General features: G+C 43.6%; 5 protein-coding genes, 1 long non-coding RNA gene and 1 other non-coding gene across 14 annotated transcripts in view; 5 read left to right on the forward strand and 2 right to left on the reverse strand.

Annotated features, from left to right (window-relative positions):
* Positions 1 to 7,757, forward strand: part of TMEM175 (transmembrane protein 175) — a 14,617-nt gene extending 6,860 nt beyond the window's left edge. For both annotated transcript variants that reach the window (XM_055791127.1, XM_055791128.1), the window contains 4 exons: positions 386 to 550; positions 1,884 to 1,962; positions 3,107 to 3,248; positions 3,792 to 7,757. In XM_055791127.1, the coding sequence (XP_055647102.1) occupies positions 386 to 550; positions 1,884 to 1,962; positions 3,107 to 3,248; positions 3,792 to 4,455 (1,050 nt within the window). In that variant the 3' untranslated portion in view covers positions 4,456 to 7,757. The remainder of the gene's footprint in view (positions 1 to 385; positions 551 to 1,883; positions 1,963 to 3,106; positions 3,249 to 3,791) is intronic.
* Positions 7,758 to 10,462: 2,705 nt separating this feature from the next.
* ATP5ME (ATP synthase membrane subunit e) lies at positions 10,463 to 17,542 on the forward strand. 2 transcript variants are annotated; one of them, XR_008744871.1, is made up of 5 exons: positions 10,463 to 10,606; positions 10,784 to 10,838; positions 11,137 to 11,235; positions 12,803 to 15,771; positions 17,528 to 17,542. It is a non-coding gene; the product is annotated as an ATP synthase membrane subunit e (transcript). The 2 variants fall into 2 exon arrangements; XR_008744872.1 differs by lacking the exon at positions 17,528 to 17,542 and having other exon boundaries at positions 10,464 to 10,606; positions 12,803 to 13,092; positions 13,273 to 13,909.
* A 691-nt stretch (positions 17,543 to 18,233) lies between these two features.
* On the forward strand, positions 18,234 to 20,052 carry LOC114010907 (uncharacterized). Its single transcript, XR_003552604.2, has 2 exons — positions 18,234 to 18,814; positions 19,649 to 20,052. It is a non-coding gene; the product is annotated as an uncharacterized LOC114010907 (long non-coding RNA).
* On the reverse strand, positions 18,821 to 42,487 carry PDE6B (phosphodiesterase 6B). Its single transcript, XM_005232829.4, has 22 exons — positions 41,659 to 42,487; positions 39,225 to 39,377; positions 38,791 to 38,880; positions 36,229 to 36,369; positions 35,111 to 35,185; positions 34,955 to 35,019; positions 33,874 to 33,940; positions 33,685 to 33,732; positions 33,354 to 33,503; positions 32,237 to 32,380; positions 31,611 to 31,676; positions 30,841 to 30,987; positions 29,179 to 29,286; positions 28,077 to 28,186; positions 26,973 to 27,060; positions 26,295 to 26,395; positions 24,809 to 24,916; positions 23,980 to 24,043; positions 23,172 to 23,246; positions 21,775 to 21,858; positions 21,355 to 21,511; positions 18,821 to 20,116 (listed from the first exon to the last, which is right to left on the reverse strand). Exons 1-22 carry the CDS (start codon positions 42,067 to 42,069, stop codon positions 20,058 to 20,060), a joined length of 2,511 nt encoding a protein of 836 aa, XP_005232886.1. The 5' UTR covers positions 42,070 to 42,487; the 3' UTR covers positions 18,821 to 20,057.
* Positions 42,488 to 56,217: 13,730 nt separating this feature from the next.
* LOC101923345 (purpurin) lies at positions 56,218 to 63,344 on the forward strand. The gene is made up of 6 exons (XM_027780288.2): positions 56,218 to 56,349; positions 57,250 to 57,367; positions 58,766 to 58,902; positions 60,455 to 60,567; positions 61,672 to 61,884; positions 63,108 to 63,344. Exons 2-6 carry the CDS (start codon positions 57,251 to 57,253, stop codon positions 63,116 to 63,118), a joined length of 591 nt encoding a protein of 196 aa, XP_027636089.1. The 5' UTR covers positions 56,218 to 56,349; position 57,250; the 3' UTR covers positions 63,119 to 63,344.
* A 2,817-nt stretch (positions 63,345 to 66,161) lies between these two features.
* IDUA (alpha-L-iduronidase) lies at positions 66,162 to 114,318 on the reverse strand. 4 transcript variants are annotated; one of them, XM_055790509.1, is made up of 14 exons: positions 114,026 to 114,318; positions 110,825 to 110,947; positions 81,887 to 81,969; positions 81,210 to 81,317; positions 80,491 to 80,586; positions 79,726 to 79,928; positions 79,143 to 79,322; positions 77,355 to 77,571; positions 76,546 to 76,761; positions 75,816 to 75,937; positions 74,367 to 74,492; positions 73,665 to 73,741; positions 71,936 to 72,036; positions 66,162 to 69,835 (listed from the first exon to the last, which is right to left on the reverse strand). In XM_055790509.1, the coding sequence occupies exons 1-14, from the start codon at positions 114,298 to 114,300 to the stop codon at positions 69,735 to 69,737; spliced, it is 2,028 nt and encodes a 675-aa protein (XP_055646484.1). In that variant the 5' UTR covers positions 114,301 to 114,318; the 3' UTR covers positions 66,162 to 69,734. The 4 variants fall into 4 exon arrangements, 3 of the variants coding, with proteins under 3 accessions (XP_055646484.1, XP_055646483.1, XP_027636087.2); XM_055790508.1 differs by having other exon boundaries at positions 110,825 to 110,965; XR_008744735.1 differs by lacking the exon at positions 73,665 to 73,741 and having other exon boundaries at positions 110,825 to 110,965.
* On the forward strand, positions 88,848 to 107,013 carry SLC26A1 (solute carrier family 26 member 1). Of its 3 annotated transcripts, none has more exons than XM_027780284.2 (4): positions 88,848 to 88,868; positions 91,739 to 91,821; positions 102,008 to 102,658; positions 104,030 to 107,013. In XM_027780284.2, exons 3-4 carry the CDS (start codon positions 102,038 to 102,040, stop codon positions 105,548 to 105,550), a joined length of 2,142 nt encoding a protein of 713 aa, XP_027636085.1. In that variant the 5' UTR covers positions 88,848 to 88,868; positions 91,739 to 91,821; positions 102,008 to 102,037; the 3' UTR covers positions 105,551 to 107,013. The 3 variants fall into 3 exon arrangements, with proteins under 3 accessions (XP_027636085.1, XP_005232887.1, XP_027636086.1); XM_005232830.4 differs by lacking the exon at positions 88,848 to 88,868 and adding an exon at positions 95,087 to 95,165 and having other exon boundaries at positions 91,738 to 91,821; XM_027780285.2 differs by lacking the exons at positions 88,848 to 88,868; positions 91,739 to 91,821 and adding exons at positions 94,971 to 95,142; positions 99,585 to 99,588 and having other exon boundaries at positions 101,988 to 102,658.
* Positions 114,319 to 123,627: the final 9,309 nt, after the last annotated feature.

A 123,627-nucleotide genomic window follows, 5' to 3' on the forward strand; every position in this document is an offset into this window, starting at 1 on the left:
GCCTTGGGGAAACAGCAACTGATTTATGCTGAGGTTCTTACTGAGCCATGCAGCAATGGCTGAGTGAACATGGGCTTTTAGCCTCAGTCCAATGGCACTGGTTTTCTCCTGGTGCAGTGCCTTGTTGCTTTCTGTTCCTTATTGTGGAGGTCTTAATTCCTTTTCATATAAGATACATGGTCATGACAGGCTCTGCAGAGGAGACCAAAATCTTGACATGCAGTGTATTTTGAAATTTCAGAGTTTCTAAGACCAGCCCTCCATGTAGGAGTGGATAAGGTTGAAAGTGTTTTGGAATTTGTTGATTGATAGTTTTACAGTTTTATATTTTCATTACTGCATATATTGGTATGTAATAACTTCAGTAATTATCTTCTTCTTGCAGGCTGTGATAGTAGTATATGGATTCTATCACCCACATTTACTGAATCATGAGATACAGGTGTCTGAAAATCAGAATTTCTATAAACGTCGTATCTTAAAGATTATCCTAAGAGGACCAGTTTTATGCTTTTTAGCAGCCATCTTTTCTTTTTTCTTTATTCCTTTGGTAAGTTCTCCCAGCTAACTGAAAACCTTGATGCAGCAGTTTATAACAGTTGTATTATTTAGGACTGTGTATTAAAACAGTGAGTTCCATGCTAAATAACACAGACTTTATCAGTTGCCATCTCTGTGGGGTTGTAATCATGGCTGCTGTTTTACTTTGAAGGTGTTGAAATCACAGATACCAATCCATAATTTGATCCATGAGTTTGGATAGTTTTGAAAGAATATTCTGCTACAGTATTAGCCTTACTTGCTTCGCCTGATTTTTTTTACTGCGTCTCTTCATTAGAAGCAGGTCTTCTAAGCTGTAACTTAGCACCTTGCTTATTAGAAGTCAGTGAGGTAATGTGAAAGGTTATATGAAATACTCATTACATTGCACCAGTGTGCACAAATTGAAGACAAGTGAATGTAATTGCTGCACTAATTCAGGGTGTAAGAGCAAACAGAATAAGCAGAGCAAAGTTAACCAGCCTGCATCTTAAACCAAATGTTTTCGCCTAAGGCCTGCTCTTACACAGCCTTTTTCTCTGCCACCTTTATTAAATGGCAGTGAGTTGCTCCTACTTAACAGCTTTTATCTTTCTCAGAACCCTCACTTGGAACTGAAATCTAGTTTTTTGGATGTATCCTGAGCTTCCTTTCCTCTCTCTTGTTCTTTAGAAAAAGGTGGATTGAACTGAACTTTGAGAAAGATTCCATGGGAATTAACAGTATTTAAATAATCCCCTGATTTAGGAGGAATTGGGTTGCTGTTGATAAAAGGGACATTTACAAGTCCAAATGTGAAAAGGCCTAATTTTAACTGAAAATATGTTCTCCTCTTACACCATGACTTCCCTTTTCTCCCTCACCTTGTTTATTAGTGTATTATATTTTAATATTAATAACAGTGACGATTGTCTCCAAGTTGCTGTTGTGCTTAGACCTGTACAAAGCCTGTGAACCACTGTGATGTCTTTGGGACACAAGTAGTAGAATCATAGAATATCTCAAGTCGGAGGGGTCTCATAAGGATCACATGGGATCGTTCTCCAGCTTCTAAAGAGAAGGCGTTACTGAATTTTTGTTAGCTGAATTATTTCCCTTCCTGTTTTAGCTTGCTTCATTACTGGTACTAAATTAGCTATCAAAAAGCAGTATTAGTTTGCACATGCAATATTCAGGAGGTGCATGTGCATTTCAGGTGAGCAGTTTCCATGTCATAAAGTCAAGATTTGTTTTTCTCAATGTGATTATACCTAAAGATTGAAGTAGTATTTTCATATGAGACTTGGAAGGTAATTTATATTTTGATAACTAAATTTAAACTGTGTTCATTTTTCTCTCCATAGTCTTATGTACTTCTTGGGCTCGTAATTGTTTTTCCACATCTCACTCGATTCATTGCATGGTGTAAAACCAGGATTGTTGGTGAGTAACAATATTCATTGTATGTATGTTCAGGTATGTTATTAGGTTGTCAACATGTTATCCAAATGGCCTGCTATGAAGTAATTTTAGTTCTACTTCCATTTTCAGGCTTGGAACATAATTTTGGGGTTTATTGCTGTGCTTCCAAACAGTTTCTCCTTTGCTCCTTGGTTTCCCTTAATTTGTGACAAGATTTGTGTAAGGCAGAACACATTCAAAGATGATTTCTGAGTGCGAAACTTCTCTGGTTTGTCCTGAACATGCACATGCGTGCCCACACACACAAGTACATGAATGATGGCTGCAGGCCATCCATTCCTTTTCCCTCTTAAAAAGGGAAGGTGGGTACTGAAGAATATAGGAAGCAAGCTCTATGCCTGTATCGCTTTCTTCCCAGCAATACTGTATGTTCCCACATGTTCAAACTGGCAAGAAGAGCACCTATAAATCAAACTTCTTCAGGGTAATTAACTGTTTAGGGTGTTACATCTCATTAATCTAACTGCTATGGTCTAAAGGTCCTCACACATTGCTTACATCAGCCTAAATCCATGCTTCCTTCCCTCATGCTCATTGCTTATGTTCTTCTGCCCTCCTTGTGTCAGCACTAACAGTTGCACAACGACACCAACAGCCAGAGCCGCTCTTAAACTCTGCTGAGAAGGAAGTTGCCAGTGCCAAAATAAAGGAAAAGGTGGTAACATGCAACCTACTTGGCCAAAAGGTGGAGTGTTCCTCTTTGATAGCAATATAAACTGACCACAGAACTGCTGAACAGATCATGTCTTTGGACAGATCATGTCTTTGGCACAGCATCTGATCTGTTTAGCTCAAACATTTTGTTCAATTAGACCTTTGAGTCATTATTCACTTGGTGGAAACAGTCTGCCATACAGTTTAAAGGACAGGGCTTTTTTGTCCCTGAAGCACTTGTCCTGAATGCAACATGAGCTTAAGGGAGAGGCACAGCTGCTGAAAAAAGTGGAGTGACAGCTGTGTGAATGAATGGCACCCTCCCTTCTACAGAAATACTTTTGGCAGGTGGGAAGAAAGACAAAGGGAGGTCACAGTAGGTTGTTTAACTACTTTGTTTTATACCACCTGATTTTGTCTTTCATTAGTAAGCGTCTGAATTTGTTTCCAGGTCAGAGAGAGGAAGAAGAGGAACACCATAGCTTAGAAACCTTCACTTTTTACCTCAGTGAGCCCCTGAGTAAGGAACGGGTAGAAGCATTCAGTGATGGAGTCTATGCTATAGTAGCAACCCTGCTCATTTTGGATATATGGTAAGGCTTTGTGTTACTTCTTACACTTTGTGTTGTTAAATACAATACTAACATTTGTCTGTATGCAATATTTGAGGAAATAAAATTAACCAAACATTGACTTCTAAAACCTGCAGTGGTTACTTTAAGTATGATTTTCTGGAAAGATACAGAACACAAACAAAAGACACTTCTAATGCCCATATTTCAGCAGAAGTGATCATCCCTGTAATGTATATTGGGGTGGGGAGTCTTGAAGAAGAAAGTGTCCTTTTTGCTTAGTTGTGTTTTCAGATAAAGGGCTTTTATCAACAAAAGCTGTTTAGTCACTGTGGCAACTTTATTACATTAACCTAAAGAATGCCAACTTATTTTCAGATTTCCTTTCAGATCTGATTTATTTGCAGAGCTGTTATTTGAAATGCTATTTTTAAGTTACAAATTAGAGAGCTATGGAGTGGGCCTCTGTTGTTCCTGCTTGCTCACAGTAAAGAAATACAGTTCAGTGTTGCTGCAGGTGTGTTTTTATAACAGTAATATGCAAAGAAAGTGTTCTCTCCACAGTGAAGACAACGTCCCTGATCCCAGAGAAGTAAGGGAGAAGTTCCATGGAAGCCTTCTTGAAGCTTTGAGTGAATATGGGCCAAACTACCTTGCCTACTTTGGCTCTTTTGTAACAATTGGTCTCCTGTGGTTTGTCCATCACTCACTTTTCCTCTATGTAACAAAAGCTACACGATTAATGGAACTGCTTAACATACTTTCGCTGGCTTTCATTGGTGGGCTTCCACTAGCTTACCAACTGACCAGTGAATTTGCAGAGAAGTCTCACAATGAACTAGAAGCCATTCAGGTCAGCTGTGTTATCACTTTCTTTGCCAGCATATTTCAGTTTGCAATATGGACTACAGCTCTCCTCCATGAAAGGGAAACTTTGCATCCTTTTGCTCAATATGGTGGCAATGAGCATGCCTTCATGTTTGCCAAGCTGGCTCTCTACCCTTGTGTAAGCCTTGGGGCCTTCTTTCTAACGTGCTTGTTAAGTGAATTTAGCACAGCAATTTTCCATCTTATGCAGATTGTAATCCCATTTGCTTTTCTTGCCTTGCGCATTTTTGTTAGAATTTCTTTAGCTGTTATAAAGTCCATGGTGTCCCTCTCCAGACGGAAGGCTGTACTGTCAGAAGAAGAGGAGGCATGTTTGTCTCCTACTGAAACATTGTCCTAAATTTCCATGTAGTGCATGTGAAGTTGTGGCATTAACTTCGGTTCTTCACATTATCTTCATGTGTGGATTATGTTGATCTAAACTAATGCCTGCATTGGGCATAACCGGGGGATATTTAATTTTTAGCTGGTCGTGCTTGAGACCCTTTTTCCAAAACCCATAACTGGAAACACTGGGTGAATAGGGGATACAAAGAAAAGCATGTTGCCCTTCCTTTAGAGTTACCCTTTTGGAAAAATTGCTGCTTGACATGTAACTGCAGTGGTGATTGATTAAGAACTGCACAGACAGTTGCCCAGCAAAATGCACTTTTCTGACATGTGGCCACATCATGGCAGCCAAAAACAGGTATAGAAGCTGATTGTGCTAATGTAACATAGGGAGTGAGATCTGGGAGACATGGAGACCTCTGGGTTTCTGGATGGTGCATGGTGTTAAAACACTCGTGCATACAGGTTGCTGGTGTGGGGGGTTTTTTTGGGTTTTTGTTTTTTTTTTTACTATTTGTTTAACGATTACAATGTCTTCTGCATAGTCACAAACTTGTGATAGCTTTTTGAAAACTTTTGTTGAATGGCTCTGAGTGTGAGTTTAGAAGGGAGTTGCAATTGTGACCCATATGGAGTCTTCCAGGCTACTTGAACACGAGTTCTTAAGGCACATCTGTTCTTTTAAAAAAAGATGGTATTTAATAAATGAGGATTCTTGTGGCTATGTATCCAAGGTCTGAACTAGCTTTAATATCTCCCAGGGAAGAGATTCAAAGAGCTGTGGGATTAGAGGTAAATTTATTTTCAGTTTTGAAGCAGCTGCTTATCTGAAATGAAAGGTTTTGATTTCTCAAGCTTTTTGTGTCGGTTTTCATGCCTGCTAAAAGCAGCATCCTTCTGTTATTCTGAAGGCATGATGTCACATTCAGAGAGCACATGAGATGTTCCTGCCTTGCCTAAGAGTTACCCATCAGGTAAGGGAGATGAGTTTTTCCCTAAGCAGAGTCTAACTAAGGGATCCCACAGATTTCTGAGACTCAGCAAGACAGCAAAAGAAACTAACACTGTAGAAGTTCCCGTCTATGACATGTTGAATTTTTTTATGTGCAGTTTTTTCACACTTACCCTGCAGAGAACTGTACAGAAGGAGTGGGCAAAGTGATCTAGCCTCTGGCTGCTTTGGAAGCCTTTGCATTTCTTTTTGCAGAGCCATTAGTTTGTGTCTTGAACTGTCTTAGTGCCTGATAACTTTAATGCTGTATTTAAAGGCATTTGAGGGATTTCGTTGTTCCTCTAAAAGAAAAACTTAAAAATACTGTTGCAAAGTATGCCTGGAGTGATTGTTAGTGAAAACAAATTCAAATATCTCATTTCAGTTGAGATCAGTCTTGAAAGCGCTTGTGCTTTTTGGTTTGAAGTACTTTGGTACTAGTATGTAATTGTTAGCATTATGTACTTCTTGTGAAAAAAGTATGTTCACATATTCAAGGGGTTTTATACCTGGTTGAAGTTAAATGACTTGCAGTAGAATTCTGCACTGTGTTGTGTATCACAGAGTTTTTCTGATATTTATTAAAAGCACTTTTAGTTCTATATGGTTTTGTTTCTCATATGCAGCGGGCACATAATAAACAGTGAATATGTGTATTTGTAATAAATTTCAATCAGTGAAAAAACAAAGCTTCTAGTCCTTTATTTCTGCTCTGCAGATGAAACTTAGATCTGATGTCTACAATTAAAATTATGTTGGAGATCTTTTTATTTTTTTGTCTTCAAAATCATCCCTGCCAACCTCTTCTATTCTGTGATTTTGTGTGAAACACCCAGACACTTTTAATGGTATGCAAAATATGTTGATTCTACTTCTGTGGTACTTGAAGGAAATGAGATCTGAAACTGAGTCTGACCAAGGAGTTTCACACAGGGGTGCTTTAAAGAGCAGTGAATTGCAACATAAAAATACTACAAGATACTGTACTGGTGTGCATTTTTCCTTCTTTTTTTTACCCCACTTGCAAGTGAGTAATCTGTTCTGCAGAAAGAACAATTATATAATTTTTTTGGCATGTAGTCAAGATACCATTATTCAAATCAAATTTGGTAGTATCTCAGAACCTAAACTTCAGGGCAAACTTGACCTGTGGTTTTGTATAAACAGGGTTGGCTTAGGATCATTCTGATAATTTCGGTAATAATTTACCAAACTGCAGAAACAAACCACATTTCAGAATGAGGCCTTAATCTGAATTGTGTGATTCACAGGTAGAAAGAACTTTCCCAAATTTAACTGTACCTAGCTGTTCTTTATAGAATTACTAATGACCCCACAGGTTTTTGTCTCCAGAAAAATTAAAGTGAAACACTTGTAGTGATTATGATAATCCCAGAATCACAGAATGGATGAGGTTGGAAGGGACCTCTGGGGACTGTCTAGTCCAACCTTCCTGTTTAAAATAGAGATGAGTCCAGTCAGACTTTGAGCATCTGCACAGATGGTGACACCACAACCATTCAACAGGTCAACCTGTTAGAATGCCCAGTTGTCATTAGGGTAAAAAGAAGGGGTTTTTTTCCCCTTTTTTTCCCCATATAAAAGAAATTCCCTTTATTTCAGTTTGTGGCCATCACTTCTCACCCTGCCATTGGGCGCCACTGAGAGGAGTCTGGCTCAGTCACTGCTCTTCCCCATCAGGGATTCATAAATGTTGTCAAGATCCCCCCCGATGCTTCTCTTGCAGGCTGCATTGTCCCAGCTCTGTCTCTCCTTGTATGAGCATGCTCCAGTGCCTGTGTCATCTCCATTGCCTTTTGGTGGACTGGCCTTTGAATGTCCATGCCCTTCCTGTGCTTAGGAGGGGAGAGCTGGAGACAGCACGCTGGATATGCTTTTAACTAGTCACCTCCCTTGACCTGACCTGCCAGTGACAATGACAGTTTTCCTAAGTCCAGGAGGTTGCTGGCCACCTTTGCCAGAACAATAGTTTTAATTACATAAAATCTCCTGGAAGCAAGGAAGTAAAATTGCAGTAAAATGTTGCAGTAAAACTTCTCTTCTAATGACACTGAAATTTTTTGCCTATGGTACTGGTACTGCCAGTCAGGAACAACTGCCTCCTGAACTGAAGAGGTCAGGTTGGACAAAATGTGGTTATGCATGGTAGGGTACTTGAGAAGTCTGTTGTTTCTCAGTTCACAACTGTGATTCCATAATAACAGCTGTTTTGTTTGCTCAGACTGGTTGGCCTTGTTAATGGGTTCATGTTCAAGATTAATCCATTCAAGACTTTAAAAGATGGTAACTGCCACTTGCAACACCGTCATCTTTGCCTTCCATTACAAATGGTGCTAGCTGAAAAAAAGACTGCTGTAGGATGCAGTTTCAGCTTGGAGCCTTCAGACTAATGATAAACATAGGGAGCTTAAGAGAGTAACAGTAACAGCTGGAGTTATTTGCAGAGACAGGATTTGCGTTTAATCACTGTAAACATTGTAAATAGTTGACTTTTTTCTATTGCATTTGAAAACAACTGAGTTAGTGCAAATAGTTCTCTTACAACTTACTAGGAACATGCTTCTTACAGTGACTCAACTTCCATACAAGTTTGGAGCAGACATAGTCAAAGCTATAGTTTGGCATCTGATTAACAAAGAGCAGCTCTTGCAATTGGATTTTTCAGTAAAATAAAGTCAGTCACCAGGAATTTTGAACTTGCTCAGTTTGATTTTTTCCAGTGTGAGGGTGCTTGACAGTAGCGTGCAAAGCTTAAATTCACTGTAGGAACTTGGTTTTCAGCCTTCAGCTTGGTAACCTGTGGGGTTAATCGGGATAGTGTCAGGCAACTTCAATCCATTTGTTTGTTGCTATTGAATGGAACACAGATAAATTGTGTTTGTGGTGAGAAGAAAACACACAGATCTCTTTTAATGCTTATAATTCGAGATTTTATTGCAGGCATCTGCATGATGCCATCTACTCCTCCTTTTCTTCTTCATGTCTGATGGCATAGCATCATGGCTTGTAGGCCAAGTCGCCTGCTGCATCAGTAGGGGAAGACCAGAACATTTGTTCTGTCTGTATATCATCAAAAGAAATGAAGAGCGGTGGTGATTTTTTCCTCAGAGCTTTAGTGCTTTTTGTTTAAATATCCAGCACAGGGATATAATTCAATTAATTGCTTAATTAAAAAACACTGCAAAATTATAAAAATCATAATCATGTTACGAATCATTAAAAAGGAGCACTTCACTGCTTTGAATAAATCAAGCTCAATCAGTAACTCAGTAAAGCACTTCCTCAAAGCAAAACCTCAAAAAATGAGTTGGTGCAAGTTTATAAAGATGCTGCCTCAAAGAGCAGAATCGGTTGTTACCGACATACGACTTCCTGTAGGATTTCTTTTTTCTTGAAAGATGTAACATTTTTCTCACTCTGTCTTAGGAGTTTGTAAGTTTTAACTTAAGGGACTTATTTACTTTTTAAAAAGCAATTTGTATTTAGCACCCACATCCATGTCAATGACAAAATGAAGACAGCACTAAATTTCTTAGCCTGGGTCATCAGAAGGCATTTCAGGCTGGTGGTACACAGAAAAGTCTTGTTAGATGGCTGGTTAACATTAGCTGTATTTCAAAGTAAGTGATTCAGTTAATTCAAGACCATCACAGTTTGCAACTTTTTTCTTCTTAGTACCAAGTTGAAGAACACTCCTGGCTAGTATATGATCTAACTTGCACTGCTTGCTTTTAAAATTGGTATACGAGCCTATGGAGAAATGCTGGACTGGTTCTAGTTCTGCAAATGCCCCTCTCCAAGTCACTATGTGTTCTCTTCACAGACCAGCATAAAGACTCCTAGTTAAAATACAGCTGCTTTGTGTTTGGGAGATTTATAACATTTCATTAAAGTCATGCCACTGTCGAGTACCTAAGGATTTTAAAACTGTCATGTGGATATGCATTAGACAAAAGTGGTTGAGTAAGCAATTGTCCCACTAGAAGCTTCACCGGTTTGTTACTGACTTGGCACTGAACTTTGTGGTGAATTACTGTGGCATTAACAACTGATATTGGTGTCTGGAACTAAAGTGATATCCACCCAGCACTGACCAGTCTCATCTGTAATGCTCCCAAGTGTCTTTCATAGTTCTTGCTATTCAAAGTAAATAAATAGATGGTGGAATGGTGGTGGTGGAGGGGTAGAGGGATAGGATAGCTTTCCATCCATGAAAGAAAGTACTTTCTGGTCTTACTGATGCAGCACATACAATAATTGAAAAAACTTCATGATACTACAAATGAATGGAACACTAAAAATCTTCCAGTCAGCTCCCTAAAAACATTTCAGACCTCTCTTAATGAAGGAATTTAAATTACCTGTGGTTTGATGAGCAGAAAAAAGCACAGGTAATTAGGTTCCAAGGAGTTTAATAATCATGTCCTTACCCTTCCACTGTGTATGTTTAACTTTAGGCAAGGATTTGAAAAATGATGGCACTACTGAGCAGTCAGCTGAGGTTAAGATTAATTAGTTTTGTGAGAGAATGTGAAACATCATCCAGATTTCTTGTTGCCCGGCACGTAACAACAAGGTTATGTCAAGGTTCAAGAGCCAAACAGAAGCGCACGTCGTAGTCTTTGCCAATGGGTCCTCTGCCCTCTGGATCCAACATCAAGGCGCTGTCGGTGCGGTTCCGCGGGGGTCACTGCCCGCGGGGCACAGGCGGTGAGGCCCCCGGCCCGGCCGCAGCCTGCCGTGCCACGGGCAGATGCGTCGCCCCGCTCCCCGCGGCGGGGTGGCAGCCCGGGGGGCTCCCGCCGCCGCCCCCGCCGCCCGCCACGCCCTTCCCAGGCGGGGGGAGCTGCGAGCGCGCCCCCCCGCGGCGGCCGAGGGACGCCCGGCCGGGACGGCGCCTCTATCTTCTGTCGTAAGGGAAGCGAGCACGGCCGTTTTGTGGCGAGATAGCTCCCCGCCCCTGGGCGGCGTGTGACCGGTCACTGAAATGTCACAACACGCACAAAACGACGGCCTCACCTCACCAAATCCCCACCCCGGGCACCCCCCCGCCCCTTCCGCCCCGCCGCCGCTCCGCGCCGTCACTTCCGGCCGCCGCGCCGCTGCCGCCAGGATGATCCCGCCGGTGCAGGTCTCGCCGCTCATCAAGGTGAGGGCGGCGGGCCGGTGCCCCGGCGCCGCAGGGGCGTCCCGCCGTACTGCGGGGCGGGGGGGCGGCCTGTCGGCGGGCGGGCGGGCGGGCGGGCAGCGCCGGGCCGAGCCGGGCCGGGCCTGGCGGTGCGTGTGAGCTGAGTGCAGGCCGCGTCCTTGTCTCTGCCTCCCGCAGTTCACCCGGTACTCGGCGCTGCTGGTGGGGATGATCTACGGCAAGAAGCGATACGGTGAGTGCGGCGCTCCGGGCGGCCTGTCCCCTCCCCCTCACGGCCCGCAAGGGCACCTTGAGGCGGCCGGCGTGGCCTGGCCGCCATTTCCCCTTCCCCGCCGCAGCGGGAGCTGCCTGGGCCTTGCCGAGCAGGCCCTCGGAGAGGGGCTCTTAACTGGTTAGAAGCCACAGATCCGTGTGGAATGTGCCAGTGTGCCAGCGAAACTCTCTTTCTTCCTTTTTGAGTAAGCTAGCAGGCTCAGAGCTTTGTGCCGGGTTCTAGAAATTGTGTTTTAAATCAAATGTGTTAATGACAGACTACCTAAAGCCTATTGCTGAAGAAGAGAGAAGAATAGAGGCTGAAGAGAAAAAGAAACAGGAAGAACTTCAGCGGATTGCAAAAGAGCTTGCAGAAGGTAGTCCCTTGGTTTAATTTACGCATCTCTTGCCAAAGTGCACACAGTGGTTTGCAAGTGGGCAGCCGTTTTGCTGCAGTGTTTTTAGGAGGAATTGAGGCTCACGGCCAGTGGGCTGCAGACTCTTGTGGATTCATGGAGCAGTGGTTAGAGTTATGTGAAGGGTAAAGAGTGCTGCTGTTTGACAAGCCCTGCAAAACGTAAACATCAGTAGAGGAAGAGTTAAAAACACTTTTGCAACCAAACGGGATTTGTTAAATGACTATTTGAATTTCCACTAGGAAAATAAATTGCTAAAAGCTGCAGGTTTTTCTGTGAGGAGTAATTGGGACTGTATATTAACTGTACTTGGATTTGCCTTATTCAGCTGGACACAGCAAATCTGTGATCCCTTTTCTCCATGCAATACAGAAATCTCACAAATGTGACCGATAGCCTAAACCAGAGTACATAGGCAGCTGCTTGTAGTTGCAACTCAAAGCTTTTAAGTGGTGGTAGTAACACAGTGTTAAGAGATCAACTTAATTTGTTATATTTCTTGTGAGGAGAATATACTGAAGGTGATCAGTTGGTATTAGTATTGCTGCTTTTTTCTCAATGCCTTCCACCCTCTAGTAGTTCTGCTGCAGCATGCTTTCTCTCATCCTTAGGATTATTTCTTGGGACCCCTGTGTGTTTCTAAGGGAGGGTTCCTTCCCCCACCTTAGAAAAGTGTGTTCTGTAGCTTGAATTCACCTAGGCTTTTTTAGGTGGACTTACAGTTGAGAACTTTAAGAAAATTGATTAATGACTCAAGCTGTTCTTGATGCAGCTACACACTTAGTAACTATTTCGCTGGGAAATAGTGACATTTGCATTGTCCTAAAGAAGACTAATGTTGAACAAGACCCCATAATTAAATTAACTGCACATATATAAAATCAAATATGTAAGTAGGTGAATTATATTGCTTACTAGAGATAAAGCTATTTTGCGCAGCTGTTGTACCATCTTAAAATACGTGGTCCCCATTTATTTATTCCATAACCAATGGGTCTTTTAGATATTCTCTGGTTTAGCTGAAACTTCACATTTTTTGGAGATAGAGGCTGTAGTGCAGTGTTACTCTGCTTAATGGAATTACATGATTATTTCTTTAGAATGTTTAATCTGTTTAAAAGTAGCACACAGATGACTGTTCTGCATTCCGAACAGTGGGTTTGTTGTGGTTTTCCAGTTAGAAAAGCAACTGTTAAAACTTCATTCAGTGCAGTGCAGTTGTTGAAGATTGTTCTTTAGAAATGAATAATTGGACATACCTGTAATGATAGCTTTTTCTGGGCTTATTTGAATTACCAGTTCAGAAAACTGTCATTTACTAATGAGTAAGCCAAAAAAGTGCCTCTACCCCAAAGCAATGAAATAACAGTTCTGTTGAATAAGCAGAAGTGGGAATCATTAAAAACTGGCTAGAAAGAAATGGCATACTTAAAGGAAGCCTTTGATCCCACTAGTGCTTTGCATATTTTAGTACTGCATGGGAGTGACTAGTAGTCCTAACTATGTTTGGTTTTTTCTTCCCTTATAGCAAGTGAAGATTCCATATTGAAATGAACAAAGGATTGGATATTAATTTCCCACATGGAGATACATGGCTAGGCCCTGAATTGTTCAGTGTTTGGTGGGCTCTGCATGTTATTCTATCAATAAAGGTCTTGCAACACTTCAATTGGTATCTTTTGAGAGAATTGCACAGAACAGCTGCAAAAATAACTTACAGAATGTGACAGGAAGCATTTGTCACAAGCTGGCCATTGCTGCAGCTGAAACACCCTGTTGTATTCCTCCAGCAACAGCCAATCACTACACCTACTACTCGTAAGTAATATTTGTGATCAGAAAATACATACAATTTAATGTATATGGGCATGTGGGGGAGGCTGACATGGCACTGGCTGCCTGAACCAGCTTATTAAATGGCTTGACTGGGGAGTTGCTGCCATCTATTTTCAGCGTTGTTATCACAGTAGATTATTGCATGATTCTTGCATTTGACAGTGCAGTCAAACTTGATGGTGATTTGTTAAGTTATGCTGAGGAGATCTGAAGAATTGGTGCTGGCTCACTAGTCGGGTATTTTTAAACGTATCTTTTCAGATTTAACAGAGGGTCAAATGTTCCCCAAAACTATGAACAAGTTACCGTTAAATTGTAATCTGCCGCTTTTATAGGAAGTGACTGGCAATGCAGGGGACTGAGATTTTAAAAAGTAGTGGCCTTTAACGTGAAATTAAGTCTGCCATTAGCATGTAAGCTGCTAAGGTACCTCCTCAGCTGTACGGACCTCAGATACCCCAGAAGGTAAAAAGCCTATCCTGGTAGATTGTAGTGGTGGTCTTGGGTTTTGTCACTGTAAGTAATACAAATAACTCGGACATTCAGGGGGCCTTGTTTCTAACTTGGACGATGGCTAGCTTCCTTCTGACATTGCAGATCAGACAGCGGAAGCGGTGATTTCAGGTCTAAATCTCTCCCCAGTGATGGCAGTCTTTCAGGAAGCGTCATCATATGTTTTATTATAATTGCTGTTGATAAATACACAGCCTCTTCTAGATTATACTTTGAAAGAAATAAATCCTTAAACTGCCAGTGCACATTCTGAACTAATAAAGCAGTCCTACGGCGTATACGGGAATGAAGTATAACAAAATTGAATTTGAATTGGAAGTGTAGCGTATCCAGTAACTGCAGGGAAAAGGGGTTAAAATGGGGTATTTTCAAGGAAAAAAGAGGAATAGGAAAATCAGCTACATGTCATGATTAGGCTTTTGGTTTTTTTACTTGAATGTATATCTCATGGTATTGAAATTACAAGGTAATGCTTATGAAAGTAAGGATACAGACTGGCAGTTAGTTTCAAATCCTCTTTCTGCAACACAGAAATAATGCATCATATCCTGAACTCTCAGGTTAACAGGATGTGTTGCACACTTAAAAGCCAATATTTTTCCAGTAATTTCAGGAGCTGTAAATCAGATCTGATTTGTCAGAAAACCTAATGTTTTTAAAACACGGGCGCTGAATTCATGTCTGTGGTGCTAGCCTGTAAGCTGTCAAATGGTGGTATGTGAAATAAGGGCTTCTGAAAAACCTCTGAAACTCAACACTTGGGATTCACCTGTGACTGTGCTTGAGCACAATGTGATTATACACATTATATTTATATGTCCTTTTACATTGGGTTGAATTCCCATGTGGGTGGGAAAGGTGCCACAAGCCTCACTACAGCTGCCCCATGGTGACCAAGTTACTCCTCTGCCACCCCATTCTGGCCAGGCAATAGATAATTACCAGGTTTGAGACAAAAAAAGCCAATGCTAAACAGCTATAGTAAGTTTTAACACTATTTACAGCAAGACTAAGGTACCTGTGAAGATCAAGGGGTGAACCGTTGTCCTCAGCTGAGGGAAATTCTGGGAAATACAGCCTCATACTCAGAGGTGCACAGCAAAAGGAAGGTGCTGCAGGCATGCGTTGCAGAAGTACAGGGAAAATTCTGACAATGTGGTCAGACTTCATTTTAATAACGGTCCAGACACAATTTTTTTTCTTTGCTTCTGTGGCAGGCTTGGGTACTCCATTTCATACACATGTCCTATGAATAGAATTTGTGCAGGTGTTTGGGTCCAAGGCTTCCTTTTTTCATTTATAAAACACATGGAAGAGAGGGGCAAGCCTATGGAAAGTAGAGGTGATCCATCTGACTGTACATGCAGTTTTGGAAGCAGTCATCCAAAGGTGCTGAAGGAAACCATTAGGCTTTGCACCTGTGCCAGACTAAGAGCACTTACGAGGTCAGGTGGTGGTGCTAGGGGGTGTATGATCAGTCTGCTTGTGGTTGAAGTTCAGTCCCAGTGTTTAGCCCCTGCAATCCTGAGGAAGCTGATGGAATTGCCTCTTGAGGAAGTGGGGAATGTGGGAACAGATTGCACATACATCTAAAGACTGCTGTGAAAATGATGGGCATAAATTCTTTTCCAGACTGCTAGCAACAAGACAAAAAATGGGGTGGATGTATTAAATAACCCTTTGATAAGTATCTGCTGTCACTGAGAAATAAGTGAGGCCACTCACTTGGCCACATGACTGCACACCAAGCCAAGTATTTGCCTGCAAACTTGATGAAAGTTGTGTTTGGCAATAGATTTTGAGATAATTGGAGAAAGAGCTGTGTTATTTGAGCCTGAGGCTGCTGCAACCCCCAGCAGCAAGAGCAACCACAACTTGATGAAAGGTGTAGAGGAGAAAGCAGTAAAGACAAGAGTATCCAACCCCAGGTGGCATTACACAAGTGTAAGGTGCCAAGGAAGAAAGCAGGGAGAAAAAGAGACGGATAGCTCAGTCAACGGACAATTTTTTCTTGGAAAGAGGTAAAAAATGAAGCAGAAAGTTAACTTGAAACCTGTTGCTTGAAAATGCAAAGATGAGGAAGGAGGCAGCAAGAAAATGCCTTTCCTTTCATGTTATGAGGGGAAAGATCCTCATGTTTGTTTTGTGGTCTGTAAAACACAGCAGCCACCTTTTTGTCTGCTGGAACTAGGTTTGTCTCGCTCCTCTGTTGCTGCTTGAAAAGGAGTTTCTCTCTCTCTCTGAATGTTTTTCCTAATCTTCCCCATACCCCACCTTAAGATTTTGTGGAAGGAGCAGGTGAAGAGGTACAGAGAAAAGAGATTTTTCTCTTGCAAGCATTTGTGATGGATGATGCAAGCCACATTCAGCCCAGACAGCAATAAAGCCTTAACTGGATCCAGTAGTCTCTGGGGTCTTGTGGAGGTTTTCTTATGCAGGAGCTGGAGCTGCTGGAAGGACAAAGCCATCCAGCCGAGTGCCAAGGAATGCAACCCATCTGCCTGGAGGGTGGAACTGGGATCCATACCCCACCTGTGCGATTAAATACTGTCTCTTCCTTTGAAGAGTGAAGGTTGATTTGCTTGTGTTCAGCCTCTCTGGGAGGGAAGCAGCACTTCCCAGCCTTAGCTGGGGTCAGACCATGGCCAGCTGGGAAAAGACAGCACTTTTCCCAGAACCACAAGGGGCAGCTGAAGACGGGACCACGGGCTCCAGTCTCCCTGGCAGGTTTTTCCCCTCTCTGCAGGAACTGCTATCCTCACAGCTCTGCCAGCAGCAGAGACTTCATACGTGCTCCCACATTTCTGGCAGTACCAGGTCAGGCACCTCCACTCACAACGCACGAGCAGCAGCAGGCTAGGCTCCAGCAGAGGGAACAGCTGAAGGGCACCTACATGCTTTTGAGTCACTTTGTCTTACCCCTTCCATCTGAGACAACAGATGATGGCCAAGATGCAGCATTAAAAATCCCTTGGCAGCTCCCAACTCGAGGCAAGCCCCTTCTGCATGGAGGGGAAATTTCCTCTCTGCCCCTGAGCCCCTCTCTTGAGAAACCTCCCCTACAAGTCTCAGAGGGATATTCATTTCCTTGCCCCACTGCCTTCAAAACTAAGACTGGAGGTCTGTATACATTACTTCCTTCAGCGAGGCACTTACAAAGCAGGCCTCCTCTCACCTCCCTCTGGACTTGAGAGCCAGAGGTGAAAATACTTCCTGGCGTATAGGCAAATATACTAGAAGCCCAGCTACCTGACCAGACATATATCATACCAGTATACCAGCATACCAGAAGCTGCAGATACCCTGCAGCACTCAACAGGGCGTTGATTGGTCAGGAGACTTCTGAAATTGTCTTGCAGGCCTGGGAAAATCCTGGAAAAATCTATTTCTACCCTTCTCCATGCCCAGCCAGTCTGGCCAGCTGTCACCTGTGAATGAACCATATGCACTGCAGGTACGAACTATGCCAGGCCCTACCTGCATCTAACGGGCTAATACCTCTGGTGGGAAGCAAACCACAGGTGGTGTGGCTGTGGCATGCAACAAGCTGTAGAAACATCTGTTAGTAAGGGATTGCTGGCCAGAAAGCACAGTGGTCCCAGTCTTTTGGCAGAGTGGCTTTGTGGGCTGATGGTAGCATTTTGAAAAAAGAAAAGAAAAAAAAAATTAATTTCATCACCTGGTCTACATAGTACAAGGAAGTCAGTTTTTCCCTCAAGACACTCAGCGTGTTAGGCAGTAGGACCGAGAGACACAGTGAGGGGCAAAAGGTAAGGGCAGGCTGCCTGCAGCTCAGGGCTGTATGTGCCGTGGCTGGGCACGACTTTTGTGTCAGATGAGAAGACAGCGGGAGCAGCAGATGAAGCATCTCATCGGAGCACCTCCCCAGCTGCGGGCAGGGAAGGTTTCCCTCCCAGCAGCTGCCCCACTCTGGGGCACTGCATTGTGCCGTTAGAGCCTGGGACGTGAGGGGCCGTGGCCTGTCCTAGGGTCCCATGGGTGAGTGACAAGTGCTACCTGCCACTTAACTGTTGGGTAACCTCAGACGGCAGCGGCATGTTGTCACCCCACCCTGCACCCACCAGTGCAGACGTGCTGCTTGGCTACAGACCTGTGGATCACCTCTGCCTCCTGCCGCCCATCTTTCCCCTCGGCGTAGAGGCTGCCGATGGCTGTGCAGCAGGGGCGCAATTCCTGCGCAGAAGACAGGCAGGAACTCTGCAGCCACTGCGAGGAAGCTGCACGGAAAAGTTTTACCCACAGGCTGTATCCTACCAGAAACAGAGTGCAGGAGGAAAATAAAAGGAAAATGAAAGGTGTTGGCATGCTGTTTCTGCTGCTGCCTTCTGATTGCTGCGTGTGGCTTCCCAGCGCGAAGTGGGACGCGGGCAGCTGCGACCTGTGACCGCCGCCCGACAGGCGCCTCGCCGCAGGACAGCCGGGGGCGGCCGCGCATCCTGCGCTGCCGGGCGGCGCAGCTGCCGCCATGGAACGGGGAGGCAGGACCCGGTGGGGAGGGACAGGGGCGCGGCTGGCCCGTCCCCCCGGCGGGGCACAGCGTCCTGCGCGCGGCACGCACGGGCGAGGTCCCCGCTGCAGGACCCTCCGGCTCCCACGGGAGAGGTCCGTCCTTGAGAGACACCCCGTCCCCTGGCGCAGCACCCCGCAGGGCCGGGGGCTCCGCTCCGCTCCGCACGGCGCGTGGTGCCCCTGGGGCCGCGCGGCAGCACGCGGCACACCCGCCCCGATGCGGGAGGCGGGGGCGCAGGGCGGGCGGCACAGCCCCGCAGCCCGGCTGGAGCGCGCCGCGTGGGCCACCCCGCGCAGGACCACTAGCCCCCTGGCTTTATCTCCCGGACGGTGCTTGAGGGCGCAGGGAGCTTTTGTCAGCATTGCGGTGTAGCGCCCGCCGTGGTCTGTGAAAGCCCCTTGCAATATGTGGACCTTGTGGCGGTTTTCGCGCTGAAAAAATACTTGACTTCAAATGCTGTATGAGGAAAGCCTCCTACGTAGCTCTTGATGAAACTGACACAAAGCACGAAGCCGTTACTAGTGGCAGGTTTAGCTTTCGTGCAAGCAGACGGGTCTCGGTGTTTTCCTGAAAGACAACTTGCTGCTCGCAGAACTGCTGCATAGTGACAGAGGACTGCATTGTGCGTACCGCGCTGAGACACGGATAAATGATCACCAGGTATCACCACAGCTCTAGTTTTCCTTTTACTTGCAGTATTTTTGTGATGCAAAACAAGATACTGAAGGGTAAAAGTACTGAAGGTAGTGGGAGTAACAGAAGAAGAAAATCCCCAGCAAAACAGATCTCCAAACACTTAAAAAAATAAGAGAGAGAGAGAGAGAGAGAGAGAGAGAGAGAGGAGTAGAGAAGGGTGTCTCTACTGCTACAAGAGTGTAATTGTGTGTTCTAATATGGTCACATAAATAAACATGAAAACTAACTTTCATCTCAAATAAAAGAGTACAAGTCATCAGTCTTTCAAAGTCTGGAGGGGAATCTAAAAACCAGACATCTCAGAACAGGAAAAGTAAAGGAAGGAGGGCTGGTACTGATTGAAAGGGGATTAAATAATGTTAAATAACATTGGCATTATGAGGCAAAACAGAACAAATTTAGGAGATGCCACAATTCAGGTTGCTTGGGTAACTGTAAATGGAACTGTGATGAGTAAAGATAACACTGTCTTCTTACAGTCACGTGTTACAGAGCAAAGCCTTGGTTAGCGCCCAGCGTGGATCCTGCTTGTGCAGACAGCAGCTACTGAGTGTTGCACAAATGGCTCCACGCCTTAGAGCAGCAACCTATTCAAATTCTTGAACTGAGTGCAGAACTATTCTCTCAGTCAGTGTTTCTTGGATTTACATGGAATTGTAACTTTTTAGAGCAGTTTGAAGGTTTACTATGGCCAGATTTCATGCTTTATCTTTGTTCCTACCCACAGATTTCTTTCTGATATCCTGACAGATGAAGGCTTAGATATGATAAAATTGTCTCTTTTTTGCTACTCTGCAGGCTCTGATTGCATGCACTGTCAATCACACAGGGTTGTGTGGAGCTGGATATGAGTTCAACTGGGTCCAACAGCTTTTGGGGGAAGAAGTGTTTCAGTGCAGGAGAAATGCTCTTCCATTGTCATGCAGCCTGATTTATTGGGCCAAATGTTGTTCTGACTTGCCATATGCCATCTGACATCAGGTGCACTAAATGGAGCAAGAGAGAACACAGAACGGGCTCCTCACCATCAGGAAGAGATGCAATTAAGGCAAACGAGATGTAGCCCTTCCCTGGTTGGTTGTAAGCCTAATTAAAGTAGCAGAACAGTCCAATCAGGAATATATCTGTATTGACATGATTATTGGGTTTTTAAAAAAAAACATGGGCATTCTCATTTTGGGTGGCATATATTGCATCGATAATAGGTCTAAAGTATGCTACAGGTTTTGGAAGCTGGAGCTGTTCCTCCATTACAGGTTATTCCATCTGCCATATAAAAAGAAACACAGAATTAGAGGCACAGTCATAAATGTCCTTCTCAGTCATTAGAGGAGACTTTAGCACTATTAAGTTATCCAGTGATCAATGTAGGTCATACCTATAGTACCCATATCTAAGGCTGGCTGCTGTGCAAAGTAATCATACACGTAAGGCTGCTTGGAAAAAGTGTTTTAGAGTTAGTAGATACTTTCCTCATTTAACTACCTATTACTCAGTCAAGAAATAATTCTTCAGAAATTTTCCAAATCATAGCTAAAGCACTTACTTTTGATATTTGAAGTTAATTGCTATTAATTAAACAGAGATAAGACATCTAGATGGCTCTAATATGTTCTAAACTGTATCTGAGGAAGGCCCACCCCATGGGCTGTTGGGATTTTGGGCCCAAAAAGGGGACCAAAGGAGACTTCAGATGCAGTTGCTGTGGAGTAGAGGCACCAAATTCTAACAGTTCTTTGCTCAGACACTTGGGAGAGGCCAGGAGAGCCTTCTGCTTCCACCTGCTTGCAAGCCAAATGGTTCCCAAGGCTATCAAACAAGCTTTCATTAAATGCCCACTGCAGCTGATAAATTTCAGTGCTACCCAGTCTGGGCCCGCAGAAGAAGAAAAATGGATTTGACCAAAATAAATCGCTACTAGGTACTACTACTGCTGTGTGCTTCTAGGTAGTACCTAATCTAAAAATCTAATCTGGTAGTAGTAGATTAGGTAGTACCCCTAATATATATTAAAAAAAAAAAGGCAAAAAAAAAAAAAAAAGCTAGGAACAGGATGAACTGTAATTCCTTAAGTGTTCTCCCTAGGAGTGTGTTAGTTTTTCTTAACTTCTGCATCATGACCTGTGGAACAACACATCAGCCACAGCCCCTGCATACAAGGGGATGTCTCCCTGCTGTTTTCCAGGGACATATACATATATATATATATACTGCAAAGGACTTTCTATGGCCCCCAGCTGCACGAGTGCTCATGCTGCAAGTAGTCTCGCTAGTTTCTCAGGCACTAGTTCCTGGTCATTTGAACAGGTGGCCTTTTTGGCAGCCTGTCATGGTGTCAGGTTTGAAGACAAGGTGTCTTCAGCTTTGCCAGTGGAGCAAGACTGTGGAAACCTGTTCTGGGCATCTGACTATGTTCCATGTCAGCAAAGCCTGCTGCAGATCTGGGAGAGTATCACATGAATGTGTTTTTGAATGAGGAAGAAAAGCTAAGCATTGTTTCTGACCTTTCCTTGCAGCCATCTTCTCTTCCTCTTTTTTCTTCTCTTCCTCCAGAGCTTTCATTTTTTCATCGTACTCATCAGCACGGGTCTTCCACTCATTTCTGTTGTTCAGCAGCCCATCAAGCATAGGCTGAATTTCCTCATGGAAACGGGAGAATTCCTAGCCAAAACACATCCATCAGTGCAATGCAACACAGAGGCAGTACTTGTCCATCACACCTGAGGACGGACCCTGACTTCTGGCCTCCCAGCCTGGCTCATGCAGGGAAAGCATTAATGGCATTAACAGGGACCATGCTGCAATGCTCTGGAGAGGGGCAGCTGTTGTCTCCTCTGCCTGTCCCTCCCCCATGAGTTGTTCTGCTTTACCAGGACTTACTCATCCCAAGAAGGTTGGGGTGTGCAAGGGCGTGCTTTGCTTACCTTATAGACAAACGTACACACAAAGTCAATGAAACCCACTTGAAGTTTTGGAAGCTCAGCAGCTTTCCTCCGGTCCATCATGGGCTGTGGGAGGACACAAGTTGACCATGATTTATGAGAACTGTTCATTGAAAAACACACCTCTGCTTTCTCCCCAAAACTGCCTTGTGGTGTCAGTCTGGCAGTGCTGCCATGCTGTCCATAAAGGCTGTCTGTCACAGCCCTCTTCCTCCACTGCAGGACAGTGACATGAGCTCATCTCCTTTGCCATTTTAGCAGAAATTTTAGACAGCTCTTTCAATGTTTATGGATAGGGAGGAGGACAGAGAGATTTTCCCTTGTGCCTGTCAACCAGATGCCTGAGGGCAGGTTTGTGTTATAAAGTACTGAAAAAGTTTTCAATTCTCTAAAGTGTAGCTGAGCATGAAATTACATGCTTATAAGGCCTTGTTGCTTAGTATATCATTTGTGATGCCTCTGTGGATAGAGTGTGTGTGTGAAAGTCTACTTAAAAAAACCCCAAACCACACAGCTGGAGACCACATCAAGGAATGACTCCTTGTAGAGGAATTATAGAGGACTGTATGAAAAATTTATTTGTAAAAAGGTTGTAATGATTGTTAAAAACATAAGGTATGAAATGTTAAGAAAAAAAAGGGGGAATTGTAGAGGAATGAAGCTGGGTTAATTATCATCGATAAAATACAGCTGTGGGCTGGCTTCAGGGGTGGTGGGTTGGCTGATGTGGATAAGGTGCAGCTGTGGCTGGTTCTGTTAAGTGGTTGGGCAGCCAAGGAAAAGGGAGGAGGAAGAAGCAGAGAGAGAACACGTGCTCTGAATGAGGAGAGACTAGGAGAAGGCAGCAGAGGGACTGGCATTAAGAGTGTGCTGGTATGAGATGGTAAAAGACCTTGTTGCAGCTTGATAGTTTTGAGAGTGCTGTGACAACTCCTGGCTCTTTCAATGCCAAATTTGTTATCATAGCAGAAAAGACATTTAAAGAAACACTGCTTTAATGCACTTCCAATTACCAGAATTAATTTCTGGATGCTACAAAGCTTGTGTTTGTAGTTTTTATTAGAAACTCAGCTTTTCTCTACAATGTATGTATTTCATCTTCAATTTTTCTATAAGGGACCAGCACAAAGTCTCCAGGGGGACAGTCACTCCTCACTGGTTCACAGCCACTGAGACCCCTCTAACTATATGGAGAACTGGACAAGAGGGTCTGTCACAGAGGGTCTTCCCTAGCCGGGTACCTACTTTTCCAATGGATTTTGGCAGGCAGAGTGATTTCAGAAAGGCTCCCAGTGCTCTGAGAGCAGCATTGCTTGTGGTAAGTCTCTGCCAAGACTTGCTGTCTGAACTGAACTGTCTGGTTCTTGCATGGTACTTACAATAGGCTGCTGCTGAAGGACACTGATTTCTAAGTCTCCTTGCTCCCAGAACTCAGCTGCTACCAGGAGAGCTACCTACATTGCCAAGGAGGGAAAAAGAAAAGTTAGCACTAACATCGACTTTATAACTTCATGCACTTCAGGTCTCCACCATGAAGTAAATCATCTAGCCCCACTGTTGCTTTGTGCCCGACCCCAGCACCAGCCTTTCTCCTGGGAAGGGCAGCAGTGGCAATGGGATTGCACCCATGTAGTGACAGCTCGACAACCTTATTGCATGGGAGCTCATTAGTCCACTGCTCATCTATGAAGAAATATTTCCATTGTGTCCCCCTCAAGGATTTGCCTCTCGGTCACAGTTGTGGCTGCCTATTATGATTTTCTCAGTTGTCCTTTCTCCATGCTGAACAGGAAGGTGGGTTTTATTTCTTTTATCCTCCTTTAAGTTAATGTTTCTTACTTAGCAATTGCTCAAGTACAGTTCTGGAGGGAACTCCTAAAGGAAATCAAACAACTGAGCAAACATCAACCCATATGTTATATGCAAAAAACCCCTCACTGTAACCCAAGAAGCTAAATACTTGGGGTGGGGTGGCGGGTGTCTTTTCTTTTTTGGTAAACATAAATTTTCTACAGAATTCCCAACTACAATCTTTAAAGATTGGTTTATCCATCAAAACCATAGTTATTCTAAAGTCCTTTTTGTAGTTTTGGTAGAAGGCTCTGATTCAGCTTCCAGGCAGCTTGAGAAACTGCACTACTTTGAAATATAAGCTAGAGAAATCTAACAGTATATCAAGCACCTGACCTTACTCTGGACTTCCCAAGGCTTTGTGATTGCTGACAAATCACAGGCAGTCATCATCATGGCCCTAGAAACAGGAAAGAAAACAGTTCTTTTCTACAGCCTGCACCCTACTTCTTGCAGGCTCAGGATGCTCACCCCCCAGTACTGTGGCAGGTATCCCCCAGGCCCGGCTGAAAGAGGGAATGATAGGTTGCTCTAACATCCTTGGCTCTGGCTGGGACACCATCAAGGATTGCTCTCCTGATTAAAATGGATTTATGCTAGGGAATTTTTTGCTTCTGGCACTAAGATGTTTGCTGCTTTAGTCATTGCTGGGCTGAACTTTTTGACTCTGGAGTAACACTTCTGGCTCCCTCACGGACGTGTAGCAATGCAGACCGCAGCGAAGCTGTGGGTACACTTCATCACTAGTGCAAAGCGTCCTGCAAAGCATCTGTCCGGTCACAACAGCAGCATTGTGCAATCCAGATTGGTTGCTGCTGGGAAGAACAACTAATGGATTGTATTCCTGTAGGTCTATGGCAGATCTGCCATTGCAGCCTTCCCCTGTTTGTGGCCTACAGGGCAGTCTTCTAGGACTATATGGCCAGAAGGTATCCTGCATCTTGTTAGGGGTATATGGACAGAAGGACACTCCAAAATCAGTCACTTACCTGGATGAAGAACCACTTTAAGCTTTATTCCCTGTTTCCCTGCTTCTCCAGAACATCAGATTTGAGTGGGTAGCAGTGTATCCCATGCTGATTTTGCACTAAGTGCAGCACAAGGCATGTTCTGGAGCTCTCACCAGGGGACCAGGTCACTAACCTTTCCCGAGCTGATTACTCACATGACAACCTCTTTCTTTGTTGTCTCCAGAGACAGGTATTCAGTCCAGGCAGTTGTGCTATCGTAGGTCTTGGACTCATCAACGATCTTTTGAAACATTGTTCTCTTTCTTTGGGGGAGGGAAAAAAAAAGAAAAAGCTCCAAAACAAGGAAACAAATGTGTTAAAAACAGATGGCTGATGCTGGTATTGACAACCCTTCCAGGAGGGTTTCCAATAGTTGCTATCCTGGCATTTATGTCCTCAAGGAAGCCCCCAGCAAAACTTAGTAGTCACCTGCTTCTCTTAAGTAGGGAAGACTATTGTAAATGCCTTAAAAATATGTATCATGGTGAGACATGAGCAGGAACTTGGAAGTATGAGCTACTGCAACGTATCAGCTAAGAAATTCTTTCACCTTTGCTGCCAGCACAAGGCAGCTTTTCCCATAAATGTTGAGCAAACTGCAGAAACCTAGAGCTGGCTGGATTTGTAAATCTACCTGAGTTTACATATTTAATCTGACCTTGTTAACCTTGTTTATATACCTAAATATATGCAGCAAATTCTGGGGAAGGGTTTATACACAACATACTCATGTGTTGCGTGGTGTGAAATCTGGAAAAATCTGCTGTTTCCATGGTAGCAGAGAAGACATTTAGGACAGATTCACAAAGTGACTTTCATACATGTTCTGTCTCTATGATTTTGCCTGGGTCTGATCTCAACCAAGCTTTTGCTTTCAGACCATGGACCAAGGAGGGCAAAGACCAGTTTGTTCTCATCTGGTAAGGAAGTGGTGGTATCTGCTCCCATATAGCCACCCTACCTTTGGAGTAAGAGGACCAGCTATTTCACCCTCCCTCATATTCCTCTATTGTGGACTGTTTATATTTTGCGTAATCACTCTTCAGTGCAAAACACAGAAGCAGTCTCTGGTCTCAGCACTGTACTTCGAAGCACATTTTGAAAGCTCCTTGCTAATTAGGAAGCCATACATTGTTGAATTCCAGACTTAGGTCTCAGGAACTCAGTGCATGCTGCTCCAACGTTCGGCATTTTTGGCTTTTGGATGTGCAATAGACTATGAACTGGATATTCACCTACAAAGGACCGGTTGTTATTTGGGTTGTGCTGCTCTCCCAGAAAAATTAATGTAGCCCTGGCCAGGCCATTTTGCCATTCATGAGTATTTTTAGCGCTGAAGTCCTAGGTAAGATAAAAATGAAACATCTCTTTCTATTGCGGGGTCATATAGCACTGCCTTGTTGGAAAGAGGGTTAAAAAGTCACATATGTGATCTAATGAGTAAATGTTCAAAATTCTTTTGAGCAATTTGAGTTCTCTCCACCAGCTCTAATGTCATTATTAAAGGCAGCCTCCCAGAGGCAGCGTCTGTGGAAAGGATTGCTGCATGGGGGAGCTCTGAGAGCAAAGCTCCACGTTTTGCCTTTGTAAAGTACTAGCTGCTTGCTGCCCTTCACACATCGAGTAATGTGACCAACTTACTTGAAGTAGAGTGCCAGGTCTGTTGCTATAATGGCAATGTCCATCAAGTGGATCACGTGCTCATGCTGCCTGCGGTTGAGGTTCTGACATATATTCAGCGACTGAAAAGCAAAGCAAAGGGAGCTGCAAAATCCAAGCACTGTAATGTGAGTTCCTGGCCATCACCATCTCCCTTTCTCAAATGTGCTTGTTTGTTTTTTTTAATAGCTTCAGCTTGAGCCCCTAAGGCTCAAGTGTTGTCAGCCCTGACCACTGTGTTGGTGCCTTGTCTCCCCTTTTGTTCATTGAAGAGGGTCAGGGTCCTGAAGCTTGTTACACAGTGTGTGCCCAAACCCTGGCCCCCAGCCCCAGGGCAAATTTGCCTGAAATTGAAAGTTGGCTGGGGGAGTGGTGCCACCCTTGACCCTGTCAGAGATGCTCACAGGAGGACAATCCTGTATGTAACATATTTCTGTAGAGACAATGATATGACTTCTGAAGAAATCAAGTCATGCATTTAGGAAACCCATGTGTTTTGACCCTGGGTGAGCATAGAGTAGTTGGGGAGTGAGGCAGCTGCAGTTCCTCAGGTGTTCAAACCAGAGAAAGGTCTTGTGCTAAGCTGACAGCTCTGTTGTTGCTGAAAAACTTCCTTGAAAGTAAATTATTCATGTCCTTACATTACAGTTCATTACCAACCTCTTCAGAGAGCAAGAATTTTCCAAATTCCAAGTGATGTCTCTCTAAAATTGAGGATCCATGAAGCTTAGCTAGAGGATTTTGAGATCTGGTTGCATAAAGGAAAAATTAAAGATGTTAGTGCAACACTTAAAAATATAGATAAGTGCCTCATTTTGTATTTACTTTTGTCACACACACAAGTTCAACACATATTAGAAGGCCTAGGAGTAATGCTTTTAATAGCTAATGACTTCAGTCTAGTAAAAGACTTCTGTGACACTGCTAATAACACTTTATAACAGTCTTACAACTACAGACTTCACCCAAAAAGTTGTTTATTACTGGACTCTTACTACTCAGCATAGCAAGCTTGTTTCATTCCTGAATAACCACATGTTGATACCTAGTAACAGGAACAGAAAAAACAGTGGTCCTTGGACACTGTCCTAGCTGAAAAGCAAGACCGTTTTTATATTCAAAACACCAACCACCTTCATTTATATTTCCCCAAAGCTTCAGAAAACAGCAAGACTATATAGCCAGCAAGCATTGCAGAAGAACTGTGATCTGACACTACTTTAAGTGAGACAGAGTCTTGACTGGTCAGTGAAATCATGCAATTGTTTTTCTGTAACGAGTAGCTACCTATTGAGAGCAGGACCCTCGCACTCACAGGTGCTTTGTTTCTGCAGGTGGTGAGGGCAGTGCCATGATACCATAGATACCAGTATCTTCATAGACACCTTCCAGCAAAAAGTAGGTTTCTTATGTCCAGGATGCTCCTGGTGGCATCCTGAGCCTCCTATGATGCTCAGGCTACTAAATGCCTGCTCTGTACTTGTTCCACCCTGTAACGGTAATGTAGAGTGTTGTTTTAACCAAAGGACGTTTGCCAGGACATAAAGAAAACCCCAGAGAGCACCGCAAAATTTCAGCTTCCCCTCTGGCCAAAGTGTAAGCCCAAGTGTTGTAGCAAGCTGAAAAGCAAGGCTATTTGCAAAAGGAAGGTTGTTACATCTGTGTATAAACCAGACCTGTACAGGGGTTTGGTGTGATCACAGCTTGATTGCACTCCATGTAAGAGCAACAGTAAATAGTTTGGAGTGATCGGAAAGTGCTTACTTCATTTGGTAAAGGTTGTTGGTTCCCCTGTGGTCAATGTCATGGCACAAAGCAGCAGTTACCATTGCAAGGGCTTCGAGGTCTGTGTAGTAACGCTTCAGTTTGCCAGTCTGGAGGGTAAGAATTTGCATGTCATCTGTCAGTATCTCTTACAGGAAAGGGTAGTGAGTTGTGGTGGCTCTGTGCTGGGCATCTCCTCGCTGGAACAGTCCAGGAGAACTGAAAACACTTGTGAAGCTGAATGCAATACACAGTACACTTAGGTTAAAATGGGGAAGCAGTTGGAAACAAAAGGTTTCAGACTCAGGTGGGCATGCATGTCATGCATATGTGCTTGATTCCCACCTCTGATGCTGGCTACCCACTGCTATAGTGGTGCCCTAGGGACACCCAGGTCCTCATAAGCACCCCTCCAGTCACTGAACACAAAGTACTTTGCAAAGCGGCTCTGCATCTTTCTGGGCAATGGGTTCTCAAAGCTGAATTGCCCAAAGGATTGTCTGGGGGTGGGAGGCTTAATTCTGCTGCCAGCTGTGTGGGCCATACTGCCTGCACCGGGTCCTGGTGCTGGTCCATCCCTGGTGTGGAGCAGTGGTCTGACACCATTTTTTCTTGTTGAGCCACCTGTTGCCCTGACAGCCTGTGAGAAATGGCACTTGCCACATCCACAGTAGCAGCAGAATCACACTGGTGCCTGTTCTGGCTGGAAATGGAAAGTGTGAGGTTGCCTCCAGCCCAGCCAACTGACTTCAGTCTGGCTCTTACTGCCAGAAACTACTGGAGGAAGGAAAGTCCTGTAGTGTGTCTCCCCTACCCTGCAGAAGGATATAATCTGGAGGCTATTCAACACCGTACATGTCTGTACCTATGAGAATTAAAGCACTCCATACACTGTGCAGTGTTGGCCATGGCTTTAAGTGTAAGGCAAGGACTGCCCCTTCAGAGAAATGGAGAGCTCATTTAGCAGGACCTGTGCGAGGAGTGGCAAACTTTTATCCTACATCAGGATTCAAAGGGAACCCTGCATATCTCCAGGGTGCAACAGAAGATGTTCTGTAAATAAAGCCAAGCCACAGAATTAACTGGGGTGGTGTTACCTTACCATCAGGAGCGTGAACATGGTCTGTGCGACATTGAAGCCATGGCGCCAGTTGTGATAAGTTATCTTCCGGTAGCCTTTGCTGACAGAGTACACAAACCTTACCAGAACCTGCAAAGAGGGGAAGAGAAAGTCAGTTTGTGTGATGAGGCTGCAATAAAGACCACAGAGAACTCATGGATGAAGTTCTGACCAGTTCTACAGACATGGCCCCAAAAAGGAATCAGAAGCTTTAATATCATCAGGCTTCCCTGACAGTGTTTTTATAGTAAAGCCTAGTGGACAGCTAACAGGGACACTAAAATTAATATCTTTCTCTTTTCTTTTCTTTTTGAAAGAAAAATAAAAACACAGAGATGTCTGTGAGGGAAACAAGAAAAACCAATGTCTACAGGAAAGGAGTTTTCATCCTAGTGTTTATGAATTTATGGAATTTTTGTACTTCTTTATGTTGTCACTAGTAAGATTTGTCCCTCCCACGTCTTGTGATTTAGTAATACTGATACTTTTCTTCAAGGGGTATGGCTCCATAGTTGTAGAGATAGGTGATGTTTATATCACTTAAACAATTACAATATAGGGCATTAAATAACCAACTGTTTTACTCTATCCTAGTCAAAAATAGGAAAGTATTCTACTTCTCCATGTGTACTACCTCTTGTAGCTATGTAGGTTTTCTCATTAGAGAGCAAATTAATCATGGAGGAGTATTCATTTTTAAAAATCTCAGCTTCTCAGAGTGGCAGCAAAGAATGACTACTTTTCACACCTGTATCAGGGGTTAGTTGTTCCAGAGTAGATGTTTTGAGTACTTTTTGACATTGACTTGCTATAAGTAAGAAGCACAGAAATAATTCCCGTTCAGAGCCCTTTACTCCCTTCTACCGCCCAACCCGCCTCCCCGGAGTGAAAACTCTTCCTGCAGTTTCCTCCAGATCCCACTAGATGGGAACAAACCTCACATGATGTGCTGAGAAATCCCCTGGGGAGCAGCAAAGCTGCTGAAGTGCCAGATTCACAATTCCTACAGGGGCTTAGACTGTGGCAAAACCCGTGAACTTGCACATCAGGTGCTACGGGGTCCTTGTTCCCGCAGGGTCACACCACTCCTGTCACCAGCAGTCAGGAAACTGGTACCAGCTGCACCAAATGAAGGCACATATGTCTTCACAGAGCAAAGAAAAGCAGAGTGACCTGCCACTGTGGGTTGCAGCATATGTTGGCTGAAAGCTATTGGGTACATACTATACAAACGAAACACGCGCACAATTATGCACTGTCCCGTGTTGCACCTGGAAACTGTACTATTACACTCCGGCTGTGAGTGGCATTAGACACACGAAGTGCAAGCAATTTTTTGCATGGTGTAGCCTCCATCTATATAGACCTGATAGCAAACCCACACCTGTAGCAGACAGTGCAGAGCAGAAGAGGCCAGCTTCACACTCCAAACCCACAAACAGCGACCAGGGGCTTTGAGAGGGGTGTTCCCTGCCCTCGGCAGGGCTAGGGGCTCAGAACACACACCCCTCTCCCTGCAAGCTCCCATGAACCCAGGCCTCCAGCCCCTCCATGAGCTGCACAGGGCATGCATGGGGACCTCAGCCATGTGGCAAGTCTGCTGGCCATCCAGGACAGGAGTCCCTCGGTGTTGTCAACTCCTACCTCCTGTGGGATCTGGAACTTTTTCACCACACCGAGTTCATAGTACATCTGAATGCCGCACTTCACCAGCTCTAGCTCGGTGCAGTCAAAATCAGAAAACCTGAACTCATAGATTTCGAACTTGGTGGGTCCTGGGAGTTCTTCTTTCTGTAAGAGAGGTGGGATAGTTTGTTGCTGCACTACTTATGCCATCCCTAGAAACACCTAGAACGGGTTTTGCTTAATAAAAATTTTACAGTTTGGTACTGCTGGAAGCTTTTCTTTTTAGAATATAACACACAAATAGACTGAAATGCAGCTTCTCATGATAACCCTGTTAGCAGGGCAAGAGGGAGGGGCATTTTTGGTCAAGTGCCAGATATATTGCTTGTTTTCTCTTAAGCACTTTTCTTGTTGATATGATATAGTTTGAAGACTCCAAACTTGACAGGTCTTACAGGAGAAGACTTACAGCTCTCCATATTTACTCTGGAGAACAAAATGCGTGACAAGTCAAGGTGACTGACATGTTTCCAGATGGACTTTGAAACTCTTGAGATAAAGTGGCAGAGAGCAGGTACTCCCTGGGAGCTGGGGAAGGCATTCGCTGCCACCTGATACTAATGTCAAACTCGCATGGCAGAGGAGGGCAGGGTATGCTTTGCCTTCACCCTTCACCAGGTGCCTTGTGAATGTGTACCACTGTGCCAGCACAGGAAACTCTTTCCTGCGTCCACCCAGGCAATATTTGTTTGCCAGGGCTGCCCATTCCAGTGGTACATTGCTCTTACCAGGATGCTTGCCAGCTCTTCTTCCTCACACTCACTTGGCTCCTTCCCCAGCTTTTCTCGTGTTGGCTGCAAAGAGCACAGACATGTTAAACTGATGACCGAACCGCACTGGACTTTGCACTGTGCAGCTTTGGGGCAATCTAGGGCAGCTCCCATACGGAAGCTGTTTTTCTCTTGGACCTTTCTTCTACTTCTGGTCTCTCAACCCATTCTTCCAGGCAAAATGTTCTCCTTATCCTTGACTTTGGTTTGTGTTTCCCCCACTTGCAAATGTCCTCCTAGAGACAGTGTCCCAGCTGGGTCCTCTTACCTCCATATCCTCTGCACTAAGGAGGTTTTGGGGAATAAATTGGCTCCTCTTCCACTCCCACAGCCCTGCCCTGAGCAGCACCTGCATAAGCCCACCTCCAGGGCTGCCTTTGCTGATGAAATTGGAAAGCACACAGTGCACAAAAACTTGTTCTGCTACTGTGCAATAGCTGGGGCTCCGGGTGCTGCCTCATCTCATGCCTCAGGCATGATGACTGTGAGCATTTCTGAGGGATGTGAGGCCTGTGTCTGTGCCTGAAGTGATGGGCCAGACACCCATCACGCTTGGGGGTGTGCTGTATGTTGTGAGGCATTACCAGAATTTCTTGGATTTCATCCTTGTCACATTTCACATGGTAGAGCACCATGTCCTGAGCAATGTCCTTCCGGTTCTCCAGCTTGTTCATCTTATCGTATGTGTCTGTGTTGAGTACAGACCAACCCAGGAACTGTGTCAAGGACTTGGTGAGGGGAAAAGAAGGAAATGGTGAAATAACCAAAACATCCATTCTTCAAAGACACAGAAATATAACACTGCGTGATATATATATTTAGAAAAACACAAAAGCACCCAGCTGCTACTTGCTCCTCTGCAGAGCAGCTTCCCAGACATTGAATCTGCCTAGGCTTCCAGGGCATCCATTGTGTGGAGATTCATGGACCCTCAGTCCAATTCAGCATATGGAAGGCTGTTTCTCTGTTGTTGCAAGTGTCTCCATGCATGTGGAAAAGCTGGTGTCACAATGGTGACAGCAGTTCAGGAATCCTTGTATCAGGGGAGAGCAAAGTTGTCTCATCATCTTTCACATATGTTCACCCACACCCTGTGTTTGCTCTCAACTTGTTTGCCATCCAGTGGCCTATTCAAACCGATATTTTTTCCCCACAATCTTTTTGTTTGATAAGAAAAATCTTTTTCAGGAAATGCTCTGATTGGTAACAGATGCCAGGAGCTGAATGCCTATGTTGGACTGAAACTAGCATAGCAGCATTTCTAAGAAGCAAGGTCTGTAATTACAGCTGCTGTTACCAGATTCAATAGCTGGCCACCCTTTGTATCTTAGCTACACAGACAATTTCCGTGTAATTTCTCGAGGGAGTTGCCCAGGCATCATGAACCAGCTGTCATGTATGTGAATACAAGTCAGAATCATCGTGTTAGTACATAGTAGCTGCTCATGGCTAGGTGTCTAATCCAAGAATACTGAAACAAAATGAGGCAAACACAGCTGGGCTTCCAAGACTGAAAAAAACCTTGTATTTTGTATAGTTGCTTTCAAAAGCAAAGTTGATTTCAAGCTGATGCATAACACTTCTATAAGCAACGAAGAAACTTAGCCGCAAAACACTGGTGGCTGCTTTGCAGGTGTACAATGAGCAATAGTGACCTCCTCAACCATATGAACTACTTCTAACTGCAGCAAGGAACTGTACCTCCATGAGGGTCTCATCTTGTTCATCAAATGGCTTCCCATCTTTTCTGTTGTAAAATGTGACAACGCCAACTATTTCTTCCTTTTTGTTGACTATTGGCATGGAGAGAACATTTTTGATAGTCCATCCTGATTCATCTAGAGGACCTTCCTTGAAGCAATAGCAAGCAGAAAGACACCATGTACTTAATGTGTTTTCTAAATACATAAGCACTTCCATTTTACATCAAGACTACAGGCTAAAGCAATATTTATGTGCTTAATATCGACTCTAAATTACACTTCTGCAAACTAAGTAGGATCCTTGATGGGACTGGAAGTTTTCACAGTACCTGAAAGTTAAACATCTCATCTGCAGCAGCATTCATAATGTTGCAGATCTAGGGGATTGCACAAAAGGAGAAGTTTTACAATATGGGCAATGAACAGTTTAAATGCCAAAACAAAAAACCTGAATTGAGAACACAGCAGAATTAGCATGACTTCATCTCAGAAAGCTTTAATGAAGCCTAAGTACTTACAAATCCACTTTCAGCCACATAGGTTGGCAGTCCAGTAACTAGTGCCCAGTGATCTGGTGCAGGATTTCTGAATGAAAGAAAAACACATCATAAGGGGAATTAAGGATATATATTTATATATTTACTCAAAAATTATCATGGCACTGAAATGTACCTAGCTGATTATGCAATCCAGGTATTTCACCCTCAGCTACTGAAGCAAAAATTTTTCACATAAGTAAATACTTCTCTTTCAAGGATTTGGTACAGAGTAATTCACAAAATATCATAGTCTGCAGAGATTTAAGAAAAAGTTGTTCCTGGGGGTGAGTGCCATATTTCAGACCTTCAGCACAGGGGAAAATAAAGTTAGATCCTGGCTAAGAGTGTCTACCAGCCTGAACTTTTGAACAATGCTGTACCTAAGCAATGGAGGCCTTTCTCATAACACTTTACACTGACGCAAAGCAGAATGACCAGAACTGGGCAAAACTCCTTAACATCAGATTTGTACAAGACTCCTCTGAAAAATTCAGTGCCAAGAAGAGAGGGTGGTTTTCAGAAAGAGGCAGTCAGTGGGTGTCAAGAGAGGAGGCAAGTCCAGAGGTACAGACAGAGGGGTCAGTGACTGGAGGATAAGAGAGCAGCAAGGAAGCTGGAAGACAAGCAGGAAACAGGAGTGACCATGAGAGGCCAGAAGGGTAGCAGAGGGGTGAGGGGCAGGGCTGGAACAGTGAGTGCCTCAACTCAAGGGCAGCCTGGACGGGCTTACTCACTGACACAGGGAAGGCACCAAGTGATGCCTCAGCCTGGCAAGGAGAGTGGCAAAACCGCAGGCAGTCAAGGTAGTTCACTTCTGCATCTAAAAATAAGCACTGGTTGCCATGACTTCTGGAGTCTGATTTGCAATCCAGGATCCTAATGCCTGGAGGAAATCTGTCCCACAGAAATGTGAGTCAAAGTACCAACTTACATTCTGGCTCTCTTAGTCCTCTATGAGTCCTTTGCATATCTCCTCATCAATGTCTTGAAAAATCATGGGGAACTTCGGTTTTAGCTACACTCTGTGTCAGTACCTAGCACTCAGAAACTGGGAACTTACGGGATGACTTTAATGTCTTCTTTTCCATGTAATATGTAATCAATGACCTTGTAGAAGACTATTTCCTACAAATAAAAAGAAGAGTCGTGTTAAAATTAGTGGTGAGGCAATCCAGTCAGACAGGAGAGAGTTTAAGAAATCTGGTTCTTCACGTACCCTGCCATCTGGGGTGCGAGGTCCTGAGTAGGGGGGGACTTCTCCCAGGAGGACTGGCCACAGGTCAAAAAATTCCTGGTTTTAAAATGAAAGAAGTACTTTTAGAGTAGAAAAGCATATCCTGCCTTGAGCCTCAGAGTAACCACGCTGGTTTTGGTACTGTGTAAACAAGGCCGGACATAATAAGCCCAGTTCAATATTAGGCAGCAGAATGGTATATCTAAATCAGAAAGTGTCAGGTGTATTATATGGCTGTATATAGGTCATATACTGCCTATATACAGGATGCTGCTTCATTCGGTGAACAGCACAGGCTGTACTCACAGAGCAAATGGCTATGTCAACATTTTATGTGTTCTTCATTTTCTGGAGTGATATAGGGCTGATGTACTACTTGCTATCTTGCTAAAGTGGAATATTTTTTTTCTCTTTAGATGGCATTATAATGCTGATCAAAGTAAAGTGCCTTCAGCACACTAATGATCTGTTAATACACCTCTCCACAAGACAGCATGCTATAAAGGCTCTGACAACATGGTGGAGATCAATGTTCATGGTAGCCCCAGTCAGCCTGACCATGGAATAAACAGGCTCCTGTGACAAGGATGCTGTGTAACCCCCACGTAGAGCTTACCCGAGGTGCAAGCAATCAGACCAAATCAGAGCTGCAGAAGTAACTTAGCTTCTGTCAGCTTACTTTCATGAAGCCAAATTTCACCTAAAAGCCTGGATAACATGCACACAGATGAGTCCTTGAGGACGGTGGCTGCTTTGTTGCTGTGGCTTTCCACAGGTATCTCACTATATTTCTGATATCCACAGACTTTGTGAGGCTATGCTTATGTTGCAGGCTTTGACCAGGATTGCCAAGGACATGTTTGCCCTTCCTTAGTCTTCCCAGCCTCTGGCTCCTTCAACAGCTGCTCAAAGCCCCACCCAGCCTGACCTTTAACACTTCATTTGCACAGCTGAATAAAACAATGCCAACCAAAGCATGAATAATGTCTTAAAAGCTAGTTTGCACTTTGGCTGACCCAGTAAAACTCACGTCCACACATCACCCCTTAGTAGATAGCAGCAAAGCAGAAAAGATGTACAACACACAGGTGAACACTCACCTTCTGCTTCGTCATGTCCAGGAGACCTACTGAGTACCGGTCACAGTTCAGGTATGCTCTCACTGTGTAAAAAGCCTTGTGAAACTGTCTCTCAATGTCTGTCAGTTCCTCAAAAACCTTATTAGCTGACCACAACAGCACCTGCAAGATAACATCCAAATAAGTGTAAGCATATCCTCTCCTTGAAAGCTGGGCTTCCCAAATGTGTTTGGAGTAACGAGGCAACAGTTCCTGAAAAGAGTAATAGCAACCTATACTGCAAAGTGCAAAACCATTGCTTATTCACACTGGGAATTACTAGGGAAAGGTGCACTCTGAGGAAGAGTCAGATCATCATGGAGTGCTATTTAAAAGTCCATTTTTAAAAATATAGCATGAAAAAGTAGTATTGCCAGGTAAAAAGATGGCCCCACTTACATTTTATACACATAAGTAAAATCTTGCATCCAAAACCAGTTAACACTAAAAGTGTTGCAAACTCCAGAGGCTGGAGTTGGAAGTATCCGAATTAACACTTTCCTCAAAGCCTTTGCACAGCTGCTTTTTGTGAGCGTCAGCCTAGGATCCTTTTCCTCATCCTGTGCCCCACAGATGTACCCTTAAGAAAGCTGTTGCTATTAGTCTCTTTAATTTGTAAAAATGGAGGATATGCAGCAAATTAGGCAAGTATTTCTCATGGCACAAGGAGGGTCTTTGTAGGCTTAATGGAGAACTTAATCTTTTTCTGCAAAGGTAAGGAAGCCATCTGTGCAATTGCCTAGCTTAGCTGGTGCATGTGTGCCTGTATCTGAGTGTGTGTGCTTTGTTTTCTGAGCCCAGGGAACATGAGGCACAGTGCTTCAGAAGCACTGAGAGCTGCTACCTGACGATGACTGGACCTGTGCTTTGAACAAGAAGTACCGTTACAGAGCCAGAATCAGAAAAAGTGTGTCTCACCTCTTCACTGGCCACTAGTAGATATTTTTAACAATTCTGAGCTGCATCAGTCTGTTTCTAATCCATAAATTGTGACAACTCTGCCACTTCTATAAATTCTGAGGTTTTCAAGTGTCACTGGCCTCTGAGCATCACTCAGATATGATACTGGTTTTGCCATACAAACCATTAGAGGAAAATGAGCAATGGTTTATTTTGACATTTGACAGCATGCAATAATCAGTGCTGAAAGCCACAAGTCCAGACAGGAGGAAGAATGGCCAATTCATAGAAATGTAAAGGAGCCAGGCAAAATGTGCTATATAGCCTTCTGGTAAGACTCTTAAGCAGTACCTAAGCACAAGCAGACTGAACTGTCTTTGCACAAGCCATTTTACTTCAGTATCCCCCAGTCTTTGCACTTGGGATTTGCAAAATCCTAGACCACCTTTGAGAAGGTCATTTGCTCACTTTGTACTTTGGTACTTTTAAGTCTAACACGATGAACCCTATTAACCCTTGCACAGACCTTTAGACCCTGATGGCCAAAGGTCTGCCAATTGAACTGTTGGTACAATTAGAAGTGTGTCTTGCATCTCATTCTCGCATGCTTCCCTTTCTGTGGGATCTGTGGATGCAGCAGTGAAATATGAACACATGACTCTTGGGTTCTGCCCCAGATCAGAGCACCTTGTGGGAGACATTAGATCTTCTACCTCTTGGGGTCTCCACTTTGTCTTCTAGCCCCTTCCTTACTTCCCCCAGTCCTACTGCTAAGGCCTCAACAGGAATAAACCTTCACTAGTTCTACTTTGGTTGAACTACTCAGCATTGCTAGATAGCTATATTAGTTGACCATCATTCATGTTTTTGATAACTGAAAAAATCAGATGAAACACATAACATAATGAATTAATAAGTATAACTGCTGTCCCAAACCTTCTAAAATAAACTTTCATTCTGCATCCATTTTGCTGAAACAGGTGTTTATCCCCCACAGGAACACCCACTGAGACAAGAGCATGGCTGCCCATGAAACATAGATGCAATTTCATGTCCTCTTCAATGACATCCAGTGGACTGCTGCAGAAAGTAATTTCATGGATTCACATCCATCCCAATAAATTTGAGATTATTTTCATAACTCAAGTCATGGAAAAGAATGGTAGCTGAATTGTTTCAATTTAGAATACCCTAAACCCCTCATCTATGTTCAGTTCTACCAAGGCCAATACAACAGGCATATGAGAATCATTTTACTGGCACTAAGAAGAAATTCAACAGCAATTTTAATAGCAGATAAGGAAAAAATGCTACATTCTTGTTTCGGGAAGTCTCTTGGTGCTGCTGGCTGAAGTGGTTAAATGCCCTAAGAGCATTTCATAGTGTCAGTTCAACAAAATGTCTGGAGCTCACTCCTGCTGAAGCTGGTGCCACGGTGTCAGTTCCTGCAGTTCTGCCAAGAGCAGGAGGAAGAGACTAATGCAGGACTCTGGGGAATGAACAGTACCCAAAAGCAGATGAGGGCACTTTTTTCTTTCTGCTCTTCAGGCACAAAGCTTGAAGCAGACCAGCTACATCTCTGAACTCAGAAGAATGCACTCATTTGATTTTAAGATACAGCCCAAGCTGCATTTTCACTCTTACCTGGCCTCTCCGAGTCTCGCAATTGTGAAGATAACTCAAGTGATAAATTTTCAAGTTCAAGGAGGCAAAATTCAGGTACTTCAGAAAAAGCTGAGAAGGCAAACAATGAGATTGAGTCAAAGGCAGTAGCAGCCTCGTGTATACTGGATTTCATAACACCCCTTCAGCAACATCATGGTAATTCACCTGGATAAATGCTTTGCTTTGCTTTGCTTTGCATTGGTGTGAGATGAGGCTTATCCCGCAGTAACTTCCCTGAAAGATTTCTGAGATAAGCATCCTCATAATAAGCCTCTTCTGTTAAAGACTAAGTCCCCTCTAGGGAAATTCACACCAGTGGAGCTTCACTAAAGCAGACATCCCTAGTGTAGAAAAGTCTGTTACTTGGCAAAAGCGACAACTGCTTGACAGAAGCTGAGCTACTGACCACTTACTGTTTCATCAGAGCTGGTGAAGTGTGGGCCGTTCAGCTTATTAATAGCCACAATGACAGCAACTAAATCTTTGCCATTCAAGATGGGTGTTGCAAGGATGCTTTTTGTAGTGTAGTCGGTGAGCTCATCAACAAATGGACTGAACTGGGCACACTGTTCAACAGAGAATTCATAAATTAAGCATTTTCCACAACACCTGTAGTCTTAAAATCAAGTTAAAGCACAACCTCTTGAAGTAAGCTGCCTAAACAAAGTTTTGCTTAAAAAAATACTGTGGAAGAGAAATGAATTAGCAGATAGTTGGACAATATACAGGTGATAAAGCTAGTATCAAGAGAACTGGCTGTGGTTTTTGACTGCAACAAAGGCACTCTTTCACTTTTTGCAGAGATCTTGCAAATCGTAAGATTTAACATATCAGACTCTCTCAGAACAAGGAGGCTCTCCACTGGTCGTTTTCAGATCACTGACATTCTTCATAGTACCTCCTCCACCCTTTCCTCCAGCTTCTCGTTAACACTGCAGTGTGGGTACAGCCAGTTACCACGCAGCACTGTGTAGCCACAGTTTATAAACCAGTACTATCTGGTACAGCCACTGGGAAGTTCACTGATCCTCATTTTGCTTTTGCTTTTGCCTAGGCCCTGAAGCTGCTGTCAGCTTGCAGCCACCATGAAGCTGTCTATCCCTCGTTTCTCTTGAAAGTGTTGTCCCAGGCATTCCCTCCCATGTTGTGCATGGGAAGGTAGATGGTAGGGAAGGCATTCCAATGGAAGGTGCAGCTGGCACCAGCGGTGTATGGTTCCTGGCACTCTCCCCTTGCCCCTGGGAGTCACCCACTCCCTTCTGCCCCAGGAGCATTGTGGCAGCTGTTGCAACGTGCGGATAGCACTGCTGTGGACTGGGCTGCCCAGGGAGCTGCCCATGAGGGCATCACCATTCGGACCACGGGGAGGGTGCTAGGTCATGCTGCAGGGGCAGCGCAGAGAGAACTCGCCCAGTAGTTCCTTATGTGAATATCATTGTCTCCCCAGCCCAAAAGAAAACAAAGCCGAGAAAGGGTAGTAAGGGGAAAGCAGATGGCCCACCACCCTCATCACCTGAGAATAGGGAGTGCAGGGATAGTCTTGCTGACCCAAGATCTTCTCCCTGCTCAGCTGAATAACTTGTCAGCTACAGGTCCCTCTAACTGGGTTAGCAAAAGCCCTTCATCTCTGATCATATTCAGAAGGCTGCACTAGAAAGACTAATCAACTCTAAAGCACCTTTTCCCCATACTTTCCCCACTACTGGCCTTCCCTGCCAATTGGGGTAGACCAAGCACTTAGTCTGTGGGTCTCCTACAAAGGCATTGCCTTATGACAGTGCCTGAAAACACTGGAGATGGAGGGCAGCGCTTGGCTCATAGCACTGAAATTCTTCCATGCTCTTGGAGAAATGCTTGAAGACAGAGAGCTCTGAAAAGTTTAAGTCACATTGTGATGCTTTTCCTCCACTCCTTCCCTGAAAAATCAGCGTGTCAGGATGTTCTGTGGACAGCAAGGAAATTTTTGCTGAAGCGTTTGCATATGCTTGTATTGAGTGACAAATGGATGACAAACAGATGGTCTCTTTGTAACTAGCAAACAATAGATGGAGTAATCCCAAATGCTATATTTGGGTCACATGGATTTTAGTTTTGTATCTATGATTAGAACAAACAGATTGCTGTTGCTGCCATTCAGGTTTACATGTTTCAACCCAGGAGTATGGGGGGTAAATACTGTTATGAAGGCATTAAAATAAAACTTTAAAATTCCTTGAATCCCTCCTGGTATTGCAGCGTGCAGTGCTTTCTGAAAGAGATTTTTTGGTCAAAGTTTGTCATTTGCTGCTTCTGATGTAGATCACCCATAGACAGGTTGCAGTTAACCCACCTGCTCTGAAGTCTGCTCCCTCCAATTGACAAAAATACCTCTAAATGCCCTTGGCCCAAGCTTCATCAGACAGCAGACATTTTCAAATGTCATTTGTGGTGGAAAATCCAATGTAAAGGATTTATTTCTCTTTGCCAGTTATTTATGGAATATAAATATGTGTGGAAAATTCCATGTGTATTCAGTGCAGATCAGACTGTACCTCAGCCTCTCTTCTCTGCTGGACAAGATATGATTTTATTTTTTTCTTTTTAATTAGACAGGCAAGGTGTGACAATGCACTTGTTTTCCAGCATTAACACCTAGTGTAATTAACGTGCTTAGCTTTACCTCACTCCATAAATGAAACTGGAGGCAACTTACAGACTTGCTACTGGTGCTTTCATTTCCACCACACAGCCTTTACACTGCAAGAGGTTTGACCAGCACTGAGATGCCCTGCTACCTCTTGACCCTTTTGTACTAGTAAACATGTGAGCTTTTCTTCTACCGAGTGAATGAACAAATGGCAAACCTACCTCACTGACATCCTTGATGTTCATGGTTTTCTTGGTTTGCGCAACGTAGCCCACAATGCCTATGTCCAACGGATAGACAATCTCACAGTCTGGGGAAACCAGGCATTCCTCCAGGGTGCTTCCCTCTTGGATGTTGAAAAGCCTTGTTGCCAGTTCAGGTGTGCCATTTCTCTGCCTGTACATGAAAAGACTACAGCGGTCAGCGTGAATAAGGGACCTGATTCTTCTCAAGGTCTTGAAAACAACTTTCTCCATGTTGATGCTTTCTTGCATGTCTTGGATCAACTCAAAAAGGATTTCATTCTCATTGTTATCCCAGGACTCTGTTTTTAGTTTCTTCTCAAAGTACTGCTTAGCAAAAGCAGGGTTGCCATCAAGAAACTTCTCCACGTCGTCTTCACTAATGCTCATTGTGAATGCCCTGGGTCTTGTGGTAGGTAGTACTCCAAAAATGTGGTCTGTGCAAACAGCACTCTAGTTTCCGATGTAGTTCCTAAGTTTTCGCAATCGAAGATGTTGCTTCTAGAAGGACCAAGGGTGAGGTAACACTGCAAAGAGAGCTTGTCATCAGGAAGAGGTATTCCTTTATAGTGCCGAAGGTGAGTCTGTGGGAGGACAGATCTTCTCAACCAAACAGATTAGATGACCTCTGCAAGAGCTTTGGGTGAACTTCCTTCTTCTTAATCTAAATGCAAACAAAAACTGAGTATTCACAATATCTGAAAACACTTCTTTCTCTTGAGAAGCAGGACACTTACTGAAACAATTATATTCAGGCAGCAGCAACAGGCAAGAACTGCATCTCCTAACATTGAAATAAGCTCTTTAAAGTCCAATTAAATATATACTGCTTGGGCCTAATCCTTGGCTAACAAGGTGAGCATCTTATTATTTCTGCTCTCCCAGCTCCGTGCAGTAGTAGCAAGTGCATCCATCCTTCACGAAAGTGCACGGTGGTCAGAACAGAAATAGTGAGGTAATGCTACTCTTTCAGGGTTCCCTCTACTATTACATGGTTCTTTGCTGCTGTAAGTGCTGTTCTTAAATGGAAGCACCAATCCTGAATGCTTTAATCCAGGATTTGAACCAAATTTGCAAGGTCTGTGGCATTTTCTTCTTGCTAGCAAGAACCAGGAGAGGAAAACATGCCTCTTAGTTGCATCCCTTTAGGAAGAAATCTGGAGAGCTTCAGGTGGGGCAGCTGGGTTGAAACACTCTGAGGAATCATAGGAACACCTGCAGAAAAAGAAAAAAAAAAAAACCAAACACCAAAACCCCACCACCCAGGAAGGCAGAAAAAAATCCCTCATTGCTGTTAGTGGAGAAAGGGTGGAAATTATGACTGTGAGGGACAGAAGTTGTTTCACATCAGTGAGGCCACTGTGCTGTGCAAACAGCAGGTGAGGGTCAGCATCACACAGAGGGGCAAAATGCGATGGAGGCTACTACTTTTCAGGGAAATTAAACAATATACAAGTGTTTTCATCGGGGGGGGGACAAGGCTAAGTCCCATCCTCCACACTGATGGGAGATAGCCAAGGCTCATCTGCTCAAGGAGTAAAGGTCCAGGCTGCCCATCCCTTTGAGCACTGGCACTACTGCCAGCAGCGGTGCAAACCAGACCAAATGAAAATGTGGGTGCCTGGGAGGACAGTGACAAGAGAAGAAGCTGTGGTGGCAGGGTTAGAAATGCTTATACAGGTGGGTCTGGAGCTCAGGAGGGAAGACAGAAGAGACAGCTTCTGAGCATCCATGTGCACTCCTCAAACAGGAGATGAGCACCATCTCACAAAGGCATGGGAGTATAGTGGAAGGGAGTTGAGAGAGAATTCATTTCAGAAGATTGCAGGTAAACCAGTGGAAACTGAGACAAAGTTCTAGAAATCTACTATTTATAGTTCCATTTTCTCCTTTCCCTCTTTCAGCTCCCTGGATCACAGGAGATGCAGTAGGATGCAGTTGTTGGGTCAACTGGTTGAATGTCTTATGTCTTATTGTGAACATGGCAGAGACTTGCTCTGGTCAGGATATTAAAATAGACTTATTGCTTAAGAAGACTTGGAGAAGCTGATGTGTGCCAGGGGTGCATACACATGTTCTAATGGAGGGACAAGGACCTGTTCAGCACTATCATGGTGGAGGTCTGCACCAGATATCCAGAATGGGGGTACATGAGGCCTTCTTGTGAGTAACAAGCAGGACTGTCCCAAGCACAGAACTTGGTCAGTGGGGAATTTTAATTGCCTGATATCTGTATGGATGGCAGCGCTCCAGGTTACAGGCTGTTTAGCAAGGTCTTGCATGTTGCAGCTGTTTTCTGGGTAAAAAGGATGGCAGAAAGAGCAAAAAGAAATTTTCTTTGGTTTTGACTGGAGGCAAGGGAAATAACTAGCTGAGAACTTGAAGGTGGGGAGACAGTTTAGGTGAGTTAGACCATGAAATAAGAGTTTGAAACTGGAAAAAATAGGCTATTTTGTAAATTGTGTGTTCTTATCTTAAGCAAGAGAAAAACAGACAGAAAGTGAGCAAGCATGTCAAAATTATTGATGATTAGTACAAAAATACCATGAAAAAAGAAAAATGGGAAGTCAGAAAGGTCAGGATCCAAAGTGAGATTAAATTAGGAATATGAAGGGCAATAAACATCGGATAGAATGGGAAGAGTAGGAATATCAAGGAAAGTAGTGAAGGACAGGAGTGCTTAGAGTGTTATATGAAGTAATGTCTAAGCTCTTAATGGCTTTTTCTGGCAATTAATGGAGGATCTTCTGAAGTTCTGAAGTGCTGGGAAAAGGGAGATGCAATGATTCTTTCAGCAAAACAGGGAAAAGGAAGAACTGGATAATTCCACAACAGACTGCTTTAAATCTAGCTTCTAAGAAAATACAAGAACAAACGTGTTCTGTAAGTAACTAGAGGACATACATAACAGCCAGTGTGATTTTGTTAAGAGTAAACTGTGTCATGCCTGCATAATTTCCTCTATGCCAGAGTAAGAAGTCTGTGGACAGAAGGAAAGTAATAACTGTCACAGATCTTAAGTCATGAGGAAATGACACAAAAGTACTCTATCTCTTAAGGTGAGGGCTTAGATGAAACAGTTAAAAAGTGGTAGCATATCTGTTTGGAAGAGGAAGAAACATTGTTAGCAGCTCCCTATGAAATGTAAGAACTTCTTGAGTAGGATTCCCCACAGAGGCTGTCTTAGGTGTAGAGCATCTCAGTATTTCCACTGATGAATGGGAAAATGCATATTAAGCCAGCGTATGAGCTGCAGTCACATGTCTGTAAATGTGTTTAAGCACCATCTTAAAACTACGTTGCGGACACCTATGTGCAGGAGGACTAGAACTGACCGAGGGTGCACAGAAAGCCCTGATTATGTGGAGAACAGTCACCTGGTGAATTCATGGGGATGAGTCACTATCCGAGCTTATCACAGGCTGAACATGTGTCAACACTACCAAGTAGGAGGTCTACATCCATCAGGATGATCGTTCTATTGTATAACAGGCTATGCCAAGTTGTACTAAACAGATGTGTCACCTGGAAGACAATGGGAAAATGTGACATGAGGAACTGAGATTTTTTGTCTCTTCTGAGTCATCTCTTTTCTAAACAGAACTGTCCTCAATTGTATAGAGGGCTACTGCTAAGAAAAAGCGAACAGTCTATTCTCCATAGTCATGTAGGACAGGAGATTTCAGATCTGCACTGGAAGGGCTTCCACAACAGTGCGAAGAGATGGCTCTCACCTTATTTCAGGTACCCCTAGAAACAAAGATGCCATTCTTTTTCCCAGTGAACGCCCCTTGTCAGAAGCGATGCGCACATAATGGCACCACCCTGCTGGGAGTGGTATGGACAAACTTCTTATAGCTGGAGGGGAACACATTTTTCTGTGGGTCCAGTCCTCCACACTCCATGGCCTCTCAGGCCAGTTATATGTGAGGAAACCAGTGCTTGCACACCAGGAAAAACTTCATTTGCATAAGTGTAAACCTGCCAGATGGGAGTAATTTTAATGATGATCAACGCATGATGAAAGCCAGAGGCATCCTTCTGCCTTCCAGGGCCTCCAGACCAGATCAACCTGGGCACTTCCAGTATGCTGTAAAGTATAAGCCTTGTTTCATCCCACAGTGATGGGGAGGAAAAGGACTGGGTAAAGTAAAACCAATTAAACAACTTGCAGGGGCACTAATGAACTTTGGATTCTGGTATCCCAAAGTGTCATGGTTAAGCCCCAGCCAGCAACTAAGTACCACAGAACCGCTCACTCACTCCCACCACTCAGAGGCATGGGGAGGAGATGCAGGAAAAAGGTAAAACTCATGGGTTGAGATAAGAACAATTTAATAATTAAAATAAAACAGAATAATAACAACAACAGCAATTGTAATGAGAAGGAGAGAGAGGGAGAGAGAAATAAAATCCAAAAGGGAAAAAAATGAAGTGATGCACAACACAATTGCTTACCACCCACTGACCGATGCCCAGCCAGTCCCCAAGCAGTGACTGGCCAGCCCCAGCCAACTCTCTTCAATTTATATACTGAGAACGATGTCCCATGGTATGGAATACCCCTTTGATTAGTGTGGGTCAGCTGCCTGGCTGTGCCCCCTCCCGATTTCTTGTGCCACTCAGCCCTCTCACTGGCAGGGCCTGAGAGACTTGAAAGTATAAACTTACTAACTTAATATAAACACTACTTGGCAACAACTAAACCCATCAGTGTGTAATCAACATTATTCCCACACTAAATGCAAAACACAGCACTGTACCAGCTACTAAGACGAAAATTAACTCTATTCCAGCCAAAACCAGAAATCAAAGAAATGAATTTTCCTATCACCTGGACTTTGAAGAAGGTCTGAAGTGAAGTTGTAGCTCCTTTTACAGTCTAGCAATTTTTCTGATCTAGTGGAATTGCCTTGTACCAGCTCAGATTTGTGGAAGGAGGGAAGGTCTTCTGGGACCTCATAGCCACATCCCTAAATTATTTCAATATCCAAGAATCAGTCTGTGTATGAAATGAGTATCACAGTGCAGAGCTATGCAGTCAGAGGACACACTCAGGATGTCCTATGTCTAAACATGAGGTCCTTTGGGCTTGGTAACATAGTGTTTTGCAGGCTGTACGGCTTCAACCTTTATGTACAAGTTGACATAAACAGGTTTGGTGGCTGTATTAAGGTGTATGCAAATCATTGTATGTGCTTTTGGGTTGTGATTTGGGAGCTGAAAAATTGCAAATGGGTGAACTATTAATATTAAATCAAAGCTGGCTCTCTTTGGGATCCAAACCTCCCAGATACTTGGACTGCGTTTAGTATGAAATGTTCTGTTCAGTTCAAGATAAATGTTTTTGTTTTGAAACACTTGTAAGAAAAACAAGCACTGTCCAACAGTGACGCTCCAGGCTCAAAATATAAATGATCCAAGCCCAGTTCCTTCCTCTGCATGCACGATTTGAAACTCAACAAGATTTCCCGATAGCAAGGGGAAAGAATAAAGGTCCTAAAGTATTGAAGTTTATAGCTGAAGAGGCAGAGAAACTGAGGCAGTATCAGTTCAGCCAAGCCAGGGCTGTACAACTGCAGTGCAATTGAAACCATGTAGGAACGGTGGGTGGAGCACTAAATCGCCCCTGCAGAGGGAGCCAGCAGTGCCAGAGCGAACCCACTGGAGAAGGCTGGTGGCCAGATGTACCCAGAATTTAAAGTGTGGTTCAAAGGCTGCGGGTGTTCCTGAGGCCTTCAGGGAAACTTAGGTGGCACCATGAAAGCCATTGCTGGCACACCAGTGGTAACTGAGGTGGATACAGTCTAAGCTTGCAGCAGGATAATGCTGTTTGATTGGACTTAGGTAGACAATGGAGGATTTTGGAGGAGGATGAAGCTGCTATTTTAGGAAACTTGCACTAGACTGTCACACAGCATAATAATATCTGAGCACGTGTGGCTGCACACATTTGTTTTTAATAGTTTTAAAACTGAATTGCAGAGTTGGCATAACCCTTCTGCCTTGTTGGGTGTTGGTGGATGTGCTTTACACAGTGTTTCAAATGGAAACCTCAAATGCTTAGGCTGCCCTGAAGGCTTGGCTGGTGGCTGGGAAAATGAGCTAGAGTCTCTGGGGATAAAATTCCTTCCCTCCCAACAGCTCATATCAACAGTCTCTCCCCAGTTCTAAGATGGACACTACTAAAAACTCCAACTGCAAAATAAAATCATCCAGGTGATGTGGTGCAAAATGTGCTGCCCAAGAGAAGCAGTATTGTTAGAGCCATTTATCGGATTGTGTCCAAAGCAGACAGGGCAGATACTACCTGAAAAGCAGAAAGGGTGATGGCAAGTGTTGGGGATATTAGGTCTGAAGATGCTTTTGCCCCTTCTTCATGGGAACAATGTTTTCATCCTAACCAAGAGGCTGTGGGGAGGGGAGCCGCAAGTGACTAATTTGCTTAGGCATTATCTTTACAGGACGCTGTATTGACAGCTACATTCAAACCTTTCTGGCTCACTCATCCGTTGGCATAACAAGATTGCAGCTTATCTGATTTACCAAGTAATATTCTCAGGCCACCTGCTTGTATCCAAGAATAAGCTTTCCTGCCTGGAGCCACAGGAGCCCAGTGAGGATCAGAGTTGTGACCCTCACCCCTCCTGGGCCATGGTCTTCTGTTGCTGAAGTCTGGCCCACTCCTGCAGCCGCACACGGATTGTCTTTTGCTGCATGGAGACCTAGCAGGAAAAACCTCAGGACTCCTGCTCAGCATCATCCCCTGGCCTTCCCTTCTCCTCTGCATGGCCAGGGACCTTTAGATGGCATCACAACATAACCATGCCACCTGGGCTCTTGCCCCCACCCTGTGCCAGGCACTGCTGGGCCCCATTCCTGCCTCCAGCCCCAGCTGGCACAGCCACTGCGCAGCCTCCCTGCGGCCCCGTGGGCGAGGCGGTGGGAGCTGGAAGAGGGGCGGACAACAGTCAGACAAGTCTTGGGACATTATCGAAATGGGGGAGCAGAGGGCAGGGCTGCCCTGCAGAGGGACCTCAGGGGCTGGAGACATGGGTACCAGGAGCAGGGTCCTGCCCCTGGCTGGCAGAAACCCAGCAGAGGTGCAGGATGGTGGCAACGGGGACGTGTGTCAGCTGTGAGGTGTGCATGAGCACAGCCTGAGCTGCACGCTTGTTTTAATGTAGTTGGCTGTTACACAGAAATACAGCAATGGAGCACAGGAACACTGATTAGTGATGATCCTAGGTCTGTAGAACACGCACCTTGAGCAGTAGCTGGTTATGCTAGAGCTCTGTTTTCTTGCTGGCTGGATAGGTGATACCTGAATTGTCAGGATCATTAAATGTTTATAATGAAGTATAAATCCCATGCATACTGTGAAAAGTGTGTTGCCCGCTGCTCAATTGCAAAGGGTGAGTAATGTGTTCTAGTGTCAAAGTTAGGACCTGGACACCCCTCAGAAATTTTTTGCTTGCATTTTGGCCAGAATGTTGGCTCCATCTTGTCAGGGGTAGAGCCAGGAAACATGAGCCTTCCCCTTATTCTTATATAATTGGAGAATTACTTTATAATTAGCACACTAATTTAAGTATTGTACTGGTGGATTGCAGGAAATAGATATTTGAATCTGAATGGTTCTCACAGAAAGGAGGTGATGCTATGGACATGCACATAAATACAAAGTTTTACTTTAGATAGTGTGTTCTGAGTACACAACAATCAGTAGGCATGCTTGATTAGCTTGCCAAAATGCTTTCAACCCCCATAAAAGGATAAGACACAGAAAGTACATCTTCAGGTTAATGTGAGGCTAGTTCTCAGTTAATTGTTTCATTTTATTTCTGAAAAAAACCCACCAAACCTCTCCTTAAATGCAAAATCTTGCAGACTCTTAAAATAAATGTTATTATTATTATTTTCATTATTATTATTCTTATTATTCTCATTCTTCTTCTTCTTCTTCTTCCTCTTCTTAAATAGCCTAGTGTTTAGAGGAGGTATAAGAACACCTGCTATACTGGACTTACCTCACTCAAGGGAATGGTGGTGTGTAAGAGGCTGAACTTTACACTGTCCAGTGCTCTAGGATGTCCTGGCTTTCTGAAAGTGGCAGCCCTTCCCTTGCACTCTTGTCCATGTCAGTTTGGAATGTGGCAAGTCTGGCTGTTGTTTTTTCAGAGACATCTATGACAAAAAGTATCTTTGCCATGCCAGAAGACTGGAAATGCACCTGAGCCTTGAGTAAGTCCACCAGACCTAGCATGGTGATGTGCCTTGTATATCCTCATTGTATACCTTGTAAACATACACAGATTCTCTTAATTTTTATGGAGAGATGGATCAGTTAAAAAAATTATCACAGTACAGTAGCAATGGCAATTTCTGCAATAAGACTACATGAGTTTATCTTTCAATTGACAGATTGTATTCAAAGCTCTTAGAGCAAATCACTGAACCTTGAATAAGAAGATTACTTAGTTGATCAAATGTCCTGTGAAACGGAGGAACAAAAAAGCTCATTAAACTCTTCCAAACTCTTATCATTTGCACTCCTTCTGCAACCATCTTCCCCAAATACTCTAGGCATGGAATTAAGGAAAACACAATGGTAGGTCACATGAAACTTTAATAAGGAACATTAATAACATTCTATAGGTGCTCAGATCTACCCAGAAGTAGGTTTGCTTGTGCAATGTCAGGGGGAAATGATAAAGAAGAGAGAAGAGGCTCTAAGAAAAGGTTTACAGATGTCTGCAGAACAAGAGGGCAGCATCCCAGATGACTGAATTGATTTGTAGGAAACATGGACACAAGGAGGGGGTGGGGGGAAGACAGAGAATAGGATTGTTTAGCAGGAAATAAGTGGAGCAAAGAAACTGACTCTAATTTCATGAGTAAAGAAAGAGCACAAGAGATGATGAAGTAATGAAGAAGAAGAAAAGGGCTAGGGTCCATATGAAGCTGTGGAAACAGCCACGGACTGAAATCTGGGAAGGAGTACGGACAACATGGAGAGTATGGTGATTAGAGAGTGGTGATGAGCCAGGAGGGCCACACGGCAAAAGCCAACAGAAAATGCCCATCCATACATCTGGAATTGGTTATTGTGGAATAATCTTGGGCCCCTTATCAGGGAAGATCCAGGGTACAGAAGCATTTCTGCAAGCCAGGGGGGCTGTTGGGTAGGAGGAAATCAAGGCTGAAAGGGTCCCACAGGGAGTATTTCAAAGTTTGCTTTTGGATATTCAGATCACGTGAAGCTGAGTGATTCTCCACACACCTGCTGCAGGACAACTAAACCAGGCTGGGAAGGTGTTCAGAGAGATACACATTCAGGTGAGTTTAGAAAGAGGCTGGTGGCACACTGAGATAATGAAGGTGGAGATGGCTCAGGGACAGGCCTTGCCAGGATGGGGTGACAGTGGTGTGCACAGGGATGCAATCAGAGGAAGTGGCTTTAACTCGAAGGACTATGAACAATCAGGGAACCAGAAAATGTGGGACACAGCATGGCCACCATGGGTAGGAGGTCAAGCCAAGAAATCACGAGAAGCTGGGAAAGACTGTGTAGTCTCAGTGCACACAGCAGAACAGCGCAAAGAGGAACACAACACTGGCAGGTATAAGGCTGCCGCAAAGAAGCAGCAAGTACTGATAGTCCAGAGACCAGCAACAGGGCTGGCCATACAGGTGTTTCACTGGTCATAGCAGGAGTGGCTGTAGCTCCCTGTGGTGGGGAGCAGCGGGTCCTGAAGAGGTTTTGATGGTATCTGAGCAGACTGCAGCGTGTCTCCTCCTCCTTCACTCCTTCTGGGCAGAGGGACACTTAAGGTCCATTTCCTCCAGCAGAAGTTGCTGTAGTGATGTTATTTCTAGTGGGCATTAGTAACTATCTCTTTGAGGCGACACTGCAATTTTCAGTGTTTCCAGCTTGTTGCTCAGGCTGAAGTGGATGTAAGCTTAGCCTTTGGGTGAAGTGTATTCCAGTTGAAAGCTTACAGCAGTGGTAACACGTTGGAACCTTCGAATTGACTGGAACCTCTGGGTCCTTCTGTAAAATAAATTGCTTTGCTATGTAAGTGCCCTCAGCTGATGAGAAGCATGTCATGATGAAAACGGTGAAGTTTCCTATCCATGGAATATTTAACCTCTCAGGTCTTGCACTTTCAAAGAAAATCAGCTGTTGAAAGCATAAAACAAACAAAATCCTCCATGAAAAAAAAAAATTTGATCATCTTTCACAGCTTAGAAAAAAACTCACAGTTCTTTTCCCATAGATGTGGTACTTAGGGGCATGGTTAAGTGGTGGACTTTGCAGTCCTGGGTTAATGGTTGGACTTGATGATCTTAAAGGTCTTTTCCAACCTAAATGATTCTATGATTCTATTATGAAAAGACAAATATTGCATCTTTAAAGAAATGTTGCAACTGAAACGAACAAAACTGGTCTGCAAATGGACCGGTTCAGTTGCAAATACTAGGTATGTATATGAATATGGCAACAGTATGCCCAGTGGTAATTACTAGAAAACAACGACCAAAACATCCACCTCTTTATTTGATGGTCAAAAATGGTCTTTTTCATCAGGTTGCCTCAGGCCTGGGTGGTCTTTTGGTACAGAGTAGCAACAGGTCATTAGGGAAACTGTCACGGCTTGGAGAGTGAAATCCAGCAGCTCACTGACCAAGCTGCAACCATCATCCATACAGTTGTGCAGAAACCAGGAGATGGCACAAAGCCTGATGTCTCTTTGGCCAGCAGATCCCTGTATGTCAAAATCACACTTCAGGAGAGATTTTAGGCAGCTCTGCATTCAACCCTGTGCTGCCAAAGCAGCAAGATACTGAAGGGTTTGGAATACACGCTGTAACTTAGTTTTGCTGGCAAGTCCTTGAAAATGGCCCTGATAAAGCCATTCCCTCTGGGGCTGGCTACCTATGACAGCAGAGGTGCTGAGGCTCCTTGACGCTTCTTGTGCTTTGAGCAGTCTCCTGTTTTCACTTGCAAACTGGTGAGACCTGTGTGTCTGTGTCTGAGACGTGTTGTATGCATGGCAGCATGGGAGCCCCTGCTCTACCAATTGTCAGTCAATATGTTCAGCAAGAATGACACTATCTTACTTCAGAAGGGAAAGGTGCCTTTCAGTTCATGTCATTTAAAGCCATCAGATATTTGAATGGCACCTTGAAAGTCATAAAGCAGTGATTTATGATGCTTTTTTATCTAATGATGTGACACACCCAGGAACCTTACCCTGAACCACAGAGGAACAAACTTCAGATTATTTCCTCTTCATCTGTATTGCATCACTCTCTGTATTGGGAAAGATCAGCATTTCTGAGCAGAAGTCACAGAAACTGAGAACCTCAGGCAACAGCCTTCATGTGATGTGCCACTATGGGAAGGCCATATTTCTCCTGCCTCCCACCCCAGTGAGGGAGTAGAGCAGACTATCACTGTTCTCTGTGTCCTTGGAAGACCTGGGCTTGGGACGCAGGTCCTCCAGCAATGCAAGCACATGTGTGTGACACCCCAGAAGGAAGCCCTCCATCCTCAGCAGCATAAACTAGATCTAAAGCTAGAGCAGGAAATCCTGGCAACTTACAGTGCAATAACCATGACGATAGCTGTAAGGGGTGACTCAAAATGCACCTACATGTAGTTCTCCACCACCCTGGTAAACAAGCCCACACCTTAAGGGAACTTAATGCCTGATGTAGGAGGCTATTTAGAGATCTCACACTGTACCGTTGGCTGCTGAGCTAGCACATGTTTGTAAATCTGAGTCGGCAGTGCAATTGCAGTAATTCCCAGAGCAGTTTACCCAATGCTTATTCCAATAATAAGGCAGAAGGAGGGGGGCTGCTACGGGTAGGAAATCCAAAACTGCTGCTGCTGTGCTTCATAGGATAGGGCAGGAGATAAAACTAATCATCTTGTCTGCATACCTGTTTTACTGCAGGCCATTAAAACTACCAGTTACTCTTGTGCTGAGTCTAGTACACTGAGTATATGTTTTATTTGTTCAGGCCATCTTCTCTATTAAATACAACCTAGTTTTGATAATCAGGTCTGGAACAGGCCCTTGGATGTCTTCTTTGACAACCAAACCCTGCAGTGCAACTTTGTTTTTATAAAATCTATTCCATATTACATAAAATTTAACCATCCCTGGAATATGCCTCAGGGTTCTGAAGCCTCCCTTTTCTTTCTATGCCCAGCACAAACCTCCATAATACTGTGAAAATGAAGATTAGTTTGATTTTGTTTTCCTATTGCTCTAAACAGCAAATAATGCAGTGGCAGATGTTACAGTCACTAACCAAAATCTTATGCTGTGATTAGCTATTATTAGCATGTCTCTAATCCCCGTTGGATTAAGTGGTCACCTAAGCATGGCTTCGAGTGTCACCCATGTCTCACATGGACATAAACTAATCTGTTTTATTGGAAACAGATGAAGTGATAAATGTTTCAAAGCCCTTCTAATTTACAGAAAACACTGGCGTTCAAATTTCTGTGTCAGGGTGGAAAAGCATACTTCTGCACTCAGATTCAGTGTCAGGGGAAAGTCCTTTGAAAATCTAGTTGACATCTAGTGGGTATCCGCCCTCCAGTCGGCAAAAAGGAGTTTAAGAAGTTACTTTTTATGTCATTCTTTAAGTGGCCAAGCATTACTTGGGCTTTCTGGGCCTTTCTAAATGAAGTAAATGCTGCCGCTGAAGAAGAGACAAGTACAAGGAGCATGTGCCAGGGGAGTTGAGTGTGTTCTCAGGAGCACGGTGTGTTTGCAAGACCATAGGTAACGAGCTGTGCCTGAATTAACAAAGCTGGTTATCGTCACACTCAGTGCTGGAGGCTGCCAGCCCTGTACAATCCTTTCAGGGACTCTGCTCAACCCTGGAGCATGGTACATATGGTGAGCAGACAGCTGTAGCTAAAGGATTAGTTCAGCAAACGGCTGTTTGGCGTCTTTGTAGAAAATCAGGCCAATGAATCCAGGCAGGAGGAGGTAGACCCACATTGCCCAGGACCAAACTGGCCAGTACCTTGTCGCAGCAGCTGTATATGTGCTATCTCCCCACACCTCTAGATTTTGGCGTCCCTGAATGAACCCAGCCAGAATGCCCAGGGAGAAGAAGGAGCCATTGTGCATAACTGGCCAGCCCCAGAGTTCTCTACCTGCCCCAAAGAAAGCCACTTATGAAGAGCCAAGAGCATAGGGTGTGATGGCATGGCCCCACCATGTGGTGCTTGCTCCTGATCGCCCCTGGCCTGGGATGGGTGGTCTCACCTTCCTGTCCCAGCTAACAGCTAACAGTGATTACCCAGGTTGCCTTTGAAGCCATGCAGGTGGCAAGAAGAGGGTACGCTCAGCCCCTCCGCCAGACATGCACATGTAAAGTATGATTGCCTCCCTCTAAAGTGTAAGTGGAAGTTGCACAGAGGCCATATCAAAGTTTCCTCTGGCAGGAAGCAAGGACTGTCTTTCCCAGATAATGGCAACCCTAAACAAGCTGCTTGGAAAGCAACACAGTTCACACCAGCTACAGGGCAAGGTTGTGTGCTTCTGTTGAGGAATTCCTGGGCAAGTGACTGTAAGTCACTGCAGCAAGACCAACACATCCAGAAGGTTCTAGCATTACTCTGAAATGTCCAGGTTGTTGGATGAGTACCAGGAGGTTCAGGACTCCCTGGGCTTACTCTGTAGGAACTACACAGTTGTCTCTAATAGGTATGTCCAAGGCTCTTCAGCACCCGGAAGCCCAATGGGAGAAGTAACTGCTAGTGCTGGTAACTCCTAGATGAATGTGTGAAGTCTTAAATCTCCCAGGTGAAAGTGGCTAGAAAGAATACATGGGCAGCCTTTGTAGTTGTGGGAATTCTTTGGGCACTTGGGGAAATTGTAAAAACAGCAGGCATGGTTTGCTACCAAAAATGTTTTTCTAGCCATTTCTGCCTTTTCATCTTTTTGTGCTTTATTGCATTCCCATGGAGGTCTTCTAGGAAGAACATCTTGGAAAGGACAGAGCTATAGCATTCATGTAACTGGAAATGTTGATAAGATGAACTGGGAATAATGTGTATAAAGATCTTTCAGTGCACAGGAGAAGTAGGGACTCTGAGACTTTAATGTGAACTTGAAGGCAATGTTTCCTGCTCTTGCAAGAATCACCTTATTTTGATGATGCAGATATTGGAAGAACTTATTATATATCCAACCCATGCACATTATCAAATATGAACACGTGCCTATGCAGAGAGGTATGTATAGTCCATGCGTTTCTCTGGTTAATGCTCTGTGCTTATTCTCCTAACACGTGTTAGAAGCAGAAAGACTTCAGTGAGACAAAGGTGTGATACAATCACATCAGTAGACTTATTAGCTTTCTGGGCAGCTTTTTCCATGATGTAAAAGCTGTGTTTGTATTAGTATAGCAGTTAGACCCACCAGTGTGAGGATTACAGTTGGTTTTTACATAATGGATTATCCAAGATTAAGTGTTTTATTCAGGCACACGAGCAAAAATAACCAATTAGTGACTTTGCAGATCCATTATTTAAAGGCAGCTGGAGGGCAACTGACACAAGACTCTTCTGCTGACTGCAGCCCGAAGACTGAAGCAAAGAAGTCTCAGGAATCTCCAGCATCTCTAACCCAACAGGTAGGTCTCTCTTCAGCAGAGGCAGACCAGATTAGCATCTCTTACAGCAGGGAAGTGCAGCTTGCACTGCAGCAGCTAGGAATAGAATAGCTACTTGGGTGTTTAGAACTTCTGGGTTAGTAGTTCAGCTTGGATGCTGTAGGCAAATTTCAGGTAACTGTGTTTTTTCTTGGCATCAGAACAGGTATTCAGAGTCAAATGCTCTGCAAGAATGGTCAATGCAGGTGCTTTCTTCCTGAAGTGGGAGAAACAAATATGCTGGGATACCCAAGGGGACAAATAAAGCCATGGCCATCTGGTGGCTGTGCTGCCATGGCAGATCAAGCCTCTAGGAACTGAATATTATTTATCGTGTTTGTCGAGAGAATGGTCTGAGGGCAGACAATATCAAGACATACTTTCCTATTAAAGTAGGCAGCTAGGAAGAGCCTGTTTTGGTCATGAGAACTGGTCTTAAAGAACACAGTTTTGCTGGCTTGAAAGCAAAGTGGACACTCACCATGAAATAATTGGGAACAATATCCTTACAACCTACAGTGTTTTACCAGAGTTCATCAGAATATTATTCTTCTTGTGAAAACAAAAATTTAAAAAAATATCAAAATTTTATCAGTTCTTACGAACCTTATACAGTCAGGCTTGATTTATAATGTAAAAATATAATGAGCCAAAATACTCCTACTGGCAAGCAAAATACTCTTGCAAAGTAATGCCCATCAGTGCTCAGTTTTGGCTGGATTTGGGAACCACAATGACCCAGTGGTTTTTCAGTGGAGGATTTATAATCTACTCAGCATGAAACTAGTCTTAAAATGAGGGGAATGTATCTGTAGGCACGCAATGCAGGCTACCCATGTCTACTGCATTAAATAAAACTCCATGTTTGCTTTTTTCTTGCAGAATGAAATACACACACTATGTTTTCCTGGCCTCGATCTTCTCCACTGTTGAATACAGCCTAGCTCAGACCTGTGCAGTGGAGTCTTTCTCTGTGAAAGACAATTTTGATCCAAAAAGGGTAATTATGGCTACTTCAGCAGTATATGTGAAGAAGCTTCACATATAAACTGTCTTTCCAGGTTATGGGTTGTGTTAACTAAAGAGGTTCGTCAGTAAGAGGTTAAGTCCTTTTGTATTCTGTCTCTCAGACACTGTTCCTGGAGTTTGCTTTTCTCACTAGTGATTAACCTTCTGAGCATTATGGTAAAACAGGCCTTGAAAGTCATGGATGTGATTCTGTAGGATGTCACCTTCTGCTAGCTCAAAGCTCAGTACAGACTTCAGCTTTGAGTGGTCCCAAGAATGAAACAATTTAGATCCCCATCAGAAAGCCCAAACACATGCCCTAGGGGACTTGCATCCACCACCAGCCATTCTTGGGAGTCATAGCCAAGTGAAAATTCACCTAGCTGGGTATCCTGAACACAGACTCACTCTTGCTTAGACACAGAATTTAATCTGCCTGCCTCTGAGAAGGAAATCAGGGCTATCTCGGTGATGAAAAGGTCCAGACAGGTGTGCCAGATTGCCACCATCCCTCAGCAAACATCCCCTCCAGCTGCAGCTGGGCTGGCACCAGCACTTCCTCTATACAAAATTGGCTTTGCTGGAAACAAACCCATGTCTGGAGAGATCTTTGGGAATATCCCAGTTTTATAAAGGCAAAGATTTTCTCAGGCTCCTGTATTTGAGAATTATGGACTCTGTTTTAGACTTCACCGTATAGCTTGCCAAACAGATCTCATTAGCTTCAATGAAGAATCAAATTTAACACAGCTAGGTTCTGCTTTCCTCAATACTTCTACTACTAATATTATTTTTTGAGGGCCTTCCTGTCTGTCAGTCACCTGTTTAGGTCTTGTTTTCATTTTACTAGATACTGCTTGTACATTTTCAGGGACTCATTTTTTCCTAGACATTTTCCTTCCCCTAACCTCATTTCACCTCCTCCTGCTGCTAGCTTCCCCAGCACGCTCTTTCCTCTTCGTAGTTCACAGAGCCATTGCCTTCTGCTTCCCTGGGTAGACCCTTGTCACCATTGGAGATTGTGGCCCCCGGCAGCCACAAAATGTCTCCAGCAGCTTGCTAAGGTCTTTGTGGCTGCAGTTCAGTATCACTGACGGCAGCTTCCACGGAAAAGCAGAGGACTGAAACAGGGAAGAACTATCTGACTCCCAGCAGGCATCTCAGGATGGGAGAAGCTTCTGGTGTGGGGTCACTGTGACAGGAACATTCCACATGACAATGAGTACAAGCACTCAGCAGTGCAGAGGTGTGTGCTACACACCCACCTGAACGAAGACTGTCTCCATAGGCCAGGAAATGGGTAGCCAGAAGGGCATCATGTTTACAGAAATGCTTTTGTGCTAATCTTGCCATGGTGATTAATCCAGATACTAACAGTATTTCATGTCAGTATGCAGGGAAATGGTATGCCCTGGCCAAGAAGGATCCAGAAGGCCTTTTCCTTCAGGACAACATCTCTGCTGAATACACTGTGGAGGAAGATGGCACAATGACAGCATCTTCCAAAGGCCGAGTGAAGCTTTTTGGGTGAGCTCTCCTGACTTTAAGCTCTAGCTGCTGCCATGAGGTACTACAATAGGTGATCTATCCTGAGCACACAACACAACCTGTTGTCTCCACCAGAAAGGGAAGCTCAATCAAGGTAACACATTCAAAGCCAGAGGTTAGACACTTCTGAGTCCTGGATTACTTCTCAGCCTGTCTCTGGTATGGGTCCATCACAAAACTACTGCATAAAGTAAATTATAAAGTCAAATCTTGAATTATGGAGTGATCAGGTAAATGAACTGCAACGAGGTGAGAGGAGCTAGCAAAGTCTGTGGGGCTGTGAGGGCAGGAGCAATCTTATTTCACTGAGTGGTTCAGGGGAAGGAGTGTAAGTGAGCATTACTTTCACAGATCTTTCCACACATTGTTGGACAGACTTCTGAGGAAAACGTAGTTAACTCTTCGATGCCATTGCAATGCCTGAACAGACAGATGGAAGGATGCTTAAGAGTTTTGCCAATTGGTCACGGTTACTATAAGGAATTACAGCACTTAAGGGGACCAAACAGCTTTCTGGGTGTAGAAAAGAAAACCTGGGGCTTCCACAGACCAGCCCTAGTCCTGCTGTGCATTAACTACCAAAAACTGTCTAACTGCATGAACAGTAGAGTAGAGCAGGTGACTATGAACCTTGTAAGTCTTAGAGCAGAGCACTCCAGGATATTTTGGAATGGGGCAAATGAAGCTTTGCAGGCACACTATGCAATGTGGGTGGGAAGATTCCTGAAAAGACCCTCTGGAAACCAACTGGGGTCTCAAGGCTGCTGGGAATTTATTTCTACAACAGCAGAGTAAAGGGGAAGTGCAGCCTGTGCAATGAAGGGAGTGAAGGACCTTCCATTGTTTCACAAATCCAAGTAATGCTTGACAAAGTGTGCTAAGACGCAGGTGGTATTCAAAGCAAACAGATGCCAACCAGAGAAGGACATTAGAAGAAATGGACAATGAAGACAGGCTGTCTGGGCACCTACTGGGTTCCCACAGCCTGTATAAAGTCCTTTAACTAGCTTGGACAGCAAAGTGTCTGTAATTATTTTTGTGCTTGTAACAGACATCCCTGTGGCAACAGAGCTAGGAAGGGTTAGAGAGAGGAGAGCCAACTCCCTGCCTCTGCCTGGGGACACAGCAAAAGAGCCCAAATGCAGGTCAGCTCACTCTGCAAACTGCTAGCAGGGAGCCAAGAAACAATGTCCATCATTTTGCTTGGTAGCTATCTGCTTGTACAGAAATGGGTGGTAAAAAGCCTGCTGAGCTGAAGGAGGGTCAGGGCACTGCCCCAGCTGCAGCGGCGTAGTTGTACAGCAGGGCAGGGACCAGACGGACCAGACACCAGCAGTGCACTGCCAGTGGTGGGGAGGGTGTCACAGATTTGCTTACTTAACAACAAACAGCGACTTTGCATTAAGAAAGGCCATACCCAATGCTCAGCTGAACTGTAGCCTGGTTCTTGCCTGAGCCCTGAGTGAGGGACACCCATTCAAAGCTCAGAGGGCACAAGGTTTTACCTTCAGTCTCATGGATCTCGTTGCAGGTTCTGGGTGATCTGTGCTGACATGGCTGCTCAGTATACAGTACCTGACCCAACCACTCCAGCAAAAATGTACATGACCTACCAGGGCCTGGCCAGCTACCTCTCCAGCGGTGGTAAGTGAACTGCTCCAGCCCCCCAGTGCTGGTCAATAGCTCAGAGCTGCCCAGATTTGTGTGTTTCAGTGTACGAGCAGGAAAAACAGTTGAGTTTAGATTGCTTCAAGTGGAGACAAAGCATCCTTTTTTGAGAGGACGCTTTAACCAAGAAATGCTTTTTATCTCCACAGAAGGGGCAGGGTACAGAGACTCCCTAGAGACCCCACCTACACACTATATATGTTAACAGGGCATATGCAGCTTAGAGACAATGGGCTACATAGATTTTATACAGCCAAGTGGGGCGCTGCACCTAGGGAGGCAGTATTTCCTGGGCCCTGCAGTGGGCATTACAGAGGTGCTGAGGGCCAGTCATCCTTGTACTCCTCATAACTAATGGGAGGTGACATGTGGACCCAGACCCACATCTGCATTCCAGCAGCAAGACGCAGTTCTCCTCAGACAGACATAGCTGGACTCAACAAAATGGAGCTCTTAACTGAAGTCCCCCTTGTAGAAACTGCTCATGCTGAACCTCACTTACACAGCCTTCACATCCCATACTTCGTGCCAGTCTCCCACAGCTGTGGGACTCCAGCTGTGGAGTCGGGCTGTGCTTGGCCTGCTAATGCATAAGAAAGAAGTACATTCATTTAGTACAGGCAGATAAGCCACACCAAAATGCACTTAGTTGAGCGAGCCTGGAAAACAGGAGGAATGTTTTTTTTTTTAACTGAAGCTTCTTCTATAGGAAATGTAATCTGTACAGCCAAAATTTAATCTGTATGCTCCACCCACCATGCTTGAGCGAGAAAAATCAAGCCATTTTTTGTCATTGAAAACCTGGAAAGTCCTAGTCCTCCTAATACTTCTTGCCTAAGAAACCAAAGGTGAAAATGTACTGAGCATCGTGGGGAGTAACACAGCCTCAGGATGCCCCATGCTTGTCCCAGTTCTTCACTTCATGGTGTGGGCATAAGATGGATGTGGGAGATGACTTCACATACTTTGGGATGCTATCTCTGCCATGTGCTGAAGTGAAGTGTCTACCTGTGGGATGACTATGTCCACCTCTGCTTTGTTTTGCCTGCTGTGACAAACAATTGTGTTCTGATGTTTCAGGGGACAACTACTGGGTGATTGATACTGACTACGATAACTATGCCATTACCTATGCCTGCCGCAGTCTAAAGGAGGATGGCTCCTGTGACGATGGCTACTCCCTGATCTTTTCACGCAACCCCCGTGGCCTCCCCCCAGCCATCCAGCGCATTGTCCGTCAGAAGCAGGAAGAAATATGCATGTCTGGCCAGTTCCAGCCAGTGCTTCAGTCAGGTACTTCGGGCTAATTAGCAAACTCACTGATATGGCTGCGCTAGCAGCTTGTAGGGTAGGTGATAACATTTGCTGTAAATACAACAAGAATCACAGCGAACTAAGTTGTAGTCTTTTAGCAACTTTAAAAAAAAATTCTATCTAATAGGAAAATAGTTGCAAAGGGAAACCCATACAAGGGAGACCTTAAGTTTGCCCTTATAGGAATCCTCTGTGCTGAAACTGGCACACTACGAAAGGAAGATCAGCTCTGTTACTGTAATAGATAGGGTATGGACGGGTGTAACAACCTGGTGTTTCTGCACTTAGAAATGCTTGTCTTGGCCATCTGGGTAACAGCATCTTACCTTATGTCTGTGTACTGTCCTTCAGGAAGGGAGGATAAGCTGCCTCCAAGAAGAAGCACCCTCGCTCTTAGCTCCACCGTGATTTGTGTCCTGGGTGGCCTGAGTAGCAGAGACGAGGGGCTCTGAGCAGTGGTTCTGACTGTGTCTGCTGGCAGTGGGAGTCAGCAGTTGTGCCACATAGATGCAGACAGAACATGTCCAAAGCCTATTTTGAGATAACTTTTTTTGGGGAGGCATGGCAGATGATCTATAGCTCCTGTGCTAGTCCACAAGATAGGCAGATAATTTTTGAGGGATATGCTGGAGGCAGAAACTCCTCTTTCTTGGCAGCTGAGTGCCAACACCCTTCACCTACCCACTGCCTTGCCTGGACACTGGCCCCTTCCCAGCCCAGGCATGGGGACCTGGACTGGGGGATTGCCACAGTAACACACGTGTTGCTGCACTTCTGGACAAGAATTAGCAGCTAAAACCTTCTGAACAGCACACCATTGTGTGAACGAGTCCACTACAGAGCAGGTGCCAGGTGCTGGCATCATCCGAGTTTATGGGCCTGGTATGGGCACCCCTGCCCCATGCCTTCCACATTGCTTACTGTATCAGAGGGAGGGTAGCTGGTTTGTGAGCTCATGTCTAGGTGCTGACCTAGCTGCAAACTGATGGCTAGCTGGGATTACCAAAGGCTGCGCAAATGCCATGCCAACAGACACAGAGCAATGCAAACAGCAGCTTTTGCAACCCCCACTCTAATCTTGTACTGTGATTCAGAAGTACCCTAGGAAGGCTGTAGCTACAGCTTCACTGAAGACTGAAAGATTGTTAGAGCTCTTTGCAAATTACTTACTGGGACTAAAGTTTGCTTTTCTTTCTTTCCAGGGGCCTGCTAAAAGTACACTTCTGATCCTATCCTTAAGCACAGAAACCAGACCTCCTAGAAGTTGCCACTCAGCTAATAAAAAAAATAAAATCATAGTATGGACTAGTGTGTTTTTCCTGAAAAACACATGAAAATGTTAGTGTTTTTGTAAACTGTGTGCAATACAGTACTGATATTTGGATTTTCAAGGGGATACCTAATGTGGCATTTGTCAATAAATGTTTTTTAAAAACACACCTCTGGAACTGTTTTTTGTTACCTGCTGTGCTCTTGAGGAGCAGGAAGAGTGGGGCTGCTTGCCGAGGGGAGGTGAGGCAGCAGCTGGGGGTGGCCCCAGCACAGGCAGGGAGGGCTCTGTCCCTCCCCAGCACCAAGCAGGGGAAGCAGGGCAGCAGTGGTGACAGGGACAGGCCCCTTGACAGTGCTGATTGTCAGACAAGTGCACAGGGACAGGACAGGCCTGGGGTTTGCCTGGGAAGTCCAACCAGAGAGCGAGGGCAGCAAGGCACAGGACAGGGCACAGGCGTGCCTGCGTGGTGTCTTCGGCCAGAGACAGGACTGGAGAGTGGGTCAGAGGCAGAGCTACCTGCGGCAAGGCTCCCAGGGGGCAGAGGCCCAGGCTGAGCTGAAAAGGGTTTGTGGACCACAGAGGGGTCCCAAGGGGTCTGCATACAAGCAGTATGGGGGTGGCAGTCCCAGGTGAGGCTGCACAAAGCAACGAAGGGCTGTGGGTGCCTGCAGGGCCCTGGCATACACAATGTAGCTCTCCCACGAACATTTCTATTTAAATTCTGAAGCTACGAAATCCTTTTGAACAACAACCTGAGATGAAGCTGATAGTGTGATCCTTGCTGCCTGGTAATATGGTTATTTCTGGTACACGGGAATACTCCAAAGTCTGCACAGAGTATTTCTAACTAGCACCTGAATCACAAATGCAATAAAGCAGATGTTCCTGTCAGTAACACCAGGACATTGCTTTAAATGAGCAGTTACTTCCATTTCTAACGGCATAAGCAGTAATCTGCTCCCCACTGCCTTTGTAATCCAGCCTCCAGTATCTGAGGTACAGAACTGAAAAATACAGAACTGATAGGTTTTATGGCCAAGAATTTCACACATAGAGGGAACCAAAAGAATAGTATCTAGATAATTCCATGTAGAAAAAGTAACCCAAGTCAGCATTGTTTATATGTATCTCCCACTGCCCTTAGTAAAAGCACGTTCACTTCAAATGTTTCCTATGAACAAAACTACCAGTCCAGAACACCCCCAGCAACCTGCTGAACCCTGCAATTTGTCAGCAACACTCATTTTTACAAGTCATGATTACCAAGCACAGAGGGAAGACCAAGCTGAACAGCCCCCACTCCTGAGGCTTTCAAAAGGTATGTGGCACAAGGCTGACATCGAGTGAAGACCTTCAGAGCACTGCACTACAAAACAGCTTCTGCAAGATGCATACACAATCAACAGCATCCAACGATTATCTACTGCCTCTCTTGGAAGGCACATAAAAATCAGTGACTGAAGACTCTTCTCCAAGGCCGGAGGCCTTACCCCAGATATGCAGAGAAGTCTCTCAAGCTTGCGTTTCCCAGGATTTCCAGGCAGGACTCCTAAGAATCTCAGCCAGCATAAAAAAAAAAAGTGTTCCTTGCTCTTGTGGTCTAGGGAAAGTTACCCTGATGGGGAACAAGATGGTGAACTACCATCTAAAGCTAAGGACAGAAACTGAAGAGCAGCAGCAGGCAATACAAACAAAAAATCACACAGATACAGACTACTGAGTGCTGAAAAAATATCAGCCTTTTGTGCTGGACTAAGTGCAAGGTCAGTGCATTGACTGAGTGTTCACCACTTGCCCGCCTCTCCCATAAGGAAGTATTGGGGTGGAGATTGGTGAACTTGGGACTTGCATCGCAGGTGATCAGACAACGCCAGACCTTAACTGAAGGAGCCTGGCCTTTGGCCAGGACATTCAGACCAGTATTACCCGTCCTAGAGAAGTGGAATTTTTCATGTCTATCATTATAATAACTGTATGGACCAGAGCAGACGGGAGAAAGATCTACATGCAGGACCAAGTGCATCCTTATTGTGCTTGATATAGTCTGTCCAGATGAGTTAGGCAGTGAATTCCCTCCTCTGCCACACAAGGTTGTGCCTTTAGGTTTGTAGGATAGTGGTGATTCTGGGAGAATATACCATGGATTTACACATGCCCTTGGCATCTGCTTTGTACTTGCAGGAATTGTGGGAACATGGTCCCATCAGGACCACATGCAGACCCTCATCATACAAATCTCGTGAATTAATAAACAGATGGGAGTTAGCTGATATCCACTCCTCTCCACTGACTGCAGAAAATGCTAAAGATGAGGTAGGGTAGGGCAGGCAGCTGTCCGATTTACACTTCTCCTGTTATTCCATTGAGTTAAACATAAAATATCTGGGGTATGTCTAGAGGCAGACACACTTCGGTCTGCAGTTGAACTGGCTGATGAGAACCAGTCTATTATTCCTGGGTTTAACTGTGTGTATAGGTCACAAGTCATAATCTCTGTCCTGCACAAACTTTCCACTAACAAGAAAAAAGAAAAAGCTGTTTACAAATGAAAAGGACTGTTGTTTTATCCTCAGAAGGTCCTTTAGTGCTGGCAGAAAGGCTACAACTGTGCAACAGCAGGAGGAACCCTGCAAAGATATTGTCCTTCACACACCAGTGAACCTCCTCCCAGCAAGGACACTGCAAGTCCTGAGATATGTCCAGTCCACATTGTCCATGTTCAGTCCAATACCATGTTGTGTTAGACCACTTTTCCCTGGGCTGTGGTAACTGCAGCAACTCAAGCTCCTACTTCAGCCTTGAAATTGCTTACGGTCACACTCCCTTCATGCTTCATTTTTGTGTAATACTGGAACTTGTACCAATCAAGTTATCTTTTATACCTTGAGAACAGGCTTTACTTCCCAAGATTAAGTTGTTGACACGAGAGTTTTGAGAATTTTTCAGAACACAGTGATCACATCCTGGTTTTAGAGGGTTCACGTGAAAGATTAAAACCTGGTTTTATTGGGTAGCACAAAAGATAGTAATTAATATAGTATATACACAATTAGACAATATAAAGCTATCCTTTGAAAGGTTCTTCCCTAGCATTCATTTTAACAAACAATTGCAAAACTGTTACACAGCCTCAGATGCTTTTGCTTAAAGACCAGGCAAAAAATCTCATTGTGCAGTTGCAGTTAAATTTTCCTATTTGGATTTATGGCCAGCAAGAGACATACCCAAGTGCTCTGCAGTCTTACTTTGGTTCTGATGGTACAGAACTACTAAGCAGCTGCTACTCCCACTCAGTGCTATGCACCTCTGGTACTTCTGAAAAATGAGACTGTGAGGGGGAGCTGATGACTACCCAGTAATGGAGAAGATGGCAGAGTTAACCATGCAATTTTGGAAGCCCTATTAGACAGAGTCAGTGACAGATGGCTAAATAAAACTCAAGTTTCGAGTATTAAATAGCATTTTTCTGTAGACATGAAATTACAATAAAGACAAGGGCAGCCCGAAACTTCTAAACTTTGTTAGAAATAAATTCAAACCTGGAAATACCGAATTCATCTCTGCTACAATTGTTGAGACTTGCTTATTGCTTAAAGGCATAAGTTTATACCAAAGCAGTAAAGAAGAAGAAAAAAAATATCTTACTGAATATTCAAAACTTGTTTCTGAACAGACAGTGCATCATTTTTGGTCAGCTCTGCTTTCCATGAGTATTTGCCACTGCCAGGAAAATACCTGAAAAATTACCGTGCCTTCCACATATGGAATGATGTTTAATCTAAAAGCCCTAGAACAGGGACCTAGTGACAGATTTTCAAAGTGGCTGGACTTGCCCCTAAGAAACTCAATTTTACTTGCATCTACAACATGTTAAGCTCTGCCCTTGCATGTAAAATTTCTCCTTTTTTTGTGGCTTCAATAAGCAAGATAGTAATGTATGAAATTTTACCTTAAAACTTTAAAGAACACAGCGCTCTTCCCTGCTTTTTAATAAGGCAAAAGAAGTAAGCATGAGAATTACAAACCACTCTGAAGAGGCAGCTGCAAGTCTCATGTCTGTCACCACTGAGAAGCAGAAACCCTGGGCCATCAGAACTCTCCCCCTAAAATCTTCTAAAAGGTGGTAACTTGCCCTAAAGGAAATCACTTGCCATAGGGCCAGACTTCAATACAGTGAATGAGTAAGAGAACTGCCATTCTCTGTTCTGCTCCTTTGCAAAAGCCAAACACTCCACAAGGACTCATCAGCTTTGCAAGATTTGCCTCATATATGCCATTACTGACCTCACTATGTGAGGTATAATTTGAGTTTGTCGGCTAAATAAAGCGGAGCAGTGATTTTTGGTCTTCCATTTTTCATGATTTGCACACCTATACATTTTCTGTTACATCACTGCATGGCAAAATCAAAACTCTTCATAACAGCTATGCTTCAGTCTTTTTCACAGACCTGTAACTACTGCATGGTCCTTGGTTTGATAAAGACTTCTATATTCAATTGCCAGTGTGGGAAAATTTGGCTACTCTAATAGGACAGCCTAACAGGGTAAACTGTCCACTCTAGGTGTTGTATCTTCCCTTGCTTCAGATGTACTAAAATCTCTTAAGGACCTACATTTGAACATTTCTAAAAGTCATTTTTTATGTGGTTCCACTTCATACTGGCAAAACAATATGTCTTAACTGCTATTTTATTTAACTGCGTTTCTGGTTCTTCACTTAGGGACAGTTATAACATACTTGAAATGTATTTTTTCTATCTCCATCCAAGTAGAACTTCTCACTAACTTTTCTGAAACTGAGAAAGTTATTAAGTAGGTTCCAATAGCCATTTTCTGTTCTGCACAAGCCTTTACGGGCAAGGAATTGGCAGATTAGGAGGTAACAAAGTGCTCCTTATTCAAACTTCAGTGACGCAAGAGCTATTTTGTCTGAATTCTGCAATAAAATGAATCTTTTAAGGCTAACTTCCAGCACAAGCACATGAATAAGGAAGCACAAGGTAAGGAGATATGAGGTCTTGTCTCACATGTACTGACTTTGCATATATGTTTCTTTCTGTGCTGTAAAAGTGAGGCCATCTGAGGTAGTTCAGCTCTCTCCTACTGCCCAAGCTTGGGTTTTTTTGTCTGAGGCCTGAATGTTTCATCAAATATGCAGTCTTTGTTGTTACGTTGGTGAGATAGCTGATGTCAGCAAAGAAAGCAGTAGGGGATTTGTTTGTGCGACAAAGTTGCTTCTCTTACGGAAAACACACCAGTTGTTTTCACTGGCATTATGCCTCCCTCTACAAGCATTTTAAAGGCACAGTTCAAACTGTGTCAGTTGTGAAAAGAGGAGAATTAAAAAACACCCCTGCAATGTCAGGGAACTTTGCTGTTACATAAAAGTTTCTGGCAGCTCCAAGGACTGCCAGAGGTGCCCTGTAGCATGATCTGGGGCTATCACACACTTGTGATACGCTCTGCAAAGCACAGAAGCTCAAATTGTTCTTCACTGACTTCCTAACTGGCTGTCAATAGCAGCCCTGTTATATTCAAGAATATGGTCTCATAATATGAAAAACACAAAAGGCTCTAACAAGCATTTCAGCTTTCTCCTGGCCACCTAAAGCCAAGCCTCAGCTCACTGACAGTCTGAGAGGGTAGGTGTGCTGAGAGAGACATTAGCTGCAAGTGCAGTAGAAGGCCAGGCTAGGTGACCGCAATGGAGAGAAAGGGGTTTTCAGGGTCAGAGCTGCCACCACAAAGAACCAGCAGCTGACGGCCACAGTGCAAAGAGGTGACTTGGGCAAAAGCAGAAAGCAGAAAAGGCAGGGAAGTCTGGAGGCTAGAGCCTCCTGTGTCTTCTTCCCCTCTGAAGATGAGCTGCTACCCCTTCCTCTGCCTGCATGAAGAGAATAGCTCTGGCATCCAAGTAACAGCCACAAATGCAGAGAGCTGGGTGCAAAACCCTCTGTGCGAGGGTAAAGAACCTCATACATCTGAAGACATGACAAGTGCTCTGAAATAAGCCACTGGAGCATGTGTAACTAACCAGCAGGGAAGCAGGGATCCTTCACTTCATGCTCTGGATGCATCTGGTTGCTGTGCACTTCTCCATCAAACTATTACATCAAGACAGCCTGGCGCCTGAGGCAGGCAGTTCACTCTCAGACAGGTCCTCCTTGTGCTTCACTGCCATCCTCACCTGTACCGTGAACTGATGGTCCCGTTCCTGCTGCAGTTTGTGACCTCCATAAATCTTTGGTTTCCTGGCCATTACCTCAGTGTATATAGGGAATAATATTCCCACAATTCGTAGTTATGAAGCTGAATCCCAGTCCTACGGCAGCCTCTTACAATTGTACCAGTTGGGTTGCCAGTGGTGGCTGTTTGTTTTTTGAGCTCTGAAGAGTTAACAGGGGCAGTTGCCTCTAACTTGCATTCCTAACCTGCTTCATCAGGTCCTTTCCATACTCCCTCCTCAGCCTGGGAGGAGTTTATTTTTCTGGGGAGTTATCATTTGCTGGAAGCATACACCACTCAGTCACCAAGCCAGGCACCACTCTTCAGGGTCACTTGAAAGCTTCAACATACTCCACAGGAAGGGAAGACGGGCCTGCCTTCCCCCAGTAGTCAATGGCACGCACTCTGTAAAAGCCGGAGACTGACCTTCCTGCAAATGAAAAGGTTAGAAATGGTCACTGTGAAAGGCTGACGCCTGTGGTGCTTGCAGTATGTGGAGCAGGCACTACTCCTATAAAATGTAGGTTTGTGGAATGGGCTGGAGAAGTGGTGAAATCAATTCTGCACCCTGTGTAAGTGTACCTGTGCCTGTCTAACTAAAACTGATTATAAATTACTCAGGGCCAAGTACTGGCTTTTTTTCTTTGTTGCACCAAGGACCTTTCCTCTCCTCATTAGGATCTGCAAGTACAGCTAGAGGACTGCTGTCCCAGCCGTCCCTTTGGAAGAAGGATATGACATCTTCTGCAACCCACAACTAGTAATTTCCTTTTTTCTGACTTACTTTTCTGCCTGAATTGTGCCTTTGGAACAGGTTATGTGGGGACAGAATCAACAAAGAAGCAGAACAAGAAGCATAAAGGCTGACTGAAAGCCCTCTGCTCATCTCAGGAAGCAACACCAGTTGCTCCAAAGGTATGTGAACTAATGTTCTGTGGCTCTGCTGGTTTTCATCCTTGATCCAGTTCAAAGGACACAGCCTTCATTAGCAGTCTTTAACCTCACAAGCAATATAAATGTTTTTTTGTAATCTATTAATTTTATTTTTTTAAAGAATGATAGCAATAGTGAGTGAAAAGGAAGTACCTAGCAACAAAGGCTGCTGAGATGTGAGATTTTTTCAAGCAGTCTTTTTTTTGTTTTAGAAACAAACAGTTAAATCTGGTAGGTTCTTCAGATGTGCAGCACGAGATGATAATGAATCCTAATTTCAGCGATTTGCCCTAGCCATGATTTACAGTCTTTGCTTACCTGTGTAGCCTTTACATTGCAATAGGAGCTCTGAATATTATCATGCACCCACTGCTGATGCTTAGCCTTTCTCAGGCTAAGATGGGCTCATTTTTTCTTGGCAAAAACCTCTCTGAATTGCTCTTATTAGAGTAACTTTGAGGCAAGGTCTGTCTGTGTTTCACACAGCTCTGATCAGTGCTTATTAGTAACACTTGCTGGACAGTCACATTGTGGATTAAACCACACTTTGTTAACAAAGCCCCCAGACCAACAAAAAAATACCCAAAGAAAACATCACTACCTTCTTTCAGTATTTTTCATCTGGCTATGTTTCTGTTGCAACTAGGCTGTACTTGAGGAGAAATGACCACAGGCTCTGGGAGAAGCTTTGCCCGTTGTCAAAGATGAAATTCACTACCCTCTAATGTGAAACATCTAAAACTTAGGCAGCTAATCAGGGCTAAAGAGAAAGCTCTAAGAAACAGCAGAGAGGAGTGGTTTCTCGGCTAGGTGTTCAGACAGCCAGGACTAACTGTCCTACAGGAGCACCTCTTCTGCTCTTGTAAGGGAGCTTCTCACTAGTTTAAGATTGCCAAGCCATAAAAAACATACGGAAACAGGGACAGGTAGCCATGACGAAAACAAAATTGCAGCCTTCCCTTGGAGCAGCTCAGAACATAATAAATGCCAGGCAACCAACCACTCCATGAAAGGTGGACATGACCTCCCACTTATTTCTGTGTTGATGCCGTATCCTTAGGCAGTCTAATACCTCAAGGCTCAGCAGTACAGAACAAGTGTTACTAAGGCAGTTTGCTCCTACTGCCCCACCCCAAAAACACTGCACAAATTTAGGCAAAGGCATGGCCAATACATGTGGGACTGAGCCCAAACCTCAGACTTGCCTTGCTGTGAGTCTACCACCAAGAGCACAACACCAAGGTCTGGTCACATGGAGCAATTTTTTTTTGTTCTTATTTTTGCATGCTTCTATACCAGCTACGAATAGAGACAAAGTGCTGTGTGGCCTCTCAGGCAGCTTGCCAGGCCTGCAGCTGGGTGACCTTGGTTTCTGTGACAGGGAATTTACTCACGACAATACAACTAACAATGTCCCCATGACTACTTGTCAATTAGTGTTTGTCTTTGAGAATAAGGCTTTCACCAAGAACATGGTCCTAAAAGGACGTGCTCTTATTTGTCACTAGCAAGCTATGTGCCTTCAGTAGTTACTAAATGATATTTCACACATTCATGAGTGGCACTATTAACATGACGGATTACATAATACATGTACCTGGACTGTAGACCCAGAGAGTGAATATTGTGTCTTTGGCATTAATCCGCTGGTACGCTTTTCCATCTGGTGAGAACTCCACTTCAAATGTCTTTATACATCTAGAAAAAAAAAAAAAAAGACAGCTCATTAAATACAACCGATAATGCATCAAGCAATCAAATCTTAATGTCAGGGCCATTTCAACAAAGAAGGCCAAAACCAGGAAATACTCAGTTGACTCATTCCTACCAAATGCGGGACTGGCATGAATTGTCATTACTACGAAGAACCACAGCTCCAACAGCCCACAGAACAACACCCAGACTGACTTGCTATAGCTAGGTACTTGCAACATCACAAAACGTTATGCATCTTTTACTCTCAAAACAGGGTTATCAAGGTTGAAGAGTCTAGGGAGACTGGTTTGAAAAGGAACTAATTCTGTGCTTCCTGCAGGAAACTGGACATACACTGGAATGCCTCTGACAGTTCACCTACAGAGGGCTTCCAGTCTAGTACAGCTTTCTGGAGCAAGGAACTGGAGGTTTTCTCTTTGAGTTCACATCCCTTATAGGGATGTACAACATTCCTCCTAGGCACCTGCTGCTAATGTAACTTTTAACATAGATGCTCCTGTCTGCTGTGCTTAAGGCAAGTCCCTCAAAAATACACCAGAAGGCTGCAATGCCATTCAGGATGACATGGACAGGCCAGAGAGTTGGGCAGAGAGGAACCTAATAAAGCTCAACAAAGGCAGGTTAAGGTCCTGCACCTGAGGAGGGACAACCCCACGCACCAGTACAGGCTGGGGGTGACCTGCTGGAAGGCAGCTCTGCGGGGAAGGACCTGGGAGTGCTGGTGGACAGCAAGTTGCCAATGAGCCAGCGCTGTGCCCTGGTGGCCAAGAAGGCCAGTGGGATCCTGGGGGGCATTAGGAGGACCGCGGCCAGCAGGCAGAGGGAGGTGATCCTCCCCCTTGCTCTGCCCTGGTGAGGCCACATCGGGAGTGCTGTGTCCAGTGCTGGGCTCCCCAGTTCGAGAGAGACAGGGAACTGCTGGAGAGGGTCCACCAGAGGGCTGCAGTGGGGACTGGAGCATCTCCTTTACGAGGAAAGGCTGAGACAGCTGGGCCTGTTTAGCCTGGAGAAGAGAAAACTGCGAGGGGATCTTATCAATGTCTACAGATATCTGAAGGCTGAGCGTCAGGAAGATGGGGCCAGGCTCTTTTCAGTGGTGCCAAGTGAACAGGACAAGAGGCAATGGGCAAAAACTGCAACACAGGAAGTTCCATCTGAATATGAGGAAGAACTTCTTCACTTGAGGGTGACAGAGCACTGGAACAGGCTGCCTAGACAGGCTGTGGAGTCTTCTTTTCTGAGGATATTCAAAATCTGCCTGGATATGACTCTGTGCAACACACTCTAAGTGAACCTGCTTTAGCAGTGGGTTAGACTAGAAGATCTCCAGAGGTCCCTTTCAACCCTGTGATTCTGTGAAAAATGCCATTGGATGCTGGTGAGCAACAGGCAGATTCCCTTGCTCGGACTGCAAATTAGTCAGGGTTGCTGTCAAGTTACTCCATGTAGGTTCTACAGTTCATTTTGTCAGACAAATGCACCATAGCATCTCTCAAAGAGCAAGCAGTCATTAATTTGTGCACTCGTTTCACTTTGTAGGACTGGTGGCAACTTAGGGAGAAATGTGCTGGTAACTCAGTTATATCAATTTTATTTTGAATGCTACTTACTTTGAATTTACACAACCATCGTCCCACAACACAATGACCTGCCCTTTTGTGAGAGGGATCAAACGAACACCGGTCACCTGTCCAAAGACACAGGTCCATGTAAGAAAACTTTACAAACGAAGCAGCCAGGACAGACTTCTGTGTGCATCCTTCCTTATTAATTACTTGCTTTGATTCTTTCCATAGAAACTAAGGGAAAAAACAGAATTTCTGGCTCCATAGCTTTGTAGCCTATGTCTCCAACCTGTCAACCTTGCAGAGGACCTTCAGAGGCTCTGGGTACCACTATGAACATGGGCAGGACTAAATGAGCAGATACGGATGTCTAATCTATGGCAGCCACGATTCCATTTTATTTTCAGCTATCAGTTACTAACTGGAGGGCTACTGTCAAGCCTGGTAGTACGTGTGATTTTAAAAAAGATACTGCCCTTTCCAGTACTGCATTGTTATTTCCCCATCGAGGATAAACTTGTATTCATCTCAGCAATGGCTCCTATTACTTGCTGTGGAATGCTTTATCTTGAATTACGCTTGGAGAGCCTTCTCATCAAAGGAGAGAAGAATTGTTTATTTACTAAGTCTTAGATGGTACCTTTATCATGTAATAGGTCCAAATACTAGTCTAGCTCTTCATAGTGAGACTTAAAGCAGGACACAGTTACTAATTTGGTGAGTCTGACAGTAGAATACAACGCATACTTGACCAGGAAAAGATCTGGGTCTTGCACAGATGTGGATCAGAAAGACTGAGGGAATGGGAAGGTCTTGCTTCAGTGTCAGGATGCCATCTTCAGGAAATGGGAATGGGCCTGTTGCCACTGGGTCCTGTTGAGCCAAAGAGAAGCGTTATGAACAATCTTTCAGTACAGCACCTGAAGACCAACTGTTACATCACTGTGAAGTGACTGTGTGTTTACTTTGGGACTGTAAATTTCCAGTAGTGTTGGTGCTGGTAAATGGCTTACAGCCATCAAAGTTCTTCAAGCTGAGAGGCTTTTCTGTCTTGCCTGTTTTCCAGGTCTTCAGGAAGCAAGAGGGTTTGTCCATCTCTCAGACTGGGCTGATCACAAATGCCCTTTAGGTGCAACCTGTCATTTTTAATAACTTCCCATGGATGGTTTCTTTCAGGCTAGCGATCTTTACAAACCACACCCTTGTCTCTTAGCTGTGGACTCCCAGTGTGCAGTGAAAGCTATTGCTAGCTACAACAGCCCCCTCAGCTGGTCTCTGAGGATGAGATTTCACCAGATGGCCAAGAGTATCTAAAACCTTGCTGCTGCCCTGTTGAAGGAAGAGCTGATGGCTCCTGTAGTATCTCACAGGCCTTAGCAATAGTGGGTTATGGTGACTGGGAAGAGAAGACACAGTACTGCACACTAAATTCAGAAGGCAGTTACTGTCTGTAAGCCCCTAAGGTGATAGAGGTGGTCTCCTTTATTTTAACCTGTGGATCTGAATGCATAAGGAGACTACAGGAGAGGGAGCTGAAGTGACAGAGTGCTCACATATTCTCAGATACAGTAAGTAATCTGGCCATGGCTTTTCTCATTAGAGAGGAGAGAAGTCCTCACAAAGGACTTATTCCTCAGTCTCCTCTGGGGTGCATTCAGAACTGGTAAGGACGAAGGTAAACTGCAGGCCTACCTGTGAGCCCCTGGGAGATGTGTCTTCTGAACTTGCACTGGGTAGTTTCCACCTCAGAGAGCTGTTTGGTTTTTTGTTTTCTGTTATTGAATGGGATTCATTTCAACTCTCTAATGCAGCAATATGGCCCTTCTTTAATATACACCGGGCCATGTGACTTATTTGGTGAGACAGAACAGAAAGGGTCTCAAAGCTTATTGAAGTTTCAGAGAGAAGGTGGAACTTGCTCTGGAGCAACTCCATCTCCTTAGTTAAGGGTAGGCCAGTAGCAAAGAAGCTGGTGATCTACATTTAGACTCTTGTATAACATAAATGCAAAGGTATCAGTTGTGTATCAGCTACATTTCTCTGCATGCCTGCAAGTGCATTTTTATATGTATGTAAGATGACAGTGAGATAAGAAAATTTTGACTACTTGAGCTTATTTCTTGTCTCTCTAGCTGTAGTTAACCAATTCACAAGCACTTTAGCCATGCCACACTTCAGGCAAACACATGGTCATACCTCAGCATCCCTTATTTGCTGGAACTGTTCTGGAAAAGGAAAGTCAGGGCTTCCCAGGTTTTTCCACTTCAGGTAGGGATTGGTTTGGTTGTTATCCAGGTAATATGTTACATACACCAGCTCTTTAGAAACACAAATGAAAGTAAGTAAACTCTACTTGGATTTAAAGATTAACAAGAATAAATTCAGCAGAAGTTGTTTACGTCTACTTGCTCAAAAGTGATATCAGCACTTCAGAGCCTGACTTCCACAGGAAAGCCATGAGGCTAGCACTCTTACAAGGCTCTACAATTCATGTTTGCCAAGTTTAAATTTCAAACTCTTACTTTCATAACCAGAACTGAAACCCTCTTATTTTTCGCACAGATGCTGCACACATTTGTTTGACAACTGCATCAGCTATGTAATCATGAGGTCATGTTGGCTGTCTTGGAGTCATCCCAGTAAGAAAATTGTTGCTTGGCAATATACAGCCAAGGACACTGAGGTTAGTAACTTCCCAAAAAGGTAGCACTTAGAGCTGCCATTAAAGACAGGGTGAAAGTGCAGGCATTCAGAAAAAACATTTCCTAGAAAAGCAGCATCGTATCACAGAAAATCTGGGAGTATCCAGAAGAAAGACAGCAAATGAAACTCACTCATGCAATGAAAGCAACTCAGCAGAAATGTTTCAACAGATGTTCTATCCTAAAGATAAATTATGTGAGGTGACTACTTAATGTTTGGCTACCTTTAAGTTTGGGGAAGTGGGTGGCATTCACCGTGATGGTGCTGATGTTGGATGAAGTTCTGTTATCTTCACTTGAATACATCAGCAGAGCAGCTTGCCAACTGTCTGAGGGCTGCATCTCAATTGGGGTGTGTACAGATGCCAAGACACCAATTGTACCATTTTCAGTGTTTTCGCCTTCACTGTTGTTCACTTCTGCAAAAATCTGTTTCTCTCCTTTAAAAAATGTGACAACACTGTAAGCATCACTGCTAGTCAGTCCTATATCATCTTCTGATAGAGGAATGGTCAAAACATGGGGATCTATAAGTTGAGTTATCTTCTAGCTTATTTTACCATGTATAGCATTCAGTCAGGCTTCTTTTACAACAGCAGAGCATGCACATACTACAGCAGTTCTTATGCTTAGCAGTTCAGCTAGCGACAATAAGCATGTAACAGTGATTAGGATCTTCCTTTAGCATGCTCTATGGGTCTTCCAGCTGTAGGAATTTTTAAAGACATTTGCAGCCTGATGAGATGCCACAAGAGGGAAGTACCAGTGAACAAAAAAGGAGTGGTTGGCATGCACAGGGTCTAAACAAAGCAGTAAAATAAATCAAACGGATAACAGACTGTCAGGAACATCTCCTGAGCTATGAATCTCTCAGAGGAAATGAATTTTCATTTTCTTAACACAGCTGGTAAACAAAGGGTAGGAGAAATCCTGCTTTTATCAGTAGTGAAATGGCTGGAATAATCTCTCTTAGGCAGGAAGCTTCTAGGCAGAAAAGGTTATTGATATGCTCTTTAATCAGTGGTTACTATACCTAGCAGGGCCAGCAACCCCATGACAGTCAGCACTGGTTTCCGCACCATCTGGACATGAGGTGGCTTTGTATTGTTCATCTGAAAACGGGCTGTCAGAGTCCGCTGTGTGAAGTAATGGGGGTAGTAGCTCAAGAAGGCATTGTCATTACTCAGCAGTGTGTAGTTGATGCTGTTGTTGGCTTTGGAAATGAGCAGATTTTGATGCTGGATGATTACCTGCGAAGTCATAGAGAACTTCACTGTGGAGAAAATCTAACAAACACACAATGTTGTTGTTTCTTTTAATTTTTTTCAGCATATTGAAAAGAGCTGCCACTCTACCATTTAGAAAAGTTTGAAGAACTAAACTGTTCCTCACAACTCTTGGAGAAAATACTCATTAGGTGATACATTAATCACTGGAAAATCTGAAGTATCCACTAGTACTCTGCATAAATTATGAATACATTTCCTTGGCTACTGCACTACAAACCATGTTCCTCTGTCTTGAATATTAAATTAGTAATCCAGATTTATCATCTGAATTAAGTCTAAACGCTTATTCAATTCTGGAGTTACTTTGCAACCATTATACGTATGTCTGGGAGCTGGTCCTGGATTCTTGTAACTCAATGAGTCACTTTACCCGCTTGGTGCTAACACAGAATTAGTTCTGACATTTCACTGGTTGCTATGCTGCTTCCCTGCAAAATGTCAGCAGTCCCAAGCTCTCTGTTTACCAGACTGTGCCAAAGTATCAGAATCAAATAGAACTTCAGAAGGCTGACAACTGAAAAGGTCTCATAATTGTACCCCTGAAGGAACACAGGGCTCCAGATCCCATCCACCCAGGTGCTAATTTTCCATTGGATGTGGGTTTTTTAATCCCTTCATATTGTCAAGTCATTATAAACACTGTTGTTTGCTCTCACAAACTCACTGCAATACAGTCAGTAACTTGTTGCTTTGAAGAAGACTGCTCTTGTACACAGCCTAAACAAACTGGGAGCCTCTGTCTCCACAGGAGCAGCTGATAAGACGTATCTTGTTTCTGGGTGACATACATGCTCCCAGGTTTGGGAATTACTACTTTGCACAGGAGTACTTGGACTTTGGATGCTGTGTAAGGTAGTGGCTCACAAAGCAACAGGCCTGCAGTGGGAACTATTGCTATGCAGGGGAAACAGTTGTGCTTGCTCTGGTGCCAGGCTACAATTTTTGCAGGGGCAGGAATGCTGACCATTCTCTTCTTCTGCTTTTCTGATGCAACAGTCATCATTACTAACAGTAATCAATAACACCACATGTACAGTCATTATCCAAAACCAAAGAATGGGCTTATGCAGAGAGCTCAATGGACTTATTAATTGTACCTGCTGTCTCTTGATGAGATAAACTTATGAAGGAGCTGGGAAATAATGTCTCACATAAGTCAGGTGACAGCTAGCAGTAGTGAGATGATAGCAGTAGTATTACATGGAGAGAAGATGTGTGGGTATAGTCTTAGCAGGTGGATCTAATTGGGGGGCTGTATACAATATATGACACATTATCCAGCACATGGAATGCTAGCCCTCAGTTGTTTGGTTTTTTTTTGAAAGGGAAGATAAAGAAAACGAATACAAACTAAATAAAGCTACTGAAACCAGACTACTAAGGGAAACCCCAGCTGTATCAATAGTGAGCTGTCCTTTTGTTGGATCTATTATTCTGAGTAGCTGCTTAAAAATTGACTGTCAGTCTACTTTTGTAAATGCATTAACCCATCAGGAGACCCTACTGTGACAAGACTGTCAATAAACACTTACCTTTACAACCATAGCTGCATAGGTCACATCAGCTCGCCACAGCTGTGGAATGGACCATCCAACCATTGGATCTGCTTCATCATTGTATATGGCAATAGAAGCAAAATTTGGGAACAGCTTCTGAATTTGTTCAACTGCTTCTATTTCTTGTTGCAAGATGTAGAGAGAACTCCCACCTCCCTGCAACAATATTTCATACCTCCTTAGTGGAAGTGAGAAAACAGTAGTAAACACATAAACATCAACATATTCTAAAATCTTGTTTATGGGGTCCCTAAAGAGCCATGGGTCAGACAGTATTAGTATTTTTACTTAATCCACTACAGCATGTGCTGTTCCTCCTAGAATATAAAATGGAAAAGAGGTAGAGGAGTTGTTTCCCCCTGGGAATTAGGCAAAGGCAAATTTCCTTTGAGTTCAAGTCTTGCAACTGAACATCTTCAAAGTTTCATTAGAATAGGTAGCCATGCTTCCTGCTACAGGCTGGACACTCATCTGGAAATCAACTTCATAAATCAGAATAAAATGTAACTTGGATTGAGCTGATTAACAAAATAGCCTTAAATTCAAATCTTGGGCTGACCTTCTTATGGAGAGAGATGTAGTCCAGCCTTACACCAGTTTCCCCTGTGAAGAAGTTGGTTCCATTGTAGCAATGACCCAGAAGACTCCAGCATATGGGTGACTTTGGTAAGGGGTGGAAGGAATCACCAGGCCCTCCAAATTTTAGTAGAGGACTGGCTGCTCTTAATCCTTCTGAGCAGGCATCATAATAGTTGAGAAACCCTGAAGTCCAAGCAGATGCATGTATCAAAGACGGTAACTCAAAATAGAGTTTTGATCTAAAACTACTGGGAGATGTCATAACTCTATTATTGCATTTATTGGCAGAACCTCACAAACTGAGGCGACCCTTCCCTATACACTGACAGCATGAGAAGACATCCAACCTCAGCTGCATTCACAAGGTTCTTCCAAAGGTCTTGTGAGGACAAGTTCCCGAAGCATGCATCTATCAACGAACAGTTTTGCACCCTTTACCCACTTAACCCCAGTAACCTTACTTTATATTGAAATAATGAACTGCATCTTCTTCGTGTAACTTCTCTTCTGTTTTCCCTGTTCTGCTATCCCTGTATTTATACTGATGTCCAAGCAGGGAACAAAGTGTTATCAATCAGCAACATGACCTTAGCAAAACAGACTAGATATAACTTTCACATTCCTTATCTTTCTTATCTACCGTATTTCTTTGCCAGCATCTCTCCTTTCCCACTGTCAACCCTCCACCCACCCAACATACCTGTCTCGCTTTACTACACTAGTAAGTGCTCCAAAACATGCTTACCTTTCACTGTCATAGAGACATTGTCGAAGTCATGGTGGTCTGGTTCATTCCATGTTTCAAAATTCCATTTAGCAACATGTTCCAATCCATACCTATCTGCAGAAGGCCTCATTTACTAGTGAGCTATATATTCAGACAATCCTATCAGTTAGTAACTCACTGATCCAGACAATCCAATAGCACCCAGAGCTATAACAGGGTATATATATTACCTTTTTTAATAATGAGGGAAATGTGGTGTTGGTAGTTTCAAAATGATCTCTCATTTTTGATGAAGCACAGCAATATTTGAAAAAGATGAAAGATGAGAGGGAGGTGATGTGCATTACAGCCTTGTGGTTAGGGAACTCACCTCGCCTTAATGCAGGTTGCAGCTTCTGTCTCATTAGAGATATTTGAAGCTGGCATGTGGGAAGTATTCAGATTACCATGTCCTAGTGCAAGCTGGTGGTTTACAACCACAACAACATAACAAAGTTAAAAAGTCAGTCCTCAGAGGCAGGCCAAATGTGCTACCCAGAACACACTACTCATTCAGGATGTTAGTCACAGATCAGCAAAAAAACTAGCTATTATCCCACTGTCTGCTCCGGCATGCCGTCTTTCCAGTTCTGTGCTGACATCTAGGGTCTTGAAATTGATCACAATACACAGAACTTTTTGAGGTAGTTAGAAGGGATTACAACAGAACAAATAAAAGGGCTTTTTTCAAAACTTACCTATGTATCTGTTGGCCAGAAGTGTAATTAAGTTTCTCCACCTTACTACCTGTTCTTTATCTTCAAAATCAAAAAAATATCCTGATGGATTCCCCATCAATTCAAATCCTAAAAAAGGCATCAAAGATTGGTTTTCTTTTTTTGTGAATGGTATTGACTTTTGATTAACAAAGGGATTATTGCATTATCTGTAACAAACTTGTTAATGAAGAAGCATCATTAAATGGGCTTTCCTGTTTTAACATGTTCCCACCGGGAATATTTCAGATTTGAGGTTGCTCAAACTTGTTACTTGTCAATGACTACAGTAATCAATACTAATACTTACCATCATAAATTCAGGTCTCAGAGGGAACCTGGATATTTGCCGAAATTCAGTGGAAACTATACCTTTGAGTAGATGCTTCACTGGCCCTTTTAGGTACATGTTAATGTAATTTCCGAATTTATACATCTCTAACTGTTGTTGAAAGCAATGTGAAACTATTCATGTTGTCTTAATTGTTGTAAATGTGTTTTGCTCACACTTTGTGTTTATATGGATATAAGGTAAAGGCAAAAAGGAGAAGAATGGATTTTTATCAAAATCAGCTTTGGCAAAGCTAAGAATTCTCTGATGATTGCACAACATAGGCAAACAGATGTAGCACGTTGTGGAGGTAGGGAGCTGCCCTCACCTGGAATTAGCTTATTTTCCCACAGGCGATCCATAAGGTTATCCAAGGCAGTAAAATTGTAGTGAAGTTTCCCATTCATCAATCTGAAGAATACAGGTAATAAAAAGGAAAAACATAAATATTATAGCAAAGGTGGCACTTAGTTGCAGATAATGGGTCAGATGGCTGCCTTCTTCTGGCTCTCTAAATTTACATGTAACTAATGTTCTCAGAATTATACACAAACTTTCCTCCTCTAAAGTAATGGGTGCTCACCATAAGCAAGTCATGCTTCTTGTCCAACCCATGCCCCTTCCTATTCCAGCAGCAGCAGCAATAGAAGCAATATAATGAACTTGCTTGCTGGATTTTGAGTTTTTAACAGGATATTAAGATTTCTGCATCTTTGCTGAACTGAAATTTACCTAGACTTCTTTCAGCTAAGCTGTTTTTTCCGTTTCCATTTGATTACCTACTGCTAGGCCAGCTGGTTTCCACCTTGTCTCATATGCAGTCTCTCTTAATGTTCTCTTAATTTGCAATATATAATACAGCTTTCTTAGTAGTGCTTCTTAGGGGCTTAGGTCCAGCTGAGAAACAACTTTGTATCTTTCGAAGAATGCTGCATTTATGCACACGATGTGATTTTTACTTCATTGTTAGCATTTGCTTACTACTTCTCCTGTATTCCCAGGACCTCAGGCTGCAACCCTTTTATCCAGCCTTGAATATCTGTGTTCAAATACTTAGAAGTAGCCCCATGATGCACCCCTTTGTGCCAATGAATCTTGCAGGAGCACAGGTAGTAAAATTTGGGCATGCACCTGTATAGGAACACTGGAGTTCTTTTACCCAGGGGATAAAAACTGGCATTTGAATTTTATCTATGACACATTTGAAGATACCCTTTAAACTCCTGAAAGGCTTTTCTTGCCTGGTATCCAGTGAAAACAAAAATAATGTAGTATGTGGGTCAATGCATGATTTCCTGTAACTTCTGAATCTGTGGCCTGATTTAACTGAAATCTGACAAGACAGAAGTTTTGCCAGTATGAAGTGTCAAATAGGAATTAAAAATGAAGTTCTGTTGACAACATTCCGGTAGTGTGACTTGCAGCCATTTGGCCCAAGCCAAATTCTGACTTCAGTATGCCCTAAGCAAAAGGCTTTGTAAGCACCCCTGAGGTAGGTCCAGCCCTGGTCATATAAGAGGGATGATCAGGGTCTTGCCAGCAGCTCTCAAAGCTGATTTCTCCATCCTTGCCAGAGCACTACACCTAATTTCTCTGGTACAGTGCAGCCTGAGCCCTGCCTCTGCTGCCTTGCCTACTCTTTCCCAGGCACACTGCTTCTGCTTGGGTGGAAATCTGTACAAGTGAACTGCTGATGCAATGTTCTAGATGTGATGGAAGGGGGAGACACAATCACACACAGTTTCTATAACAGATCAGTGCCAGCTGGACACAAAGGATAAAAAGTGTGAATGGGGCAGCTGGCAGATCTCTTAAATCAATGATAGGCTCTGTGCTGAGATTCACAACTTCCTTCTGTGCCTTCCCATGCATTTGTGAGCCTCTTAGACTGGGCTTTTCCTCTGTGCTTTCTTGCCAAGGGAAGGTTTCAGTGAAGAACCTGTATTAGCAATCCCAAAGTTCCCAGAGAATTAAGAAAGGCAGACAAAATTGCCTAGGGAATAAAGAAGGGAAGTGTACAACCTGAAGAGGACAAAGTGCCATCAGCATCTCCGACTATGATATGGAAGATGAAAATAGGACAGGCAAAACAGATGTAACATAAGCTATATCCACTGTACCAGCTCCATCTGTGATGTAACCAAGCACACAATCTCAGCCCATGCATGGTCACACTCCTCTACCAAAGACCTGCAGCTGGCTTTTCTCTTTTAAAGTATGCCCTACCACCAGGACAGAAATTGTCATGTCTGCAGCCATTGATGGGCTTGCAGCTCCTGCCAGAGTCAAATGGAGCAGAAAGATATTTATTTACTTTAGTAGCCATAAGAGCATTTTAGAAATTACTGCTGAATGAAAGAACAGCCATTTGGAACTTGGGGGTTTTTTTTTGCTTAGACAGAGGTTAAAAAAAAAAAGTCTGACAGTCCTATTCCAAAGTTCAAAGACAAATATTCTGTTGCAAAAGGTAGCTCTACTCCCTCAGATCCATTAACTATTTCCAGTTGTACCCTGTGTTCTATTGAAATATTTGCTTACATGCACACTTACAGTCAGTGAGCATAAGAATGATTAACTGTACTGTCTTGTAAAAACTTAATAACACCATTTAGATAATAGCAAAAGAGCTATTGTCTTCCTGACTCCAGTCTAAGGTCTACACAGTACTATGTGAAAACATACAGGAAAATAAGGCCTTCGATGTGATGCATGTACACTTAAGGACCCAGCACATTTCTCCTCCTGTATCAATTAAGTAAAACATGTAAAACAGAATGCCATTGCTAGCCATGACTGAAGTGACAGTACATGAGATCCTGTGTTATATGTGTAGATGTAGAGGTACTTCTTATATCCTTGGGCTGATCTGTCACTTCATGGGAATCTTTTCTTGCTTGCAATTGGATTAAGGCAGTATGCTCCTATTAGTGAAACTATTACCTAACTGCTAGGATTGCAGCTTTCTCAGATCTTGATCTTATCCGCACCCATACTACTTTTCTGATGTGCAGTTGATGGTTCATTTTTTTTATTTATTTATTTTTTTTACATAACCTATACAGTACCACTAGAATTTGGGTTGCATGGTTGCATGCCATGAGGTGTCTGGAAGCTGTGCTGACTGCCATGCATGGGGCACAGCAGGAATCTCACAAGCTGGTATTATTTACAAACATTCTGCAGGGGGAAGATTGGCTCAACTATCAGGCTGTTACCAGGAGTCCTATAAATATAATTTTAGGACACTGAAGACCATATCAAAACTGTCACAGGCATGTGACAAGGTAAGTCCCAGACCCAGGATAAATTCACTTAACATTGTCAAAGTTGTTCAAAACAGCTTGGTATATCTGACCTAGGACCTGCTGGTGCAGCACCGCAGACCTATGACTGGGTCCTTGGTAGCAGGCTCACAGACTTTTACAGTCTTCTTTTTTTTTGGCCTGCTCATCTTCTGATCTCTCTACCCTTAAGTTATGGTTTCTAGACACCACTATCTTCACTTACGAACATGCAGAAGGTTATGTCCTTGTCATGTCATGTGAGTGCTTGCCAGACTGGGATTGTTCATGGTTTGCCGTTGGGCATTTCGATGTGGAACAGCGATCACTGTCTTGTCTATGTCTGCCTCTCAAATGTTCCTCAACTAGGCTTTTTCTGGGAGACCTGCCAGATAAGGCCTTCATCATCTTCAGTCATAACAAGCAATGACCCTAAAACATGCTTACTGGCTTCCTGGCACCAATATAAGACCCAGGCCTCAGACTGCTATACTGCAGACACTCCTGCCCGCTGGTGAGATGTCTTTCCAGTCTTTGTCATGGTGTCAGTTCCAAGACCCATTTGTACATGCCTGCTCCTAAGAGCAACAATGGTGTTGTGAACATGAAGAGTAATGATAAGTATGGAGCAGAGTCTGCTGGCTGTCATAAAATCTTGGTGCTCACATCCTTGGAGAGGCTTGCTTTGTGGGACATCCTTTGCTGAGTCAAAGGTTACAGGCCCAGGTTAACATCTGTCCGCTTGCCTCCCTTTACTGGAGTAAGGTTTTTCCAGTATGGAAGGAAATCCTTTTCAGGTGCACAGGCTGGATAGGCTGCCGAAGTGTTGTAAGATAATCATATTGTGCTTCTTATTCACACCACTTTCAGCCTACTCCCATCAACAAACTTAATCTCTCGGGAGGGCAGGGGTAAGCTAGCTTTGGCTGTGAACACCCTGCATCACAGCCAGGTCTGCCCTGGTTAGTACAGCTGTGGATACTGCTCCTTAGCCTACAGCTACAGCTTCCCTCTTGTGTCCAGTAATCTGCTGCTTCTGTTCTGCCCTGGGTTGATCCTGCTCAGGAACATCGTTGCATGCCCTCGGAAGCAAGTGCACACGCAGACATTGGACCAAGTATCTTATCTACAGAGAAGAGAGCAAGAAAAACACAGGCAGGGAGTGTTTCCATTCCAGGTAATCTTCAGTCAAGTACTGAATCTCTGATTACACGTCAAGCTAACTTTATCAAACTTTACTGTAATGTACTGAACAAATTTCCTGGGATAGGAAGCCTTGTGGCTGACCTCTGTCAGTAGCTCACAGCCTGTTTAGGAACTCTAAGGTAACAAGTAAGGTAACCATCAACAGAGCTTTGAAGAGAGCTTTGTCTGACCTAGGATTGATACGATTGGGAAATATCTATACACTTTCTCATCCTGACATTCTCACTCAGCTGATGTGGCCTCCCTCTACATTTCTGGTGGACAGTTACCATGCACATCAGAAGCTACCATAATCTGGCTTGCTTTCACCAATGTCTGAGAACAGCCTCTCTTCTGGTAGACTGGCCACAGTGGCTGGCTAGCACCACTCCCAAGGCAGCGGAGTCTGCTTACAGCCTCACTGGGAGCTTCTGCTGGAAAAGACTGCTTGCCTAGTGGCAAATGCTGCCAAGAACTAGCACACAGAACACTGGCACAAGCTTTTGGCAAAGGAGAGGTGCAAATGACATCTTAACAGTAAACAAGATTATTCAGCAGGGTATTGGCTGACCTCAGATTTGAAAGGTGCACTCCATGAGGGAGCCACCTAAAAAAAGACACTGTTCCATAGGTTTTCTGTGTTACAGTCTTAGAAAGAAGTGAAAGAGCAGTCTAAGCCACTACCCTGCTACGGTGTCTGTTCAGAGAATGAACATATTACACACCATTATTCATTTGATTAGAGATGCTTAGCTGTGTGCCAGACCATCTTTGGCCTTGTAAGCTGTTTCCTGCAAGCATACACTCCCTTGGCCATGGTGCCCAGATGTGGACCAATGGTAGCACAGTCATCATTGTTCTGATAAGTGTAAATATTCATGATAATTAAATTCCCCCTCTCATGAGTCAACTAAGGGTCAACAGTTGCAGCAGGTGACTACTATCAGGAGCATCCTTAGATACAGTGTCCCAAAAAATTGATTTTCTAGAGTCCATGACACCATTTTAGGGACCATACAGACATACAAGCCTGTCTAACCTGGAGAGAAGCTCAGTGTCCGCAGCCAAAATGTTCACTGGAAAGAAGTAGGAACAAACAGTGATAAACTATGCCAGTTCAAACTCTTGCTGCTACCAGGTTCTCCAGAAGTAACTTACTGCTTTAGCCAGAGAAGCAGACTGTTGAAGTGACAGTGAAGCATGCAAGCTGTGAGCACAGCATCTTCAAGATGAAGGTCAAAAGCTCCAGATAGGAAATGTCAGCAAGTTTTCCTTTTCCAAGAAGGCAACTTGTTGCCCTCCACATCCCTGTTACGACACAAAAGGATCCTGCCTCCTTGTTCTTTACTTACTTTTCCAGCTCTGAGGAATTAAATGAAGCCTGTTTAAAGTTCAGGTTGTTACTAAGACCTTGTTTGCTCCAAAACCACCAACTCTACATAAGTTTCTTGTTCTGAAAACCTCTGGACTGTAAAAGCAGATACTAAGGGAGAATGAGCACTACAGAAATGATACTTCAGAGTATATGAAGGGTAGGATAGCCATCATTAGCATTCACCTTTCCAGAGGCTGCCTTCTCAGCACTTACTGCTCCACATTTCCTCAATGTCAACCAAAAAATCCCTACTAGACTGGTACTTCAGGTTTGATCACAAGATCATTAATAAGTAACTATTAAATCAGCAGGCTCCTGGGTTATTAATAAACACTTCCCTCTTCTGAATGCAGTGGAAGTTGACAATACAGCACTCATTTACAGCAGAGCTGCTTCTACCATGTTCTTGCTCCATGTGCTCTGGCTTCCTGTGATCATTATGATATGGTAAATTGGCTGCCTTCCATGAAATCCCCATATCCCAAAATAACCATGATCACTTGACCTTTTCAGGTTCATGAACACCGATTCTTCCTCCTTGGCAGTCCTCAGGCAAAACACAACCTGTGCTTTTCACATGTGCTTTGCAGATCTAAAACTTCATTCAGAGGCTTTTTCAAAGTTACAAGGCCAAAGACTACTGCATCCATGCTAAAGAACTGGCATACTTTATTACTTCTTCATTTATTTGTTAGCATTAATACTTGCCTGCATTTGCTTCTCAGCTATATTGTTTGTATAAGCAGGGACTGAAAATCTGCTTGCTTTACAATTATGGCACAGCTTCTGCACAGGAGCACAATACTGAAGACTTCATTCAGTCCGTGCTGCCCGGGCCCATAACATGCATAATTCACTCACCCTAAAGTGTGCATGAGTCAGCCCAGCAATAATGGGAGGATGCATTACAAATCCACATAGCCAGGCAGCATCCAGCCCTTGCTGATGTCACAGCTTGTCACAGTTAATCCATCCATACAACCAGCCAGCATGACACATGCGCAAAAAGAAGGACGGGTATGAATCTTTGTGGTTTAGGAATAAACTGGCTTCAAAAATGCAAAATGCATCCTCTGTTATTTATTGGAAATCACTGCCTCTTCCACAAGCTGGCGAGGAGGCTGTGCATTCAGCTGAATCTTTTTCTTTTTTTAAATACATAAAAATAGAATTGACTTTGATTTATACAGCATCTTAATTACCTTCTTTCGTTTTTGAAATCAGCGTTATTTGAGCTTCACCTTGCAAAGCAACTCACAAAATCTTTGTTGTGATCTGGCTAAAACTCACATGCATAGAAGTGCAAGCAAACAATGAATGCTTTCAAGCTGATGCTAATCACGGCCTATGATTTTCCATTTCTTACTCAGCCTGCTTTTGTGAGCACAGCCTCAGTCCTTTCAGCAATGAGCGTGCTGTGTGTGGGGGGACGAGAGGCAGACAAAGCATCAACAGCTTCCTGTGCCAAGGTGAGTTAGCTTGCTAGGAATATTGTTAGACTGTTGTGTCTTGTCTCCCCCCTCCCCTCACTCCCTCCCTTTTAAAACAAATTCAAGATGTAAAAGGGGAAACAGGCTACAAAAGCGTAGCAATCTAGGCAAAAGCTATAAGGTATTTCAGTGTCTTGCCTCTCCGAACACGCAAACACATCCAATCAGATCATCTAGGCATGGATAATTTTGACTGTTGTGAGATCTTGTTGTGATCGCTTGTTGAGATCCGTTGTATCTACACTCATTCACAAAGAGAAGTAATGAAATAACAATAAGGCAAATCCAGTAGTAGAAAATGCTTTTTCACTAATTGTTCACCACAAATTCAAAGGCTCAGTCAGTGCCTGAAAAGCAGGCTCAATCTATATAGTGAGTAGGCTCACTGTATGTGAGCTGGGCTGCTACAGGACACCTTTCTTTCTGATTGAGTTTGATGTATGGAAGTGATTTCCTCCTGCATAACACATGGCTCTATGTATAATATTCATTGTAGTTTTATACTGTTCTTGATGATGCAATTCCAAATAATGTCATCTATAAGGAAAAGTTTTAGAAAGAGGGGACAGGGAGACTAAATCCAAAATGAAGATTAAAGGGTGACTTTTGAGATGCACAAGGAAAAGGAATGATAACCAAGTGCTAAAACTTACTTGCTTCAAGCACATAACTCTTTTCGGCACTGCCTGGGAGAGCTGTCACTGAACTTTTCTTTCCAAGCAGCAACAGAACTGTTCTCTGTATGCATCCAGCATTCTAATTCAAGCACCCAGCCTAATACCGCACCTTCAGTAACAAGTCTCCATGGTATGTGGCTTCATTTCACAGTACTGTTACTGTCACTCCTTCATTTTCACATCTTTATTTTCTGTTTATGCTCATTCTATTCTTTTGCCTGTTAGTCCTATGTGGAAATATAGTCCAAAAGTAAGTGAATCCAATTATAGCACAGGACATGGCTTATTTACTGTTGTATTATAACAACAAGGAGTTGGAATGGTTGCCCTTCCTGCTGCCAAATATGCAAGAAGAACCAAATTCAACAATGCTCTACTTAGTCTGCTCTGTACATCTTGCAAGCACCCAGGATCATCATAGATTCCACAAACATACTGCAACTGGACCTGAAATGTTGCATTAATGCACGCTGTGTTACTTTCATGAGGTGTCTAACTTTTTCCATCTTACATTCTCAAAACTTGTTTCCACTTGGTGAGATCTGTATTGAGAGGCATCTAACAGGACAACTAACGAATGGTCTAAGAAGAGAAAGACATGGAGCCAAGCACTGCAGGTGTAGTGATTTGCAGCCAGACTTCTCAGCTGATGTACTTCTCTAAAAAGTACAGATAGCACATGGTGTCTGACGAAGTCCAGCTGCTCCTGGATATATTTGCATGGCAGATGTACTTTCAGGTGTGTCTTTCTATATTAATCATTGCCTGCCCACAGGCAACTGTATGTCTAACTTGAATATATCACTTATTTGCAAAACAAAAATTAGAAGAGCTTCACTAAATGATACCGCGTTAATTTCCTAATATTTTACTGATGTTTAATTGATGGTGAAAAAGCACAATGAATGTGTCATCCACTGTCTTGCTCCTATCTTGCAGAATTTTTGGGATGAGTGGTTTCTGAATACTTCAGAACTAACAAAAGAGCGCTATAACCCAATACTGGAAAGAGCAGCACTTCAAATGGCATCCCAGTGTCTGTTTTTTGCTCTTGAATGTAAAACATAGCAAAACCTCTTACAATTAAGGAGGTAAAACCAATTAATAGCATCTATAGGGAGTTTTCAATGAGATGCAAACCTGCATGTCTATAAACTGAAAGCTGATCTATTCCAAACCTGGTTTTGGCATTACAATTCAGGCTAGTGATGTATTATTAAATACAGCAGTGACAGCTCTTCCACTCCATGAGTCTTCATGTCATCTATAATCCTTTTTTCTTCTTTCTTCCCCCATCCCAAACAGTTTCCACTAATATGAAAAATACCTCCCTTTTCAGCATAAAAGTGCATTACATTCTGTTCTTATGAAACAGGAAAATTTACCTCACAATGCAGTAAGAAACTCTATTTTATTTGTACACAGAAATGGGTTTTGAATATCCAGTTAGGATTACGCATGAATGCAAGGAATGGGCAAAGAAGCTTCAGTATTCCTGAGACAATCCTTGCTACAGTAAATTCACCACTTAAGATTTACAAATATCAGTGGTAATGTTCATCCTAAACCAATCAATAAGCAGGCTTTGGTACCACAGTTCTGGCTGTTCAGGGATGAAACAACAGGCAGTTTTGTTTACCAGGCAAACAAGCTCATGCATTTCACACTCAATGGCAGTGGAAGGTATGTAAAGTCTTCCTAGACATTAAGATTCCCTCCATGATGTATTTTAATAAAAATACTTTTTTCAGAAGACACAACTCCATTAATAACCATAGACAGCTCAACACTGTGTGTAAGGACAGTTCCACACATTAAATCCCATTTAATACATTATTTTTTTGTTTAATTCAAGTTAAGTATACAAAACCCTTCACAAAAAAAGTGAAACTGATAAAGCTAAGTCAGAACTGCACTTCTAGTTGATCCCCATGCACTGCAACTGCTCTATTAAATAAAATAGCAGGGATGAGTAAGAAGGCAGAGATTATCACCAGCCCCTGCAATATAATGATTTTAAGCTTATCTTCCACCTGTGATTACACTCTACAGGACAAAGATTTTTTTCCAGAGCTACTGTTTATATATGTTATCTCACTGTAAACACCATTGGAGTAATAGCATTGGACAGACACAAACCATAAATACAGAATTTCTAATCTACTCTTGTAGAAAGCTGTGCTCCTGGGGAACTGTGCTACTGTGTGCTGATAAGAAATCAGTTGTGGAGCTACTGCAGCTACTTTGTGCCTCTGGTAAGTGCTGATCAATTGTTTCTGTTTGTAATGGGAAACAGAACGAGGGATGCATAGTAAAGGATGGTCTTACTCTGTTTTGAATAGATGCATTTGCACTGAACCTGCAGATTTCAAAGGTTTCTCCTGCAGCAGGGACTACAGAAGATTTTTTTTTTAAAAAAAAAGCTAATCAATAACATGTCGCTCCCCTCCCACATACACATAATTTTCAGCTGTGCTGGACACTTGCAACAGCTAGAGAAGGACTGTCAGGGATAGCACATAGAGGTTTTTAAAAGAGTAGGTGCTTATTTTTAGTTCTCTCATCTTTCCTATTAAATAGCAATAAAATGTATGCCTTTTAAGCACATCACCTGGTCACTATGGTATAAAGACAAACTGTAGACTAATTGAGGCTTGAGGGCATTTCAAATAATTCAGACATCAGTCTTAAGTGTTTTTTATGATTCGCTGAATTTATGAACTTCAAACACTTGCACAGAAGGAAGAACAAGGCTATTTGTCGTATGTACTTTTGAATATTTGATGTTATTGATAGTAGCCCTGTAAACAAACACTTTTAACTATGGTTCTGTGATTCTATGATTAATTTTCCCTGTATGATTAATATTCCCTGTAATATTAATTCAGTGTTATTTCTTTAAGCATATAATTAGGTTACTGGATATGAACTGTATGTAGTAATGTTGTGAATTATTCTGAGATCTTTGAAATTCTCAAGTAAGTGTGTCAACAAACCAAATACGTTTCATATGTTTACAGCATTTATTTCACAAATACCACCAGGTAGATTTTGCTTTTAACCTTTTGCAGTTCTTACTCCAGTTAATACTAGGCATCTGTTTATAAGGATAAATAGTAAGTCACACAAAGGAAAATCATCTGTAAACTCTCAATTATTGGTCAATGGTCTTTTCTTTTTTAATGTAGTTTCTATTGTTGATGATAGGTGTTTCATTGTAGCATGTCTTTTGGTTATTTTGGCCAATTACCATTGTTTGTTAAATACACAACTGAGCATGTGACATGGAAACACAGTTCTTCTAGAACTAAGTCCTGCCTTGTTAGTGTCAGTGGAACTCAACCAGGATGCCAGGGGCTGCACACTCAGAATTATTGCTGGCCTGAAGCCTTGTGTAGCTATGTAGTGTGGATTAGGATCCCTATAATTAAAGCAGTGATGAACCTTCTGCTATCAATACTTTTGTATGTTAAGTAAAGCTTATTCATCATAAAATGTAGTTTCTCCAAAATTAGATTATTTTCACAACTCCTAGAGACAGAATAAGAGACTGCTTCATTTTGTCAGGTTTTTTTCCCATGTGGAATTGTCCTGTCCAGATATATTCAGCCCCACTTGAATGGTGCTGTGCCTAAACAGTGTTCATGTATCTCAAAATTATGATTTGAATTTTTTTTTTAGATTTCAGAAAGCACTATTTTTAGGCTAGCCTGAGCCACAACAAAGTTAAAACCGACTCTATATGGTAGGGGTCAAGTTATAATGCAAACATCCTGTAGTACCTTTACAAGCCTGATATTAGGAAAAATGCTGTGGAGAGAAATGCAGAGGTTTCTTTGGGGGGAAAAAAAAAAAAACAAAAACCCCAACAAGGTAAGTGGGGCAAAACCCAATTATTTTGCAAATTCCAGGACTGCAAATACTAGACAGAAGTTGCACAGTTTGCAAATACTGGAAACATGCTCTAAAGGAGGACAGAGTAGCCAACCTTACTTTGGTCTTGAAGCAGATGGCTTGAACATTTTAAGAGGTCATTAGAGAAGATGACTCTTGGTTCTAAGAATTATGTAGTAAAATGGATGAAAGAACAAATTTGAGAGACTGAGTTCAAGTCACTTTATCTTACAGGCCTGAAAAGAAATCAACAGAAGCAATAAAGCCATTTTCTATTCTGTGGTGCACAAGACTAAACAGACACACTATTTTACTGCCACCAGTGTACAAAATTCATTATGCAAATTAAGTGCAACTGCTTCCCTTTTATTCTTAGAGCTACCTTGGGAATGGCAAAAGAACAGGAATGCTTGACAAGACTTTCTACAGGGAAGGGGCAAGAAAGAGGATGTTACTAAGAATTAAATGACCACCTTTAATTTTTGGGATTAGAATGTCACAACTACTGTCACCAAGTTTGAGTTCTTGATAACAGCCAGTAGTTTTACGAATCTATGACTAGTTGAGCACAGAGGTGATATGTGCTTCCTCTTCTGTTCCACCTTCGTGTTGGTGTTTTGACTTTTCACTTCCGTAATTGTCAACTTTTCTTTTTATTTTTAAAAAGCAGCAAACAACTTTTTGTGCTGGGATAAAAGACAATGTTGTAACCTGGCCCTCTGTAGACATGCTTGTGCACAGCACCCCCCTGCAAGCACTCCTGCTGGCAGGAAAGGAGGCACCATGTTTGTCTATCCAGCAACACAGTCTTTTTCAGACCTTGCACTTCCCACCTCAGATTCTTATTGCATGCATGTTCATGTTCTTCCTTGGCTGAGAAACATACTTCCTCATCCCTTAACTTCTAGGCCAACTGAACACAGTTCCTGGGAGACCTGGCCTTCTGCTCCAACTGTTAATCTACACCGCTTAGTAACCATTAAACATAAACTATCACCTTTGTCAAGAAGAAGAAATGGATGATTATTTATCATTTGGACAGGTCTGCACCTATCCAAAGAGCTGAGAGGGGACTCAGTCACTTACATACCTCACAAGAATGAACAGACAGTCAGTCTTTGTTCTGCTGATCTGCCTACATTTTACAGTCTTCTGTTTACAGAAGCAACAACAGATCTTGTGATCTGAACATGCTGACGTGTAGAAATGGAACTCTGACCTCCAACAGTCCCATCCTATGTGCTGAGCAGCACAGTACTTATTCCAGCCCACAAAATGCTCAAATCTCAGGCAACATTGCAGTTCCATTCTTATACCTTGAAAACGCAAAATCAAAAGCTAGTGCTATATGAGGATGCATAAACCAGGTCAAATCTCAGATGAGAAGCAGCTTCAAAGGTCAGAGATGTACTAGCCTGAACTCAGCATAATTTTTGGATCAGCGTTAGTTAATTAATAATCTTACACATTATTTAAACTCAAATCCTCAGTGAGTGCTGCACATATATCAAGTTTTCAGAGCGGTACAAGTGGCAACACACTACCAAGCAGCAAGCTCAAGATTCCATAATTACCCATTCTTCCCTTGAGGAATACTTAGCTAATAATTATCCTTTATGCAAATAGAGCAAAGCCTGACTGAAGACGTTCATTCATTCCAACGTGCAAAAACAGAGCCGAACGTTCCTGTCAAAAAGCTATCCAGGTAAGAGATTTGCCTGCCCTCCCACACCTCTGAGCTCAGGTTTTATTCATTCTTTGCCTGTTTGCAAAGGTGCAAAACTGTCTCTTTTCAGTCAGTTTGCAAACTGGTGATGCTTTTTAAATTCTGTCATTATTCTGTTTCTCATAAATATTAATTATAAGGTAGATACTGGGCAAAGGTTTGTAAAACACATAGCCAGCTGCAATTGGTATGAAAATAATCTTTCCTGCAAACCCTGATTTGGGAGTTCAAGACCAGCCATTTGGTTAGTTTTTATTTGTAGTTAAGAAAAGTGGCCTATATGATGCTTGTCTGGTTCTCAAAGTATAAATTATTATTAAAACTGAGCATGTTCTTAGTAATTAAATATGAAAGAATGTTTCCAAAGTATTGTCCTCATTGCCTGTTGTAAACCCAAGATATCACAGAAGGCAACAGGAAAAAACATGAGAATGTGACTCAACAAACTCCAGCAAAACCACAGGGCAGAAAACAGCATAGTGTTTAGCTCTGTGGCTGGTGACTAAGGTCTTGGAAAGCTGTCTTGGAAGATTTTTTTAAAAATCAGACCTTCACTTTGGACCAGCTACCTTTCCGAAAGCAAGAAGTCTGATATTTAGGAATATTCTTTGACCCCACAGAAAACATCTTTTTAGTGGTCATGCCCTAGGACTCTCCAGAAGAGTAACGCTGCCTTGCCTTCAAGTGCACGCCAATATTTTGACCAGCACGTTCTGGAACCCCTGAAAAAAACCAGCCCCTGGAGGAACAGTGAAACTGCTTGATCATTTATTTCCAAGGTCTGATCATTCCCAACAATGATCTGATGGGCCAGCCTTTAACAACAGCTGCTGGCTGGCTGTGTGAGTTCTGCTGTAGCCTGCTCGTCACCTCTGGGATTGTTACATGTCATGGTTGTCATCTTACCCAGTGGGACACTGCACTGAGAGTCCTTGGGAAAATATGAATTGAACCACAGCTGCTGGCAAATGCAGGCATTTGAAAAGGAGCCTAACTTGGCTTGGAAATCCTAGATCAATCTATAGCTGTACGTAGAAGTTGTGAATTGGAGATTTTAATTAGAAACACACAAATCTAAAAGACTGCTTGACTCTTAGAGTAACTTCTTAGTATAGCAGTGTTAATTTGTAGAGGATTTAAGACTAATGTTCTGCCTTTTCTGACTCACAGAGACCAATAAACTGTAATATTTTTTCCTCTTTCAATTTTGCATTAGCACAACATTGAAACTTAATGGGAAAATGCTTTGAAGCCACAGTCCTTTTCCCAAATTTAGTAAAAAACTAAGCTCATGAAGTTTCACATGATATTTCTAAAAAGCACTGCAACATTCTTTGCCTATAGCCTGAAAGCTTGCTAGGTCAGTGCTCAGGTCAGTCAGTTAAATAAAGGGTTTTGGTTGCTGGCACGTTGCTGAAGCCTGCTTCCAAGTACATCTAGGTCTTGATGCTCTAAAGCTGAAAATACAATAGCTTATGCAAGACAAAGAGAAATACCATTTCACTTGTTCTGTCACTTGATCCTTCTAAAAATCATAGGTTATGTTGACATTTCTAAGTAATTCTGCACAACAAAACAGATTAATAAATCAAAGTAGTAGGTGCTAAAGCAGTATTGTACCGTATGGTATGCATTTCAGGGGATTTTATTTCAGACCAGTCAGGTTGCACAGACTAAATGTCCTCACCACATCTGTTCAAATTTACCCAAAGAACCAACTGCTGGCTCAGGACTTTATGCTACCATAAAGGGTCGAGTGCACTGGGGCAGAGCTTCTGGGTTACTTTCCACTGAAAAAGTGTCTGGTTTGCAAGCCTAACATGTCTCTGTACATTGAATCTATGCACTGTAAACGAGGCTAACCAGGGATTTTTTTCAAAACTGTGTTATGCTCAAAACCAGAATAGTAATGTAGTCATAGCCATGAGAGACCAAGAGAGGTTTCTTATAGGCAGAAAATGTTGCTAGTATGAAAGATGAGTAACATGAACAGTTTAATCAACATCTATATGTGTTTTAAATCAAATGCTTAGCCAAACTGTCTCTCATGTTTTTTCTGTATTTATGCAACAAAAATACAGTGGAACTTCAGGTGATAAATACAAAACCTGCTCTACCACATTAGATTTTTAGCTGATTTTCCATAGTTCGAACATAAAGAAAATTGCATCACCTGGCTCAAACTAAAGGGCTCTATCCTAAATTAACACTCGCAATCACTATTTCTGCAAGAGTGAGTGATTCTAGCATACAGTTGTGATATAGTCAGACTTCTGTCCTGAATACAGCATTTAAGAGACCTTAGCATAAAGAAGCAGGCTCACCCTGCCTACTCGCTCTTGGACTTCCTAGAGATACAGCTTCAGATTTTCTGGTGGACAATCATAATGGGAAGACAAAAGGATGCATCAGAATAAAGTTTTTTGGGGCTGTGCCGTTTCACAACAAGAACAACTCAACTAGCCAGAATGGTTATATGTGTACCAGCAGAAACTCCTTGCCAAGGAATCTGCAAAGAGAAATCCCACTCACCATGTTGTGATGGATGTTTCCTCCCCTTCAGAGAGATCCCGTCAGGTCAGTGGCATGGTGAAAAGACAGAAAGGTGGGACTAGGGCCAGCTGGAAAGTTAGCAGTTTGTTTGACTTGAATGGTTCTTTGCTCTGTTTCTCCTTTTCACAAGAGAAAGTCACTGCATTTAATGTGAAAGAATGGGTGGTTCAGGCACTGGTTCTGCTCAAGCAGGGGAAAAAAAATTAAAAGCTTTTTGGTTTTGCTTATATGGTCAAGGACAACTTGAAAAAACTTAACTGTGAAGATTCCAAACATCAAAATACAATTAAAAATAACCAAGACTACTTTTCATTGTAACGATATGGATGATACATATGTATATGAATGTGTATGCGAGTAACTTTCATTTGTATTAAACAGCTGAGAATGTTCTGATACCAAAGTCAATGGACAGGCATGTTCTGTGTTACATGCTGCTTCATCTGCACAACACAGCTAAGAACAGCAAGTGATGGGAAGCCTCCCCTTGAATAAAATACAAGCATTATGTTCTGTGAAGCTTGGGGGGGCAAGGGGGAGCCTGAAGTAGGGGTTGTCCCTTTTCTTATAAACCAGTTAGTACGGACTAAACTGAAAATAGGTCAGTTTGGTGAACCAGTAGAGGAATCTATTTACTGGCACCCCTAAGGGTCCTGAATGTTCTCAAGTATTACTACTTTGGAATAACAGTGTTGTATCTCAGTGCCAGAATCAGAAGGCTGGAGTATACTCATGTGCACAGGCATAGACAGATCTGCTCTTCACCCTCCTGTCTTTGGAGATGGCAAGAGCACTGGAAGCTCCCAGCTCTCTGCTGGGCTGCACAAATGTGCAGGGGATAGTATGCAGCCATGGTGGAATCCTGTTTTCTTCAGGTGAAGCAACTGAGTTATTACTGAGCTACAGGCATCAGAGCCTGAGAATTCTTGGGTTACACAGCTGAAAAATGTTTCACTGGTAACAACATCACTGCAGCTTTACTATGTTCTAAAAGCAACATTTAACTATAAATACTAACAGTTTCTGGAAACCGAAACCATCTCATTGTAGAGCTGTTTCACAGCCAGCACGTTCATTTGACTTGGCTTCTGAAAATGCATCTAGCAGAATAAATGGCTATTTACAGGAAGGAAACTTTTATTTTCAGAAGAAAAAAAACTGAAGAAAATTACTTTCTGTCAGTATTTGGCTGTCTTTTAGCTCAAATGCATTTATTCCACCATGAAGAGTTATTTGATCTTTGTCTAAAATGCATCAAAACTGCTGAAAAGATATACGCTTCATCATACTAGCTTTTTTGGTTTTTTTTCAAAAAGCGATTATTTTGATTATCCATTAAAGTAGTACAGCTGAGATGCATTACTAAATTATCATTCATACACAAGATGTCTTAATAGATTTCCAGAGTAATTATATTCCAATAATCTGATATATTAAAAAATATTATCATCCCTCAGGAAGCTGCACAAACTGCATATGTGTGACTTTTAATGGGGGATTTTGAAAATACAAATTTACTTGTGTGAGTTTAAAGAGAGACAGACAGCAACTGTACAATTAAAATATATGAGCCTAGTGTACAGAAGCTGATGCAATCTTTTTTATGTAGCCTACCAAAAACACTCATTGGATATTGAACTGCCCACTAGCTTTTAAGTATGTAGAATAAGGGCACCGTATTTATTTCCTGGCTGTCTGAATTCACTTGGCTGTAAGAAGCAGGTGGCATTTGAATACGACTTGCTGTCCTCACACACAAGCCTCTCATTCTCCAAACTAATTTAGGTAAGACAGGACGTTTTGGGGTTTTGTATCGGAAAAATGAGTCTTCATTACCATTGATAGCATTGTGTACTTCGTAAGCTTTAAGTGTATGCTCTTACATATTTCTCGTGGTGGTGTAACTTTTATCTTTTCTCTCACCTTTGCATTCTAACAAACACCAGATCCAACCTATTTCTTGCCTTGTCCAAGTAGATCTTGCCTAGCATAACCACACAGTACATTAAAGTCTAAAGTAAATTTGGCATTACTGATAAAAATACCCATCAATCTTTCCAAATAATTACATTAAATTGTAATTAGCTTTCCCTTATGATGGAAATAAACCTTACTTACAAACATAAAGAAAATTATACAGTGGGAGCTAAAAACTGTTTAATGTAATCGAGATGCATAGAAATTTACTGATTTTTAAAAACATATTTAGTCTACTATGCAAGTCATTTTCAAGTTGGGCAATGAGTCCACATACATCTAATAAGAATCTCTTTTCTGCCTTCTACCAAATTATGAATTACCTATCTGCAACACTTAAAACATCCTGTTTCAAGTTGTGGTTAAATTTTGCATGGCCTTAGAAATCACACTGTGTCATTTAAAATAATACCTAGGAACTTGTTCAAGACTTCTGCTCTAGTTACAAACACATATCTTAGTGTTTTCAATTTGCTGGCAAAAGGTATTTGTTAAAATCTTGACAAAATCACTAAGCATGATAGAACACTTTGTAATAAACCACTCTCTATTTGGAGTGCTACAGATTAAAAGCTGTTGGTAATCTATTCTTTTGCTTATTCATTATGCTTCCAGTTGGTCTCATAATCCTTTTGGGTTTTTTCAGCTTGGAATTCTACACTTTACTGGGTGTTACCAAACATTAACAAATCAAAGTACTCTTACTAACAAAAAAAAATTACATATGATATTTACACAGAGAGTGATTACTTCTGTCACTAGAGTCTAAGCTTACTATCAACTGATAAAAGCATCAAAATATACCAACAGAATACTGTGCCAGTGAGCGTACTTCCAAGTTTTAGGAAATTGATGGCTTCTGCCTCTAGATGCTAAAAGAGGAAAGAAACAGCTTTAACTTGTAAGTGAAGACAAGCTTTGAAATTATACTGCGTGTCACATCTGGCACCAAAAAGCTTTGTTGCAGAGATCCTGGCTGTTTATGACAGTGTGAGAGGCTAGGCTTAAGAAATTCTTCTTTCATCAAGATTCTGCATACTGTTGTACTAGTACATATACTCTCCTTCTAAGCCAATACAAGTCATTCCTTATCTCCCAGTACTTACATATAGGCATCCACTCTTGGAAGTCACTTCTTTATTTCCATGGCAAACCAGAAGCCAGGATTTGCCACCTGGCATAATCTATTTCACATTGTCCACCTTCCTGCTCTTATTTTTATTTTTAAATTGTTTCAGGTAGGGCTCTTGCATGTTACACTGTTTTGCCTCTCAGTCATGTCCCTACCTACCCTGAAATGATTTATGAAGGCACTAAGTTAATTTCAACTTGACAATTGAGTAAAAATGCAGAAATTGAGTTTGGTGAAAACAGTTGTGCTCATAGAGGCAAGAGACACCAAAAGCACTTCCATCTGGAGAATACAACTTTTCCCAGTCTTTATGAATGAGAAAACTGACATGCAGGAGAACTACATGTTTGTTCTGCTGCCCACATAATTATTTATTGTATCTTATTCCCCGGAGAACAAAGTTAGAGTAACTATGGGTTTAAACTTGAAAATACTAACAAGTAGCACTCTTCTGAGATGGTAATAGATTCCATCATGACGTATGGTCCATATGATGCCTAAGTGGTATCTGTGAGGAGATGCTTATTAATTAATGGAAGCTGCATATCAAAATAATCTACAGTTCAACAGGTCCATGTTATGTAGCAGCCTCTAAGAGTCCACCAATGGTTTGTGTACAAAGTTTTGCATAAGACTAAACTGTTGCTCTCCAGAAAACTGCTTTACAGGTTCTACTAGCAAAATTTTTCTCCTGTGCATTGAGGAGAGCTGCAGTGACAGGTCACTACACCACATGTGACTTCCACATCAATGACTACAAGATGTGCTATTAGAAATACCACAGCCTACCTCGTTAATATATGTTTATTTCACACTACCAAGTGCTGCCCCTGATCAAAGACACCTCTATGATGGAGCATCGGAAGAGCTGATGAAAATACCTGTACAAAGAATTTACTAATTTAACTCCATTTTTCCTTAGTAAAACAAACCAGATTTAATCAAATATACTCTTAAATGTCTGCAAGAAAGGGCTCAATCTGCAGACTTATTTTTTAGTGTCACTGAAATTTGTGTCACTGAAGCCTTGTGGTGGTGTTCTTGCTGGGATAATGCTTCCTTAAAAGCACAACCGTGACAAACTTTTAGAATTAAGCATCTATGCTAAAAAGAAACCTTCACGAATGGCAACCTAATAGCAGTTTTCTTCACACTGCAGGAACACATACATGAAGTAAACACCGAGATAATGGAAACAGGACTTGAGGCTACCAGGATAGAAAAGCATGCCTCTCCCTGCTTTCTCATGGAAAGAAAGACTCATGCCAAGATTAACAGGAAAGAAGTCATGCTAGCTAAGCTGAGGAAGAGCTGCTCCTGCACCCCAAAGAAGATGAAGAACTTTGTCATGAACTTCCTTCCTGTTTTACGATGGCTTCCCAAGTACCAGTGCAAAGACTATATCTGGGGGGATGTTATGTCCGGGTTAGTGATTGGGATCATTTTGGTGCCCCAAGCAATTGCATACTCACTGCTGGCAGGTCTGAAGCCCATTTATAGTCTTTACACATCATTCTTTGCCAACATCATCTATTTCTTAATGGGCACATCCCGTCACGTCTCAGTTGGCATTTTCAGCTTGATAAGCTTAATGGTAGGACAAGTTGTGGATCGAGAACTTCTCTTGGCTGGGTTTGACTTAAATGATGATGTCCCACCAGCCCCGAGTGGTGGCTCTGAGCAGAATGACACTCAGTCCAGCACAACTGCCTTCAACCTTACAATTGCAGGGATGAATGCTGAGTGTGGGAAAGAATGCTATGCTATTGGCATTGCTACAGCTTTGACATTTGTGGCTGGAGTGTATCAGGTAAGTGGTTGCTGACATCCAGAGGCAAGGTATGAAGTTCCTAAATCTTCTTTGCACGACCTAAGCTTTCGTTTGACTCTCATTTCAATAAGAGATAGAGCATCAGTTCACTTGAATGACCTTGGACTGTTTTCTCCAGGAAGCCTAACTGCAGACAACACAGAGAAAGCAAGAGGTAGGCAGTTTTCTTAGCTACTAGTAAGCACAGGTAAAACAAGAGTCTTCTGTGAGACCATTAACATTGTTTTGACACTCTACTGTCTCTGAGCCTTGTTGTTTTCATGGGACCATGAATCCAATACAGATCTTACCATGAGGGAAATTCTCAGGTAGCTGTGTACTTTAACAGCGAAAAAAAGAGTTCTCATCCCCTCGATACTTTAATGAAGGTGCAGACCCACTCATCTACTTCTGCACAGGTTCAGAATGTGCAGCTCCGTGTTTTGCTAGTGCGTACTATGCTCTACCAAACGGCTGCCCAAAGATATTTCAGAAGCAGAAAGGACAAGAGGGGAAATAGATTGACTAACCTATGTCTCAGACCATAGCTGTGCTGACTCTTTGAGACTTACAAATGTGCTGCTTGTTACAAGGATACCAAGAGAATGCAAAAGGAAGCAAGATGAACATACCGATCTATTAATTGTGTGTGTGTGTATATATATACATATTTATGAATTATGACAGAGCTAGCTATCTTCCAGTTTACTATGAAATTTCAGATCACATTTATGAACAACAAAATGTCCTTGTGAAGCTATTCTTCCCAAAGTCATGGAAGGAAGGAAAAGCAACTAGTTAAGGACAGTATCCTGGGATTTGGGAAAGTTTGTGAGCACTTCTGGCATTTCTGACCTTAGGCATGCCACAAAGGCTGCCTGTGCTCCATTCTTCCTTCTGTTCACAGGGCTCAAAAGCTGCTTAATGTAACAGTGCCACTAAAGCAGGGATCTTAGCTGTTCAAATTCTGTTTACAAAGCAATGGTCATAAGTTTTAACTTTATTCACTTTAAGACATGAAAAATAGAAAATTTGCTTTAGTATAACAGATGCCTTTTTTGGATCCATTGCTCTTTTGCATTGGAAATAAAAGGCAGACAAGCCACTTCAGTGGAATCACTTCAGATGAAGGTTTGATTGACCCTGTCTCAAACTCCTCATTCACCTCCTGGTTTTGTAGCATCCCACAACAGTAAAAGAAATCCTATGGTTTAAAAGCAGACTGGAAACATGAAAGGGTAATTCCTGTTCTAAGATTCAAATAGCCAAATGCTATCTGCCTCCAGCTAGTCCTCTCCCATCTGTACTTTATTTGCAGCACCATTCAAGGCTCAACTGTTTTTTTAAACTTTTTTTTTTCTGTCTCCTCAGGTTCTAATGGGAATCTTTCGTCTGGGTTTCATATCTATGTACCTATCTGAGTCTGTACTAGATGGCTTTGCAACTGGTGCTTCCTTAACCATTTTAACAGCTCAAGTGAAGTATCTGATTGGAATAAAAATCCCACGTAGCCAAGGGCATGGGATGCTTGTTATTACCTGGATTAACATTTTCCGGAACATTTCTCAGGCTAATCTTTGTGATGTCATCACAAGTGCCATTTGTATCGTGGTGCTGGTCACTGCTAAGGAACTGGGAGATCGGTATAAGCATAAGCTGAAATTTCCTCTGCCCACAGAGCTGGTAGTTATCGTTGTGGCAACACTAGTGTCACACTACGCAAAGTTAAATGAAGTATATGCATCCAGTGTTTCTGGAGCTATTCCAACAGGATTTATTCCCCCCAAGGTACCACATTTCAGCTTAATGCTCCGAGTTGCTATAGATGCTTTGCCTCTCGCCATAGTCAGCTTTGTCTTCACTGTATCCCTTTCTGAAATGTGTGCAAAGAAATACGCTTACACCATCCGAGCCAATCAGGAAATGTTTGCTGTGGGCTTCTGCAACATCATTCCTTCTTTCTTTCACTGTTTTGCAACCAGTGCAGCTCTGGCAAAAACACTCGTCAAAACATCTACAGGCTGCCAGACTCAGGTCTCTGGAGTAATTAGTGCAATGGTGGTTTTACTGGTGCTGCTTTTCTTGGCACCTCTTTTCTACTCCCTGCAGAAGTGTGTTTTGGCTTGTATCATCATTGTCAGCCTCCGAGGAGCCCTGAGGAAGTTCCGAGATGTGCCAGCACGGTATCATGTGAATAAGGTGGACACGCTTGTTTGGGTTGTTACCATGTCTGCCTCTGCCTTGATCAGCACAGAAATAGGGCTGTTGGTTGGCATTGTTTTCTCCATGCTATGCATCATTGTTCGGACACAGCGGCCACGGACAACCCTGCTTGGTCAGATCCAAGACACCGACTTTTACGAGGATGACTTAGAATATGAAAATCTCTCTTCTGTTCCAAAGGTCAAAATATTCCGTTTTGAGGCCCCACTTTACTATGCAAATAGAAACTACTTCCTGAAGTCTCTGTACAGACTGACTAACTTTGATCCTAACCTAGAAGCTGCTAGAAGGAAGAAATATGAGAAAAAGGAAAAGCAGCATCTGAAAAAGGGAGATCACACAACTGCTAATGGATTGGGCACCAGAGAAACCACTCTGCAACTAGTTCCTAAGCAAATTGATTTCCAAGCCTTAGTTTTAGATTGCTCTTCCATCTCATTTTTGGACACCACTGGAGTTAATACTCTAAAGGAAATCCTGAAAGACTACAAGAACTTAAATGTTTCTGTTCTCCTGGCTTGCTGCAATCCCTCAGTGATAGACTCTCTGAAAAGAGGAGGTTACTTTGGGAAAGATTTTGGAAGTACGCAGGAAATGCTGTTTTACAGTATACATAATGCTGTGCAATTTGCAAAAGACCAAAAGCTTCCAGCAGATTGCTCAGTTTAATCCTGTTCCTTCCTTGATGATTCACTACAAAAGTGACAGACGGAAGGGGCAGTTTGCAATAATTACATTATCAGACACACTGTTGACTGTGTACAGCAATGGGCCTACAAGCCATCCTCCCCTGAAGAGCTTGGCTGTTTGTGAGATGCCACATATAACAGCCACTGGGGATACACTTCAGGACCAGGATGGAACAGGTTGGATTATTACCTGCACCTTCACTTTAAAATCCAGGTGATGTGCAATAGGGCAGATTGTGATTGACTTCTCTCTTGTGTCATGATCATGTGTGACCACGTATACATCATAAGACTGCTGCACTAGAAGGTCTGCCCAGTGTCAGCTGACTCTCCCAGTGGTTTAATGGCTGGTTTCCGTTAAGAGGGCTAAGCCATGAAAATGCAATCAATCTAGCATCTTGGGGACACATTGGTTTAAATTCTGGCTTGCAGTTTCCTGCCCCTTCCATCATTCTAGTTGCTCCTAAACAACTCCCACTATTTGTATACAAATAATTGTATAAAATATTGTACAATTTAGTATGTCTCTCCACCTCAATTACACAGCCTTAATAACACGAACTGCCCATGATCCATCACAGGTTCCTCTCAAAACTATCACTTCCAAAAATTACTGCTGGAGGCACCTGTGTTATTGGCTTCAATCTGTGGTAATTAGTTACTGAAGGCTGTGATACCCTTAATGATGCTGCAAGAAATATGACTCTGACACGCAATTTTGTAACTAGTAAAAGGATAAACAGAATTAAGAAAAATGAATGGCTTTAACAGGCAGTCACACAGTTACCCAAGTAGTTGTACCATCCTGTAAAAATAAAAGTTGCTTCTGGTGCGCAGATGCAATTCAAATTCAGGGATACATAGGGATGATCAATCATGAAACCTCATAACTGTGATGCAGCACAACATGTTGTTCCGACAACTGCCTGCCTGGGTGCAAAGAGAAACAGGAGAAAAGAGGGTAGGGTGGGAAGGTAAATCTGTGATCTGCCTAGAAGGGGAGTGATCAGTCAGTCTGAACTGGCTGGCTGGTCTCTGATGCAACACTAATGAAGCTTTACAGTAGCACACCTGGGCCAAGTAAAGGGAGCAATGCTTTTTAAGTTGTGCATCCCCATATGCTGGAAAAACTCCACCACTGTTTGTACATACTACAGATGTTTGGTGTTGGTTTGTTGTTTGTTATTTTTTTCCTGTCATGTTATTCTTTGATTTGAGGTCTACTAAACCATGTTTTCCAAGGCTGGGTTGCTTTCTATAATAATTTGCATTAACTGCTGTTCATTCTGCTTTGTGTCAAATGATACCCCCAGAGTCAGTTGTGTTATTATATACATGTTCTCTCTTTACAAATATGTATAGATTTAGATTTTCATTGTAACAGAGTTAGTACTCTGGCCTACGGGCAGAATATCCTCTCTCATACTCAAGTTTATCATTACCTGCATGAAAGATAGGAGAGCTGCTCCATCTTTCTCTCCTTATTCATGGCTGGCTCACAGACAGCACCAAGCATGGAAGGAAATTCTCTCACAGCTGTGCCTCTTACAATTAGCAGACTGTAGAAAAAGGTTCCATGTATGCAGAAGCCATTTCTCTGCTGTGCCATTCAAAAACCAGAAAAGTGAGGTCAACACATCAGGTGACTTGTTTATTTAAGCTTTTCAGGTCTTAAATGAAAGAACACCCAAACTGAGGTTCTTCAGGTGCCCCAGAGCCTGTCAGGCTCTCAAGAACAAATATTTTATTAAAGGAAAAGCAGTGCATTCCCAAAAGATAAAATAAAAAATGTCTTCACAGAGGTTGAGAGTAACACAGTATTAGCTAAGTGATTCAATGCAGATATTTTCCTGCACTCATTATAAAAGTGTTATCAGCTGCACACTGTTAGTACTGCCAAAGCAGTAAAACCTGACAGAAATGTCTGTCAAGAGATTAAAGGATTGACCATTGGCAGCATTTTCCTGCCATAAAACAATTTAATTACATTATCTTTCAAACTGCTGACTTGGTATGACTAGCTTCTGTCATAAAAGCAAATGGGCACAGCCCAAGGACAAAGTATTGCTTTGTGTCTGCTTCTGTTTGTAACCATTCTTTGACCAGGGAATATCTCTTTTAAGGACCTACCAGGGCCTAGCACAAAGAAGTGAATTTACAGAAGTCACTGCCAGACAATATAAATACAGACACTCTAAGGCTGTTGTGCCAAAGCAAGCTCTCATTGGAAGAAAATGTAATTGTTTCAGTGCAAAAGAACACACATTCTAGCAATTTAGACTTCATCTGTCTGTATGGGTCAAACTACCAACCTAGAACACAAGGCAAAAAAAGCAAAAATACCCTTAACTCTAGATGAATCTCATTTTAAAAGAGAACAAAAAGCAAGAGAGATTCCAATGCAAGGTGTATCCTTGCAACAGTCTCTGGAGAAAAATGAAGAAAGGCTGTCCTTCTCTTATCCAGCAGGCTAAGAAATTAAGAGTCAGAAGTCTCTTTTTCATATTTGTTGCAAGAATGGCACCAAAAGATACCTCAGCAAAGAAACTTGGCTATGCATATGAGGGTGGGTAGGCTTTAAGACTTTTACTAGGAAGAAACTATTGACCAGAAAAAAACACAAGAACAATTTGTTTCAGTTTCATTCGCACAGCTGGCTCACAATTGTGTTGGACAGTGTCAAATGCAGCCGGGAAACTTTCAGTGCTATGATGTAAGGATGCTGGAAGACTGTAAATTATTTCTAAGTAGTATATAAAAAGTAACTGAAAAAGCAAGCCTTTCCCTGGCACGTTTATGTTTGCTATACCACGTTATACCAAGATTAAGGGTATCACGATTGAAAATGTTAAAACCTGATGATCTTCTTCTTTCCTATTCTATCAGGAATGACTTGGAGAGGAGCTGGGGACTGGCTTGTAATTCCAACTAAGTTAATACTAATGCTGAAATAAAATCATTATATGCCTTTTAGGAAATGTTATATCCATCATGTATCTAGACTGTATTTTTTTTTTTTTGCTGTGGCACCTTGTATAAATCATGTATCCAACAACCTTTAGTACTGCTACACAAGAATAGGAAAGGATTCTTAACTTGCAGACTGTGTGGGTCCCATGGAGCTGGAAAAGAGCTGCGAACCTCAAACTTCCCTGTTGACTAGTGCAACAGGCCAGAATGTGCAGTCTAGCTGTCAAAATGGCTGCATTTATTGGCACTGGTAACTATCAACCAGGGATCTGTCCAGTCCATGAAAGACACCTTGGGTTCCCCTGCAACTATAAGTATTCCTGTGTCACATGACCTAGAGACAAACACATACTTTTGGTTGGAAAATAAAATGAATAGATATTTGAAAAGTTTTCCTTGTGATATCCTTTCATGGGTGGTGAAATAATAGGATAACTTGGAATAAAGAAAAAGGTAAGAGGTGGGTTTGCTGTCCTAGAAAAGGGTTAAAATACAGGGATGCACTTGGCATTGTGGGATTAGAAGACATAATGAGAAAAAACACTTTAAAACTGAGAAGGGGAAGGTGCTCCTAATGGACACTCTGAAACCCACTACTTCTCTGCTCATATTCCATTTCCAGAATCTGAGCTCTCCTTCTCCTTGTTGTTTCCACAACTTACAGCTGGTAAGTTCCCATCCTCATGTCTTGGACAGCAGACAGAGTAATGGAGTGGATTGTAAACATGCTTTGCCCAGCAACACGCTGAGCCAGGCAGAACTTTAAGAGCTATTACAACTTTTGATGGGGTTTTATGGTTTGTCCTTCCTGACAGACCAATCATTCTTGCTCTAGGCATCTATATTTGGTTCTTTCCACTGGACATATTGGTATGAAGATGTTTTAAGCTGAGTTAAATGGGACCCAAAAGGCAAAGAATTCCAGTGTTGTCCTCATAAAGTCTGACAGGTACTTCCCTAGAGCTATAAATGCTATTATGCATTTGAATCCTTTTGAAAGACAGTATTAACTAAAGTTGCCCTGTTTCAGTTGTCACTATCTATCACTTGTTGCAGTGCACAAGTAGGTTTAGGATGCAAAATGAAACTCCCAAGTTAAGTGGAAGGAAGACAGAAATAGTAACAAAATAATGGCAGCTTTCATTTAGACATGTCAGTAAATCAAGCTTGTTTTAATCTTTGTGGGACTTTTTTTGCTGTATCATGTCTCCTAAATTAAAGGACAGAAAAGCAAGCCATCTTTCTAGTCCCTCAGCACTGTTCTTAGAATGGCTAATGGTTAGCAAAGCCCAGAACAGGATGGGTGAGAAGTCTTGTTTCAGACAGTATTGCCACCTGAAATGCTTTGGTAAGGAATGGACTGAATTTATGCCTATCACTCTATTCTATCCTATTCCTAGCTTTTGCCAAAGACTCATCTAACCTGGAAAGGGAGCGTTAACACTGTGATCTGAATATTAAAAGCAGAACTACGGCTAGGGGGAGCTCTATGTACACGTGTGGACAGCCGGGAAGTGCACGGGACCTGAACTCTCAGTCTCGCTTCTCCCAGCAGTTCTTCTCAGTAGTGAGTAGATGCTGGTGTTCCTGCACTAAGACCGAAATCCTGGCAGTGATATCACCCAGTATGAGTCTTGAAAACAGCTGGAATGAACACTGTCTGGAACCCTGCCGACAGCTCTCTCTGTAACGTTGGGCACAGATGCCTTGACTGCACAGCAGAACTGTTCCTTCTTCAAGGAACAACTGGAGACTCCTCTAGAGCTCTCTTGAAAGTTGTGCCAAGCAGTACTTTAGAAAGAATGCAGCCAGTCAAAAAAAGCTGCACTAGAACTTTGTACATGCTAAGGATCCATGAAATCCATTTCTGCTAGCTTGAGGCCTGTCTGGGAGTCATGGTAAAACTGGGAATCAAGATGCTGTGGCCAGGCATGGCAGCAGGGAAGACGTGGAATGACTGTAGCATATGACCTGAGACACTCTTGGTAAAACTTGACTTGCACACCCACAAGACTCTTCAGATGAAAGGAACCTTAAAGGGCTCCTTAACCTGTTGTCAGGATGTAATGCATGCAGGTTAGCCCCATCTTTCTCAATACAAGCTCTCTTTCTTAATCTCATGCACTCTTAAATTGACTCTCCACCACTGGCACTTACCTGACTTCCAAGGAAGCAAAGACATGCCCAGCTTGCAATCATACTACAATAAGTATCAAAGCGAGCACCTGTTGGATATTTTAATGTGCCAAATTTTTTTGTATTTTGGCTCGAGGAGTTTGCTTACCTGAGAGCAACTAATTCCAATAACCAGTGAATTCGAACTTGTTCAATGCCACCATGCGGAACAGAAGAAATATAGGCAAGGTTCATCTCTTGGTCTTTGCTCAGGTCAAATAGGTCAGCACGGCTGTGAGGTAAAGGAGGGCTTCAGAAAAGGAGGGCCAGAAAAGAAAAACCACATTGCAACATTAACTGGCTGCTCCACTGGGTATCCAAAGATCCTTGTGCTAAGTCCCTATAACACCTACAAGATCCTCCCCGGCATGAGGACTACTATCTAAGATGAAATGAAAGCAAAATGGAGTTGCAGGTTATTTGGGGCTAACTGGCTACACACGTAGTTTGGCAAAACTTGGGTGCATTTCATTGCCATGCTCAAAAGAAAGCATTACAAGAAGTCACTGCAGCACAGATAGTAACCTCTGGCAGCAGAGGCCATACAATGGTAGGCACCTTGTCTCAGGCAGCTCAGTGTCTTTTAGGCTTTGGAGTGGAAGTCAGACTTGCTGAGGTCTGTAGTAAACAAATGCAGGTTTGATCTTCCTGCTGCAGTCCATGCAATGATACCAATTCTTGCTCTGCTGTGGAAGCTGCACTTGTTACAAGCAGAATTAGACACTCAGAGCCTCCACGTTCTTTGGCTATATTCAACTCACCTCTAAGGACAAGGAAGCACAGGAGTATGAGGTTTCTATGCTTGATGCTGCAAGCAGTTTTACCTGCTCACAGCTATACAGCAATGATCATCTATGACTTTGGTGTCTACTTATTCCACTGAAATTAACATAACACTGGGGCAAATTTCTGCTGCCTCTATCTCTGCAGATAAATAGCTGCAAGATGGAGAAAGATTTCACACCACCCTCCACAAGTCAGAAACTTAGAATGCTGCCCAGTTCACTGGATTTGGGCATCCTTAGAGACTCTCATTAAGCTTCCTGTTAACGTGCAAATTCTGAGCATTAAAGTATTTGTATTACAAGAAAGATAAACCAACACTGTTCCCCAAGGTTCAGTAAAATACTTCCACGTGTCTTCACATTGCAAAGAGAGATGACTTGTGCTCTAACTACAGACTTTTATATTAACTGTACAAGTAAAAAACTAATACAGTTTATGCTTTGACTACTGTGATATGTCTCCTCTGATGGGTGGATTGGCTCTGTGGTGACTATAACTATGCTGGGAAGAGTCACACTGTCATCCTCTGCTCCTCTGTCCCCCTGCACATATTTATCCCATCTCCAAAGGCCCCCCAAATGCACCTGCTACCGTATAACCATCTGTACGCAAAGGGGGAAAAAACCTGACCCCACCTGGACAACAGCTTTTGTCCTAGCTAAGACAGTGCCTATCTATTACCCCATGTCCTGCATCCTCATCTGAAAGTGCAAGTCTTTACACAGATTACATCCTTGTAGTGATCCATACATATCAGCCAGCACAAATGAGCTCCTCTTTGCAACTTCACCAGCATACAAGGCACTTAAAAATCATCTCCCTGAGATGCTTCGAGTCACACAAGTGAGACTGAAGTCACCAATTCCATTCTTACCAGCCATCTGGGTCTTTTTACTTGCCCCAGTGGATAAGGACAATGTTAACTGTCAGTTTCTGAAGGAGTGCTCTACTACTTCATGATTCAAACCTGCTTCAGTTCAAGCAGTGGCAAAGCTGGGAATCAAGGCGTGAAGCACTGACACATTTTTTGCTCTATCCACACTGAATAAACACTCTGAAATTCACACTCTGCTAGAGAGAATTCTAGCAAAAACCATGACAAGATACTAAAGAAAGCTGGCAGTAGGTTTTGTTATTGGTAGTATCAGTATCTGTCCTTTCCTGTTCAGAGCGAAAAGCACCCATCCAAGAAAAAATCAAGCCTTGCTCCCAGGCTTTGTCAACTGCTGATCCACAGCTGTGCATTTGCCCAGCTGTCTGAAACTGTGGTGCAGAAAAAAAGCTTTAACAACTGGAACCCAGTAAGTCTGTCTTAGCGTGAGCTTTCAAGGGAGCTGGGATCCCACATCATAAGAAATACCAGTGTTGGCCAAGCGTTATAACTGAATAGATGCTGACCCTTGGAGAGCCTCTGCCTCTGCTGCGGCTCCTCTGCTCTTCCCTCACACGCTTTTCATGTTTGCAGCTTTCCAAAGTTACTTTTACACAATTAAAATAACGGTTGTTTCTTGGGCTAAAGTTTAAATGGGCAAAAGATATATTTTTAAGGCAGCTTTTCATTAATATTTCCTAACATTGCAAGCAAAAATTAAAACAAGACATGAAACAGCAAAAGAAAAATAATCCAAAAAGCCCAAACACTTCTCTTCACCAGAATGTGTTTGATGCCCTGTTTTGTTCCCCCCCCCCCCCCCAAGATGGAAAACTAATGGGAATTTTTTCAAGTTTTGTCTTAGACTACCTTTATGCATTACACAAAAAAAGTGCACAAATTCCTTTTTGTCCAAAGTACACACTGCTGATTCCATCCCTGTTGCAACTCTTTTTTCCTACAACTGCTACTTAATCCACTGTATGTCTAAATGAAGGAGGCCATAAGCGGTTTAGAGTAAGATACAAACATGGCTGAGGGATGTACTGTCTCTCGCTTTTAAGCCTGCTAGAAGCCTTCATGTATCTCACAAAAGTTGAAGACTGTTTGACCCCCGTTAGCTCAGCAAGACTGGGCTTTCTCTGAGAAGCAAAGCACTACCAAGATGTGAAGTGGTGGGGCTGGGATTTACACGTGCTCCCACACATCCCACTGACTCGGATCAACCGGCCTCACTGGCCACATCAGGAAGATGGCATATGTTGAAAGCGCCTTGCAAGAATAAACTCCCTAGAGCTAACAGGCTGGGAAGCTGCGCCCGGGCCTCTTTCAGGACCGTGACCAAAGGAACTCGGAAAAGGAGAGTGAATGAGCTCCGAGCGTCAACACATGTGCAGTGCTGGGGAAGGGGAAGGTGTCCGAGGGCCCTGGTGGCAAGGGAGCGTGTCACAGCCGGGGCGTCTATGGCCTCATCTCCTGATCCGCTTTGTTTACATTCGCTGGCCACGTCCCATGACCAGCAGCAAGGGGCTGGGCCCTCCGACGCCTCCGCAGCGGGCTGACAGCGCCCAGGCCGCTCCAGAAGGGCCGCGGCCACGGGCCGGGGGCAGCCGGCGGGGCAGCGGCCGCGTCCCGCCAGCCCCGCGCGCTTACCAGAAGCCCGTGCTCCTCCAGAAGTGCGGCAGGGGCCGCGCCGCGCGCCCCACGTCCACGCGCACCACGCAGGCGGCGCAGCCCGCGCCCAGCTGCACGGCCAGCCACGGCAGCGCGGCCATGGCGGCGCGGCCCGCGCCCAGCTGCACGGCCAGCCACGGCAGCGCGGCCATGGCGGCGCGGCCCGCGCCCAGCTGCACGGCCAGCCACGGCAGCGCTGCCATGGCGGCGCGGCCCGCGCCCAGCTGCACGGCCAGCCACGGCAGCGCGGCCATGGAGCACCGCCGCCCTCCGCTGACGTACCGCTGGCGCGGCGCCAGGCCGGTGACGTCGCCGCCCGCCGCCCGCGCGGCCGGAAGGAGCCGCCGCGGCCGCCGCCGTTCTCGTCTGCGCCAGGCCGGGGAAGTCCGGCACCGGTGCGCTTCTCCTGCGGGCCGCACGAGGGGCCTACGCGCCTGTGCTATGGCTCTGCGGCAGCGGCTGCGCGGGCGGACGGAGCGGCCGTTCCCCGCAGGGCCTGTCAGTGGGGCTGGAGCTGTGCCGGTCCTTCCGTCTGAACGTGTTTCCTGGCCGCTGTATGGCACGTAGGTTTGAGTGCGCTGTGTAATAGCAAGGCTACCGATGGACTTTCTAAATGTTGCTTTCCTACAACGTGTATCAGAAGACTGGGGTTTCCATCGGGACTCTTTCGTAGGATCCGTGTCCTGAAACCATAGTACTGTTACAGATTTGCTAAAATCATTTTAATAGAAATATAGAGGAATAAGAAATATATACTAATGAAACTAGTAGTTGCACAAGAAAAGCTGCTATGAAATCCTCTGTACAGCCCTGTACCAAGGCTAAGAACTTATATTTACACAAAGAATGTAGATATAGTAATGAGGTCATGTAACCATAGTTTGGTTTTATGTAAGTTTATATAAGTTGTATATAAGTTTATATAAATAATTAATGAAATAACTGATGAAAGGAGGAGTCTGTTTCTCTTTCTTTAACTTTCTCTAACAAGGGGCCTGTTTATAAGTTATATAGAGGGAGCAACTACAAGAAACCAGGAGAAGAAACAGATGGTCGACAAGGACATAAAATAGCTCAGACCGATAAGGACACTGCAGACTTGCAAGACCATCACATTCCAGGCAAAAGGTGAAAAGTACACTCTGAGGAAGACCTACAGCCTTCCTCCCAAAGACCACTGCCCACATCCCGGAGACCCCTGCCCACAATTCTTGGAAGAATTTGCGCAAGCGCGCAAGTGTGAAGGACTGATAAGCTAATTAACATATGAAGCGAGAGTATGTTAATGATTTTGGGGAAATACTATGTTTATGCATGAATACTTAATGAATATGTATGAATAAGTTCTATATAAGGTGTATGATTTTGAACCATGGTGTGCATTGATCGTTGATCGTGAGAGGACTCACGCACCATCAATAAAGAAGGGTCTGCTTATCTACATCACATTGGTGTTGGTAAGTTTTTCATTCCAAGATTTCGGTAACAGTACTGCCCTCAGGAATCTCATCAAGCCCTGCCGACTAGTAGAAAAATGTGGAGTCGGGCCTCCCTTCCACATCCCCCAGTACTGTGGTAGCATCTCATTCTGTGTTCATTAGTTCTGATCAATTGGGTAGGCAGGGTACTGCTGTCTAGTTTGCAATACAGGCTTTGGATTTAGCAGGGGTAACCACAGGCCCCTGTAACAGTGCACACGCCAGGGAAACTGCAGAGCTGCCAGGCAGACAGCTGGGGTGCAGGTGATCTCCAACAAGAGAGTGAAGTGAGAGCTGTGTTCATGGAAATCAAGGCTATCAGTCCTGGTGGAGCAACCAACACTCACTACTTCAAAAGCTTTAGTATTTCAGCCCCTTTCACCAAAGCTCTCCCTGAAGCAGTTGTGCAAGAGCCAGCAGGGGGAAGTCAAAGAGATGTTTATTCCTCAGCTCAAGAATATTGTAGCTAGTGATGCAGGTCTTAGCAAGGGGTCCCTTTGAGGGGATCCTGCGAGAGGCCCCTGTGAGGGGATCCTGCGAGGGGCCCCTGTGAGGGGATCCTGCGAGGGGCCCCTGTGAGGGGATCCTGCGAGGGGATCCTGCGAGGGGCCCCTGTGAGGGGATCCTGCGAGCGGCCCCTGTGAGGGGATCCTGCGAGGGGCCCCTGTGAGGGGATCCTGTGAGGGGATCCTGCGAGAGGTCCCTGTGAGGGGATCCTGTGAGGCCAGGCCTGCCCAGCAGCCACTCGCAGCCGCAGGGCCCGCCCCAGCCCCTCGGCTGCAGCACCCTGAGGAAAACCTGCTTAAGGAAGGGTGAAACACCACGGAGACAATGAGGTGTGAGGGAAAGAATGTGAGGAAGGGCCCTGGGAGCACGGAGGGCAGGGAAGGAGGCAGCTGCAGGCGTGGGATTGCCCTGAAGCCCCCAGAGGGGAGGCCTGTTCACCATGAGGGACCGCAGGCAGGGGAGAAGCATGAGCAGGACGGCGCGGAGAGAGGAGCTGCCATGAGCTGAGCAGAGCCCCCGTCCCCGGCATCACCCAGAGGGGGCAGAGGAGGTGGGTGATGCGAGAAAATATAGTGAAAAACCTAAAACTCTGCAGGCAGGAGTTGCATAGGTAACAGGAACCATCAACAGGCAGGCAGGAGCCTCACTGTCTGGAGAGAAGGTCTGGAGCTCAGCCCACTCAGCACTTCAGAAAGGACAGTAAGTACAGATGTAGATGAGCTCCACAAGAGCGTAAATCAGTAGCCTTCTGACAAGGATGTGCTAATTGCTAAAAAAAAAAAAACTACTGAAGTGGTAAGACTCAAGACACTAGGACAAAATAACTGTGGTAGTGGGACATCACTACCACCTACTCAAATGACCCCCTGAAGAGAGTGAATCCCCCGCTCGAGAAGCATGCCCAGTAAATTTAAAATTAACTAGGTGTGCAAGTTAGGAGGAGCGATCCCCCTTGCACCCAGCACCGCAATAAACATACCTGCTTTGTAACTTCTCCTGCATTATAGAGTTTAATTCCGCACGTCACTAGGAAAAGACTCAGCATGAGAAAGTTTATGCCACGTGTAATCCTGCTTGAGCCAGGACGTTGCCTGTCTCAAAGGAGTGGCAAACTTGAGACCCATCTCTAACAAATTGCAAAGCGTCTTGGTTCTGGTTGCTGTTAATCCTCTGTTTGCAGCTTCATCTGCCTTTCCAGGCCTTCAGTCCCTGTGGGACGTGTGAGCTTACAAGGCTCACAGCCAGAATTCAGGCAAACAGTATTACAGCCCAGAGGCTCAGGTAGGAATGGTGATATGGCATTGTGACTTGACTAGTGAGGGGGAATTCCCTGAATTCCCCAGGGCTGCTCATGTTGTGGCTCAGATCTAGTACTCCAATGTCTTTGAAGAGCAGCAAGGCCCAGTCAGACTCCAGTGAGGTTGCCATGCAGGATGTTTAAGAGATTGCCTTTATTTTTATAGGAAATGCCAGTTTGGCAGCCAGGCTTCTGCAGGAGGATAACCTGTTTCCTCCGAACTCTGTTGTTTTCTGAAGAGTCCTGAGGAAGGTGTTAAACAGGCAGTGGAAGTGCAAACTCAGGTGGGATCTGACAGCCTGGGGGTGAATAGGCTGGCAAATCAGCCCTATCCTGCTAGCTGCACCCAGAGCTGGAGCAACAACTGCTGCTGGGGTGAGTACTGCTGCCTGGGCTTCATTGAGGGCTACAGGCATTTTGCCAGCTGGAAAGGATGGTGCATGGGGGGAAGGATATCACTGACATTGCCTCTTTTGTTGGCTTCCCCTCCAGAGGGATAGGCTGGAGGAGATGAACACCTTTTTGACATACTGTGGTTTGTTGCTTATTAACAGTGACACTGCACCTTGCTGTCTTAAGTGTGGAGGGTTCATTGCAGGGAAGGCACTGATAGCAGCCCTTGCAGCACCTAGCTGCAATGGACCTGGAAGCTATCCCTTGCAGAGGAGCCAAAAGCGCAGCCCCCAGCCAAAGACCTACCAGCAAATTCGAGCAAAAAGGTATATACAAGGAAGAAATTTCATGAAGCCCATGGTTTCCTACCACAGGCTATCCCTGTTGGCATCAGGAATGCTTGAGCCCTGGAAACAACCCTGACTTTCCCCCAGAGACAGGCAAAACAAAGTTGTTGTGTTTCAGCTTGGCTGATTTCAAAGACAATCTGGAAGACAAGGTGTCAAAGCAAAATGATGTTCATTTGGCCAGGAAACCTTGGCCCTTCTTAGACATGGTATCAGGTGTGTTTGTAGAAAGTCCTGAAACATAAGAGCCATGGATACAGAGGACACTGTGTTGGCATTTTAAAGTGTCTGCCAGAGCTCAAGGGAAGATTCTTCCCCAAGAGCCTGACAGGACCATGATGTTCAGAGCATTTCCAAGAAGGTCCTTGTAGCGAGCGGGTTTGTGTGGCAAGGTTTTGGTATCAGGGGTGCTACAGGAACGGCTTCTGTGAGAAGATGCCAGAAGCTTCCCTCATGTCCAGTGGAGCCAATGCCAGCTGGCCCCAAGATGAACCCACCGCTGGCCAAGGCTGAGCCCATCAGCGGTGGAAGTAGCACCTCTGTGATAGTAATATTAAGAAGGAAAAAAGGAAAAAAACCCACGGAGCCAGCAAGAGAAAGGAGTGAGACAATGTGAGACTCTGCAGACACCCAGGTCAGTGCAGAAGGAGAGGCAGGAGGTGCTCCAGGCATCAGGGCAGAGATTCCCCTTGCAGTCCATGGTGAAGACCATGGTGAGGCAAGCTGTGCCCCTGCAGCCCTTGGAGTTCCACAGTGGAACAGGTGTCCACCTGCAGCCCATGGAAGACCCCATTCCAGAGCAGGTGGATGCCTGAAGGAGGCTGTGACCCATGGGAAGCCTCTGCTGAAGCAGGTTTGCTGGCACTGTTTGCTGGCACCGTTTGCTGTGGACCTGTGGGAGGGACCCATGATGGAGCAGTGTGTGAAGAACTGCAGCCAGAGGGATGGACTTATGTTGGAGAAGTTCATGGAGAACTGTCTCCTGTGGGAGGGACCTCATGCTGGAGCAGGGGAAGAGTGTGAGGGAAAAGAAGTGTTAGAAACAACCTGTGATGAACGGACTGTAGCCCGCATTCCCTGTTCTCCTGTGCTGTCATGGGGAGGAGGTGAAGAAATCAGAATTATGTTAAGCCTGGGAAGAAGGGAGGGGTGAGGAGAAAGTATTTTCTGATTTGAATGGTAATAAATTAAACTAATTTTCCCCAGGTCAAATCTGTTTTGCCTGGACAGTAATTGCTGAGTGATCCTCCTGTCCTTATCTTGGCCCATGTGCCTTTCATTATATTTTGTCTCCCCTGTCCAGTTGAGGGGAGTGATAGAACAGTTTAGTGGGCACCTGGCATTCAGCCATGGTCAAACCACCACAGTCCTTCTCAGAGATTGAGGTGGTGGTTAAGAGATGATCCCTTGTTTTCTACAACTTCCCCCAAGGCATGGGGAAGTGCTACATCTAGCACATCAACCACATCCAACCAGGAGCTGGAAGGCAGACGATAAGACAAAACCCCTGCCAGAGGAGAGATGGAGAACTGGAGGCATCTGTGCATCACTCTGAGGTTTCTCTTCCCATGTCTGAGAAAGCGGCTAACAAGATTTGTCAACATACTTCTGAAGAACTGCAGTTCCCAGCACAAAATCTTTCCTGCTCACCACTGCTGCCCTGGTGCCTTCTGCCAGAGAAAGAAAATTCAGCAGAAGGAGTTACCTGCTCCCTGTGAAGGGGGCTGATAATGTCTCTGTTCCCAAAACATCTGCAGGGATGCTGCATGGAGGTTGGGGCTTTTTCCCAACCAAGGTAGCCAAGTGGACCAATGTGTTGCTGGAAGCATTTGCAGGCCAAACTGGTAAAACCCAGCCTGATCTGCAACTTTCCCAGGGGTAGGGAAGATGCCAGTTTTACCACAGATGACCTCCAGCAAGCAGTTTCCCAGGTGCAAATGTTTGATTCAGAGCTGAACACCTATGTCCAACTTGCTATAAGCATAGTCTTATAGCAGTAGAGACTGTTGGGCAGAGCCCTGATGAGGACGCTAGCCAAAGGGAAGCTCCCCTGTTGCCTTTGACTTTCTGCTCACCCAGGGGCTGGGAAGTGCCCAGCAGGAGGTTTTATGTGGAGCAATTTCCCAGGGAGGCTTCCTATAGCTGACACTCCCCAGCAAAGGACATTGGATAGCAGCCTCCTCCTGTGTGCCTGCACAGACTGGGAGCACCTCCTGTCCTGAGGCATTCATGAGGAGGCACACAGGCACAGGAAAGTGGGAGAATGGAAGGGAAGTAGTAGGAAAGCAGCACTGTGCACTGGTCCTTTCCAGTAAGCTGAAGCTGATCCTTCCAAGCTATCTGGCCGGTGTAAAATCCTCCAGTGTCTCAAGCTGGGCAGATGAGAGATGTAAAACCTGTTACTCCTGAGCTGAGTCACTCCTCACAGCAGAAAAGCTGTGCGAAGCATTTGGCCCCAGCTGCTTTCCCTGAAGCGTCCCTGCAGATATTTTGGGAACAGACATGTACCAGGCTCCTTCAGGCATATCAGGGAGCAGTTAGCTCTTCCTCCTCTGTTTGCTTTCTCTGTCAGGAGGTACCTGCACAATACAGAGGAAACCAGTGCACAGCAAATTTTGTGGGGGGGCAGGGGTGGGTGTGTGTGTTCTATTCAGATGCCTCCAGCTCCTTCAGCACTTAATTTGTTTATAAACTTGGCTTCAAAAAGCATCCCTGGAAATACCAGGATCATGTTGTCACATAGCCATCTAATCCTGCCACATGGCAGGAACAAGAATTTTGCTATAACACATGGAACCTAAAGCTTAGAAAATCATCCAGAGCATGAGTTCAGCTCTTGGTCCTGGAAGGAAATGATGGACAGATATCTGGATACTTTTTGTAATAACTAAGCGCTAATAATGGTGAGGCATTCCAGGGCTTAAGACAGTCTTTGCTTCTTGGATAACTTCACATTCCTACATGGTAGTAGCTGGACTTTGAAAGGATGGACTCAGCTGAGTGGTCTCCAGTTTCATGTCACATCTAATCCAGCCTAAACAGGGCTCCAGCCAAAAGGGCTGGTCCTGCTTTTCTTCCCTGCCACTGCTTGCCTGCTCCTGCTGTTTCCTGTGTGTCAGGTCTGACAGCTAGGCAGCTGAAGGGAGGATAATTCAATTAACTGACTGGGTGGGAAGCAACCGTTTTTGCATCAGTTTGTTTTCTTGTGGACTGCCAAACTGCAGAGACATGGCGTAGTGTGGCTCTGGTGCCTCATAGTTCACAACAGAGGAAGCACAGGGACCGGGGTGTGAGAGAATGAGACCAGCCTTGACTCAGCTGCATGCAGTTAGGCTGGAGAAGGCACAGTATGAAACTGCACTCCAGTTCGTGCATCTCTATGGCTTCCATATCATGGGGCAGCCTTTGTAAAAAGTTACCTCTGAAGTGATCCTGTTGTTTGCAGGAGTCCAGCAAGCTGTATGCACCCATCTCCACCACCTACTTGGTCCTCGGCTCGTAATTGCCTGCAACATGCTAAAGGTATCTGTTGATCAGACATATATATTTCACATCAGGAGTCTTACCAGCAATGCAGCATAGATCTTAGTGCTGCTTTTTTTATGCAGGGCTTGTTTATAAACCTTAGTTTATGACAATATTGCAGGTTTCCCCCAGGACCTGCTGGGCTTTGTGAGTCCTGGGGTTTTCTTCCTCCTCTTCATTGATTCAACCCCCGCCCTTGGGATGAGTACTTGAACTGAATGTGGCCTCCAGCTGTCTGTGGCCTTTCCCACAATGGGACAGTCTTACACTGCTTCAAGATCTGCAGTACCTCTAGCACTACGTTTCTGCCAACAGGCTGTGCAGATCACAGGCAGACATAATATCTGCTCCCTGGTGGTGACGCCCTTTGCTGGTGCTTGCTTTTCGCCAAAGCAGCAGTACCCAGGTAGAAGTGGGATGTGGTGCAGGTATGCTGGTGCTCTCCTGAGAGGCACTTAAAAGCTTGAAGGTACCTGGGGCATATCATCCTGGAGTTGCATGGTCACCGCATTGGGATTAGCAAGGGTTTTTTTACAACATTTTTCTGCTGCTGGTGGTAAAGTTCTGGGTTTACTCCACTGTTCCTGAGCAAAGAGCTATCCTGTGTCCAGGTGTCGAAGTTTAGCTGGGAACTAATAAAATCAAAGCAGACTTCATTAAGAAAATATACAAAAATAGCCCCAAGCAGGGCTCAGGCAATCACCCTACAACCACCACTAGCCTACACTTGGGGAAGAAATTGGCATGCCAAGGACTCAGTGTGATATCCACTTTCTGCTTAGGGAGTGCTTATGCCATCCCTGAGTCTTAGGACTGAGAAGGACAATGATGGGCTAAACATAAGGGCAGAGAAAAGTATAGATAGTAGGAATTTCATATATATCAGTCTTAATCTTATTTTCAGTGTATTTATATTACTGAAACTGAACTAACGATAGTGATATCCTGTATTTTAGTTAGATTGTGAAGACCTTAACTAGATTAACAAATTCTGAGTTCTGCATATAACCTGTGTTCCCTTTTGCCCGTAGCAAAATTTGGTTTATAATGTAGGGAGAATGTTGCACAAGTACCAGAAAGAATGGCTTTGATGTTACATAGCAGTCACCTTGTATACATATATTACGACTGTGGTCATGTGTAGGAGAGATAGCACTCTGTTGGCTATCTGAGGGTGATACTGGGCCCTGCATCCTTCTCGAAAGCCACCTTATCTCCTCAGTTTCCTCTTTGGCTTCATCAGCTCCTCAGGGCAAAAATTACCATTTATTTGTGTGGCACCCCACATAGTTATCTTTCAACTCCTTTAGGTCCTCTGGGGGAATGAGGGTTTGTGTGTACTTACCTACAGTCAGAGTATGTTCCACCTCTTGATTTGAAGGAGGAAGGCTGAGTGTGGAGGAAAGAACAGTTATCCCTCAAACCTCTGACAGGTTTTGGTATTATCATTGCTCCTAGAACTGGCATCAGCACACAGAGTGGACAGGGGGTGGGGAGCTGATTTCCACAGCTTGCTCTGCCAGGAGAGTACAAAAAGAGCTGAAACATTGGTGAAGTGTTCAGTGAACTTCGCCAAGCCTCAAGCAGAGGTAGAAGATTTATCTTTTGTTGCAAACTATTTACAGGGCTTCCTTAGAAGAGCGCATTCAATGTCAGCTCCTGTTCCTTACTCATGTTCTCCTTGACTGGGAACAGCTATAAGGCTTATGCTGGAATTTGTGATGGTCTAGCGCATCTCAGGCAGCTTGTGAACATGTATAGATGGTTTCCTCCCGTGTCAGACATGACAATTTCCTGGGAGGCCTTCTGGGCAACGTGGTCTTTTTTGAAACTGTCTCTTCTGGGTGCCACAAGGATGCAGCTGAAAGCAGGGCTCTGACTTATTCTTTTTACTTCACTTTTCTGCTCTGCTCAACAAAGCTTGCTCTGTACTTTTGCACAAATGTTCATGCAGAGTAACCTTGAAGTTAGCAGGGGAAAAACACTACTCTCTCTAACCATCACCTATACTTTTGGATAGGCAAAAATGTCAAT

The sequence above is a fragment of the Falco peregrinus genome, chromosome Z (assembly GCF_023634155.1).
Source record: "Falco peregrinus isolate bFalPer1 chromosome Z, bFalPer1.pri, whole genome shotgun sequence".
Classification (NCBI taxonomy): Eukaryota; Metazoa; Chordata; class Aves; order Falconiformes; family Falconidae; genus Falco; species Falco peregrinus.

Coding starts and splice junctions, on each gene's coding strand:
- LOC101923345 (XM_027780288.2), top strand. CDS start 57,251: ATGAAATACACACACTATGTTTTCCTGGCCTCGATCTTCTCCACTGTT. Junction 57,368..58,765: donor ACAATTTTGATCCAAAAAGG/GTAATTATGGCT, acceptor ATTTCATGTCAG/TATGCAGGGAAATGGTATGC. Junction 58,903..60,454: donor GGCCGAGTGAAGCTTTTTGG/GTGAGCTCTCCT, acceptor ATCTCGTTGCAG/GTTCTGGGTGATCTGTGCTG.
- PDE6B (XM_005232829.4), bottom strand. CDS start 42,069: ATGAGCATTAGTGAAGACGACGTGGAGAAGTTTCTTGATGGCAACCCT. Junction 39,378..41,658: donor ACATCAAGGATGTCAGTGAG/GTAGGTTTGCCA, acceptor TCTGTTGAACAG/TGTGCCCAGTTCAGTCCATT. Junction 36,370..38,790: donor GCGAGACTCGGAGAGGCCAG/GTAAGAGTGAAA, acceptor GTTATCTTGCAG/GTGCTGTTGTGGTCAGCTAA.
- IDUA (XM_055790508.1), bottom strand. CDS start 114,300: ATGGCCGCGCTGCCGTGGCTGGCCGTGCAGCTGGGCGCGGGCCGCGCC. Junction 75,938..76,545: donor CCACTTCCCCAAACTTAAAG/GTAGCCAAACAT, acceptor GTGTTTCTAAAG/AGCTGGTGTATGTAACATAT. Junction 69,836..71,935: donor TCTCTGGGTCTACAGTCCAG/GTACATGTATTA, acceptor TTTCATTTGCAG/GAAGGTCAGTCTCCGGCTTT.
- SLC26A1 (XM_027780285.2), top strand. CDS start 95,077: ATGCAAATAGAGCAAAGCCTGACTGAAGACGTTCATTCATTCCAACGT. Junction 102,659..104,029: donor TTGTGGCTGGAGTGTATCAG/GTAAGTGGTTGC, acceptor CTGTCTCCTCAG/GTTCTAATGGGAATCTTTCG.